Here is a 110090-nt window from a genome sequence, read left to right as displayed (position 1 = left end):
ATAAGGAGGTCTTCACCTCCTTATTAAGGGTTGTTGTTCTCAATAAGAGCCACCACCATAACCATTTTTGTGTCTGTAAACAAGAGATCCTCGAGATTTCTTAGCAGTCACCTCCACACCCCCAAAAACCATTGCAGATCTCAAGCTACCGGAGAAGAAGATCGAGTCGTGGTTACATCATCCCGTAGAAGACGATCCGAACTATGCCTGGTACGTTTCGTGTTTCTTCATTGGCGCCATCCGTGGGACCGGAAAAAGAACCACACCTCAATCTTCTCGGTTTCATGCCTGATCTGTTCTATGGAAGTCCAAAAATCCGTAGATCTGAAAATATTTCTAGATCCGGAAATATACAAGAAGAAATACCACCAAACTTTTGGGAAAACCCTTAGATCTGTGTTTTTCTAAGTGAAATATACCAGATCTAGTTATGATTTTTTCAGATCTGGGTTCGTTTGAGCAATAGTCACATTTCATATTCATAGATCTATAAATCCTTTCAGATCTGTTGGTTTTTACATAAAACCTACCTGATGTGGATATTCAAAATCTCTAAATCTATGAATATATTTTATGGTGTCATACCAAATAATAATAAAAAGTAATGAGGGCACTGTCTCATACAAGGGAACAAGATATGAAAAGGTGACAGGAGGTCATATTGAAAGGCACGCACATGCTTTGCCTTGATTAGAGCACCAAACTATTAAGGGTTGGAAAATTGACATAAAAATCGGTGTGCTCGCCATCCGCACTCCGGCGTCCGCATAACCCATCCGCGGTACATAGGAGCATCTTCCGCGGATAACATAAACAGCTTCAGCAAGCAAAGTTCCCGCAAGGCGTTATCAAAGCCTTGAGGGTCAACTTCAGCTTCCACAAGAAAAGCTTCCGTGAGCCGTGAGCAAAGTTCCCGCGAGGCGCAATCAAAGCCTTGGGGGTCAACTTCAGATTCTGCATGCGCGCTCCCGGCGATTACTCTCCGCCACAGCGGGTTGCATGCGCGCTCCCGGCGATTACTCTCCGCCACAGCGGGTTGCATGCGCGCTCCCGGCGATTACTCTCCGCCATGCATGCGCGCTCAACTCTCCGCCATGCATGCGCGCTCAACTCGCCGCCATGCATGCGCGCTCAACTCGCCGCCATGCATGCGCGCTCAACTCGCCGCCTTGCAAGCGCGCTCAACTCTCCGCCATGCATGCGCGCTCAACTCTTCGTCATGCATGCGCACTCAACTCTCAGCCGCTATGCATGCGCGCCCGCGGATCACCACTCCGCCGCCATGCATACGCGACCTTGGATCACCACTCCGCCTCCATGCATGCGCGTACCGCAGATCAACACTCCGACGCCATACAAGTGCGCTGCGGACACTCTCCCGGCCATGCATGCGCCGCATCGGAGGAACACCCCGACGCCATGCATGCGCAGTGCCGAGGGTCACTTACCGCGGGTCAGCACCTGCGTGCCACCATGCATGCGCGCCGGCGGGTCCTCTCTCCGCCGCCATGCATGCGCAGTGCCGAGGGTTAAGACTCTATTGCCATGCATGCACGCCACCAGAGATCAAGTCTGTTCCATGCATGCGCACTGCTAAGGGTCACTTAACACGGGTCTGTTATGAACGTCGCGGGTCTTTATGAACGCTAAGGGTCACTTACCGCGGGTCACATGTGTGTTCCTTAGAATAAATTCCAAACAGCTGGAGGTCACCCACACACGCATATCGGTGCTCCTCCATCACCACTGGAGCAACTAAAGTTAACAGTCGGAAAAACTCCGCCACCGCGGAAATATCCATGTTCCGCCGTGATGCATGCGCGCCCGCGAGTCATCACTCCGTCGCCATGTATGCGCACCCGCGGAAACCACCATGCGGGTCGGAAGACGACTCCATGCCTTCGGTTTTACACAGAAGACTCCGCCTCAATGCATGCGCGCCCGCGAGTAACCGCTCCGCCGCCATGCATGCGCACCGCGGATCAAAACCCCATGCGGGTTGGAAGACGACCCCATGCGGATCAAAAATAGTACAATATGAGCTTGGAAGACGACACCATTCATGGGCGCCGTACTCCGACATAACAAACTCTGACCAAGGCGGGTCACCTGCAAGTTCCGCAGGTAAGCACCCGACCACCGTTCATGTGCGCCGATGGGTTTCAACAATACGTCACCATGCCTGCGAGCTAAGGATCATCGCGTCACCGTGCATGCATGCGTGTCCCGCTGATCAACTCTGCTCCGCCATGCGTGCGCTTCCGCAGATGAACAATCCGCCGCCATGCATGCGCGCCATGCACATGTTGCACTCCACCGACATGCTTGCGCGCCGCTGCTGATAGTGCACTACGCCTTCATACGTCATGCGCGCAGCCGCGAGTCATCACTTCGCCACCATGCATGTGCGCCCACAAGTCACCACTCCGCCGCCATGCATGCGCACTACCAAGGATCAAGATTCCGCTGCCATGCATACGCGCCATCGGAGATCAAGTCTCCGCTTCCATGCATGCACACCGTTAAGGATCACCCACCACCTCCGCCGAGGAGCCGCGCCTCTAATTTGTTAGATCCACGAAGTCCGCTTGTCTGCACCGCGCTTGATAAAAAGCAAATTTTACAAAGTATAAAATGTCCAAGAAAGTTTATACACGTGCGAAGGAAAAACCCGTTTATAACCGTGACCCGCGAGTCAGAACTGCGATCCGCATGCACACCAAACTTTGATCTGGCTATAACTTCAAAGCGTCAACAGATTTTAATTAAAGGATGTCGCAGAAGATCTGATTCCGGTTTCTCCAAACCAGAATGTTTGTGTTATAAGTTTGAGGAGTTTCATCTCAAATTCTAGCTTTTCTTTTGAAATTGCACCAATAAAGCAATAAGTTGGGAAAAAATATTGGTTTCACAAAAATTCAATACAGCTGGTTTAATTTGGGGGAACATTATCTGACATGCATGTAGCCTTGTCACCTCTAATAATATTATGTCACTTTAGACATTAATTTATATATTATTACCATCACGTCCAAGTGAGAGAATGTGAAGGCCACCATCTCGCAAGTCATAAAGCCGTTGTGTACCAGAATCAAGGCCACCAGCGCACCTCCACACCATCAGAGCTACGGTACCATACCTGTGCATTAGAACCGCAGTTATTACTTAAACGCTTAGCCAAAACAGACCGCATGCGCGCTCCGGCGATTCACGCCATAGTGGGCCGTATGCGTGGTAATGACAGATCAATTGTGTGCTCCCGCATATCCATGAAGCCACATGCGCGTTCCGGCGATTCATGCCATAGCGGGCCGCATGCGCGCTAAGCGATAAATGACGGATCACTTGAGTTCTTCCGCATATCCATGACAAGCCGCATGCGCATTCCGGCGATTCATGCCATAGTGGGCAGCATGTGCGCTAATCTTTACTCAATGGCATATAACTTGTGAGCTTCCGCGGATCATGCAAAAGCTCCGGACAAAGTTACGCTCCGACATGAGTCAAGTGTAATCTTATGAGGATCAAGACTTCGCCGCGATGCATGCGCGCCCGCGAGTCATCACCTCCGCCGAGGAAAGACCTGCTTGTACGATGCCGTCACCCGCGGGTCATAACCGTGACCCGTGTATCAACACCTGTGGGTTGCCAATGCCACCTGGGGGCGAAACCGTGATCCGCGTAGCAACATGAACACCTCGCCACCATGCATACGTGCAGCCACAGATCAACACTCCACCGCCCGTGGAAGGCTTCGTCACCATGCATCCGCGCGCCGCGGCTGATGCGCCACCATGCATGCGTGCAGCCGCGGATCAACACTCCACCACCTGTGGAAGACTTCGCCACGATGCAGCATGCGTCCCCGCGGATGAGCATTCCACCGTCATGCATGCGCGGGCCGCGGATAATGCACTACCCCGCCATGCATGCATGCAGCCGCGGATCAACATTCCACCACCTATGAAAGATTCCAACGCCATGCATGTGCACGCAACCCTTCGCCATGCATGCGCACTCAACTCTCCGCCATGCATGCGCGCTCAACTCTCCGCCATGCATGCGCGCTCAACTCCCGACATGCATGCGAGCTCAACTTTCTGCCGCTATGCATGCGCGCTCAACTCTCCGCCATGCATGCGCGCTCAACTCTCCGCCATGCATACGCGCTCAACTCCCGACATGCATGCGCGCTCAACTTTCTGCCGCTATGCATGCGCGCCCGCGGATCACCACTCCGCCGCCATCCATATGCGACATTGGATCACCATTCCGCCACCATACGTACTCACCGCCGGGATCAAGACTGCCACCATGCATGCTCGCCAGCGGGTCACCATTCCGCCGCCATGCATGCGCGCCCGCGGATCCTCACTCCGCAGCCATCATGCGCGCCCGCAGAAACCACTGTGTGGGTCGGAAGACGGCTCCATTCCTTTGGTTTTGCGCAGAAGACTTCGCCGCCATGCATGCGCGCCCGCGAGTCACCACTCCGCCGCCGTGCAAGGGCACTGCGGAGGATCAAGATTCTGCTACCATGCGTGCGCGCCACCGGAGATCAAGTCTCCGCTTCCATGCATGCGCAGTGCCGAAGATCAAGACTTCGCCACCATGCATGTGCGCCCACGAGTCACCACTCCGCCGCCATGCATGCGCACTACCAAGGATCAAGATTCCGCTGTCATGCATACGCGCCAAACTTAAAGGTTGGGAATCCTAATAAACCCGCTCGGCTACGCGCCGAATATTAGGTTGGGCACACCTCATAATTCGCCTAAGGATGGAAGACATCCGAATATATAGGTTGGGAATCCTTATAAACCCATACGGCCATGCGCCAAACTTAAAGGTTGGGAATCCTTATAAACCCATACGGCCACGTGCCAAACTTAAAGGTTGGGAATCCTCATAAACCCATAGGCCACGCGCCAAACTTAAAGGTTGGGAATCCTAATAATATCCCACACGGCCACGCGCCAAACTTAAAGGTTGGGAATCCTTATAAACCCATACGGCCACGTGCCAAACTTAAAGGTTGGGAATCCTCATAAACCCATAGGCCACGCGCCAAACATTAAAGGTCGGGAGCCTAATAATATCCCACATGGCCACGCGCCAAACATAAAGGTCGGGAGCCTAATAATATCCCAAACGGCCACGCGCCAACGTAGGTTGGGCACACCTCATAATTTTCCCGAGGATGGGAACCTTGTAATATATCCACTTTTAGTTGATATGTTTTTGCAGGTTCGGCTACGAGTCGCACAAGCACCTATGACATTATTATTATTATCTGGCCGTTTGTGCCTCCATTATTATTTTGAAAACAAGTTGGGATAGTCATCCTGCGTAGAAGAGGCCCTTGTGGGCCAGTCATTATCATCATATTATAGCTCATAAGCCGCAACTCGCGCATGCTTCATTATTTTATAGCTCGTAAGTCGCCTCGCGCACAAGCTTCATTATTTTTATAGCTCGTAAGCTGCTTCGCGCGCAAGTTGCATTACATTATTATCGAGATGCGCATTCTATCTTTTATCAGGCCCCGCGCCACTATTGTTATGATGCGTGCTATATCTTATTCATGTCAGTGCACCATTATTATCATAAGGATCACAACATGTCACCATCATGGAGAAAACCTCTCAAAACTCAAAGACAATAAAGACAAGGCCGAAGAAAGGGGAAAAACCGCCTCATATCCTAACACACCTTATGAAGTCCAGCGCTCCACCTAAACGCTTGCACGCCTAGGAGCAACACTGGACTTGGGGGGCTTGTAGGGGTATGGTACTAAACCCGGCTTACGACCTTAATTTATTATGTCTGGCTTATTTTATTATATGGACTAATACAATATTATTGGGCTGAGGGGGTTTTGTGGAGGTAACCCTAACTGGGCTAGGCCCATTAGGGTACCATGATGGTGGCCATGAGGCTCCCTATATAAGGAGGTCTCCACCTCCTTATTAAGGGTTGTTGTTTTCAATAAGAGCCACCACCATAACCATTTTTGTGTCTGTAAACAAGAGATCCTCGAGATTTCTTAGCAGTCACCTCCACACCCCCAAAAACCATTGCAGATCTCAAGCTACCGGAGAAGAAGATCGAGTCGTGGTTACATCATCCCGTAGAAGACGATCCGAACTATGCCTGGTACGTTTCGTGTTTCTTCACTAACTATACTGTTCATTAAGATATAAATAGTGTAGAGGTTTCTTGCTTATCATTCGACAGACCATAGAAGGAAACATTACATTTTCTTCCAGACAAGAAAAACTTTGATATCAAAACGTCATCATTACGATGTTCTAAAAGCTCAACTACTATTTTCAGTTTGCGCACGGACAAGAAAAACTTTGGTATCAAGTCGTCGTTTTAAAAGCTTAATTGCTATTTTCGGTTGAATTATTCTTAATGAAAAAAATATTAAAAAAAAAGTTAGAAAAATTACAATCCAACATAAATGACTAGAAAGCCAAAAGAAACACGTGCATAGTGCATTAGCACGCACACGTATTTTTCTACGTCAGCACGCACACATATTTTTCGACGTCAGTATGCACACGTATCACTTGCGTACATCCATCAAGGTAAAAATTACATAAACTTCCTTTATATATAAAGATATTTTCATATAAGGTAGCAGCAGTTACACGTGTATATATAGGCGGCTCAACTATTTTGGGAGGCCTAAAGCGAAATAAAGATTCGGGCCGTTTTGAAATTTATAGAAGCATATGAAAATAGTATACTTTTATCAATGCACCAGCATCTTATTCATAATGCTTTCGGTTTTCCTTCTTGCTGACCAATGACCATAACCTGCAAACGTATATGTTATAACCTAAAGCATATTTCATCAAAACCATAGGTGTATGCTCAAACATTGGATTCCTATTGGGCCTAAGAGGGCCTGTCCAACTTTGAGAAAATAAAAACCATAATTTCTTTTAACTTTACTACTTTTTGTATATAATAATAGATTAAATATGACAATAACATAATTTTCTTTAGACTTTAACATTGTAAGAACTTGTATATTAAATATTAAAAGTAATTACTATTAGTTATACTGTAAAAGATAATGCTAAAATGAATGAGATATCGATTCTTGAATTTTAAGTTTATTCATTGTGATTATTTATTCGTCATTATTACTAGAAGTTTACTCGTAGCGGTTATTGGGATAACCTTACCTATTTATCTTTAATATTTTCAAATAAATAAATACATACAGACTATGACATATAGTAGTAGTATAATACACCTTTCAATATAACAAAGGTGATGTTTCCCATAGTAGTATGTACATGGGGATGAGCAAAACGGGTACTTGTATTGATTTGGTACAAGTTTTGAATTTTTGGTACTGTTATGATATCGGTATTTCCTGAATTTTACCTTCAATACCGGTGCCGTCCCGGTACCGGTACCATGTATGTTTTAACGTGCTAGCGCATGTATTGCATGTTTCGTAAAGGTAAATTTTTGCCATAAAGAATGCCATAAATCATGTAAAATGTATAAAAAAAGGTCATTAAGAGTTGAATGTATTTCACTCAACATCATGTCTTGGCTCATGCTTTTCTTCCCTCACATAACCTATGGTGTAACATGTGATGTCTAGTATCATGTTATAAGTACTTGTCAAGACTAGTGATCACTTTCTAAACCCTTCCATCCTCTATATATATATATAGCAAGACTTGAATCTTAACTAATAGGCATACAAACACACTACTAATGGTGAATCCAAGAGCGTATCTTAACGTTATGGGAGAAGTCGTTGGAGATTTTGTGGACCCGTTTGAACCTACGGTTAGTATGACCGTGTACTATGGTAACCGCTTGTTGGTTACATGCAGTGAACTTAGTTTGACCACAGCTCAAACTACCCCAATGGTTCACATAGGTGGTGAAAAAGATGCATTGTACACATTGGTAATGGTCAACCCTGATGCACCCAACCCGAATGAACCATCAATACGTGAAGTCGTATCATGGTTCGTCTCTCACTCTATTTTATTTTATTTTATTTTATTTATTTATTTATTTTGTTATGAATGAAGTCATGTTTTATTTTGTGTTTCAGGATTGTGACGAACATAAAAGGCGGGACATCATCCGCTCAAGGTAAACGAGTTGTATCTAAACGATTTTAAACGTCTTCCGTTTCTTACAAGTATCATCCGTGTGTATTGCAGGCACAGAATTTGTGACATATGAAGTCGCTAGCCCCCAAGTCGGAGTTCATCGCTACGTAATGCTTTTGTACAGGCAAGCATCAGTGCTCAACGAGATTGAAGTGCTTCCTTCTCGAGTTTCCTTCAAAAGCGATGACTTTGCAAACAAGCACAACTTTGGAAAGCCGCTTGGGATCACTTATTTCACCGTGCGAAGACAAGCCAGAAGGAATGCCTGATCATGATCCATTGGTCATGGTTCAAACCTATGTTGTTTCATTTGCAAGGTTTAATATTGTTTCTGTCATTTAAGGCAAATAATTGTCTCTTTTTACTATTTATATGCAATAAAATATATTCTGATTATACTCAGAATGATGCTGTGTAATTCTAGAGCCTTAAATATTAAGCAAATTTAAGTTTCGATTTTTTTTGTATAAAATTAAATTTTTTTTCATCATATTGTATTTGAATAATATATAGAAGATTCAATTACAATAGAGAGACAGGTAAGCGGGCAATAAGCTGCGCCGTCACCCCCTTTTGAATGGCAAAACTGATCCTAATGAAAACAAAGTTTTCGTTCTTCGGCGTTGTTAAGATACTGTGCACAACTTGCTGAACTCTTTTCAGAAACGTAGCCGCATTGGGGGCAAGAGATCCAAATGTATCGAAAGCAAAAGGAATGAAGGCGTATCGAAAGCAAACCTAGCCCGCATCAGGGGTTTCAATTGAATGCTTGTATTCAAAGATATTAGTTTAATTTCCCAATACAGAATTGTATTCAAAAGATTTAGCTTTTAGGGTCTAGTTGTTCATATATCGCGATTATGATCGGTTAACATACTGAAATTGATGAAAGTTCATATCTTATTTGTGTCAAAAACATCAAACTTAATTGTACACACTTAAAAGTTAAAACTGCGTAACCCTAACACAACTCGTTTAATCCGTTTCTCTAAAAGAATGGCTAGCATGAGAGAAACGAAATAAATTAGCGAGTCGTGAACATCATAACAATTATAAACAAGTTGTACTAAAAATGTAAATAGATTCAGTAGTTAATTTAAACGAAGTCCTAGTCGCAAAACCGCCAACCGGGGATTAACATTTAAAGAAAAAAAATATGGTACCGATGACACTAAAAAAATAATATACAACACTAAACAAAAAAATAAATTAAAAAATGCCAAAAATAATATCGCCGCTCATATAGCCTATGCAACATAAAAGAAAAATACAATAAATGCTCAAAATGGTATAAGCGCTTGTATAACTTATGATATAAAATTATATAGACGGTACCATCAATAAACACAAAAAAAATTCCAAAACAGTATTAGCACTCGTATAGAATATAATACAAAGAAATAACTAATATTTAAAAAGAAATCAATGGTATTTTCGCGTTGACACAGACAATGCTTTTTAATACGTAATAATAATGCGTAATTTATATATTAAGCATTTGCCATTTGAAAAAGACTGGTCAGAAAATTGATTGGAAAAATAACAAAAATATTATTATTTGAATTCTAACGGCTTATCTGCCTCTATTCCTGCACCCTAAAATTTGATCAACAATGATTCTCATACGTTCAATTTGCTGTTTAATGTTGCATGTGATCATGCATACGTGAAACTATGGTGGCTGTTGCATTGTTTGTAGGATTCATTATTGGTGCATTGGTGGTTATTGGTGTCGAAATCGCGGGTGTATTGTTCTTGATTAAAAAGTTGGGAGAGAAAGAAGAAGAGGTTAAGGTTGCAAAATCTATAAAAGATGAACTCCAATTTCCTTCCCTTAATAAACAGGTCAATTTTCTACGTTTTTGTTTAAATTTTGTCGTGCTGGAAGTTTGTTTATATGTTCGTTTGTGAAATAAATGAACGAACATGAATAAAAAGTCCCGTTCGATTAAATTTACGAAAATGAACGGAGGTTGTGTTTGTGAACGTTTGATAATATTTACGTCCGTTTATCTTCGTTAATGTTTGTTTGTTTGCGTTTGCTCGTTAAGGGTTTTTAAATTTATGTGTAAGATTTGAAAATGTAGGTTAAAACAAACACAAACACAAACTTGGTAGCCGGTGTGAACCGTTGTCACTGACGATTATCGATTAGCCAAATGAAATAAAACATTGTTTGTGTTCATTTGTATTTAGGGCTGTAAACGAGCCGAGTGTAAGTTCGTTTGTATTCATTCGTTGAGCAAATGAATGAACATGAACAAGGGATTTCGTTTGGTTAACTAAATGAACGGATACAAATAGAGGCTATGTTTGTTCAATGTGTTCATTTATGTCCATTTATGTTCGTTAACATTGTTTATGTTTGTTCATTAAAGGTTTGTAATAATTTTAGTACTTTTCTAATTGTATTATATAGATTTAAGCAGAATTATTAACTATAAAGCAAAAAAATATATATGAGAATTATGTGGTTTATATACGTAAAATTAACATATGAAAATGAATTTAAAAAAAAACTTGGTAGCCGGTGTGAACAGTTGAAAACTGGCCATTCTCGGTTAGCCAAATCAAATAAAACATTGTTTGTGTTCATCTGTATTCATTCGCTTGTGTTCGTGAACCATTCACTTCTTTCCTTAATAAACCAAACCGAACAAGAAATTTCGCTTGGTTAGGTGTTAGTAACCTTTCGTTAGTCCAATAAAAGCTTAATGAATGACATGAACAAGACTTTGTTTTGTTCAGTTCGTTCACAGCGCTACCCGCTCTTACTTGATTTAAAACTTAATGCTCTATTAGCTTTATTGGAATAACTAGGCCTATAAACGAACTGGACGAACACAAACAAGGGCGTGTTCGTGTTCGTTCAACTAACTACTTTAAACAAACACGAACACTTAATCAAACAAAATATTTGCATCATGTTTGTTTATTTAAAAAATGAACATGTTAGTGGTCGTTTTTGTTCATTTGTTTAAACTCTAAACGAACTATTCACGAACATAAATGAACATAATGAACAAATGTAAATTAACACCAAAATAAAAATAAACGAATATAAATGAACAGAGTTAAATGAACACAAACTAACAAATACAAACCATTAAGTAAACGACTCATCTAAATAGTATTTAATTATTTTCTAGTAATACTAAACGAACATAAACGGACATAAATAAACAGACATAAATGAACGTTCACGAATATAAATGAACGAAGAAAACATGTGTTCATGTTTGTTTGTTTAATTAAACGAACACAAACTTTTTATTCATGTGCGTTCGTAAACGAACAGTTCACGGAACGTTTGGTTCGTTTACCCACAAACTTTTTGTTCATGTTCGTTCGTAAACGAACAGTTCACGGAACGTTTGGTTTGTTTACACACACAAACTTTTTGTTCATTTCGTTCGTAAACGAACAGTTCACAGAACGTTTGGTTCGTTTACAGGCCTAGAAATAACCTAATTTCTTGTGTTTTTTAGGGATGGGTTTGGATATTAGAAAAAGAAAAGATCCCAAAGACTTCACAATCTCAACAAAAACGAAAACTTGAGATCTTTGATGTGACACCTGTCAAGAAACATGCAAGCATCAAAGATAAATCACTTATTATTACAGAAGCAGATGGGGCCCACACACAAGTTTGTCTATCAGGATGTGTTGTAGAAACTGTTTCTGCTGCAAATGTATCATCTAGAAAATGGTTATGTGTTCTTTGCCACAATGTTTGTATTATGATTATTAGTTACTAAAGGGTAAAACGGGTATTTCATATAAAAAGATAGCGAAAAAGGGCACGTGTTAAGTGGCCCGTTAGGGTTAAACGTGTCGAAAGTAGCCCAACGTGTATTTTGAAGTAGGGGTGCGCGTGGTGCAGTGCGGTGCGGTTTTGGGCTAAAATCAAACCAAAAAACAGATCTTCGGTTTTTGGATTTTTGAAACCGTTCGGTTTCGGTTTCGGTTTTGGTTTCGGTTTTTTTGGTTTTTACCATTTGAGCTTGAAAATTTTAGGTCAAAAAAAGTTGGCCGGAAATAATGAATTTAGGTATAAAATATTTTGGTTAATAATTATCTAATTGACTTTTATATATTTGGCCAAAAATATGAGTTAAATATTTATTAAATTCTTATAAATTACTTAGAATAAAATAATAAAAAATAAAAATCTAGAAATTCAATTTGGTCCGGTTTTTTCAGTTTTTATTACACACAAAACCAAAACCGAACCACAAGTTCGGTTTTCACAAAACCATAAAACCAAACCGTTGGTTTTTGTTTCGGTTTGGTTTTTTCAGTTTCTTGCACACCCCTATTTTGAAGCATAGACTATAACATTTTTATCGAAGATGTTCGAATTTTATTGAAATAAATACCAATTTTGTAATCAAAATATGAAAATTTTGGACATGAAGTGTTTCGGGTCAATCCAATCTGTTTTCAAAAGTTATATGTTTGACCCGAATTTATCAAAATGTGTTGGATCTCAAATGGGTGAAAACAATTCATGTATAAAAAAGATAGCTAAAAGGAAACATCTCAAACGGGTCGAATGCAGCCCAGCGTGTATTTTGAAGCATAAACTATAACATTTTTATTCAAAAGGTTCGGTTTTTATTCAACTAAATACTATACTGTAGTTATATTTGGCACACTAATTATTTATCAATATATGAAGTGTTTCGGGTCAACCCGACACATTTCAAGTTTTACCTTTTTGCAGCATTGTGAAATTGTGACTAAATTTTCTCACATATATATATATATATTTTTTTTTTGGTACAGGGCGAAAAAATACCCTGTGAAAGTGGAGAACAAATCATCAGTAATATATCATGGAAGCAAAGTATTCTACATGTATTTTGAGACATCACGTGAAAAATAATCATGGTGTAAATCTTTGTGTCTCGCTTCATGTGACGACGACGAAAAACTTATATGGTTTCACAATTTACGCGCAGAGTTTCACACTTATTTGGCATCATTAAATGTAGAATACCCTTCATTATTAAAACCATCTATAGGTTTTAATGTAGATATAGGGGATAAATCGATTAAAGTAGATGGTTCGTCGTCAAAAGTTCATCACTTTTTGAAAAAATTTACGAAAAAGAATTTTAGAAGTGGGCGAGAAGATAAAAGGATTAGTGAAAATATGGTTGATGGGTCGTTAAAGGCTTCTCAAACCGAAAAGAAAGGTAACGATGGTGGTGAAGAGAAAACGAGTGTAGATTGCAATGAGAAAACGAGTCGGGATGATGGAACTTTGTGTTGCAGTTTGTTGATTTCGCGGTTGTTTTTTGATGTCAAAAATAATATGGATTTGAGGACTTTGATGCAAGCACATATTCAGGTTTGTAGCATTACAATGATAATCTAATTTATGAAATATATGATATTGGAGGCAGTGTTGTAGAAATCGATAGGCGCTAGTCGTGCGGTGGGGTAGGGACAAGTGATTAATAAGGATTAATAGGGATTAGCCGGGATTAAATTGATTGTAATTTATATATAAATTTTCAAATACACGTAAAATTTCAAATTTTATGCATAAAATTTTCAGTTTTGACCGATTTTGGAGAAATGGGGATTAATCGGCGCCTAGTAGGGAGTTTTACAACACTGATCGGAGGTTTTATCATTGATGCATTTTGAGCACATGTTGGGCGATATTCGACCCACTCAGCCTAGTTACCATTCGGCTGAGTGGGTCAAATATGGTTTATTTAGGTGTGTCAATCATATCAGGTTGACGGATTGCGGATTGGTTGGTTGAAATGTTAATTTGTGTCAAATCGTGTAACATGTACACAACCTGTTTAACACATTTATCTAAATGTGTCAAATGGGTTAATGGGTAATAACAAAGTTTTTAACATGTTAATCAGATGGATGACTTGTAAAAAATGTGTTAATATAGATTACCCTGTATAATTAAACACGTTGACAGGTCGACCTATTTAACTAAGTAGGTCAAACAGAATCTGATTATTTTTGTGTCGTGTTAGAAATTTACAATAACTATATTATATTTGTGCATGCAGAGAATATTGTCAACTGCAAAGACTCCGAGTTTTATAGGCGAAATAATATGCACCGGTGTTGATCCAGGGATTATTCCACCATATATTCATGGCATGCGGGTTGTACCATCGGATCTAAAAGAAGTGGTTGCAGTGGAACTTGATATCGAGTATTATGGTGGAGCCGTGTTAGATATTGAAACAAGGATTGAAGTGCAAGAGCTTGAAAACCCGGATTCCAAATATGTTGATGCTGTCACACCGGATCTTATAGAAGGTTTTGAACATTATGGAGAACAGATTAAGCTTAATGAACAAACTAATCAAGCCGTTGATCATAAGGATGACGAAAGGCGCAAATTTGGTAATCCTTTAGGAACTTACAGAAAAAAAAAAGTAAAATAAAATAAAATAAGTGTTGGCTGGTCAAACCGTGTAAATGATCCGAGCACAAGTTCACCTAAGCTCGAGCTCAGTTAATTTGTTTTTTTGTTTAGTTTACCAAGAGCTTAAGCTTAGCTCATTAAAAGTTTTTCAAGCTCCAGCTTAGCTTGGGTTGGGCTTGATTATTATTTATCAAATATTTTAATTAATTTATTTATATAAATATATAATTATTTTTATATAGATATATTTTTAGTTATAGTTTTTTGTATATATATAACAAAATATATGTAATTTTATACATATTAATATTTGCTACATGATCATATATTTATTATATAAAATAAAAGTTGGTATATTATAAAAAGGTCAGCTCGTTTCAAGCTTTTAGCGAGTGGCTGGGCTTGTTTACATTCGTGTTACAACCTCCTAAAGTTTTATCAATAAATATTGGGATTATAAGAGTTTGTTATCATTTCAATGTAATAATTCTTTAGTAAGTTAAAAAGAGAAAAATAAATTAAGTGTTTACTGGTCAACTTAGCTTGACCCGACCTGACCAGACCCAGCCCCCGCATTGTTCATTACCTAATGAATTTGTTATTTGTTTTCTCAGAGGAGTCTAAAAGTTTAAAAGGCATTGAACAAGCATCTTCTACTCTACCTAAGTGGAAATCTGTAATTAATTCTGTTGCCAAACAAGTCTCTCAGGTTAGCAGTTTCGACTCATTTACTTATTAATATGTAAGTTCGGATTATATATATTTTAAACGGGTCGATAAACTATTTTTTTACTTAAACGGAAATAGATTAAAAGGGCTGAAAGTTACCTTAAGTCTATTTTTAATCAAAGGTTTAGATTATTATTTTAGTTTTATAGTGTTGGGAACCATATTGAACATATTAGTTATTTACAAAAACTTTTTTGGTGTATTGATTTTTTTATTAATCACAACTATCATATTTTGGTCGTTGTCGGTCCAACTAACGAATTGGCTAATAACGATCCCACATTTTATCATAGTTGTTCCCAAGGGTCCGCGACTAACAGAATTCTATCGTCGTTAGTTGCGGGTCACCGGAAAAACTTTTCGGCCGTAAAAGGCACATTTTTTTCCCGAAAACTCAGCATTTTCGTCTCGAGCATCTTTGTAACCTTAGATCGGACATTTAGGAACATTTTTCTAGTAAAAGCCCCCAATTATTGAGATCATCGAAACCCTAAAACCATCGTCAGAATCAGTTAGTGGTGCTCAGGTAATGGTGGTTGATTGGTGGTGAGTCAGTTGGTGGTGTTCAAGTTGAGTTTTCTGGCAAATAATGTGACTTTTTCGGTCAAAAACATTTTTCCGAAGACCTTAAGTAACGATGTTAGGATTTTGTTAGTTACGGACCATTGGAAACAAGTACGTTAAAAGATGAGACTGTCAGCAGCCAACTCGTTAGTAAGGACCGACAGCTATCAAAAGATGATAGTTGGGATAAATAAAAACTAATACGTACACCAAAGTTTTAATAAACAGAAAATTTGTTTTTGTGAAGGTACCACTTTCACTCGCAATTCGGGTAACAACGCTTTGAGGAACGTTACGACTGCACATAAAACCTCCACCGTCGGATCAAGTCTGGTTCGGTTTCACTTCTATGCCTGATGTAGATTTTAGCTTGGCATCTGCTGTTGGTGATCACAAGATAACCAGTGGACATATTGCATTGTTCATAATCAATAAGTTTAAGGTCAGCACAATTTTCTTGTGCAACTTTATGCTTTGATGAAATAATTAATCTGATGATATTATTGTGATATTGGTTAAGAGTATACCATAAACATTTGTGTTCACTTTTTTATTTTTTAAAATAATTTATGATAATTAATTGTTATTATTTCCAGAATAAACAAGAACAAAACGAACACGAATGATTTACTTATTATTAAAACGAGAATCGAATTACAGAAATGAATTAGTGAATTGAAAACAATAGGACTGGTAAATGGGTCAGAGCGGGTTAGGATCGGAATGAGTCGATTCAGAAAAGGTTTGTTTTGGTTCAGGTCGAAACTCAGGTCAAAATGGTTTTCGGGTTAGAACGGGTTAATTTAAAAATATTATTTTCTCCAAATTGCTATACATTTCAGCTTTAATTTAACAACTCGTCTTTCATTTTGTCAAGATTGGCCCCTCATGTTTAGCAAATTAACAATAAACCCCCGAACTTTAAACAAAATGTTATTTTACTTTATAATGAACTAGAAATATTATTTTCACTTTTACCTATAACAATAATTATTATTAGGGCATATATATATATATATATATATAAATAAAGTTGGTCTAGGTAATTTTAATAAAATATTTAGTCCCTTACTTTTATATATCAACTTTCACATTGATATAAGCCAAACAGCCAACAAGCTGCGCCCACTAAATATTTAAGTCAAATTTCCACAGGCAGCTATTCGTGAAACCATGGTTCTCCCAAACTGCGAAAGTGCAACGGTTCACTTCATGTTAGACGAAAAGAACGATTGGATCCCACAAAAATCCGCACCATTCATTTGGGCCAACCCGGAAACCCCCACCGAGCCCACTACCGAACCATCTGACAAAATTCAACGACAAGACGTGAATTCTAGCAGCAAAATCAGCACGGACACCAGACACGATCAAACACCATCCAGTCCATCGGATGATGAACATCTGATAACAAATGATGAGAAAACTCCGTTGTTAGATACTGAGGAACAGCATTTGGTCGAGGCAATGGAAGAAAACCGACAGCTTGCGCTTTTGAATTCGCAAAATGTGTCACCACCTGTGGAGGAACATAACGATGTGACGGAAGTGGGTGATCATAAGTTGAAAAGGAGTAGCACGAGGGTGAAAATGTTGGGTTTTCGGAAGAAAATGGGGGAGAAACTTGAAGAAAAGAGAAGGAATATTGAAGAGAAAGGAAGGCATAAGGTAGGAAAAATGCGGGGGCCCGGGTGAGAGAATCGGGGGTTGTGTGTTTTCAGATTCGGGTTAGGCGTTTTTGTAACATGTGTAACAAATTTTATGGTCGTTGATTCGTGTATTGATTCCATGATGTAAAGCATGTAAATTTTTTACTATGTTTACGTTTTATAGTGCGTGTAGCTTCATTAATGAATTCGATACGCAAAGTAGGTATGGACCTGGTTTGGAAGTGTCTATGGTCTGGTTTTAACAATTTTTAAGTTGAAATTGTAACCGGTCCCTAGAAAAAATGTAGAACGTGAAGTGACCACAAACGAATGTTGTGACATGCGTAATGCCTTTGCATGGATTGCCAAACACGAAGTTAATAGCCGTCTTAGACCCCATACAGGGCTCGGCCGCCGTCTGGGGCACGGTCTCAATAAAGGCATGCTTTTTGTTTTAAAAACATTATATATATATATATAAGTTTTTTAACTATTATTAGTGAATTTGGTTGAAAATCGCTGATGAGAAACAACAGTAAGTGCCAAAAAAAAATATACAAACAAGCTCACTAAACATTAAACAATCTAATAAAATATTGTTGGATCTGAGTCTAGTAATGAAGTAAATCAGTAATGGACAATCAGTTTTGAAAAGAAAATTTATGGAACTGGTCTTTATTAATATTCGTCTTGGGCATTTGAAACCTTGAAGACGGCCCTAACGAAATTGTGTTAAGGACTTGCATGAACTGTTTAGTACATGAAGATTTAGAGACTAGACAGTGGCCAACTCCTTAAGTACAAGTACTTACCTTAAGGTGGTTGAGACCTGTTGAGAGCTACTGTAAGTCACAATATGTCAATATATCAGTTTCAAATAGATTTGGTCAAAACCTAAATTGTCCGGTCCAAACAGACATCACAGCTGCCTGCGTGCTGAAAAATAGGCAAATCATCTTAGCCTTATCAATCTGTTTAGTCTCCACTACAGCCCATGAGTGACACATCAATTTCTTGAGATTTGGTATATGCAAGGCTTAGTTGCTTGCTAGTGATATTGTAACAGACCAACTACCGTCACACCATAATATTATCAGCTTTGGTCAAGACGTGCCACCATCGTATCACAGATTTGTTGTTGGTTGTCTAGGTGGAGACGACTTCTCAGGAGGTCACCCAACCTAATGCTACTTCCACCTGAACATGCTTAACTATAAAATTCTCCTCTCATCTAGTACCATTAAACACCTAAAACACGTTATGATGATAAAAGTATCCCCCTTCTTATAAAAAAAAACTTTGTTTTCCTCCCCAACTGAAATAAGATATCACATATACATATATTAAAGTTTTTTCCATAAAAAATACCATTCCAACACCAAAACCCAACTCATATTATAACCCAACAATAAAAACAAGAAACACCCAAAACTCATGACCGATGACATCAAATCCAAGTTTATCAAAGCAACTCAAACATGAACCACCTCATGACACCACACACATACGTGTCAAATTCTCATGCAACTCTTTACACAAGTGTCCTTCAGATGTTCTTTGCCTTCATGCATTTTAAAACCCATCAATAACTCATCATCTTCTTCATACAATTTCACTTCATACCACAATATCATTTGTAGTAGTCATTGATCTTATATAACTAAAGTTTGCAAATCATCAAAACCCGAAAGTATGCCACGTCAATACGCTATTGGGAGGTCCGATGAGGCGACGCACCCGGATTCCGCGCGTGCTACCTTGTCGGAGTTTCTTTCCACCTTCATGTTTGTCTTTGCTGCCGAAGGATCCCTCCTTGCGCTAAGTACGCAACGTAGCTGGTTGTCTGTTCGTGTTTTATTTTAATGTTGATAAAATAAATAAATGTTTGTTACCCGTTTGTCTTCTTTCCAAAAAATTACTAATTAATTTTTTGAAAAGGATAGGGCGTACTTGTTGACCATTTCAAACGTATGGCATCTAATCTCACAATGTTTTCAATGGCCGTTTGTTCAAAGTTTTGACTCTATGTATGTGGTCAGAACAGCCGCCCTGATGTCCAGCTGTTCTGACCAATATTTTTTTAATAATTTTTAAAGTTGACCCTTATGATTAGATCTTAGAGCGGCCATTCTAACCAATAGTTTTCAAAGTTTGATTTTTTTCTTTTTTTTTTTATCAAAATTTTTGGTAATCCCATGACATTTTAAATAGCCGTCCGGATATAAATTAAACGGCCGTTTGGACAAAAGAATTTTCAAAGTTTTGGCCGTAGTCTATGGTCAGAACAGCCGTCCGGATGTTGGCTGGACAGCTGTTTTGACCAATATTTTTAATATTTTCCAAAGTTGACCCTTATGATTAGAGCGACCGTTCTAACCAATAGTTTTTAAAGTTTGGCTTTTTTTTTTTTTTCAAAATATTCGTTACAAGTGGTTTTCAAAGTTTCACTTTTTTTTTAACCAAATGTTCTTCTAAAATGGAGAAACTTTTTTTTGAACCAAATGTTCTTCTAAAATGGTTTTTCAAAAGTTTGACTTTTTTATTTTTATTTCAAAATGTTTTGTGGACGGCCATTTAACGATCTGAAATAAGATGTGGGTGTTGTAGCAATAGTACAACCCAATAAATAAATGTTACTTGACAATAATATTAATCTTCTTATTATCAAGAAACTTAAATTTCTTATGTGTTTTGTTGAAACTTGACCATGCAGATAAGATGTACGGTGGCGACCACGGGCTGGCGGCACCGGGGTTGTTGTTGGTGTCACTAGCTCACGCGCTAGCGTTGTTTGCCGCAGTGGCGTCGAGTTTTAACGTGTCGGGTGGGCACATAAACCCGGCGGTCACATTTGGTACTCTTGTAGCCGGGCGAGTGTCCCTGGTTCGAGCCTTGTATTATTGGGTGGCTCAACTTCTTGGTGCTGTTGTTGCTTCATTGTTACTAAGGCTAGCCACTGATGGAATGGTATACAATTATGATTTAGTTATGTTTTTAAATTAAGTAGTTTAAATTAAATTAGAAGGTAGTGTGATAAATTAAACAAAACATTGGTGAATCGATACGAAAATATGAAAAAAATGAACAATAGTACCGGTTTAGTACGTATTGGTATGGTACGGTATTTGGTAAAAAAAATAGGGTTTTAAGGACTTCAAGCCTAGAAGTAAGCTTTTTTCAGTAAACGAGCTTGAGCCAGGCCTAAACTAGCCTACTATGAATATAGTTATTATTTTTAAAATATTTATTATATATTTTTATAATATTATATATTTTTCTGATGGTAAGTCCGTAGTATTGATATTGGTATGGTACGGTATTTGGTTAAAAAATGCGGTTATAAAAATTGCGGTTATAGAGAGCTCAAGCCTAGAAGTAAGCTTTTTTGCTAAACGAGCTCGAGCCAGGCCTAAATTAGCATACTATGAATATAGTTATAAGTTTACAATATTAATTATATATTTTTATAAAATTATAATATTATATATGTTTATGATAGTAAGTTTTATACGTGAAAATAATTTAATAAACAAGCTGAGCCTAGCAGAGTCTTGGCTTAAAAAACTACTCATTTGTCGAGCTCGGGCTGCTCTTTTAAAAGTTGAGCTCGAAGTCACACAAATTAAAGAGCCAAATTGGGCTCGAAAGAGCCTAGAAGTAAGCGTTTTTTTTTGCAACGATGCAAAAACGAGCTCGATTTATATACTTTTATAAAATTATATATTTTTATAATAGTAAGTTTTATATGTGAAAATAATGTGATAACCAAATTGAGCCTAGCCGAGTCTTGGCTTAAAAAACTACTCACTTGTCGAGCTCGACCTTTTTAAAGTCGAGCTCAGGCTCTCACAAATTTAACGAGCCAAACTGAGCTCGCTCTTCAGAGAAAAAACGCCTTGAAGTCGAGCTCGATCTCAAGAATGGGTTGTTTTAAAAAGTGTCAATTGGTTCGGGTCAAAACGGGTTAGCTGAAAATATAATGTATTTCATGGGTTGTCTTTCAATTGATTGCAGAGACCAGTCGGGTTTACTGTGGCAGCCGGAATTGGAACCATAAACGCATTATTGATGGAGATAGTGTTAACATTCGGGTTGGTGTACACCGTTTTCGCAACAGCCATCGACCATAAACGAGGGACGCTAGGAACAATAGCTCCACTGGCAATAGCCTTTATACTGGGTGCTAACATTCTAGTTGGTGGGCCGTTTGACGGGGCGTCAATGAACCCCGCAAGGGCGTTTGGGCCTGCGTTGGTCGGGTGGCGTTGGAACAACCATTGGGTGTACTGGTTGGGACCGTTTATTGGGGCAGCGATTGCGGGTTTGATCTATGAGTTCGGGATAATACAGCCCGAGGTGACGGTTCACACGCACCACCAGCCGCTTGCGCCGGAAGATTACTAGGCAAATGGTGTTTTTGTAATGTTGTTATTGTGTGTATTTTGTTGTGTTTTGTAAGTGTTGTGTTTATTTTGGTTTATGTAATTGGAGTCATGAAATTTTAATATAACTAATAAGGGTGTACCTACTCATTGTATAAATTTAAACTATGATATGTTATATAACAACTTAAAGTTGTGTTATAGTTTAGAATATTGTAACATTTACAAAAAAAATAAAAAAAAATTACTATGTAAAACTTTTATTAAAGTTTAGAATGGTTAATTTTTATATTTAGAATAGTCGATCCTACACCAACTCAAATCTGTACACACTAGTATCCATGTGCCATACGCTCGTATATGGTTATACAGGTATAACCTTACCATATACAGGTCGTATAACCATGTATAACCATTTAACACGATACACCTCACATTAAAGATGAGATCGGTACCATACCGGTACCGGTATGAAAATCTCAATCCCCAAAATCGCAAATTCTTGATACCGGTACCGGTACCGAAATTTCGGTTCGGTACTGGTATTTAAGGTAAAATTCGGGAAATACCGGTACAGTATCAATACCGAAACTCAAAACTTTGATACCGGATCGGTACGGTACCGAATTTGCTTGTCCCTGGACCCTACTTCACATCAATCAAATTATCATATAACTTTCAACATCATTATCATCCTACTTCGTAAATCTCACCAATAGCAAAGTTATAGTAGGGTCTGAAAAGGATAAGATATAGACAACCTTACCTCTACCCCGTAGAAATAGAAAGGCTGCTTCCGGTGAGACCCCCAGTATGTATGATATGTTGAAACGGTTCACTATGACATGTCAATAGTGTGTGTGTGCGCGGGCGTCGTGTGCATCTAGCATGATCCTACACACAAGTCCACAACTTCGCATGCATGCACATATTCAGTATGCACATCAAGGGCCGAAAAATGAGCTAACCAAAACCTAGTCTTCAAACATTCAACAACAATCACAAGTGCGTGCCACTCGATAACCATTGGTCGCCCATAGCAAAGTCATATTGGCTACTCAATATGACAATATGGGTTTCAAAATCATAATCGAGTCGAAAAATCAACATCAACTCATAAAATAAACTCAAACAGATCATCTGCGCAATACCAAACTATGCATTTATCAAACCCTCAAAATATTCTTACAACATAAATCAGAAGATCAGATGAATAAAGATCATATTGTCATATTATTCCTTTTAACATATAACAAAATCTTTGACAAAATATACTTAAAAAAGAGTTGACTTTCACAAAATTACAATTTTGCCCCAACACTCAAATATAGTTGAGGCTTTGTTTTCTTTCTTTTTCTTTCATTTTTCTTTCAAACAAATAAAAAAACATAAAACTGAATTAAAAAGTAAAACAACACGAAAATTGCAACCGAAACCTGACCTCAATTCGTCTTCTTCTGTTCCAACGTTTGTTTCTCGAGCTCCTCCGGCGCAAACCGAGGCAAAGTCAATAATGTGTTGACCCGAGACACGCCTTCAAGGGCGGACCAGTCTGTTCCATCACCAGCTTCCCCTGTTCCAGGATCCGAGTCGTCCACGTCATCATCCGCCAAATCATCATCATCGTCTCCTGATTTCAAAACCGGGTCAATGGATGCAGTGGCGGAAGCGGTTGAGATGTTGTTTTGGTGTGGGTTAAGAAAAAGGCACACAACTGCACAGTCGTCAACTTTGGAGGTCGGGTATTTGTACCTCCATGCACGCACCGCTGACTCGACTACGGCTCGAGCCGCACAGGACCGTGACTCGGCAGACGCCACGATGTCCACAACTTCTTTGTTTGTTAGCACATCCCAAATCTGTCAACAATCACAATTAAATACGACAATCATTCGTAATAATACAAAAATGTTAAATCTTTGAACTGAAAATGACCAATATATTTATTAGCATGAAAAAACATCAACATTAACCAGCACAGACTAACATACAACGCGAGCATGACCCTGAAACCCATTTTGTTTAAACGAGTCAAACGGGTTGATAGGTTGAATCTTTGAACCCAAAAACAATCAATGTATCTATCAGTGTGAAAGACATCAACCCTACCCAAGACAACTCGAACACAACCCATTAAAAAAAGGTGTTGCTATAATAGCCATAAAAAATGCAGGGAATGGTAATAATATTCATACCCCGTCACTTGCCAAAACCACAAACTGGTCGTTTTCTGTTAAACGTCGGTGAAAGATATCAGGAACAGAAATGAGACCAAAATCTTTAAGGCAAAAGTCCCCAAAAGCACGAGCCATGGCTAGACCCGGTGAGTCATTATTAGGTAGCCAAACTCGAGTCACATCTGGTTCATCGTGAAGCGCGTCTGCATTTTCGTATCCGTTCTGCTTCAGCTGAAAGCATTTTTTAAAGAGTCAAAAAATAAAGAAAAGAAAAAATATTTTATAGAAATAAAGAGAAGGAAAAAAGAGGTACCTGGAAGATTTGGTTTCAGGTCAACAGTCAACTGAACTGCAGTAAGAATATTATTTTTATCCTTTGTGCACAATATAGCTCTCGAGTCCCCAATATTTCCAATTATAAGATCCTGACCCTGCAACAAACAATGATATAAAGCCATTAAAAACATAAGTTTTCAAAAGTTCATAATTTTATAAACATAAAAATAGAAATAAAAATCATTTTACAAATTTACCTGTTTGATCAATGTTACAGCTGTTGTACCGCTACAAAAACAGTCAATATTAGCATACATCTTTAATTCTCTATCCATGACTTTAAAAGCCTTCAAAAACGAATCTATTAGCGCTTGCAATTTCTCTGAGTTTTTATTAGTTTCAAGTTCAGAAAGAGCCTTTGAATCCTCAGAATTAAAGCCCGGTTCTTCATTAAGGGTAACCTCACGAAGGACATCATCAGTGCCCTTTGTATTGACATCCCAATTTGCAGTTAATTTCAAGGGGAGTGAGTCCCGAACTCTCTTAGCAACCAAGTGACCAAACGGCCCGTGACCATCAAACACACCACAAAAGACCGTGTCTGTTCTCGACCCAAAATTCTGAAAAGCAAAATGAAAATATAATTGACATCGTGTACCTTGATCTGGCTATTTTAGTCACGGAAGTTATTAAAAAAAACTGTTTCATATTGGTCATCTTTTAAAATAACATCCATAGTATCCTTAAAATGTTCCACCTAGGTCGCCATAAGTATCATAAGGTTAGAGGTATTATGGTCATTTTAACAAGGGGTTTTTTAAAACGTCAATGACTAAAACGGACCATATTGTACAATGAATGAAAATTTAAAATGAAACAACATTTAAATTAAGTAGTTATATTCTTATGAGTAACTGATTAACATCAAGCTCTCACTTTTTTCTAGAGAAAGATGACATGAATTGATCTAATAGTAATTAGCTAGCTTCTTAACTTCTACAAGACCAATACAATAACCATAAACTGCAATAACTATGTGAGGGTATTTGGATTGTGTTTTGAAATTGAATATCTTATGACTTATCATTGTGACTTGAATCAAAAAAATTTGTATGGATAATCAGTCTATCTATTAATCAAGAGTTAAAATCGAACTACATAATAATCAATAACTTAGTTTGATACTTTTACTCTTCTCACAAGATGAATCTAGTTTTTTTTCCCAAAAAATGTCCTTTTTTGTCTTTTTATATGATAATTCTACACTTGAAATCAGTCAAAGCATTCAAAGGAACAAACAATTATCTAAATATTGCACCTTTAAGCAACAAAGCACATCCAAACACTACCTTTAATCGTTTCCGTTATACTGTTTATCCTAGTTACTCAAATTAAATAATCAATTTCATAACGCACATCCAAACACCCCTTTCGACTCTAAAACTGTGAAAACTTAACATTCTAACAACTCAACTACAATTTCAAATAGATGAACATTATTATCATGAATCAAAGCATTAGATCATATAGCTCAAAGAAACTAATAACATCTAAATATAGTAAAAGTAAACAAAAGAAAGTCAAAGATCAAACCTCCCAAACAATCATGGCATCTTGATTGGTCCCCTTTTTGCCTTGTTGAGTAAACAGTGAAGCAACTTCACTAGATCCATTCAAGAACATTCTTCCTGGAACCCTGTGAAGATGTTCTTCCCTATGCATATTAAAAAAAGAACTCCTTGACGTTTTCTTCTTATTTCTTCTTCTCTTAACCCCAAAACTTGGCGTCGTTGGGGAGCTTGGGTGCGGACTCCTGCTCTCTCCCGATAAGCAGGACCCCATCCGTAGGGCCCTGACTATATTCAACAAGCACTCCAGACCCGCAGCAAAACCAAGCCCCCTATTTTCTGTTAATGGATCCGTCACAAACGCTTTCACAAACACGAAATATTCGTGTTTGTGGAACCCTAACTCCCTAATTCACCTTCAAATTTCTCACCAGATTTTGAAGATTCTTCAAGCTTAATATAACTCGTAAACAATAGTAACTCCTTGTTTCTCTCACTAATAAATAAACACAAAGCTAAATAGGTGATTTAGGTACGACAGATCCAAAATGCTAGCAAATCAATTTACCTTCGTGTTTGTGAAACCCTAGATCCCCAATCTGCTACAAAAACCACAATTTCTCACTAGATTTTGAAGATTCGTGCAATACTAACTCCTTATTTCTCTCACAATTTGATAAACACAAAGCTAATTAGGTCACCTAGGTGTACATAAAACGCATCAATTCGATTCGAATAACTTAAATCAACCACGAGAACTAACCTTCATGTTTGTGAAACCCTAAATCCCCAATTTCTCACCAGATTTTGAATATCCAAGCTTAATATTAATAAAAAACAATAATACCTCCTTAATTCTCTCACTAATTAGGTTATTATTCAGGTACAGCTGATCGAAAAGCAACGTTCGGATTCGATAATTCAATCAACCACAATAACAACTATAGGAAGGGAATAATAATAAAGTAGTAAAGTATAATAATAATAATAATAATAATAATAATAATAATAATAATGATGAATTGGAATGAATAATAAGAGGATAGGATAGATTCACAAATTGAGATCGGAAGGAAAACACGGTATGACGAATCGATGCCTTTGCGAGTGTGTGTAGACCGTGTCCTGTGACTCTGTGAGTGACTGTGGGCGTTTGATATATATATGGATTATGGATAGAAATATAGTTGTTTTTTTTCAGATCAGATTATTAAAGTTTTTTTTTATAATTTTTAAATAATTTGGTATGGCAAAATATTTTTAAAAAAAGAAAAAATTAGTAAATTTGAGAAAAATAATTTTTGAATTGCGAAAAATGACCAAAAAAAATGCAGAAAAGTTCAAGTTGAGGATTTTTATAAGAAACCATTATTTTTTTTAGAAAAATTAAATCTAATAGCGTTTGTTCTTTGACCATAACCCAGTTAAATTTAATCTTTAAGTTAGGTCATGTGCCTTACATATGAGGGTAAATTGGTAATTTTATCAAACACCCCACTAGCAATCGGTTATGATTCCAATTTCGGTTTCGGTGTGGAATCAGTTGATTAGAGATGTTCTGGTCGTAATCAATCTGTCTTTTCCCACTGCCGGCTGGCCGACAATGATTACCACACACAGGTTCGGCTCCGAGAATTGAAAAAGAAAATTTGGGCCGAAGTCGAAAAATATTTTGGGTGTTAAGTAAAATGAGTATTTTGTTGGGTTTAACCAATTTAATTTTTAAATTTGCTTACTTGGTTATAATTTGGATTGTGTAAAAACTTTTGTATAAAAATAAGTTTAAGCATGTCTCAAATGAGAGTAGAACTCACAACCAACCTTTTAGTTGGAAGTCATACCTATTTGCCATTAGACAAAGCTATTTGTTATTTAATTGATTTTATAAATTAAATATACATATCGTTTTCCATAAAATACATAAATAAAAATAAGCTTAAGCATGTCTCAAATGAGACTAGAACTCACAACCAACCTTTTAGTTGGAAGTCATACCTATTTGCCATTAGACAAAGCTATTTGTTATTAATTGATTTTATAAATTAAATATACGTATCGTTTTCCATAAAATACATATAATTTAAAAAAATTGGGCCTAGCGGAATGTCGGGCCGGGGGCCTTCGACTACCCAGTCCCACCCTAGAGCCGGCCCGAACCACACACTGCCGTTGGCTAGATCTAGGTCGTAATCTATGGTGGTGGTTGTGGTTGGTGGACTTAACGATGATACTGATTAGGGCCGGATTTATTGTAGTTGTGTTTTACCGGAATGGAACTTTTTTAGTTGCCAGTTTTGGTGGTGATAGATGTGGCACTGGTGATGGCCTGTGATGGTGGTGGTCACACGATGGGTTGCCGGAGGTTATATGATGGTGGGTGTTGGATGAAAGAGACTTGAGAGAGAGAGAGAGAGAGAGAGAGAGATAATGTGTTTAATATATATATTTCTAAATATGTTTATTAATTTTTTTTGTGAAATAAATATTTTTTTTAATAAATAGGTAAAATTTACCCTTATATGCAAAACACATTATCCAACTTAACGGGATTAGGACCAAATGACAAATGCTGTTGGATTTGGTAACATAAAGGACAAAACAAATCAATTTTAAAAATAAATGATAAAAAGTGAAATTTGGTGCAAACATAAATGACAATTTCTATGTCTTATATGTCTTATATGGATCTACCCAAATCCTTAATCTTTATTGACTACCTACTATAACTACACTAGACATCTTTTATGCAATTGGTTGTTGCAAAGTAGGACCTTTATACTAATGACTGTCTATTAGCTCGTTAAACATGAAAATCACTTTATGTAATTAGTTTGTTGCAAATTAGGACTTTTATACTAACAACCGTCTAGTCTATTAGCTCGTTAAACACAAACATCACTTGAAGGTAACTATTAAATTACGTTAATAACAATGAAAAAAATGTTTCATAAAAGAGTAAATTGTAGTTTTCGTCTCTGTTGTTTGTCCAAATATGCGGTTTTAGTCCAATGGTTTTAAATTTGCGATTTTCGTTCTTTTGGTTTCATTTCACTTGCATTTAAACCCGACCTCACTAACCCCGTTAAGTTTGGTTGTTAAATCCATCAGCGTACCATTCACGTGAGTGGCAGTTTTATCTTTTTTCTTCTCAAATAAACCTCAGTTCTAATTCGCAAGCCCCCTCACGTGAGGGCTGGGATGTATTTGAGAAAAAAAAGAACAAAACTGTCTCTCACATGAATGGCACGTTGATGGATTTAACGATCAGACCTAACGATATTAGTTGAGTCGGGTTTAATTGCTAGTAAAATGAAACCACAGGTACAAAAATCACAAATTTGAAACTATTATATCAAAACAGCATATTTGGGCAAACCACATAAACGAAAACCGCAGTTTACCCTTCATAAAATGTGGTTTTACACATTTAAAAAGTTTTTCTTTCAAAACATATTATTTTTCGTCCTCCAAGTCAAGTATCATAAATGATACAAAACACATGTAGAATTACTATAATGCTAACTATTTATATAGAAACTTTAATCGTAAAGTTGTGTGTTGCGGATGCGTCATCCATACTATGTAAGCTGAAGACGCCCTCACACCGCCCTGGGTGAAGTATTGGCCAACATCATTATCCTTTCTTTTTTTTTTCCGGAAATCACACAGCCAATCACAAACTTTTTTTTTTGTTTTGTTTTCTTTTAAATAGTTTAATTATTATTTTAATTGGTTAGTGGCTAGTTAACCCGTAACACTTAAATTAATGAGATGGCTAGTTACCTATGTGACAGTGACGATGAACGACACGACAAATAACTCTTGCTAGTTATTCCACATCACACCAGTCTAATAAATAACATTAGCGAATTGAGGATATACTGAATATAGTATCTTTTGAGTTGAATTATTGTACATAATTAGCATCAACATGATTTCTATGTTAACGTGGATAACAGATCATTACACAACTAATAGAATATTTTATAATTATTTGCAGACGATTATTTTAATTATTTTATTATAGGAAATCAAGTTTTTATATATTTGGTTGCTAAACACACATATATATATCAATATAGAAAAAAAATGGGTATTAAAACCAATAATGTAGAGAATCCTAGGCCACTAGAGATCTCTTATCAAGAATGAGAGGCTGTTTAGTACTAAAAACACGATGGTCTTATTTGTGAAGTGTGTTTAAGTGCGAGTAGTATCAGTTATCCGATCACAAAGACCAAAACCATAAGCCAAAAGGGACAAAACGAACAATACCAGAATGTGATCAAAGGTGTTACACATCAAGTCGACAAGCACGTTATGCGACTCGTAATGTCTGAACAAAACCATGTACATCTCTTTAAAAATTAATATACGTACGACAAGAGTCTCGCTCATAAATTAAATGAGTAATGATTTATGGTTTCCAAAACAATTCTAATAGAAGTTTATAATCGCACAATAATTTCATATGTTTTATTACCAAAGAAGTAAAACGTACAAATATATCAAAAAAGTTATTATTCTCAAACAAGGTACAAGTTTTGAATCGACTTGAAGCCATTCAAAATAGACCCATTTGCATATAAATGCTTAAATCCTTTGAAATCAACCCACTCATATGTCATAAGTCAAGATATGGAAATCGACCCACTCGTATGTATAAGTCAAGATTTGGAAATCGACCCACTCGTATGGAATAAGTCAAGATTTGGAAATCGACCCACTCTAATGTAACAAGTTAAGATTGTCACGTCTACGCCATTTGTATTATTTATCGGTATCCATTCTCCTTTCTAGTTTGGCACATACTATTTAGCTACTAATACCTTCTTCAAAAAATGGACCGCGCTCTCCTTCACAAGAGTGCTAATGTGTAGGCGTATGGCGAAGCACTCATTGGTGAACAAGAAATCTAAATCCAATGGCTAAAATATAGCGCTGAACACGGTTTCTAGTCCTGTTGGTTAAGGGTGGTTTAGGACTAAATAATTGATGAAATTAACCTTAACAGAGTGAAGCAATAGTAAGTTATGATTTCATCTGGCAAAGTCTCGTATTCTAATCCAACTTCCATTGGTTTCTGGTTCAGCTAGTTAAAAGGTTGTTGGTGGGGCCCCTCAAATTTGAATCCAACTTGCATGGTTTCTAGTATGGGTGCAAACAAGCCGAGCTGCTCGTGAGCTACTCGAGATCGGCTCGTGAAAAAGCTTGATCGAGCCGAGCTTAATCGAGCCCGAGCCTAAAAGTAAGCTCATTTAATATGCAAGCCCAAGCTTCACTTATCGAGCTTAAGCCGGCTCGCGAACTTAAACATGTCTGCCATTTATATAATTTTTTAATATGTTTAACAATTATTAATTAATAATTAATATATATATATATATATAGTTTTGAAAAAATAACTAAATAATATATATTGTTTTATATATAAACTATAATTGAAAAAAAATATACGAAATTATTTATAAATATATAAAAATTAATTAATAAATAGTAAACGAGCCAAGCTCGAGCTTAAGAATCTACTCACGAGCCAAGCTTTGAAAATAGAGCTCGAAACAAGCCGAGCTCGAGTTGAGCTCCATGTAAGTTAAACGAGCCGAGCTCAAGCCTAATCGAGCTCGGGCTTGAGTCGACTCGTTTGCACCCCTAGTTTCTAGCCCTGTTGGTTAGGAGGGTATTGATAGGGTTGTAAGTTGGTTTTTTGGTAACGGGTTCCTAAGGTCATCAAAAGAAACCGAAGAAATCCAGTCGAATTTTGCTCAATGTATACAAATATCTAAAGATATCCTACTTACCCGAAGATCGATGATAAAGTATCATCAAAATACATGGGCGACTAGCTAGAAAGACAGTTTTTCAAATCAAACATTATTTCCTAAATTAAAACCGAGTATTAAACATAGAAACAGATACACGAGAACAATGAGCTTGCAGATGTCATGTCAGTAAGCAGACACATTATCAACCTTTGAAACCAGAAGTTGTATGGTAAGCCTAAGAATATACACAACTCATAATTGAGTTTTTTTTTACTCATAATTGAGTTTTTTTACCATAGGTTGTCTACATCTTACCCTCCTCAGACTCTACCATAGCATTGCTATTGGTGGGATATACTGAGTACGATGATGATGATGATGATGATGATGATGATGATAATTGAGTTTTTTTAGTGCAGAGTAAAGAATGGAAAGCCAATGGCCAATTCTAAGGATGTTCTGCATGTATAGCCGTCGGCAATAAGCATAGTTGTCAATAGCGTTCATAGCGCTCGATAGAGCATTTAGCGTAGCTCATCTTCGCGCTAAATTGATGTAGCGAGTAGCAACCTAACAGCGCAAGAAATTGACCTAATAGTGCAAGAAATAGCGGTACCTTTTTTTTAGGGTTTTTTATTTCGGGATTGAAAAAAACGTATTCGGATTAAAAGGGAAGCTTCTTTAAAGGTTTTTGTTTCAGGATTGGAAAAAGAACTTATTTTCTTCCATATTCACTGGATTTTTTATTAAATATACATGTAAAATATTTCTAAAACTTTCTTCTAGTGTATCGCTAAACTCAAAATACTGCTCGCTATTTCATCGCTATCGTTATGTAACATATTGGTAGGTTGTCGCTATCGTCCGCTACTCGCTATCGATAGCTACTCGCTACTGACAACTATGGTAATAAGATTCACAAAGTTTCAAATTCAGTAAGTGAATATTCACATTTCTCATGGTTTAGCATAAGATCATTAAAACTGCCCTAATGGTCTAACTTATTACTAATCGTATATCTACGATTAATTCCCTGTTGGTAAATAACATGGGCCCTTTAAGCATTGCAGAAAGTGTACTCCGATATTCAACAACTCTAAAATCTATGTGTGCACACGCACAGGTGTAGATATCATGTGAAACGAGAGTAACAAGATTCAAAAATTTCCAAATCCAATACGTTAGCATAGGATCATTAACACTGCCTTAACTTATTACTGATCTCATATCTATGGTTAACTTCCCATCGTTTAATAATACGGGCCTTTTTAATATTGCAGGATGTGAACTTCTATATACTATAAATGCAATATACATGATCTACATATACACACGTGTGCATAACGGCTGTATTATCTCGTCAAAACAAGGATAACAAGGTTCACAAAGTTTCAAATTCAGCGAATAAACACTCACAATTATCATAGTTCAGCATACGATATCATTAAGACCGCAATAACTTATTACAAATCTCATTTCTGTGATCAATTCTCAGTCGGTTAAAGCTTGAAGATACGGTCTAGTGAATAACCAAATTATAAGTGAAAGTTAGCACCTTTAACAGCATGATATTCAAAGAGGCTTCTCAATACAAAAATAACCACTAAATCTCTTTCAATTCTATTCAAAAACTAGATAATAAAACAGGCCGCCATTTCGCGGAATCGAACGCCCTAAGAGGAAGATTTCATTTGCTAACCAGATAACAAAAAAGAGAATCCAAATCAAAATTTCTTTCTTACACAAACATAATTTCAGATCAAAGTATATAACTGACGAAACAAAAACCAGCATTTAATTCAAAACAATATCAGATTCACACGGACCTGTCTTTAATCTTCAATCGTTAATCTGTAACCTTTAGTCGAGATCTTCTTGTCTAGCCTGACCACCACCACTCCCCTGATTACCACCATCACCTCCATTACTATTATTATTATTCCCGGATCCACTGTTACTCGCCTCAGCCGACGCTGCACCGTATCCCGAAAACGGCCACGGGAGGTTTATCCTAAACCTCCTCTCACCACCCCTCGGTGTCATCGAATTACCATTATTATTATCATTATTGTTGTTGTTATTATTGTTGCTGCTGTTATTATCCTGCAAACCAACACCACCGGTTTGTCTAGACCGATTCTCGTAATCCAGATCATCAGTCGGCAACTCAAACCGACAAACCGGGCAAGAATTATGCAACTCCAACCATGGAAGAATACAATCCGGATGGTACATATGCTTACACGGCAACTGCTTAACACTCTCATCAAGTTCAAAACTATCCTTACAAACCGCACAATCCGAGTAATCCGACTCCATCAACTGCTTATTAGTTATAACATCAGGAAGGTTTTTCACTACCGTTTTCGACGCAGGCGGTGTCCCGTACCGGTTCGGATCGTTCTCCGCTAGCTGCTGGATCAACTGCTCCAATCCCGGACCGATAAAATAATCGCCAAGATTCGACGACAGCCGAAACGACGACGCCTCACCCGCTCCACCTTCGTTCTCGAACACGAACTGAACACTCGCTCCACCGGCACGTAAACTCCCAAGGTAATTCTGCAAGAAAGTAACCGGGTCAAACTCCCTAGGGTTTTGACCCGGTGAATTTTCACCGGGTCGGGTTCCGGGTCGAGTCATCGGGCCGCCAAACAACGCCGATAGATCAAACTCCCTAGGGTTTTGACCCGGTGAATTTTCACCGGGTCGGGTCACCGGGCCGCCAAACAACGCCGATAGATCAATCGGACTATCAAAATCCGAAACCCTAACGCCGCCGCCGGAACCGCCGCCGGAGAACATGAACGGCGACGAGTCATCGAACGCGAGAAACGAATTTGGCGGGAACAGGCTAGGGTTAGGGTTTTCGTATTCTTCGAGGAATCCGCCGTTGCAATTAGGGCAAACGAGTTCAGAAGAAGCGGACGGTGGGATGGGGACCGTACGCTTGCACTGGTAGCAGAAGTAGAGGTTGCCGGCGGCGCCGCCGTCGCCGCCGCGGTGGTGGACTCCAGACGACATCGTTTTGGTGGTTTCAGACGGTTGTTTGTTTGGGTGTGTATCGAGTCTTGTTTGGTGTGTATATAAGAGGTTGGATATATAATATCATTATGTCAATATAGTCTATATACTAGTATGAATACTTTGATATGATATGAAAAGATATATGTTATCATATATGTAATATGATACGATATGATGTTGTGAGGTAAACATGTAAATAAAATAATTAATTTCATTAGTCGGTTATATCCTATTAATCATCCATTATGTATGGTCATAGCGTGGTTTGTGCGGGAGTGTGGGACCAGCAAGCAAACTAGATTCTCTAGTTTTTGGTAGAGAGAAAATTTGAAAACAATGTAGGAGTTAGATATTATATGCCGATAGAAAAAATGATTTGCGTCTCTTCTTTCTTTTTACTTTGATTAAAGTATGTTTCATAAATTATTATTGTTTTTTTTATAATTTACTGTAGCAGTTGTGGGTTATTATAAGCTTAGTTTAAGGCTATTATGACTCAATTAAATGAACAAATGTCATTTTGTTCAAGGTGTTTGTATTCTTTACTGGTATTTGTGGATCATGATTTTCAATTTTTTGATGTTATTGATTTTTTTGAAAAACATAGAGAAGTATGAACTTGTTTATGTAAAATGGACTCCAGACGACAGCGTTTTGATGGTTCAGACGATTGTTTGTTTGGCTGTGTATTGAGTCCTTTAAGAGTTGTTTGGTGTGAGTGTATAATAACTGTATAAGAGGTTGGATGTAATATTATTATGTGAATATACTAGTATGAATACCTTGATATGATATGAAAAGATATATGTTATATATGGTGTATAATATGATATGATTTGATATGATGCTTTGAGGTAAACATGTAAATAAAGTAATTAATCTCATTAGTCGGTTACATCATGTCAATCATTCATTTCGCATGGTCTAAGCGTGGTTCGTGCGGGAGTGTGGGACCAGCAAGCAAACTAGATTCTCGAGTTTTTAGTAAGATTGATCCAGAGCGAAAAATTGGAGACAATGTTGAAGTTAGATATATACGTTGATAGAAAAAATGGTTTGCGTCTCTTCATTCTTTTTACTTTGATTAAGGTATGTTTCACAAATTATTGTTTTTTTTAATCGTTTACCGTACAGTTTGTAGATAGATTATAATAAGTTTAGTTTAAGGCTATTATGACTCAGTTAAATGAACAAATGTCGTTTCTCTAGGGTGGTTGTATTCTTTACTGATATTTGTGGATCATGATTTTGAATTTTTTGATGTTGATTTTTTTTAAAAACATAGAGAAGTATAAACTTGTTTATGTAAAATGGACAACAGAACAATGTGCAATCAGTAGACATGATGAATACTATGATGTTAACAATATCATTATGTGCACCAAATTTGATTATTCTATTCAATATGTAACGACATAGTATGTATATAAATTATTTGTCTTATATGTAACATCCTAATATTTTCGGACATTTTTGGTCAACTTTAGAAGTTGAGGGGTCACTTGATCATTTTGACAAAGTTAAACTAAACTGTATTTTAACCAAAACTTAGCATGAGATGGACCGTCTCATTCCTGTGATGGTCCGTCACAAGCAAGGATTATTCGTTTAAGATATTTATTAAGACAGGCCATCAAACCCGCCTACAATTTTGAGACCACCCCGTCTCAAGTATGTCTTATCCGCGAAGAAAGGATGAGATGAACCGTCTCATCATTAGACGGTCTATCTCGATGCTCAGCCGGCAAACAAATTAACAACTTAAGCCACAATGTGTCAAACGCGCATTGTGCATGCTTTCTGCTATAAATATGTATGCATGAACTCGTCCATAATCCATCCCAACATCTGCCAACACTCATAGATCAAGATCATAGTTCCAAAGCTTCCTCTTGTGGTTCTTAGTGTTTAAGCAAGTTTAGTAAGTAAGAAGGTATGCCAAGAAGACTGCGGTTCTGCCAAGTTGTTCCAGAAGTATTACAAGCTAACCCAAGTCATTACTAGGCTCCATAAGTTCCTTAGAAACAAGGTAAATGTGTTACCATTCTCGTTATAGTACGTTTTCACTTGTTAAAGCCATAAACGAGGGTCAAAATCATGTTGGCATGATGTTAACATATTTTATAAGTCATAAGGAAATGCATAAACGAATGTTGGAAAGTTGTATAAAAGGAATTTTAAACAAACGGGCCTGATCAGCCAGTGTGACGGTCCGTCACAAACTAGACGTGACACCCCATTACATGTTTTATACAAGGTTAAATAGAAGTGAAAACCCTAATTGAGACGGACCTTCTCAATTTGTGACAGTTTGTATCAAACCAGTTTTCAGTATGTTAAATAGAACAATGTTTTGAACCTATTAATCAAACTTAAATGTTTTAACGAGGTTTGAAATTACGACAAAACGAGATGACAACTAGACTCACAAACAAGACTAGATTTTTACAAAATTTATACTCGTACTAAAGGTTTGAGGTAACGTGCAAACAGAAATCAATATTGAAAACTGATCACAAACAGAAATGTGAATACGCCTAACTCTTTTTCAGTATTTAAACGAGTCATTTAAACAAAGTTTACATGGGATTATACAAAGGTAATCACTAACCATCAGGCTAATCGTATATGTTTTTATGAATCTCTACATGTTTAACACTACGACCATGACTAATCTACTTCTACTGTTATAACAAAGCAAGCAAGGTGTCATCTCCACAAAAGCCCTCCCTTTTATTCAAACTTAATATTATTGGCTTTACGAGAGCACAACGTAAATGTAGGACGGTTTTTGTTTAGTTTGATTTGGAATATCAACCCACGTTTGTTGTTGTTGTTCTTCTTCTTCTTCTTCTCCTCAATAACCCTAAAACTAATCTTTTACCTTCAAAGTTCAATCTCTAATCGTCCACCACAAATCCAAAATTATCATTTCATCTCATCACCGCACTTAAATTTTCATTTTTCATCTCAGATCTTACGCACACAAACAAAAATCTGCTTCATTTTCTGGACGATTTATCTAATCTGATTCTCGCTCATCAGGTTCAAGTTATCAATTTTGCTATTTATTGATTATTCACGGTGTTCAAGGAGTGATTTGACTTCGTTTTTTATTTAATTTTGCGTATTAATAATAAATTTTTAGTAGACGAATATACATAGATCTAGGGTTTTGCATTGTATCGATTAATTTTGAGGGGCGATTAGGAATTATGTTGATGCAAAATTTTAACAAGTTTAAGCTTTTTAGTATAAGTTAATTGGGTTTCAGAAGTTTGGAACCATAGTTATTAACCGACCTGAATGTTTATTCAGTACATCGTGTTCAGGTTGTTCGTGCTATTGTTTTATTGGTTCGGGTTAATCATTAATTCAGGTTTGCAATCGAGTATAATTAAAAAAAGTCCAATGCTAAAAATCTTGTGAATCTTAATTTAATATAATATGTTTATAAAATCGTGTTGTAATGCAAAAATTTCACCAGATTCGAAACTCAGCAGAAGGAATTATAGTGCTTGTGTATCCACATGTTAAGGTGTACGATAAGTAATTGATTTAAGTTTATTGGTCTAAACATTTTATGTGGAATAAAGTTTGACTATTTGGAATTTTGTTAGGTTATATGTTATGAAGCAATTGGTTGTTTTTTCTAACAGAATATGGCATGTAGTAACAATGCAAGAAATAAAGCTGCCTACGTTAGAGAAGGATGAAAGTAACTCTTTGAAGTTCTGCAAAGTGCAAGGGGATCTTCAGGTGATTTTTGTTTTGGTTCTTATTGTGTCTAGCCAATTTTTAGGTGCAGTAAGCTAGATATTCATATAATAGAAAAATAATAAAATGAGCCCATCAATGACATTTATTTGTAATAAACCTCCTCATATCTTTTTACATATTATCAGATAATGATTATTTTGTTACCATTTATAATAAACTTAATATTTCATATATATTCGCGAAGTTCTTTTTGAAGCTAGGATATGTATCTTCAAATTATGGATACCTATCATATGGCATTATTTTCACAACCGAAATCTCTTTTCATACAGCCCCTCAATAACTCAATTGGTCTACTTAAAAGATGTTGTGGAATAAGTCCGATTGGTCTGCCACTATTTTTTAATGATGAATATATATATACTAAACTCCTAATTCTATAGACTAAGAGCATTCCCAGCCCATTTTCTATCCATATCCATATAATTACACGAAAAATTACTGTTTTTTTTTCCTTTCCCGTTCAATTAAATAATATTTTTTTATACCTTTATCATTATCTTCTCTCTCTCTCTCCTCCACTCACAACCACTTTTAGAAAATATTAAAAAATTATGCGGTATGAACGGTGTAACCTCATATTTTAACTTTCCCATATAACTTTTTTCTCTCCTCTACTCATAACCACTCATAGCCATATCATATAATTTATAAAACTCACTCTTTTATCATAGTTACAAAGTTTGTTAAATGGTGCTTAATCTAGGTCTATAGTTATTTTTTATAAGTTTTTTTGAACTATTTTGCAAATTAACATTCTTGCAGTTTTGAGATTGTGTAGCAGACTAGCAGGTAGGGGCTGTCTTGATTATGTCAACCTACCACAATTTGCTTTCTTGGCAAAATTGGGCTTCGAAAATATCACTAAGAAGAAAATGGTCAAGTTGGTTTAGGTACAACGAGGACACTCTTGTCCCACAAAAGATTGAAGCTTTTTAGGTAAAAGCTACATATTTATGCTAAATTCTGTTTATGGTCATGTAAAATTAAATGACCCGTGATATTTTATGTATTTTAACTAGGGTGTAAATGTGAAAATGGTGGCTGCTGGTGTGGAGCATACAGTGGCTATAACTGAAGATGGTGAGCTTTATGGTTGGGGTTGGGGACGATATGGTAATTTGGGGTTTGGTGACAGAAAAGATCGCATGATTCCCTAGAAAGCTTCAGTTATCAGTGTATGTAGCCATTTGATATGTTGTCAGTCGTTAAATAAGTATCAAACATGTTGCTATCTACTGGATCACAGGATACTACCTTTTAAGTAAACGGGCTGAAATTGTAACAGGCGGAGTAGATGGTGCTTGTTGCATGCGGTTGGAGGCATACGATCTCTGTGTCATCTTCTGGTGATATCTTCTATACTTTCGGTTGGAGCAAATATGGTCAACTAGGCCATGGATATTTTAAGGACCATCTTGCCCCTCACAAACTCCAATCATTGCAAGGCCAATTTATATCACAGGTATTTGCTTTCTTGAATGTGTGTGTCATATTATGCCATTAACACTATATAGCTACATTTAATAATTGTGTGTGGATGTTACAATTATTGCAATGTTTTCGAATGTGTTTTGATATCCCAGATCTTGGGTGGCTGGAGGCACACAATGGCATTAACATCAGAGGGAAAGCTTTATTATGCTTTGGCTCGTAAGAAGAAACAGATATGGAATGGAATGGATTTGGCACGTAAGGAATATTATAAACTAAAGCCAAAGATGAGATGGACCGATAATACAACTAGAGTATCGGTGTGGTGCTCCAACTTTTGGATTACATGGAGCCATTATTATGCTTGGCACATCATTTTTTTTTTCGAATTAGAAGTGTAATAATGATCGGAGTGTATGAGCTATTGGGATATTAACATACTGATTTATCTAGATGCATTGCAGATAGTTGTTGGCGGGTCTCTTGAACCTACTTGTTTGTGGACATGTCCCGAGAGGTTCATTATCCTTTATCTTTTCTGAGTTTCCTATTATCAATTTATAATCCCATTAAAAAAAATAGAAGGATCTAGGTCCCAACATGGATAAGTGCAAAGGTCACGTATATTAATTTGAAATAAACTATCATGACGTGTTTGCTAATTTCCGGTCATTGGTAACTTTTTTAGGGTTAATGTTTTGGTTGAGTTGGACTTAAAACTTATAATTGTTGGCAAAGAATATCAAATTTTACTAAAAGAACATCCAATGTAAATTTTTTTTCATAAGTCAATAAGAAATGCATGTTACTTTGGACCAAAAACATTGGTAGTAGAGATTTGGATGTATTTGTACTTCTAAAGAAAAAGAATTACTTATATTTGGACTTAACATAAATTCGGTTTTTCAGTTTAGAAAAAGAATTACTTATATTTGGACTTATCAAATTCAATTTTTCAAAACTAATTGAATGAGATATATTGGATTAAGTATGTGATCTGCCCAAATTAATACTTGAAAATTGTTTTGGGATGTTTTAGATGGAATTAACAACATGGGTGAATTGAACCAATATATTTTTTTGCTTCACGTTATGAAATGGTTTTTATTTATATATTCTTAATTTTAATTTTAATTACGTATTATGTAATCCTCTTATTTGATAATGTACTTTTGTGTATGTATGTTAAACATAACTAATGATATTAAGTTCAGTTTTCTATATTCAACCCCATGTAATACACGGGTTTATAACCTAGTGTTATCATTATTATTATTATTATTACCTACTTGTGTTGTTGTTGGTGTTTCATTTACGATTTCATACCTATGATTTTGGAGCCGATGCATCTCAGGAAGCAACTTCTCTGTTTTTTGGGACAAAGCATGGTTTACCTACACCCATTATTCCAGACTTCTAATAACAACTAACTAGATGTGCTATTGATGGAATTTTACTCGGGACGACTATTGTTGATTCAAATCCATGTTATGATTAAAAAAAGGTATATTGGTTTTTATTAGTCCCAACTATCTCCTTTTAGTCGTTGTCGGTCCCAACTAACAAATTGGTTGCTGACGATCCCAACTTTTAACGTATTTGTTCCCAACGGTCCACGACTAACAGAATCCTAACGCCGTTAGTTGTAGGTCGTCGGAAATTTGTTTTTGACTGGAAAACTCACATTTTTTTCCAGAAAACACCACTCGAACACCGGCACCACCACCAATTGACTCGCCACCAACCGTTTTCGATGATGGTTATAGGGTTCTGGCGACCTCAATAATTGGGGCTTTAATATAAAAAGGTTCTTAAATGACCGATACAAAGCTACAAAGCTGTTTGAGACAATAACGTGTAACATCCCGAAATTTCCAAAATGATATTATTTATATTACTTAATAATAGAGGGAAAGTTTACTCGGATTATCGGGAAATAAATAAATAGAGTAGGAGTTAGTATGGGTCGGGCTAGTGTTGGGTAATGGATATGGGTTATGGACTTGGGTTATGAAAGAAGGAAGGAGAGTCCATGGGCTTAAGCCCATGATCCCTAAATATAAATACCATTAACCACCATTTAATCCTCATTCTCACCTATTCCATACACACACACCCAAAACACACACGACCCGAACCAAGATCCGAAGGCGAAAACCCGAGCTTGTTGGTGCTGGAACGTCGTGACGGACCAAAACAACATCAAGGCTTAACCGTGTTCGTAGTTCGACTCGTTCAAGGTACGTTTATAGTTAGAAATCGTTCGTATAGGTTCGGTTTGATTTGAGAAATGATAGATCTTAGTTTGTATGGTAAAAACGAATCCAACAAAGCTAATCTTACTGAAAATGGTTATGATTTGATGGGTTAATCGATTGATAAAAAGAACCCGTAACCTATATGCCTAAATCGCACCCTTTAAACATCGATGTTAGGTCGATTTGATGGTTGGGGTTTGTAGGCGCTGGTCAGACGATCCCGTGGGTACCTACATCGAGTTATTTGGTTAAGAAACGAAGGTGATTAAGGGATTTAAGAACGAACAGTAGCTGCAGACGACAACTTCGCCTGCAAGCTAAGTTCGCCTGATGAACTTCGCCTGCAAGCTAAGTTCGCCTGATGACAACTTCGCCTAAAGCCAAGTTCGCCTGATGACAACTTCGCCTAAAGCCAAGTTCGCCTGATGACAACTTCGCCTAAAGCTAAGTTCGCCTAAGGTTTAACTTCGCCTAAAGCTAAGTTCGCATAAAGTTTAACTTCGCCTAAAGTCAAGTTCGATTAGAGAATAGATTAAAACAATAAGTAAAAGTAAGCTAATACTAGGCCACCAGATTAGATCAGGCGAGTATTGATACGTGTAACTTATACAGTCAGCCGAGCTCAGTTAAAGAAAGTATTTACAACTATCAGAGGAAGAAGCAGAGTTCAGGTGAGTTTCTAGCCCCATTCCTTGTTATGTTTTCGGGGCTGTGTGCATACTCGGTGTGAAGTGTGAATACACTTACCTTAAGTGGTAAGTGTATGCTATAGATGTTATACGAGGTATATATTTTATAATGCTTGGCGGTACGTGAACGATCTTCGGATATTGCACGTATCGCCAAGGATAGTAAATTCCAAGTGGTTGATAGTGTGTACGAATGTTATGATGTGACTGGTTTATTACGTAAATACCGAACTGATATGAAGTGTGATATAGGCAGGTAGAGGTAGAGTGTGTTAAAAGTGGCAAGAGTCTAGCAAGGGTGTTAGTGGCATAACGTGAGCGCGTGATAGGGAAAGCCTGTACGTGCCATCGTTATTATGTGTGTATGATTGTTGACGTGACATGCTTATTATGTAAATGATATGAAGCGTGTTGTAGACAAGTAGAGGTAGAACGTGTTAGAAGTGGCAAGAGTCGAGTAAGAGTGTTAGTGGCATAACAATAGTACGTGGTAGGGTAAGCCTATACGTGCCTTCGTTATTAAAGTGGCAAAGTGGCATAACGTTTTACGTTATTAAAGTGGCAAAGTGGCATAACGTTATACGTTATTAAAGTGGCAAAGTGGCATAACGTTTTACGTTATTAAAGTGGAAAAGTGGCATAACGTAATACGTTATTAAGTGGCAAAGTGGCATAACGTTATACGTTATTAAAGTGGCAAAGTGGCAAGGTGGTAGGTGTAAATAAGAGGCTAAGTGGTAAGTTAAGCAGGTTAGATGCGAAAGTGTGAATACACTTACCTTAAGTGGTAAGTGTATAGATGTTATACAAGTAGCTATTATGTAATGCTTGTCGGTACGTGAACGATCTTCGGATATTGCACGTATCGTCAAGGAGAGTGATTGTCAAGTGGTTGTTAGTGTGTATGTATTCTATGATGCGACTTGCTTATTATGTAAATATTGTATTGGTATAAAGAGTGTTGTAGACAAGTAGAGGTAGAGTGTGATAGAAGTGGCAGAGTCTAGTAAGAGTGTTAGTGGCATGACGATAGTACGTGGTAGGGTAAGCCTATACGTGACTTCGTTATTAAGGTGGCATAAAGTGGCATAAGTGGCTAAGCTGTAGGGGTAATTAAGAGGCTAAGCTATAGGGGTAATTAAGTGGTTAAACAGTGGCATGTTAGACAGTGGACTATGTGTCTTCGGATACGTATATATTGTATGAAGTGGTTGTATGATAAGTTGCTCGATTAACTAGAACTCACTCAGCGTAGCTGACTTTTAGTATGCACGCAGGTGAGTAGGATGAGGCAGCTCGCTTGAGGAGACACGTGGCACTGAATAAGAGGCTGGCATCGAAAGACTCAAGACGTTTAAGTTTAATGTTTCGTTTATTTTGAAAGACAAAATGATGTTTTAAGACAAGACGTGTTTTGTTATGAAATGTTTTATGAAAGTTTTTAAATTCCGCGAATGTTTTAATTAACTCTGATATTTAGAACTGCGTTTATGAGTAAATCCAACGCTAAAGTAGGGCCACCGATGACGGGGCCTTACATAACGTTGAGTTTTCCCGAAGAAAATGTAAGTTTTCCGGCCAAACAAGTTTTACCGGCGACCTGCAACTAACGATGTTAGTATTCCGTTAGTCGCAGGCCGTTGGGAACATACTTTAAAAGTTGAGACCGCCAGCAGCCAATTCGTTAGCTGAGACCGACAGTGACCAAACGACGATAGCTGAAATTAATAAAAACAAATATATATTAAAAAAATGATTGAATTCGGTTAATTTCAGTCATTGAGTTTACTGCATAAAAAAAATCCGATAACCGAAATTCAATTAATTCAAAGGTTCGGCTTTTTCGACTAGTTATTCCTCCATAAGCAAACGTACAAATCACAATTCGAGAAGTAGCTTTTGCTCCTTTTGGGCACATGGCTTCTCTTTTATAAATTATAACATTATAACAATAACCGTTTTCCGTTAATAAACCGGCCACCGGCCACCGGCCACCGGCGTTATCTCCAATGGCTGCTGTTATCGACTCACCGCACATTTTACTCGTATGCTACCACATCTGTCCAAACAGCAAACCGCACAACCGATTCACCACCGGTTCGTCTCACCGGTCCGCTAGGGTTTCGTTTGGTTCGTTTCCGAGTAAGCGGCAACGGTCGGTTTCGGTGGCGGTTACCGGCCGTGAGATTGCTGACGTTCGTGCTGGTAGTGTGAAGCAGCATACTCGATCGGCGATAGTGGAGATACCTGTTACTTGTTATCAGGTTAGTTGTTGATGATTTGTTGATGTTAGGGTTAGGTTTTGGTTAGTATGTTGAAATGTAGGTAGTATTTGTTGTAATTATTGTGATTCATTAGTTTAATTGTTTAAATCTGCTATTAGTAGTTGAAATCATAGGGTTTAACAGTGTAATACTATGATTAAGCTGTGGAGATACCTGTTACTCGATCGGCGATTGTGGAGATACCTGTTACTTGTTATCAGGTTAGTAGTTAGTGATTTGCTGATGTTAGAGTTAGGTTTTGGTTGATATGTTCAAATGTAGGTTATATTTCTTGTAATTGTTGAATTCTTGATGAGAGTACTGTAATTAGCACTGCATAATGAACATATAGGGATTAACAGTCTGATGGTGTGATTGAGCAGTGTAATATGAATACTTAGTATTTCAATTGCTTAAAAGTAGCGATGTAAATGAAGCGAATCGAACGAGGCCTTGTTCATGTTTGTTTGTTAAGCTTTTATTGGACAAACGAACGGTTCAGGAACACAAATGTATGATCAATTTTGTTGTCTGTAACTGGCCGTGAAACGTGACAACGTCTTACAATTGTGTTAGTGATAATGCTAATAATGTTCAGCATAGTCGATTGGTAATAGTGGAGATACGTGTTACTTGTTATCAGGTTGACAATCAGCAAGTTCGTAATTCTAGGGCTAGGATTAGCTTATAATATATTGAAATGTAGGTCATATTACATTATTGTTTGTAATTGTTGAATTCCTGAGGAGAGTAAGGGTTAGTAGTGGACAATGAACTAGAACATCTAGGTTTAATAGTCTATTTTTGGGATTGAGCAATGCAATATGAATATCTAGTTGCTTAAAAGTAGGGCTGTAAATGAATGGAGCCGAACAAGGTCTTGTTCATGTTCGTCTGGACAAGCAAACGGTTCATGAACAGCTAATCGAGCAGAATTTCTTGTTCGTGTTCGTTCATTAAGGAACCGAACTTGTTACCAGGTTAGCAATCACCATTCCTTAAATTTAGGGTCAGGTTTTGCTTAATGTGTTGAAATGTAGGTCATATTTCTCGTAGTTATCGAATTCCTGATCGAATTTAGGGTTAGCTACTGTGATTCATTACTTTAATTATTTAAAGCTTCAGTTAGCAGTGAACAGTGAACATATATGGTTTAATAGTCTAGTTTTGGGATTGAGTGGTGTAATATGAACAGTTAATGTTTCAATTGCTTAAAACTTGTAGGGCTGTCAACAAACTGAACCAAACAAGGCCTTGTTCGTGTTTGTTCGTTAAGCTTTTATTGGCCAAACGGACGGTTCACGAACAACTAACCGAAAGAAATTTCTTGTTCGTGGACGGTTCACAAACACAAACGAACAAACAAACCAACATCTAATGAACAAACTGTAACAAACAAACACGCATTGTGAACATAAATGTAGGTAAATGAACACATTATCGAACGTTCACAAACACAACTGAATGAACATGGCCTCTGTTTGCATTCGTTCATATATTTAATCAAACGGAATCCCTTGTTCATGTATGTTCATTTATTAAATGAACGAACATAAGCAAACTTCTCACCGAGGTTTGGTTCGTTTACTGCCCTGCTTAAAAGGTTATCATATTGATTTACTTGCAAGGAGCACATTGCAGATTCTTGGTATCCCTGATAAATCAGAGAAAGATGAGATTGTTAAGTCAGTGAAGCATCTAAAAATGGCTGAGGTTGAAGAAGGGTACACCATGGATACCATAATTTCTCGCCAGGTGTAAATTAAATTCTTTGTAATAATAATAATAATAATATCAGTATGATACCTTTCTTACTGGGTAGTTGAATACATTTTCAGAATCTTTTAGTGGATGTGAGAGATAAGCTTCTTTTTGAAGCCGATTATGCTGGTAATATGAGAGACAAAGTTCCACCAAAGTCATCTCTTCAAATTCCATGGTCCTGGTTGCCTGCTGCACTTTGCCTACTTCAAGAAGTAAAGTTGATTCCACTTTTAGATTATTATAATATTTTAATATTTTCATATATTTAATTTAGTTTGTTATAGGTTGGAGAAGAGAAGCTTGCAATAGATATAGGGCGAACAGCATTGCAGCATCCTGATTCTAAGCCTTTTGTTCACGATTTGCTTTTATCCATGGCCCTTGCAGAGGTAAGAAAAAGCAGAAAGAGGTTTGACCATTGACTCACCTTTTTCCTTCAATTTCTATTTTCATTTTCTTATTATAGGTGCTTTCTTGAAGTGTGCTATAGCAAAATTAAACTTTGAGAAGAACAAGATTTCCCAAGGGTTTGAAGCTTTGGACCGTGCTCAAACTCTTCTTAAAAGCAAACCTTCACTTGAACAAATGACATTATTATCACAGGTACTTTTATAGCCTGTATGCTCTAATTGTTGAAATATCCATCAAGAAAGATTAAAAAAAATGACGTGTCAAAATGTTTTTGTTTGGGTTCGGTTTTTTCAGTTTCATCTCCCTTACTTTTTTTAAAAACTTAGAAATACATATGATGAGGTGTCAAAATGTTATAGGCTAAAACTGGCCATTTCAAAAAGTTGGTCACATGGCATGTTTTTTTGGCCAGAATTGGTATAAAAGAAAGAAACCATATACAAATTAACCATCAATATTTTTAAAATATTTAAAATAATTGAAATTGTCCAATGATTCAATATCACGTAGATTGAAGAATCTTTGGAAGAACTTGCTCCTGCATGTACACTCGAATTGTTAGGCATGGCCCACACACCAGAAAATGCAGAAAGGAGAACACGGGCAATTGCAGCTCTTCAGGAAATGCTTAGACGAGGGTTAGAGGTGGAAAGTCAAAGTCAAATAGAAGACTGGTCAAGTTTCTTGAATCAAGCTTTGAGTAAACTCACGGCTTCAGAAATAGTTGACCTTCTTACATGGGATACTTTAGCTAATACACGCAAGAACAAAAAATCACTTGAGTCACATAATCAAAGGGCGATTGTTGATACAAGCTCCTTTTATACTGTAATGATGGCTCATTTGGCATTAGGGTTTTCAACCAAGCAAATAGAAATGGTATTATCATTTATATATGGTTCACTTATATTAAAAAACATATTTCTCATTTGTTTTATGTAATTTCTTTGGTGCTTCTTTTGTAGATTAAGAAAGCAAAAGCTATTTGTGAGTGTTTGGTAGCATCGGATGGGGTTGATTTAAAACTTGAAGAAGCCTTCTGTTTGTTCCTTCTTGGACAGGTGGCATTTTTTTATTTATTTACAAACTGTACTTAGAGGTGGAAAATATGTAATTTTTGGTGCGGGTCAAAATGGATCAGGTTGATTGACCCGAAACTCTAAAAATACTCTTTTGAGAACTTTTGAACTGTTTCCTTCTAAGCTATTTTTTTTACATGCTTGACCTGCTAACGGTAAAATGTGACCTAAGTCGACCTGTTCATAAGTAATGGGTGTATATTGGCGCCTCTAAGTATCTATTTTATGGACGTATTGACTGTTATACCCTCATGTTTTATAGGGTGATGAGGCTGTGGTTATTGAAAGGCTGCAGCAACTTGAGTCAAATTTCAAGGCAACTTCAAGAACTTTGATATCAGGGAATGACATCAAGGATAAGAAGTTTCTGGTGTGCACTTTTTATGCATTCATTTTCACATATCTTTCATTGGTCGATAGTTGGCATGTTCTTTCAATTGGTGTTTTAGACTCTTAGGCTTGACTGCAGTGAAGTTCAACCCATTTTTAGACTTACAAATTACCCAAATCGACTTTATATATTGTTTTATGTAGTCAGTCTGCTATGTATTTGGCCCTCCGGCTTCTATGATCAGAAGCTTTTTATGGCCAATTTAATTATCTTAATAAATAGTCTGCATTAAATTTGACTACAAAACAGTACTATTGTTATAACCCATGTCTGAATACAACAAATTAGGAGGTTGTATGAACTAAAAAATATACTCCAGACCACCTTCAACTCGTTTGACCCTTTTTCTTTTTAGAATCTTTTTGTTTGACTCATTCGTAGCTAACTGGCCGAAATTGACCAGGAATCATGGGTAAATAACGCTGTTCTTGGCTTGTTTCCAGACACAAGGGATTGTTCTCCATCTGTGGTGAGTTAACAATAATTAAAACAAATTTATATTTAAATCAAGCAAAGGCTAATATTTTTATTTTAAATATCTGCAGGATAACTTCTTTATTGGTGAAAAAATGATTTCAGAAAAAAGGAATAGAAAAAAGTCAACACAACCATCACACGGTCTAAACCACAGGCCAATTTCTCCACCTTTTTCATCTGACTGGCGAACCCGCGAGGATTATGCATCTAGCTCACGTCTCGGGACAACTGTCGGGTCAACTGTTGGGTCAACTGTAAAGCAGTTAACTCCATCTGATTTGCTGGGCCCACCACCAATAGCAAACAGTTTAAAAACCGAAAGCTACCCATCAGTTCAGCTAAAGAGAAATTTGGGTATGCGTTATGATAACGTTTGGGATATTTGGTTGGGTCCAAATAATGTAGTCAGGTATATGAGTGTAATGACAGTAGTGGCGTGTTTATGCTATGCTACTTTTAATGTTCGGTTTGTGGGCTCGAGGCGAGCTTCTAGTTGGGCCAACGGTGGACCAAGGGTGAACACGGGCTCACTTTCTCATGTTCTATGGGGATCTGCTTTTGGTACAGGGAATCTTATTGCTAACAGTTTAAGAAAACTGTCAAAGGATAAGAAAAAAGTTAACAAAGCGGAAGGTCTAGAAGATTCTAGAAGTTTCACAAGGTCAATTTCGATGACTGTTGAAGAAGCTGAAAATCTTGTTAAGAAATGGCAGAGTATTAAAGCCGAAGCTCTCGGGCCTGATTATCAAGTTAATAATCTAGTTGAAGTTCTTGACGAGTCGATGCTTCTTCAGGTAGTTTAATGTTTCCTAAAATCTGTCATTAAGGATAGAATATGATTTTAATTTTTTATTTATTATATTTGAATACAGTGGAAGGGGTTGGCTGAGTCAGCAAAAGAAAAGAATTGCTTTTGGAGATTTGTTTTGTTGCAACTTTCGGTTACTCGGGCTGACATTTTGTCAGATGAAAGAGGTAAAGAAATGGCAGAAATTGAGGCAGTTGTTGAAGAAGCAGCCGAGCTTGTGGACGATTCTTATCAGAAAAACCCTAATTATTACAGGTAATTTTAAATATATATAAGTAAAATGACAATTTTGACCCATTTTTACTAATGAATTTTGTAAATATTTTATTATTTGACTGATTTCAGTACCTACACGATTCGTTATCTGCTGAAAAGGCAAGATGATGGATCTTGGAGATTTTGTGAAGGTGACATTCAAACGCATCATGATCCTAACCGCTGATTAACTCAAGAAGTCAAAATGTCAGAATTTGTGACAAGTTCCGGTCAAAAGTCAAAAGAAGTCGAAAAGTCAAAGAAATAGAGTAGGCATTGCAATAGTTGATACAGTGTAACCCGATCTGTTATAGTTTTCGTGTTGATGGTAGAATCTGGACTTGTAAATTGTAGGTTATCGTTAAAGTTTGTGAAAAATTAGAAAGATTTATTGCAATGTTCTAAACATTTATGCTCAAAGTTTGCATTTAGGATGCTGGTTCTTCTGATTTTATTATTATTATTATTATTATTATTATTATTATAATTTTTTAAATTGTAAGCAGTAACATGTCTCAGAAAACTTATGCATTGATGAGGCAAAAATTACAACAAACAAAAACTTATGCTTCAATTAAACGTCTCGAAAAACTTAAGATTGCTAAAAAACTCTCGTTGACTAAGTTGACTTTTCTTTGTGTCTATGTATCGCGATAATGATGCCATTTTTTGTATCTTTCATGACTTGGCAGCACCGGTCTAAGCCGATCAGCAGATGTACATTTCAAAGTGCAGCATCCTTTTAACTCATTCATACAACTCGAACAACACCTGTAAACAAGCATATGTATCATATTATTATTATTATTATTATTATTATTATTATTATTTTACATAAATAAAATAAAACAAATACTTACAGAAACAGCAGATTGCAGTCCAGATTTGCGCAGTTTCTATGCCACAATTCAGAAACTTGCGACCCGCAAATATAACATTTAGCAAAAACTGTATTATTATTAGCAACTTCATGTTTTATGCTTTCGTCATTCATTGACTCATGTTTGACCAAAGAAGGCGGTAGAGAGAGCCGAGAGTCGAAAACAAAAAGATTCCCAATCCATTCAACCGGGCCTTCACGCTCCAAATAATGTGAGATTCCTCCTTTCAACGTGTACAAATTTTTGTAACCCTTTTGTCTATAAAAACATATAAAGAATTTGTTAATTAAATACAGATTGTTAAAAGAAAATAAAAAAGCTAAAAAGGATTATACCTAAGGATTGTAGAATATACGTCACAACGAATGCCTCCGGTGCAATACATTAATATCTCTGTATTTTCTTTATTAACATTAGCCAAAGGATCTGAATCATTGTCCTGTAACATAAATATAATATTTTTAAACATAATAAAAGTTTGCTACAAAATTATGCATGCGATCAAGTTACTCGTTATACCTCTGTTTCAGATAGCCCGAATGTTGTGCTTCTGAAACAGTCAACGTTTGGTCTTTGAGCTCCGTTAAAATGACCTATATCCCATTCATAGCCTGCAAATAAGAAGCGGGATGAACGTGAAATTACCAAACTACCCCTGACTTAAACAAGTAGTAAACAAGAAGGAAGTACCATTTCTGACATCCAATAATATGACATCTTTATTATTAAGATTTGATAGTTTTTTCCTCCATTCGGATGGTGTGAGAGGCGTTGCGCGCATAGATGAGTCAACCAAAGGAAGATGTGACACCCCTCCTTCCATCTAAAGAAAATAAAAAAAACATATTATTAAATGCAATTTCAAAATTTATTACTTTTTGGTCAAAATATAAATCCAGAGCATCAAACTTATATTAAACTAGATTTGCATGGGTCATTTTTGCACTCAAAGTTTAAAAGAAAATTTGGTTTTTTAGTTTTTGAAGACCGTCCGGTTTCAGTTTCAAAATGGGGTTGGTCTTGGTTTCTGTTTTATCATTTGGGCTGAAAAAAAAATGATCTAAAACAACGAATTTCAGACAAACTATGGACTAAATGTTATTGTTAAATATTTATTAGTTGATTATTAAACATTTGGACCATAAACTTTTGGTCTACACAATTTATTAATTTCTTATAATTGACTTAAAATTGTTTTTTTTTTTTCGGTTGATACCAAAACCGAAACCAAATTGAAAAGTCGTTTTTTTCAGAAACATAAAACCAAACTATCTTTTTTTTAATCGGGTTTGGTCATTTCGGTTTCATGCACACCCCTATTAAACTATTCTGGTTCAGTTAACAGTATAACGTTCCCACTAAACACGATACTTCAATTATTTATAAAACTCAAAGAAAAACAAAAAAATAGTGTTTGGATGCACAAGTAGCTTGCCTGTACAAGAGAAGGTTTATACCGCAATTTGAGTCTCGGAAAAGCATGCTTATGTATAGGAGGAGATACTTGAACTAATATATCCTTAAATCTTTCATCTTTTTTAATCCAATTTGCATATGCGACAGCATTTTCTGATGGTCCACTGTACTGCACAAGTCAACCAACCAACATCAAAAAGTCAACTCTAACATCATCCATATATTCAAAATCCAACATGAAAATAATAAACATGGATGCAAAATGATCACCTGAGCATTGATTCCTTGTTCGTTTATGTATATCCGACCGTGTATGTCGTGCCCCTAGAAGCGAATCAGCGATCATCACAAAGGAAAGTAAATTAATATCATTAGCTGATTACATATACAATTTGGATTTCAATAATCCAAACTATGACCCATTGGTCAACCGTCAACAAGGTGAGATTCATTACAAAATGCTAAATTATTGTCGGAACTGTCCTAAATTGTTTTAACTTTTTTTTATCAATGATTTGCATTTTCAAAATTTATACTTCTTAAATATATATGTGTATGTTATCTACAAAAAAAAAATACCATCAAACTAATTTTCTCATACGTTTTTTTACTTTAACTATTCACCTAAACATGTGTAAGAAGCTCTATATATAAAAAAAATGTTTGTTCATATATACTTTCTTTAACCTCAAGAAAGATAAGATAGAATAAACATTGCATTTCAACTTTTTCTTATATTTTTAAAATTTTAAAAAATAGAAAAATGGATGATTTAGGTGGAAAGAAATTAGCTGTTCAAAAAAAAAACAAAAGAAAAATGGATGATTTATTATGTTTTGACGGGTCACATTGCCGATATGGATTATTACAATTTCCCATGATTATATATGGCTAATTGGCTATATAATGGGCATGAAAGCGAAAAAACCAAACCTAAACAAAACCGACGGTTTGGTTTTATATTTTTGTAAAAACCAAACTTCCGGTTCGCTTGTAACAAAAACCGAACCGAACTTATAGATTTTCATTTTTTACTCTAAGTAATTTACAAGAACTTTATAAATCTGTAACTCAAATGTTTTAGCCTATAAATTAATAATAATCTAGGCCCAATTCATAATCTGGAGTTCAATCTGGCAAAAACCCGAAACTAACCAACAACCGAATAACCGAAACTTTTCAGAACTTCAAAATCCAAAGTTTTGGTTTTAGCCCAAAACCGATCCAAACCGAACCCAAACCAACAACTGAAAAGTTTTGGTTTTTAGTTCGGTTTTAACCCAAAACCAATCCGAACCGAACCGTACACACGCATGAAGTAAAATCAGAACAAGCAAACCTGTAGAAAGTGAAGGTGTTTGGAGACTTCAAGTTCTGGGTCTTGAATAAAAACAAACCTATAAAAATTAACCACCACAAAACCACCCATTTCATCATCTTCTTCTTCATCTGCTTTAACCCAATTGGGTTTTGATGATGATGATAATACAGTGATGCAATTGCAGGGTTGTAGTCTTAAATTGATTAATTTAATGTTTGTGGGTTTGATTGGAATTGAGTATAAAGAACAAGAAACTGGGTTTCTGAATATAATATTATTCTTGTGATTAATTTGGGGAAAACATGCTAAGCTCAAAGAACCCATAATTTGTACAGTAATGCAAATGGGTTTTCAGCTGTGTGTTCTTGAGGTTGAAGATAAAATATTCCTATTTTATAGTAGTAAAATAAAAATTAATTATAAAAAAATAAGAAGTTGGAGAAGAATTTGTAATTAAAACTTTTTAAAAACAAATGTAAAAAATTAATTAAAAATTATAACTTTAAATATAAATAAAAAATGAAAAAATTTTAAAAACTAAAATGTTTTCCCATCTCTGGTAAAAAAAAACCGACAAAAAGACACAATGACGAAAATAAACAAACACCCAATTATAGAAAAAAAAAAAGACACAATAGATCGCAAAATATAAAGAATGTCGAACAAATATAACATAATGTTGAGCATTATAACACAATGTTAAGAAAAAACACACAATCAATGACGAAATAAGAAAAATTCCCAAAATGTCCCATTTTAAAAGAAAGATTCCAAATATGTCATTTCAAAATTCAAATTTCTTCTTTGCCACCTTATTAACTCTTTGTCGCCTCTACGTTAGGAGTTCGAGACTACATGTTTATTAACTTGTCCCCCCACCATGTTAGCTCAAAACCTGCCGTCTCACCTTCATGTTAGCTCAAAACTTATTACCTCTAAAAAAGGGACATTTTAGGAATTTATCCCGAAAATAAACACAAAACACAATGATAAACAAAAAGACGCAATGATGCTTTTTAACTAAACATTTTTTTTTGTAAAACGAGAAAGACGGTGGAAATATTTTTATATTTTTACTTTTTTCGTTTTATTATCGAATTTTGAGTTATGGTTTTTTTATTAATTTTTTTAATTTTCTTTGAGAAGTTTTTTTATATAGCTACAAATCCTTTTTATCCTTCTCATTTTTGTCTCCCTTTATATAATAACTTGACCATTCTATGGTATTGTATGATAATAATCGTAATTCATTTTATCAATGCTGTTGGTCTCAAATTTTAAAGAATTATAAAATAATGTTTTTGGGGGCTTTTGATCGAAAGGAGGATGCAAGTCGATTGATGTAAAACTTTGTTCGAAACAATGCTTCAATTCAGGTGTTTGACCTTACAATTAACACAAATCAAGCCGTTTGGAGCACCATTTCGAGTTAAGTTTTACATCAATCGACTCGTATCCACCTTCAATCAAACCAAATATTAGTTTGGAATTTGGAAAAAAGCATAACGTCGTTAGGTCCTTTTAAACGGAAGACCGTGGAGGCCAACTTTTTTAAATTTGGGACCAACAGTGGCGATAAAATAAATATGAATTATTATAGGCCAGCACCATTCAACATGGATTATTAAAATCCGATAAACCAATATTTTATTTAATTAAACGCTTTAGAAAATAATAATAATCTACTCGTATATAGAGGTGGTCAAATTAACCGGTTAACTGAACCGACCCGAAAATCAAACCCGTTTGAAACTGATTATTTAGAAACCAATTTGGAGCCGACAAGTTCATATTTAACAATTTAACCCTTATAGTTTCATACTTCCCAATTCACCCCCCATATTCATACATCTTTTACCAATTAACCAAATTCAACTCATCAATAACACAATGTTATTCATCCGTCGATTAAACCCAAGTCACACACTCCTCTCACTTCCATTACCCACCAATCAAAATCCAAAATTTCACCCAAATCAAGCTTCAATTCGATCCATGGCTTCCACAGTTCAAGCTGAGTTCTTGACACTAAAGCCATATAATCCACCATCTTGGGCTTCTAAATTAAACCCAATTCCTTCTAATTCATTCAGTCTTGGACATGTAGTTGTAATCTTTTTTACCCATCAATTGATTTGATTGATTGATGAAATTTGAGTTTTTTTTTTTTTTCTTTTCAGTTTCCAACACCAATTCACAGATGGGATCTTCCTAATTTGCCTAAAGATACTGAAGTTTGGTTAAAGGTGACTGCTTTAATTCATATTATGTGTTAATTTTGTTTATTATTTTAGTTTGTGTTTATACCTTTAGGAAAGGTTTTTTTGGTAGGGGTGCAAATGAACCGAGCCCGAGCACGAGCACGGCTCATGAGTTGTTTTTACAAGCTCAAGCTTGTCGCGTGTATTATTTTTTTAGTTAATTTATTAGCATTTTAATTATTTTTGTATATTTTGAGAAACCTTAAACGAACTGATTTGAGCTCGTGTGCAGTACCTTAAACAAGCCAAAGCTCGGCTCGAGCTCAGTTGTGTAGTGTGAAACTAAACTAATACATAGAAGTCTAAATAAGCTAAAATAATTTTAAAATACACACAGTAACGATCTTCCCATACAAGGCTCGAACTTGGGCTCGATAACTAAACGGGCTTTATTTGGTGCTCAGGTTTGGCTTGGGCCCAATAAGGCTCGGCCCGCTTCGAGCTTATTATCGATCCGATTTTGAGCCGGTCGGCTGTTTTGCACCCCTAGTTTTTGGTCAATTTTTTTTTACTGGAAATGTCATTTTTCAATAGTTTTTAGGGCAAATACTATAAAAAACCAACATACTTTCCACATTTTCTCATAAAACGACCCTTTAACAATTTTTGCGTGTAAAAAATCTAACATACTTTTCTTTCCCCTCATAATAGTCCGTCTCACTCCATATGTTAAATTAAACAAAATTGTGATTTCTTTTTCAAATTTAACATGTTCAAGAGAGTTTTATGATATAAAATACAGAAAGCATGCTTATGTTGCAAAACATAGTTAAGGGACTTTTACGAGAAAAAAAAAAGAAAGTATGTTGATTTTTTATGGTAGTTTTTAATATCAAAGTTTTATTGGAATGTTAATTTGTAGTTGAAAAGTAGCATGTTTGAATCTGTGTTATTGTTCTTTACTTTCATGATTTAATTAATTTCTTGTTCTGTGCTAACAAAAAAACATTTCGATTATGTAGCGTGATGATCTTTCAGGTATGCAATTGAGTGGAAACAAAGTTAGGAAACTTGAATTCTTGTTAGCGGATGCGGTTGCACAAGGAGCAGATTGCATAGTAACTATCGGTGGCATTCAAAGTAATCATTGTCGTGCGACTGCTGTTGCTGCCAAGTATTTGAATTTAGATTGTTTTCTGATACTACGAACATCAAAGGTTTTTTAAGTTTTTTATGCATAGGTTGTCTTGTCAATTTTTCTTAAAAGCGGAAATTTCAGCTTTTTTACCTGTGAATGGGTGGTTGTGTTATATCTTAATCAGGTCAAATAGAAAAAAATAGAGTAAAGGGAAACGGGCCGAATGTGTTAAAAGTGTATATCTTTATACGTAAACCTTTTGGCAAACAAGACACGAACAATATCAGGTTTTGGGTTGGCATATCAGGTCGTGTTTGGTCAACCTGTTAACTAAACGGGTCATGTTCAGGTATACCTGTTTAACCCGTTTAGTTAAACAATTTGACCGCCAACCTGTTGACCCACTAACTCGTTCACCCATGTTTTACAACCCACCAACACAATTAACACGTTTACAACTTGATTATTACCCGTCAACCAGTTTGACACGTTTAGATAAATGGCTTAAACGGGTCATGTTCGACAATTCAAAACATTTACTTATGAACAGGTGAGTTTTATCGTAAACGGGTCAAATAAGAAAAAAAGCTAAAAGGGAAACGGGCCAAACTGGCTGAACCATACAAATCATTTCTTAATGCACAGTTGCACACTAGCATACAATATGTTAAATCATATTAAAAGATTAATAATATTCATCCCGTACTTGAAATCAACCTGTTTCAACCTGAACCCATTTTGGCCGTTACTCAACTCTGCACACGGGCTATTAATTTGTCTTTTAATATGCAGCTTCTTGTGGAAAAAGACCCGGGATTGACCGGGAACCTGTTGGTGGAGCGTTTGGTCGGTGCACATATTGATCTTGTTTCAAAGGAAGAATATTCAAGAATCGGAAGTTTGGTATATATGCGCAATATTCGAAACTTAATTTGATAATTTGATAAATATTATGGATGAATACTTTGAATGTCAATATATTATTTAATATTTGTGTTTAATTAATTTTCAGACGCTTACTAATTTGTTGAAAGAGAAGTTGATAAAAGAAGGAAGAAAACCTTATGTCATTCCTGTTGGTGGATCAAATTCCCTTGGGACATGGTGAGATTTTTTTTATAACTTGTATGCATTTTCATTAATATTATATAGTTGATTAAAAATGCCTCAACTATTTTATATTAGCTCATGGGCATATATTAATATATGCAACATTTTTTATTATTGTAGGGGATATATTGAAGCAATTAGAGAGATTGAGCATCAATCCCAAAACGGAACCGTTAAAAAAAACTTTGATGATATTATTTCAGCATGTGGCAGGTTTTACTCTTTTATGTGATTTATTTTCTATTTTTAAGCATGATTTTTTTTATTTTATTTTTATTATTTTAATTAACACGCTTGAAGTTTAGTGGTGGCACGGTTGCTGGTTTGTCCATTGCTGCATGGTTAAGTGAGCTTAAAGCAAAAGTAAATAATAAATTTCACATCTGTTTTTCTGTATGATATTTTGTTTCATGAAATTAATACTATTATTTTAAATTATTAATTTTAGGTGACTGCGTTTTGTGTATGTGACGATCCTGACTACTTTTACGACTATGTCCAAGGTCTGCTTGATGGACTTGAAGCTGGAGTCAAGTCACGCGATATAGTCAAAATCGAAAATGTAAGAACATAACATACTACTGATTTTATACTCATTTTAATTTCACCCTGAAAAGTTGTTTTTTTTTAATAAATAATATTTGTTTTGGCAGGCCAAAGGGCTTGGGTATGCGATGAGTACCGCTGAGGAGCTGAAATTTGTTAAGGAAATCGCTGAAACCACCGGTGTGATCCTGGACCCGGTTTACAGGTTTGGGCTTTTTTATACGTTTATTACATTTTACTTTCATACCCTTTTCCAGTTACATATATATTTAAACAATTGCATAACTAAACATTCATAATTCTATCATTTGAATCCAGTTTTACCAGTTTTATTTTAATCGACTTAATATTATTAATAAATTTGGAGCAAGAATTATTTATTAGAAAAAACATTATCTCACTTCATTATTATTATTGTTGCTGTTATTATTATTATTATTATTATATATTTTTATTTTTTTTCTTGTAGTGGGAAGGCGGCTTACGGGATGATGAAAGACATGGCACAAAATCCGACCAAGTGGGAAGGAAGAAAGATCCTGTTTATACACACCGGGGGACTCCTAGGTTTGTATGACAAAAACGACGAAATGGCCCCGTTGGTCGGGAAATGGCGTAGAATGGAACTTGACGAGCCAATCCCACGAAAAGACGGTGTTGGGAAAATGTTTTAAATTTTTTGGGAATAATTTTTGCTTCCTGGAAAGGTGGAAAATGTGACATTGTAGTAATAAGTGTACCAAATAACATGTGAGATACATGTGTTTATTGTTATGAATATGTAAATGCTGGTGTCTTTTACATGACAATGATTGTATGTGTTTGGAAGAAAAGACAATTTATAAAGTTAAAGGGGTATTTTTTCCGTCTACGCTTATTGATTATCGTTGTGTTGAGTTTGTGGTGACGATCGACCCAAACGTATTTTTGACTAAATCACGCGTAAATTGCTATATCATAAGATACTGCAGAGTAAGGATTGGACTGGAGATGGATTTGTGAAAGAAAGTGAAAGTTTGGTTTCAAATTGATCAAAAAGAAAAAAAAAACTTGAAATAATTAGCAAAAGGTTTTGTTTTGTTTTTTTTTTTTTGTTTTTTTTTAAAAGACGTTATGTAAATTTACATATTTAAGTAGTTACAAGTACAAAGTGTTTTTGGTTGTATGATTTTAAATTATATAATCAATCATTTAGGATGTTGTAGGGATGTTTGAGCCTAACTAATCATAAATCACTGAAATTATTATAAGATTGTAGCACCTAGTCAAAATAAATAAATAAATAAATAATAATAATAATAATAAAATGAAAATGAGTAGCCTTAGAGAAACACTAAAAAATTTGGTTACTACTGTGTAAAGTTTTTAATAATAATAACAATAATAATGATAATAATAATAATAATAATACAAACTGGAATTTATTAATAAATGATAATACAATACAATCAATAGATATTTTTTTAAGGGAAAAGTCAAAACACAAAGGGAGACAAAAATGAGAAGGGTAAGAAGGATTTGTGGCCACACAAAAACCACTAAAAAAATTCCAAAAAATTAATAAAAGAAATCATAACTCAAAATATAAATAAAATATTAAAAAATTAAAAAAAACAAAAATGTTTCCCTCATCATTCTCGTTCCAAAAAAAAATCCCCGAAAAGACACAATGCAAAGAAAAAAGACACAATGACGAAAATGAACAAAAGACAGAAATATAACTAACAAAAGACACAATAAATCGCAAATATAACACAATTTCGAACAAATTATAACACAATGTTGACTAATATAACACAATATCAAGAAAAAAAAGACATAATGTCAAGGAAAAAAGACACAATCAATGACGAAAATAAACACAAAACATAATGATAATCAAAAAGACACAATGGTCTTTTCCACTCAACATTGTGTCTTTTTCGAGATTTTTTTTAAGAACGATGAAGACGGTGGAAACATTTTTGTGTTTTTACTTTTTTTGTTTTTTTAATTAAATTTTGAGTTATGATTATTTATTTATTTATTTTTAATTTTTTTTGAAAGGTTTTTTTGTATGGCTATAAATCCTTCTTATTTTTGTCTCCCTTTGATGAATAATAATAAGTACAAAGATTGATAACATACTATTATTACTCACTTACTGTTATCAATTCTTTGTACTTATTATGAAATCCATAGTAAATAGTAACAATAACAAAAAAAAAAAGAAAAAAACAATATGAAATCCACATGTTATTAAAATCCTAGACAAAAAATCTTATTCTATGCAAGATTTAAGGATGACTGAATCACAAAAGCTAACATGATCATAACAAACTCAGCATAATTCACTGAAACCGTCAAACTTTATAGTTTTCAGCAACTAATTCCATTCAATTATCCATATTTTCCTTTAAATCAAAACAACATATCTTTCAACAACACAAACCTTAAAAAAACAAGAGCAGAGTTGAGTTGATTCATTAAAATGTGTCTTCTTTCTGATCTCATCAACCTCAATGTCTCTGATTGTACTAATAAGATCATTGCTGAATACATATGGTAGATTATTTTTTATTATTTACAGTCCTTGTTCATTTTTATTTATTATTATTATTATTATTATTATTATTATTATTTTTTTTTTTTGTTTTTCAAGTATTTTCAAGATTTTAGAGTTTGTGTGTTAATGTGGTTTTGATAATATTGGATTTGACTCATAACATATATATATATATATATATATATATATATATATATATATATATTATTGTTAACTGATAAGGTCATTGCTGAATTCTTATGGTTAGATTATTTACAGTCCTTGTTCATTTTTATTATTATTTATATTTTTTGTTTTTCAAGTATTTTCAAGATTTTAGAGTTTGTGTGTTAATGTGGTTTTGATAATAGCGGATTTGACTCATAACATAAGTATATTATTGTAAACTGATAAGATCATTGCTGAATACATATGGTTGGATATATTATTCACAGTACTTGTTTATTTTTATTTATTATTATTATTATTAATATTATTTATCTTTTTTGTTTTTCAAGTATATTCAAGATTTTAGAGCTTGAGTGTTAATGTGGTTTTGATAATATTGGATTTGACTCATAACATAAGTATATTATTGTTAACTGATAAGATCATTGCTGAATTCTTATGGTTGGAATTTGGATTATTTACAGTCCTTGTTATTATTTTTTTGTTTTTCCAAGTATTTTCATTTTAGAGTTTGTATTTTTTCATTTTCCAAATATTTTCAAGATTTTATAGTTTGTGTGCTAATGTGTTCTTGATAATATTATATTTGACTTTTCAACATAATATATTGATTGCTGACTTGCCTTCACTTTTATTATTTTTTTGTTGTTCCAAATATTTTCAAGATTTTAGAGTTTGTGTGTTAATGTGTTCTTTATAATATTGGATTTGACTTATAACATTTGATTATTAACTTGTGATCAATGAAAAGGATTAGTTGGATTATTTACAGTCCTTGCTCATTTTATTTTATTTATTTATCTTTTTGGCTTTTCTAAATATTTTCAAGATTTTAGAATTTGTGTGTCAATGTGTTCTTTATAATATTGGATATGACTCATAACATAAATTTATTGATTGTCAAATGTGATCAATGAACAGGATTGGTGGATCATCTGGTATGGACATAAGAAGCAAAGCCAGGGTAAAAAGCTTTTAACTTTTTATTTTATTATGTTTTCTAAATTATATTGGTTACAAATGTTTTGGATGCTAAAAGTAAAATCATTTTTTGGGTCAAATAAATCAGTTAATGTATAGAGTATTTAGTGATATATATTTTTAAAAAATTAAGCAGATGTAGAATTTGAGTTTATTTTTATATATAAAATTTTTGTCTATAAAAATAAAAAAGATGTAAATGTAAATGCATCAGGTTCGAGTTTAAAATGTCGTCATTCGAGTTTCTAAACGCTTGTAATTAGCATTGCGGCTTACTTATTATATATACAAAGTTATATTTATATCTTAGTTGTAAAAATTACATACTGTTGTATCACATTGTCAGTCTATAAAAATAAACTTTTTTTACTAATTTTTTTTACTAATTATATATATGATTTTACCATTAGACCCTTCCCGGACCGGTTGATGATCCTTCTAAGCTACCAACATGGAACTATGATGGATCAAGTACTAATCAAGCCCTTGGAGATGACAGTGAAGTTATTCTACAGTTTGTGTCTTCTATCTCGCAATATTTAACTTCTTTTGTAATCTTGATTATGTTCATTGTTTAAAGTTCAAACGGGCCGAGCCGAACTTGAGCTCTATTTGTTTCGCGCACTATATCCAAAATTCGAGCTTGACTGACCCTTTATTATTTATTTGTTTGATTTATAGTTTATACAGATATGTAATTATTTTTATAAATTTACAATTATACTTTCATATATGTATAACATTATACCTTTTTATTTTGTAATTTTTGTTGTAACAATCTATATAATAATAGTTATTGTGTAAAATATATTTATTATCTCAAATAAAAGTTATTATTTTATTATAAATAAGAGGCTCGTTTAAGTTTGGCTCAATTCAGTATTTAGGAGTTGGCTCGTTTAAATGCACTGTGAATGTGTATTTGAATGTATGCAGGCCTATAAATGAACCGAATGTTCGGTGACCATTCGTGAACCGTTCGGTGGAAAGTTTGTTTAGTTCGTTTATTTAATAAATTAACAAACATGAACAAAAAAAATCGTGTTCGTTTAATTAAACCAACGAACACGAACGCATGTTTCGTTTGCTCATTTATGTTCGTGAACGTTCGTTTATGTTTGTTTATTTATATTCATTTATGTTCGTTTACATATTAATAGAAAATAATTAAATATGATCTTGAAGAGTCATCTAGTTAATGGTATTATATTTGTTCATTTGTGTTCATTTATGTTTGTTCGCGTTTATTTACATTTGTTTATATATGCTCATTTTTGTAATTTGTTTATCTATTTTTAGTTATGTTCGTGAACTGTTCGTTTAGAAGTTAAACAAACTTTCATAAACGAACACGAACATGTCCATTTTTTAAATAAACGAACACGAACACAAAATATGTGTTTGATTAAGTGTTCTTATTCGTTTAAAGTTAAATGAACGAACATGGTTCGCTTACTGGCCTGAATGTATTTATTTGTTCCAACTGACACATTTATATGTTGTCTATAGTCCTCAAGCAATATACAAAGATCCATTCAGAAGAGGCAACAACATTCTTTTAAGTTCATATTTATGATATATAGATTATTTTTTTTGAAGTGTTTGAAACTTGTTCAATATAATTTAAAGATTGAATGCTAAATATGTATGTAGGTGATGTGTGATTCGCGCACGCCAAAAGGAGAACCGATCCCTCGCAGTACTCGTTACAATGCCATAAAGACGTCGTTGCAGAAGAACCATGGTATGCATTTATATCGTTGCACGTGAAAATGACATAATATGAATTTCATTAGGGGTGCAAACGAGCCAAGCTGAGCCCTAATGACAGGCTCACGAGCCGGCTCGGCTCGGCTCGTTTGCTATAAATATCAACTATTTGACTCATAGCTCAGGCTCGGCTCGTTTGCTATAAATATCAACTATTTTTATATAATATAATTATTTCTATATATATATTTTTCTATTATAATTTTGTTTACAAAATAATATATTTTATTTAGTAATTTTTATTTTTTTCATAACATTATATATATTAATTAATAATTACTAGATATTTATTTTAAAAAATTATCTAAATGACAGGCTCACGAGCCGGCTCGAGCTCGATAAGTGAAGCTCGGGCTCGGGCTCAAGCGAGCTTTTTAACGAGCCGATCTCGAGTAGCTCGGCCCATTTGCACCCCTAAATTTCATAGACGAATATTATTTAATTAGTCAATGAATCAAAACAGGTTTGGCATTGAGCAAGAGTACACGTTGCTACAAAAAGACGTGAACTGGCCGCTAGGGTGGCCTGTTGGAGGTTACCCTAAACCGCAAGTACAATATTGACCTTTTTTTTATTATATATAGCAGTATAAATGTAACATTATGTAATAATAAGTCTAACTGTCTTCTGATGTGATTAGGGACCGTATTATTGTGGTACGGGTGCAGATAAGTCGTTTGGTAGGGACATTGTCGATGCGCATTACAAGGCTTGTTTGTATGCCGGTATTAATATTAGTGGTGTCAATGGAGAAGTTATGCCCGGCTAGGTATTATCGTTTTATTTTGTTGTCCTTATTTTAACCTTATATAATGTAGGGGTGTGTGTGGTGCGGTTCGGTGCGGTTTTGGGCTAAAATCAAACCGAAAACCAAAACTTCGGTTTTTGGAGTTTTGAAACCGTTCGGTTTCGCTTTTTTTGGTTTTCGTTTTGGTTTGGTTAGGTTTCGGTTTTTTCGGTTTTTGCCATTTGAGCTTGAAAATTTTAGGTCGAAAAGAAAGTTGGCCGAAAATAACAAATTCAATGTATAAATATTTTTGTTAATTGTTAACTAATATACTAATTATATATTTAACCAAAAGTATTTGAGTTACATATTTATTAAATTATTATAAATTACTTAAAAAAAGTAAAAAAAAACTAAATTCTAGAAATTCAGTTCGGTTTGGTTTATTCGGTTGTTATTACATGCAAAACCAAAACCGAGCCACTAGTTCGGTTTTCACAAAAACATAAAACCAAACCGTCGATTTTTGTTTCGATTCACTTTGTTCGGTTTTAGATCAGTTTTTTTCCCGGTTTTTTCACACCCCTAAATAAATGTGTTAATTTGAATTACAGTATAATATTTTTACTTGTGACTAGTGGGAGTTTCAAGTTGGACCTTGTGTTGGCATATCTGCTGGTGATCAAGTTTGGGTGGCTCGTTACATATTAGAGGTATTAATATTTATACATGAAAATAAATGTTCTTTTTTATATATTTATACGACAAAGTCGTGTTTTATGTATATAGTCATGAAATACTTGAGCATTTTCTGACATATCAACTTTATGTTCATGTATCATAAAATTTATCTTTATTTCGCTAAAATAACCCTCTTTACAGAAAAATAAAATAGACACGTGAAATAAATGAATACCCTAAAAATTATTATTCTCGTGACCACTCATGAATATATCTAGAATATGTTCAAAAAATATTCTTATTTGAATTAAACATATGATTAATTATCTTATATTGTTGTCGGATTCACAGAGGATAACAGAGATGGCCGGAGTGGTTCTTTCTTTTGACCCGAAACCTGTTCCTGGTGATAGGAACGGAGCGGGTACTCACATGAACTATAGGTACATATGCTTATATTATAAAAAAAATTTGACTTTTTTTTGTGTGGTAGAATGTTTAAATTTAAATAACTGTGAATTTTTTATCTAGTACAAAATCAATGAGAGCCGAAGGAGGTTACGAGGAGATAAAAAAGGCGATTGAGAAGCTCGGGAAGAGGCATAAGGAACATATTGTTGCTTATGGAGAAGGCAATGAACGTCGATTGACCGGGAAACATGAAACCGCTGATATGAGTAACTTCACATGGGTAATGTGTTTAATGTTGATTTGATCGTATCTTACTATAATTGTAGGAGCTAAGTAGTCAAGTTACTAAAACTATTTTAAAAAAACAAAAATGTGAACATCCGGATCATAACGCTTTAATAAAAAGAGAGTTGACGTGGGTTTTGTTTTATTTCTTTTTTTTTAACTAGATAAAATTGAACCTGTCAAGAAAACTCACTTTTCAATGACCCAGGAACCATTCATCGGGTTTCTTGATTATTGTGATGTACATATGATTAGTGTGGTTTCGTGTTAACAGGGTGTTGCAAATCGTGGGGCATCGGTCAAGGTTGGAAGAGAGACGGAGAAGGCGAAAAAGGGTTACTTTGAGGACAGAAGACCGTCGTCGAATATGGATCCTTATGTTGTGACTTCAATGATTGCCGAGAAAACCATCATTTTGAAGCCTTGAACCATTGTTTGTTTATTAGATGTTTTTCTAGTACCATTGTCTTTAGTTATTAGTTGTATGGTTTGACTTTAATTGACCACGAATTATTAGGTATATATAACTAAAAGACCATGTTTGTTTTATTTTGCATTGTATATGTTAGAATGTTTTATTTTGCATTGTATATGTTAGAAGTAAATTCGTGTTATCTTTATCACTTTCTTTCATTTGTTTGTCTTGTTTCTATTGCATTATTTTATACTTTGCTTTTGATGGCTGCAAGTTGAAAGCATGTAGTTTCTAACTTTCTGCACGCTGTTATTATACTATCTCTTCTATTTTTGTTCTATTTAAATTAAGCTTATACGAGTACTATGTCGCTTACATAAATGAGTTAGGTAAAGGGAGATACTCAAATTTTTTATAAACTTTTTCAAAAATGTTTTTTTTTTTTAATTTTATTTTAAAACATTTCCTTTACTTAAGAAACGTTATTAGTTTTTTTCTATATAAAAAGTGTTTTCCGAACTCTTTTTTTTAATACTATTATATGAAATTGCCCCCCTTTTTTTAAATAATAATTGTTTTAAAGTTTATGATTTTCAAAGGGGAATTTGATAATGTAAAAATGTTTATAGTTTCTATTATGTGTCTAAACAAGCCTATGTATTTTGGTTCATAATCATATATTGGGTTCGAGTGAAAAACGCCATCTCTATTTTTAATGATTACTTATTAAAAACTAGTTATTGTAGTTTTATTTTAATCATTAATTTTTTTTTATTATTACTAGCATTTATTTATTATTATAGATTGTTTTTAACACACAATGGCAACTATAGACTACAATTACTTTTCTAATGAAGAGTGTTTTAATAGCTTTTTTTTTAACAAAACATATTTTTCAAACTAAATTGTAACAATGTTGAATGTTGTGTCATGGACATATAGCTCCAACACATATGTTCGGTTTTTGGTTGTTCGGTCCGTTTTATGACTCTATACGCCCTAACCAAAAACCTAACCAGACAAGAAACCGGTTCAGTTTTTATCGTTACTAGTTTGCTTGACGTCTCGGTTTAAAAGTGTTATGTACATTATTTCCAAAATTATTTTAGTTTTTGTGTCTAAAACTTTATATACTCATTTAACATTCTTGATACGTGTGACGTATCCTTCTATGTAAAATATCTATAAATACGCTGATTAGAAGAGCCTCGGATTGGATCGACTTGAGTATAAACTCATTGTTGTGACACTTATGTATAAGCTCGTTATTCTACATATTAACGTATAGAGTTTTCTCAATTGATGTTGTCTCCATTCGATAGTTCAACAAACCGAATCATAAAGCTAGTAAAATGATTGCAGGTAATTGTAATACAAGAAAATTAGATGAAATTAGGGGTGCAAACGAGCCGAGCTGCTCACGAGCTAAACGAGATTGGCTCATTAAAAAGCTCAATCAAGCCGAGCTTAATTGAGCTCGAGCCAGCTCACGAGCCAAAACGAACCTGTCATTTATTTATATAATTCTTTAATATATATATATATATATATATATATATGTATATGTATATGTATATAGGGTTAGGTTAAAATAAAAACCCACTTGAGTTGTGAAAACTCTAGAAACCCATTCTCAACCACATGTTTTTAATTAAAAATTAAATTTTGTGGTCCACAATTAAAGTTAATAAAAAATGTTAACATAAATATAACTTTTTCTCTCTCCTAAAAACATATAAAAAAATAGTAAAAAAATGTTAAAAAATAGCAAAACAATTTTTTTTAATGTTTCAATGTTTTGTATTAAATGTTACAACATTATTACATGTAAGAAAAAAAAACGATGTTAGATAAGGTTTTCGCGAGTTTTTACAACTCAAGTGGGTTTTCATTATATACTTTGCCTATATATATATATATAATAATTATTAGTTAATAGGAGAGATTTCAAATGAGAACCCTTTTGAGTTTTAAGAACTCAAAAGAAATCAGTGTAACGATTTTTTTTCGAATTCTTTTTTACACATGCGTAATATATGTAGGTTACATATACGTAAAAAAATTACAGAATTTTTTACGCACCAAGTCGACTTTTTACACATGTGTAACGGATGTAAAAATTAGTGTAACCACTTAAATCTTTATTCTCTCTTCTACTTAGACTTTTTTGCCAGATTTAATCTTAGCCACATATTCCAATCCATTTATTTAAATGTGTGACATAGAATATAAGTTATTAAATTCTTAAAACTCACAATGAGTCTCAAAAGATCCCCCCTTTAATTAATATATATATATATATATATATAATGTTAAAATAAAAATAACTAAATGATATATATTATTTTATACATAAAATTATAATAGAAAAAAATATATAAAATAATTATAATTATATAAAAATAGTTGATAAATAGTAAACGAGCGGAGCTTGAAAATCTACTTACGAGCCAAGCTCAAGCTTTGAAAATATAGCTCGAAACGAGCCAAGCTCAAGCTTTGTGTAAATTAAATAAGCCGGGCTTAAGCCTATAGTCAAGCTCGGGCTCAGCTCGTGTCGTTTGCACCCCTAGATGAAATAATATGACCGGTCGAAGATCAAAAAGAGGGTGGTACTAGGTGAACCAACACAAAGTCAAAACACTCGGGTCAAAGCCGAAAGCCTTCTGGACAAAGAACATAACCATAAAACAATCGATCGAATCGGTGCAATTCTCAAAGCAGGTCTTTACTCTTTAGTGTTGCTATAAAGCTCCCATGAAAGTTTGTGATTGAAATGAAGTCAAAAGCATAGAAAAGTTACACATTACAGTCCACTAGGAGAATATCAACACCACATGAATATGATTAATTATGTAACACAATAAACAAGCAAATGAACTTGTGAACAAAAACCGAGAACCGAAAATGCCCTACGTCATAGTCATCGCACGTATTCAGCACCGTAATATGCCGTTTCTGCTTTCTCTCTGCATCACAAAAAATAAGGTACCCCTGTTCTTGGACCTCTCATCTGATTGTTTTCCTCCGTTTCCGTGAAGAACTTTACCTCTCTTTCCTGTTAAAATCACGGGTCAATTAGTCATCCATTTAATTAACAGCTACATAAATATTTGATTTCATGATAGGCGATTTGATAATACCATAGTCTCGCTGAAGCTCAATATTGAAGCCAGTTACCGCAATGGTAACAGTAGTTTGGTGCAGACCAAACCTGCATGATCAAGAACAATAGTTTAAAAATGGGTAGTAATAAAAAACAATATTAAGACTGAATTAACTAATAGGTCGATACGGGCTGTGAAAATTTATCTCAAATAAGTCAAATCAAAAAATAGCTAATAGCAGAACCGAATCACCGATTAAACATGTTCAATGCTTGAAAGTAAATTTTATTGCATACAACCTTCTAAACCATTGATTCAATGATTTGGATTATATTATTGTAATAATACTGTTTTCGTAGTTATACTTAGCATGTTAAATATTTGCAAAAACTGAATGCGACAAAGGGAACTTACTGTTACAAGTCCTTTATCTTGAAACATATACTTTAGACCTTCTTGAACAAGTTGGTGGGCCCGGCATACCAGATCAAGCTTGTTGATGTGATTGAACTGAAATATAAAACATGTAAGACGTCACTACCTTAAAATTAGAAGAAAAATATTACATTTTTCATTATGAAAAACGACTATAGTATGTTGTTGACTTTTGGTCAAAACGCAAGCATTATTCTTGTGAAGTAGAATGGTTGGCTTGCAACAAAGTGACAGATTCAATGTTTGAAAGCAAGTATATTTGTAATTTTTTTTACCTCAGATGTAACTCTAGATCCAAAAAGCCAGCCTGCCCCACGAGGGCTCACGGCCCATGTTTCAATATCTTCCGGGTCACTCCACATCAGATCACAAAATGGTCCTTCATGAGGATCTCACAGTTCCGTTCAATAACTCTAATCTGAAAAGTGGTGTTACAAAAAGAAAAAACCAACAAAATATAACCCAAGGGCAAAGAAGCTAGAATAGCAAGTAAGTTGTCGACTTGTAGCCACCACATGAAGGATGAAGTGATGAACATACAAGAGTTTCGTATATAAATTGTTGAATAGCAAGTCAAACCTGGTCAACAGTCCTAACGTCAGGTGAGAGACCACCATGGACACATAATACCTGTCAAACAAAAAGCAATATAATAAAATGACAAATATATACATAACTACATAATGACAGAGAAAGTGAAGCATACGGTTCCATCTATTATAGCTGACAAAGTTAGATAATCGAATACGTCTGTGCAATATCTCCATGCATTAGCATTCCCATACTTTCTTTGACATTCATCATAGAACCCATAGACCTACACAAAAGTATCATACACAAAATAAAAACATAAGTAACCCGAAAACAAAAACAATACTATGTTGCATGTTACCTGTGTTAATTGCCTGCTTTCGTGGTTTCCACATAGAAGAGTAATGTTTGCAGGGTATCTGCAAGAACATTTAAACCAAGAAATTATATAAGATAATAGATAAAAGAAAATGTTATCTTAAACTCGAAATTAATTTCTAGAATAAGTTGAAGCACTCATCTCAAATAAAAGAATATAATGCTATCATAAACTCAGAATAAATTTTGAGAGATGATTAACACTTAAGTTTGAAAGCTTCTTGATGAAATATTTGCTAACTACTGTGTAAAAGTGGTTTTTTTAAAATTTAATTTCCTTTTGAACATAACTTCAACCAATATAATGCAGTCTAATATGCACATATAGTGTATATGAGTGCACTTGAGATAATAAGTTATTTTAAGCCAGATAAGACACTTCATCAATTGCATTTCATCCCTACCTTCAAATATCCGCTCTTAAGTCTTAATAATGGTTATAATTTTTAATCACAGCTAATTGAATATAATTGAAACTGCATAAACTGCAACATGCATATGCATATGGGTGCAGACGCGTTCATGCTTGTAAAAAGGTAGGTAAAAAGAAGGTTAATACCCTTTGTATACAATATAATTACCTTGCTTTTAGAAGCAAAAGTATTGTAAAAACTTCCAAACTGTACAAAATCCCCCTGCAGGAACCACGAGAAACTTTAGATGTAAATATAAGGCTGAAAAAGCTTTTAAACTACAGCATAAACAAGAAATGTGCAGAGATGTTTACACTTATACAACTAAAATTTACCAAAAAAATGTAATTTGTTTCAGGTACATGAAGAATGAACTTGTTCCAGTCACCTCTTCATGGCCATTTCAGAAGTGGGTCATCGATGTGACAGGCCCATTTCCTACAGCAGCAGGAAATGTTCAGTTCCTGGTGGTAGCCATCGACTACTTCACCAAGTGGATAGAAGCAAAACCCTTAGCCCAAACAACCGCGAAACATATCAAAAAATTTATTTGGGAATTTATTATTTGTCGTTTTGGACTTCCACAGGATTTGGTGAGCGATAACGGCACCAACTTTGCTGACAAGAAGCTACAAAAGTGGCTGGAAGAACTTCAAATCACCCACACTTTTACCTCAGTGGCGCACCCGCAGGGTAATGGTGAGGTAGAAAGAGCAAATAAGAGCATCGTCGAAGGCATAAAGAAAAGACTCTTGGAACACAGATCCGGCTGGGTGGACGAGCTTCCGCACGTCCTTTGGGCAAACAGAATGCTGAAAAAGGCCAGTACGGGAGAAACCCCGTTCAGTCTCACTTATGGCACTGAAGCCATGGTCCCGGTCGGGTTTACCCTCACCAAGGGTCTTGATTCAGTCAGAAGACAATGATGCGGAAAGACGGTTAGACCTTATGCTAACCGAGGAGCGCAGAGACTTAGCCGCAGTGCGTGAAGAGAACTACAAGCGACAAATGCAAAAGTACTACAACACGCGGGTAAAACTCTGCAACTTCAATGTAGGAGACTACATACTGCGTAACAACGAGACTTCGAACCAACAACGCCCAGGAAAACTGGCCCCGGTCTGGGAGGGGCCATACATCATCAAAGAAGTTCTGGGAAAGGGCGCGTACCGGCTCGAAAGGCTCGATGGCACTCCAATCCCAAGAACATGGAATGGAGCTCAATTACGCAAATGTTACATGTAGATCAATTCCAAACTTGTAAAGAAAAGGCCTAGAGCCACTTCTAATGGAAATGATTCTCCTTTCACAATGTGTTGATAGCCTTACCTGTATACTTATGAACTTCCCACACTGATGTGCCGGTATTCACCGCATAAATATGGGAAGAAGTAAGTCGTTACGTGTGGAAGGCGGCAAAACCCGCATAAACACAACGGTAAAAATTTCAAAAGTTTAAGGAAAACCTCCACGCAGGTCAGATGTAGGCAAAGTTTAGCCATCCTACTAAGTGCAAGTGACGGTCTTACCCGCACAATCACGAAAAAGGAGGCAAAACTTCAACATATTATCTACCACGTTCAAAGGTTAACTTATTCTAAACACTTAGAAAATTTCAAAGGAAAAGATGAGGAAAACTTCCACGCAGGTCAGATATAAGTAAAGTTAAGCCATCCTACTAAGTGTAAGTGACGGCCATACCCGCACAATCATGAAAGAGGAAGCGAAACAAACTTATAATTTGCCACGTTAAAAAGTTAACTTATCTAAGTACTAAAGAAATTGCTAAGTTAAATCAAAACATGCGTAAAATAAACAAGGCAAGGAATTAACACAATCTTTATTCCATCAAATTCAAATATTACAAAGATTGCTGGGTGCATACCCGCATACAAAAGAAGCTATACAAAAATAAAAATCTACTCTAATGGTGGAAAGGGATCTTCAGGATCAAGCTTCAGGACCACTTCCACTTGGACCCGCACCATCAGTAGAGCGTGGTGGTTCAAGGAAAGCTTTAAGGATAGCTAGCCCATCATCAGCAGCAGCGACTTCGTTCACCTTCTCCACCACCGGATGCGGGAAGGCGGCATACTGATTCACTGCTTGGTCATAAACAGCTTCAGTATCCACATCATATAAAAGGAAGTTGGAAGGCGGGATGCCTTTCTCAACAAACCCTAGACCAAGCAGGAAGCCGGCCTTTTCCCCATCCTCATGAGAAGCGTTGAGGGCTGCGCTCATAGCATCGTCATAAGACGTATCCGTGAAAACCCGATGCACAACCTACAAAAAGAAAAAAATACAAGTATCAAAACCTTTTCTATTCACAAAGAAGCGTAAAGACATTATGAAGTTAAACTTACCTGAGACAACGCTTCTCGAAAAAGCCATTCCTTGGCAATTAGAGCTTCTTGGAGGGCGGCCTGAGCTTGGTTACGGGCGCGTTCGGCTTCACTTTTGTTGAGATTGGCAAGCAACACTTCTTTAGCCGCAGCCTCTTCAACGCCCTTTAGCTTCCGCTCAGTCTGGTCAAGCACCCCCCTCTGGTCCAGGATCTCTTGGAGCTTCTTCGCGTCTTCCATCGCCAAGGCATCATGAGCCTGTTGGAGCGCCTCTAGTTTAGCTTTAAGTTCCTCATTCTCGAGGCGTAGAGGCTCAGCAACAGCTTCAGCCTTGGTGGCCCTTTCAGTTGCGTTCCGAGCAGTTTCCTTAGCCAGCCGAAGCTGTTCGTTAACAGCTTGGGCAGCCTTGGAACGGGCCTCGAGACGGGCCTGAACTTCAACTTCAAGGGCCTTGAACGCCTTCTCCTTCTCCGCAGCAGCCGCGGAGAGCCTCCTATTCTCCTCCCGGACAGCCCGCGCCTGAGCTACTTCTTGGATACGAGCTGCTTTTAACTTGTCGTTTTCACGACAAAGCAGCTCGACGCGCGGGTGCATCCGGGCTAGGAGAACCCGAAGCTCATTGGTTAGCCTACCCTCCTGGTAGCTAGCCATGGCTTCCCCCAACGCACCACTGGGAGCTGCGTGACGAGCCCACTCCACGCACTCCACAAGTGTGTGAATGGTTGTTCCTCGGCGGATGTTCCATCGTGGAACATACACTTCATTAGAATCCGACAATGCAAAAAACAAAAAGCAGTTAGGAAAAGATGATATAAAAAAAAAAGAGGCCAAAAGAACCCTACGCACCTGTAGGGTCAACAACAGGCCGATAGCCGCCAAACCCATCACCTGAACCCAAGGGAAATCCGTCCAAGAGGTCAGGTAGATGGTAAAGAGGCAGAGGTTGGCGAGAAGCCCCATGCATACCTGAAGGGTCGGCCGTCGTTGCCGATGACGGAGGAGGCATGGTGAAGGCCGCTGCGGTGGTAGAAACCAACGGAGGTGAACTCACCGTAGGTGAACTCACAACCGTGGTCGCCGCTGCGGAGTCCGCAGAAAAAGTAACCGCCGGCTCAGTGAAAGATGCGGTAAATATGGCACTGACAGCCGGCGGTGATGTCATCATAGTTGGAACAGTTGGCTCAACTGGTGAGCAACTGAACCAACTGAAACAGGCGCAGCCGCCTGAGTCGTCGCCTCAGGTAGGCTGACCAAGCCTACCGTCATGGGTCCGGAGGTACTCCTCCCCGCTCCACCCTGGAATGCGGTAGCATCCACGCCTGCACAAAGAAGATAAGTATTAATGATGGAAAGCTATGAAGTTAAAAATAAAGTTTGTACTTACGGGTTTTCTTGAGCCTAAAAGTGCGGACAGGTGGGGATGAACCCGATGGAGCCGGCCTCTTCACGCCGCTCACCGTTGTCATCCTGGGCTCTCCGGAGGTGACAGTCGTCGCAGCCTCCGGAGCAGTGGTCTTATCACCACCGGGGTTCCCCGCCACCTCCTCGCTCTCGGTCTCTGAATCAGACCGAGGCACCGGATCGGCAGTGGAGGCCACCTTAGCCTTCCCCTTCCCGCCGACAGCCTTCTTCTTCCGCACCAACGGAGGACCATCAGCGGATTCCTCATCAGAACACAAAATTAGAGGAATTCCAGCAGAGGTTTCAGCATTGAGGGGTCGAGGGTTGAATAACGCCTTACCTGGCCGCCTGGCGCTCAGGATCTCGTGGCCTGGCGGGTAGACCTCCACGAACCGATCCGCCGTCTGTTCAAGGATGGGCAACTCGTCCTCATCTAGAGCACGAGTACCCATCCGAGCGGGACTATTAGCCTCCCGCGGATACAGGAGAGACTGCAAGTCGTTCCCCTCTGAAATAAAAGAAAAACAGTTAGAAGACAAAACTATATAAACGAAGAAGACAGAGCGTACCGTAAGGGACAGAGTTCAAACCGTATTCAAGGACGATCGGGATCTTTTGCGCATCCGCATCCTTCCACACCCGGCTCATCCCGAGCATCACCATCCCGGACTCCGCAAAGCGGTAAACCGGAGATTGGACTCGGGAAATCTTTGAAAACCATTCCGCCTCCTGGTAGTTGGAGGCGTGAAGGCTGGGGAGTGCTTGCCCATTCTTGAACTTCATGGCAAGGGGGATGGCGCGAGCGGAGATAAAAAAGAACTCACGCTTCCATGAACGAAGACTGCGCTCGGTTGCGCAAATCTTCAAACCCTTGATCCGGGTTATCAGAGTATACCACCCCTGGATGCACCTCCAAGAGTAGAAGGTCATCAGGCGGTCGACGAAGGGCTCAACGCCCAGAATCCGGCACTCCCACTCGAAGTGGCGAATCTTCGCGATCGCCATCGGGTGCACCTCGGTCAGGTGTACACCGTGCCTCTCCAGGACACGGTACACAAACTTTGTCAAAGGGAACCTAAGATTCCCATAGACAAAGAATGCGGCATATACCCCGATCTTGCCTCTGGGGGCATCATACACCGTCTGATGAGGTTCAGGAAACTCAGGCTCGAGAGACTCGAGCATGAACTTCCTGACGATGTACCGATATAGATCGACAGGCAGAGCACACAGGCACTCGCCAGCAGTACTCTTGTCATCCTTGTCGGACGTGGATGACGGGTGCTCGGCGTACACCCCAGCCTCCTGGGCTGTAGCCTCAAGATCGTGAGCAGAAGACATCTTGCAGGTATGAAAAAGAGAACTATTTCAAGAGAATGCTCGACTGAAAAGGTGAGTATTCGCCGGAAATCGTTTTGAAGATGAAGAGAAAAGTGAAAGTGTGGATTACAAAGGACCCTCTCCCCCTTTATAATACTAATCGCAATTAATGCGATGAATTTAATGCGGAAGAGAGAGAAATCGCAGATGCAATAAAACTATGACACGTGGCAAAAAGCAAGCTGGCAACAGCTGTTGAAAGGACGCGTGCCAGTAATTTCGCGGCCACGCGCACGAAAATTCGCGCCCACGCGCCTGAAAAAGCGCCTCGAATGACCATATACTGTCACGTCGCCATAACTTCCTGCACGTCTTGACACTGTCAGAAGAAACCGTCGGACGACGTTTCAATAGTTTGGACTGTTCTTATCCTTTCACCAACTCTTCGAATTTCAAAATTTCAAAAAGATTCAAAAGCGGGAAAATACCCCTTACCTTGGCAACCAAGTAACTATAAGACAGGTGCGAGTAAAGTGTTAAGGCAAAACCCTTCACATACTTAGCACCCGCAGGGAATTGACGCCAGGAATACCTTGGAAGTAAAATAACCGTAAGACGAGTGCGGGTACAGTGTCAAGGCAAAACCCTTCACATACTTAGCGCTCCGCAGGGAATTCAAACCAAGAAGGATCTGGGCCATGCTTGCGGAAACGGGAATAACATCCCCGCATGGCGGGAACGTCGAGAACTATATTGTTTGAAACTCCAAGATGGAATTGGTGGTTTTAACATAATTGATCAATATGTTGAAAACTACCAAGACCCCAGGGAGAATCCACACAAGTGGGACTCAACGCTCCTGACTTGCGAGGAGGTTACAGACCTACCCGCTTCATACCCAAAGATCAAGCAGAAAAGTCGGGAATTTCTGCGTGACATTAGGAAAACCGCGGGAAGAATCCCCACGAAAAACCTTAAAACTAAAAACCCTTTTCAAAACCCCTTGCTAGTCCAAAAGTTCACCTCACTTATTAATAATTCATGAGAAGAACATTGGACTGGGGGGACTTGAAGAGGTAGGTCCCAGCAGAGCCCAGTTGGACCCCCAAGACTCACCTTGAACAGGGACGTCTGCGCAACGACCAACTGCTTCCGCAGGACCCACCATGCTCAGAGAAGACCTTACGCGCAGTACGCCAGCTGTACCCGCAGGGAAAGCCTCCCAATGGTGAAGTACCCCGCTTGTTCCCGCAGTTGCGGATACAAGCCATCAGGGAAGGCTACCCGCACTGATAGCAAGGCTACACGCACAAGGCACTAACTCTTGCTACTTCAGTAGTCACCTGAAGGAATGAGCAAGGCGGGAATACTCCCGCCCAAATGAGCCAGTCCGTATGCTTCTGGAAGATCTGTTGTACTATACCTACCAAGGTATGGGCAAAACAGACGATCTGACCAGAACAGCCCATGAACCAATCACAGGGTGACAGCTCACCGACAACAGTACGAGAAGGAGCACCCTCTAGTACTGTTTGTCACTATTAGCCGCTGCCTACTCACCAACCCTTACTATGGGACGTGCGCAGCCTACAGTTGGTGGAACAGTGCATAGCCGGCAGTAAAGGAACAGTATACAGCCGACCTTGTCACTGTCGGCCGCAGCCTATCCACCAACCAGCATGGCTTGTGCGTAGCCCACTGTTGGTAGAACAGGAATACTATTCAGCCGGCTGTACCTTCTAGGAAACCTACCTTCGGCTATAAATACTCCAACACCTTGGAATGGTAAGGACATCATCTGATATATCATTATCTTATCTTCTCTAGCAATCTCTTAATATACACTTATATTCAGAGCAATCTAGTCTGATTCTCACGCCGGAGGGTGGTCAAGGAGGAACCCCCCCCCCTTCTCAGTGACGAGCTTACGGTGTCTGTTTTGCAGGTCACCTGAAGAACAACCTTCTTTGCTGGACCTCATCCTCGTGGGAAACATTACTTAACCCCCAGATTATCCGTAATCTGCCCGGGGCCGTTTAGTGTTTCTTCACGATGGAAACCGTAATTTACCATGGTTTTTTTAATCATGTTTAATATACTAATTTACAATAAGACATTGTAAGCACAAATATACCTGTTACTTTAATTGCAAGCAATCTATCTTTTTTAATAGTTTAATAAATATTTGCTGATTTTTAATTGCAGTTTGCTTTGCCTCACATCATGGGTTGGGCCCATAGCACCAACCCTCCAACAGACGGCGTTGGCAGGGATTTTTCGAAGGTGCGTCCGCAACTAGCAGTGGCAGCCTCAGAGTGGGACAGATGATGCATGCTTTTACAAGGTTTAACTTTTTTGGTGGGAATCGAAGTTTGTTAGAAATTCCTGTGTTAATTCGGTCTTGTTATTTTGGGTCCATTGTCTAGAAATCGTTGAATATGATGTGATGTCGCTTGCTTCGGTTCGATTTCTAAATGCGCCTTTGGTTAACTTGTGGAGCAAGTTATTCCCTACCCTTTGGTCTGTAATATTGTAAATGGTTCGTATTATGTTTTGTGGTTGCTACCATTGTTGCAAAAATCCCAACTAGGCATCGATTAATCGCTAGTCTCCGATTTACTAATTAATTTTGGGCTAGTCGGCTAATTTGTCTGTCAACTGTCAAATCCGGCTAAAATCGGCGGTTTCCGGCAAGATTGTGACCAAAATTAATGGTTTTTGACGAGATTCCAACCAAAATCAGCGTTTTCGGTGAGATTTTAGCAAAAACTAGCGGTTCCTAGTGAGATTCCAGCCAATTTCTGGCTAAAATATATTTGCGTATGTATAAAATTGAAATTTGCATATAAAAATGTGTGCGTGTATATATAAAACTGAAAAATATACATTAAAATTCGATCCGATTAATCTCGATTAATCAGTAGTCCCCACCTCACCACTCGACTACCAACTAGCGATTTTTACAACACTGGTTAAGACATGTGATGTGAAATGGTTGCTACCGTGTTATTTGGCGCACGCATAACATGTTTAACTCATTGTATTCATAGGTTAATATTCGATGCTGATGTCGTGGTGATATGTTTATCAAAACAACATAGTTTTATAAAGATTTAGTTAAGCATAATAAAATATGGATTTAAACATTCAATAGCTCTATTCGAGCTTAGTACATTGCCACTAATTGTTTTATGCGGGTTGTGTCATTTATGTGATTGCGCTACTTATATTTAATCATGTTTTTGGTTAATTCAGACTAGCGTCGCCCTGGCTTGAATACGAGTTAAAATTGTCACCTCTAAAATGTTAAATGCATTAGATATTCTTATTTTTTAATCTTCATTTTGAAGTTTTGCACTATGGTTGCTAGTTTTGTTGAGTTAGATCGGTACCATACTTTGTATCAATACTGATACCGGTATCGTAAATCATTATATCTGAGTACCGAGTACGACACCAAATTTATTGGTATAGCACATGTGTTGGTTAGGCATTTCGATATGGTACCCGCTTTGGTATTGCTTTGGTTTTGTTTTTTTCTCAAATCTTCAATGATTTTGGTACCGATATCGGTATGAGTAACTATTCTTATTTTTTAATCTTCATTTCACGGTTTTGCACTATAGTTGCTAGTTTTGTTGAGTTAGATCGGTACCATGCTCATATCTATACCCATACTGGTATCGTAAAATCATTAAAACTGAGTACTGAATACGGCACCAAATTTTTTGGTACAACACATGCATCAGTTTAGGCATTTCGGTATGGTACATGCTCTTTATTTTTGTATTTTTTTTCTCAAATCTTCATGATTTTGGTACCGATATCGGTATGAGTAACAAATAAACTAATCCAAACGGGTACCGTTACAATACGGCTATCAAATTGGCTAAATTGATACAGATACCAGTTGAATGATATGATTAATAATTGGTTGGACCTAATTTTTATACCTAAATATGGAAGCTCCTAAAAAAATCTCTGCATATTCCAAATAGATACAAAGTACCTGTACTCGTAAGTACCGAATACTGAAATCCTAAAATCTTGGCACCGATATCCATACAGAATAGTTAAATCTATACTCGTAAGTACCGAATACTGAAATCCTAAAATCTTGGCACCGATACCCGTACAGAATAGTTAAATATATACTGGTACGGGTATTCGAGGAAAAATTTCGTCCCTATTGTCGAGTGTCAATTTTCACATAAACATGCATGTATTAGACACCAAAATAGTAACCATTAGGGTAAACAACTTCTAATACACAAACAAAACATACATATCTTGCAAAACCAAAATCGACTACGTGGTTTCACTATATCGCTACCGACGGATGAAAAACTTGGATTGCAAGTATGTGTCCGCGAGCAAAACCGAATATAATTAAATTTAATCATCATGAGGTGCATATTTGCACTTGATATCTTCACCTTCTATGAGCTTCTCTACAGCATATAAAGGCAGGCCCACCATTTCTAATGTCTTTTCCCATACTTTGGAAGCCGTTTCCACGTTATGGGCTTCTTCCGACGGGTTCGTGGGCCAACAGTCTTGAGAAATGAAAGCGCCTACGGGCCATTCATCCGCTTTCAACATTTCACAGTACTCAGGTATTTGAGGGTCGGTGGCTGCAAAAAGAGAGCTTCGAGAACCTGTACATTTACATCATACGAGTCAGTTTTGACCCGTTTAGTTATGAGATTATTGCGCCATAATTAATTACTTACCTTCTTCAGCATTGAAGATAAAGTAAGGGATTAGACGATAACCGGCCTGGACTATTTTGGGAAGATCTCTTGCCTGCATGAATTGCCACACATCATTTTTTTTAATATCAATTTATTAAATTAAAATGGTAAGTTTAGTTCGGAATACTTACAACATTAGTCTGAACTATTCCTGGAGATACGCATATTACATTTACGCCAGCTTCAGCAGGCAGCTTTTTGTGGAGAACACTAATAAACATGACCTGCAAGCTAATGAATCCGTGTCAAATATGATTACAAAGTTTATGTAATTTCGATAATATTGTAACATTTTTGTTGACTTTTGACCCGCTCAGTTCAATTCATAACACGAAAAGGCATGATTTTCATGCTAAAAATGGTTGTGCACCAAATTCAAAAACTTGAATTTATAACTTTTTAGGTTTTTTATTCGTGAAAACACAACGATTTAAGGTGTGCACAAAATAATAAAGAAAAACATTTAAAAAATAATTTGTGGGGACAAATGATGCACAAAAGGAAAACAGAGTGAGTACATCATAATGAAAAAAAGAATCACTTTTTTCTTTACTTTTTATTTCTTTTTTGTATTAATTCAGAAAGTCAAGGGTACCCACAGATTAAAAAATGGTGGAGATTAAAAATATATATCTACAGATTTAGTTAGTACCCGTCGACTTCTCATGATTTAAAGCCTTTTTTATTTGATCCTACTCTCTCTCTCAATACATATAGAAACACACCTGTGCTAGTTTGCTGCTTGAGTAACCCACTAAGCTTGTAAACTTTCTTTTGCCGGAAATGACATTCATATCTTCTGGGTCCACAAATCCAACTTGATGCATCTAAACAGAACACAATTGCAATTTATACAAATGCAAGTATGTGTAGTAATAATAGAACTACAAAATTGAACTACAAATATTTAACTAGGCATGGAATTTATTTGGTAGTCCATACTTGAACTATCAAATTGTGCGTTAACATGCCTCGATGCTCTTTGTACAAAGGTCAAAACTATAAGTCAAGTAATTCTAAATGAACAAATTGACATTACACACAGCTTTTGTGTTCATATAAAACGCATTACTTGTATAACAGAAATGAGAAAGCTTGGGACATAGAACTGTTTTTGTGTGTCAACCCATTCCAACTGTTTTGATCCGTAAAAAATGTGTATTTTGATTCAAACCCGTTATCCAACCCACCTTGACAAACCCATGTTGCTAACTTAAATGGGAACATTAAGTATCTATTTCTTCATGTCTCTAGCCCTATTTAAGAACAAGGTGATTGGAGAAAGCAAGTGAATATGATTTAATTGCACTCACTATACTTACGTCATTGACAAAAAAATAACCATTAAATGCTTGTAAATAAGAGAATATATGTAAAGCAAGACACTCATAGAATATAGATAAGAACTTACAATCGAGTTCACATTTACAATTCGACTAGGAGAACCTATAATAAGGGATGGTAAGAGCAGCACTGAAAGCAATGCTGGAGCCAGATGATTCACTTGCATGTGTTCTTCATATCCATCTTTTGAAAACTTTTGCTTTTCTATATAAACATAAAACTAAATTGCATTATTTGAAACAGCAGATAAGAGCTTATAAGTTCTGTTAGCTTCACTTAACACCCCCTAATAAACTAGGCCCTTTCGTTTACATCATCTTTAAGAAGAAAAAAAGTGTTATAGATTGAACGAAAACAGTGTTTGGCAATTCATCATGTTTTTAAGAAACAAAACTGATATACAGACTTCTGTGAATATTGATTATGTAGTATTGCACACTAATTCTGATGTTTCTATGGATTAAAAAAGGGTTTATAAAAAAGTAATATAGTGTTTACTCGTCAACTTATAATGAAATTCAAGTTTAAAGCTAATAAAGCATAATTCCAAGTTCACTTGGTTTTCATATCTTATCTATTTGATCCATAGTAGCTCTTCAAATAGTGCCAATCGTTTGTTCTAATGAATACATTTGATAAATCATACATTCATAGAAATTGGTTTGACTGTGAGCATATTAATTTAGGTGTCAAATTGTTTGAATTTCAAAAACACATAGATTACAAAGGGGCTAGTGTTTATATAGTTATCTGCTTTATTGAAACTTATATATTATTTTGTTTTGTCTATTTCGTTGCATTGTAAGTCCTATGATGGTGTTGATACTTGATACCCTAGATAAAAGCCCTTTTCCATTATATCACAACCTTTTTTCTATCTTTTGCTTTCTCATTCACTGAAATTGAAGTTTCTTTTTTACATAGTCTTTACTAAATGTCTAAATCATTAAAGTATTAATATTTTTTCTTACTTTAACCTGAAATTCAGGTAACCACCAGCTCATTAAGTTATGAAATGAGGAGTTGAATGGTTATCAAATATCCTATAAAGAAACATTCTTTAAAATTATACACAATGCACACTAACCTCCTATAGAAAATATCCCTGCATTATTTATCAGCACATGTAAAGGCCCTGAGCGTGCATTCCATGCCTCAGCAAATCTCACAACGGAAGCCAATGAGAGAAGATCCAATTCCATCACCTTAAATTCCACAATTTTATTGGTATCAAGCCGAGACCCTCAAACCAAATATACCCATATACTCAAACCAAACAAACACCTAGTAAGTGACAGAGAAGCTATATACCTCAATATTAAGAGGAAGGCCCCTTCCAGACCATTCATCCTGCCACTTCTTGATCAGTTCATGGGCTGCTTTGGTATTTCTAACTGCCATAACAACATGTGCCCCTGCTTCTGCCATCTGTCTGAATAAGTTTATAAAACAAAATAATCAAGTGTGATTGAACATATTTTAAGAACTGCCATCTGTCTGATTAAGTTAATTGAAAGCTCTTTCTAGTTAAAATCCAATATAGGCCATTGTATGTAGCTAATTACTGCAGAGAGTGACATTTAGTGTTTGATTATGTATAATTGTATATCTGTTATTATCTATCGAGATTCTCCCATATTATTAAAACATTCTTTCAAAACTTGGTATTTAAAAGGCAGTACTTCTCGTGTGAGAACCATATATTGCGATACATCAATGCAAGAAACCATAATTATTTATGATGACAATTGAGGAGGCTGAAGGTAAGCAAGAACAGTGTTGTAGAACTCGGGCGGTGGGGTACCGACTAGCAATTTGCAGGGATTAATCAGGATTAATTGGATTGAATTTTTATATGCAGCTTTTTAAAATTTTGATTAATAAGCATAACTTGTTTGGATTAATAACTAATAAGTACAATTTTCAAAGCTTTTGACTGAAAGACCAGCTACCAATTTGTTGCTCCGATTAGGTCAAATCGAATTGGTAGCATACCGACTAGCGATTAAATCGGTTACTAATCATCCTCTTAATGATCACTGAACACTTGGCAATTGGTGCAAAATCTGGTAAGTAACTGCTATTATAATATTCTATCTTAATTTACTCAACTCAAGATAATAATAATAATAATAATAATAATAATAATAACAAACACACACACCTGGCAGTTTCACGGCCAATACCGCTGGTGGATCCGGTAATGACGCAGGTGAGATCGTTCAACGGCGGCAACGGCATTGGATTCTGCAAGTGAGAGGCCATTATGCGTTGAAATAGCATCTCGTAGGCTAAGTTCCAGCCTCGAAGCCACTCCATCCATCCTAGTCCTGGTTTCTTCGGTTTCTCCGTCGCCGTTGCCGGAGAGGTGCGTTCGCCGGAGGATGACGTCATTGGTTGCCGTTGAGAGAATCGTAGATCTGTTTGTTAGTGAGGGTTTAGTGTTCAGAGTGTTGACTGTGTGTGAACTGTCAAGTGTGATTAGGTTTTCTATTGTATGTAAGGGGTGAGTTAAACGTGATAATCACACATGACTAGATATTTATTTTTTTTTACTGGCTTTACGGAATTTTTCAAATGATCGAAATTTATTAATTTATGGATTTTGTTTTGAATTTATAGATTAATTTTAATCCTATCGCACACACTTCAAATGCTATGTATTTATTTTTGCATTTTTTTAAGATTGAAATAATATTTTAAGATGACAAAAAAATCAATTATTAATACCTAAACATATTAAAGATGTTTTTTATGATCAATATGAATAATATGAATGTAAGTTAAATGGTGTTTTATAAATTGTAAGATCATAAATAGTGTATTTATTTAGCGAAATTTAAAGTACACACATAATTAAATATATATTAAAACATAAGTCACTAAATATTATAAGATAATAGTTCATATTTTATTATTTAACCAATTTAATAATTTACCTTTTAATTTTAAACTTGGTTTATATATATTTTTAAAAATCATGGTCAATCTTTCTGTATCTAATAGTAAAATTAGATGTAACGGGTTAGTAAATTTATTGTGATTTAAATTACATTAAATACCTTTTTTTTCATATGAGTTACAATTAATGGGTCATACCATACCAATTAAACACATGACCCATGGATTATATGGATTAAGAAGAGTGAAGCTTAGAAAATAGGATGGAAATTAAAGTATAGAATGAATGTGGTTAGCACACGTCATCATTATTTTTGTTTTTGTTTATAGTATATATATATAGGTTGATACTTGATAGGACAAAACAAGATTTTAAATTTTTATTTTTGAAAAGGTAGTAAAGGTTTTGAACTAAAGAGTTTATGATACGAAGGACCACCCGGGTCTAAAAATTACCAGTAAACGGGTCGGGGTCGGGTTTCATGGGTCTTGTCATTCTCTCTTTACATAAACCGGGTTAGACCCATGAGTCCTTAACCGATAAGACCCAGTTATTTGCATTTGGGTCGGATCCTGGGCCCTGAGAATACCACGAAACGGCTCCGGGTCGGGTTTTGGGGTCTGGCCATTTTCTCTTTACATAAATCGGGTAAGACTTGTGAGACCCGAACCAATCAGACACGGTTGTTTACACTTGGGCCAAATCCTGAGTCCCGAGAATATCACAAAACAGGTCCAGGTCCGTGTCCAAATTAGGTCTCACGGGTTTGAACCGTTTTTACATTCCTAGTTTCTGATCAAGGTGTGGATATGATGTTTTTTTTTTAAATAATTAAGAATTAAACTCTTTTGGGACAATTGCATAATATATTTGCCATTTAGGAATAAACAATGGGTGCATTGAGTTACTACTATGTTAGTTGTCTATAAAAAAATAATGGAGATTATAAACTTAATTGAATTACATATTGATATACATATTGATTATAAACTTAAAAAAATAATGGAGATTATAAACTTAAATAATGGAATATACATATTGATATATTAATAAGATTGAATTATGTTATATCAAAAATCTAGAAATTAGTCTTTATATTTGAAAAGTAAGGGAAAAAAAAGAATATTGTTTTTCTAATCTTGTGTTGTTGATTACATATTTATATTGGTGCCTATGTTAAAATGGTGAGTCTAACCCAAATTAACTGGTTCTAACAACTTGAGCCTCTGAATCCAACTTTCTTACTCACTCTTTCATAGAACCAAACTTCAAAACGTGCTGAACACTTGGTTGCAAGCTTGAAACATAAAGATCTTACTGAAAAGCACTCAAAATCTTTGAGAAAACGAAGGGTGCGCGCATAGAGGTGTTAGAGAGAGTTCTAGGTTGATAATTTCCGTTTGGAGGGGTAAATGATCAAGCTTAGGTATAGAGGTTGTAAATTTTGGGTTATACATGCAGCAAACTCGTGTCAAAATTTGCAAGTTTAATCTGGCATCAATATACCCCATATTAATCACGATACGGTACGATACGTACCATGAACACCATGGGCACCCAACTTTGAGTTTGCTTAATGCCGATGACAACTATCAATACGAATCTACCATAGGCAATATAGTTCGCATTGTCATATTTTAAGAAAGGACGATTTGAACCCTAAAATTTATACTTTGCAACTTTGGCAGTTTTAGTCCCTCGACGTTTTCTAATACCAAAATGAGTTAACCCGACAGTTAATATGCATCACGAATACTCGTATATATACTTACACACATATATGATTTTTTATATGGTGTGTTACAACTTTCCAAAGAGATCTACACTGATGGAATACTGATTGATCTATCATATATTTGATGAAAGTCATATGTTTTATATGTATAATGAAATGATTGTAATCAATATCTTAGCTAGAGTATATTGTCAGCACCTAAATTCTATACCATGGATTAGAAACGGCCTCGAGTTAAAGATCATATAATCTTAGTATGAACAAGTTTGAAAATCTTTCATCAATGCACACATTGTTCTCATCACTTTTAGTTCTTTGTCAAACAAATGTTTTTGTATCGGAAGCTTAAAGTGTGCATAAAGTTTGAATACCCTGAGTTATGAACACACAAATAATCGTCCTAAGTGTTTTAGTTCCTGATGCGCCTTAATTGGCTGAAAAGAAATCTATAAATGGTACAGTCATGTCAGGCCCTTGTTCTTTGGTTGCTTCTTGCTCCACCTCGACCTCGTCTTTGTTTTTTGGTCGATTACTTCACTCCCGTTTGATTCGGTATTTACAGGGAGAAAGTTGTTAAACTCCAAAGATCAATCTCTATTATCTGAATCCCAATGAAAGAGTTAGGTCAATACATTGATAGAAAAGAAAATAGTTAGTATTTTTCAATCTTTATTTTTTTTAAAAAAAACAAAATGATGAAATGTATTCGCATCTCTTGAAGTTAAAAATAAAATATATGAATAAATTTTGTTTATATATATATATAACCCCCCCCCCCCCCCCACATGTATATAACCTATCAATTAAAAATATATATTTGAAATAGTTAGCTTGATGGATTATTTAAATGCGTAAAATTACACATTTGTAGGTAAGAAATACAAAATATTAAATATATGGTCATTGATCAAAATATTAAACGATTAAAGTGTGTTATTTTTATTCTCATAACATTTAGTGTTCTATAATAAATATCACCCTATATTTATGAATTATTCATAATGTCATCCGTTTTTAAAACCAATCCAATAAGGCTAAGTGTAATGGGACGACAATTCCGGCGATTTTAGGTGACATTCAAAGAGGAACACTGCCCCCCTCCCCCGGCGATAAGAGGGGCGACCCGGGGGGGTTGTTTTTGTCGTTGCAAATGGTTTGAAGAATATTATTATTTTATGTGATGTGCGTGTGTGTTTATACTGGCTACAACACCATTACACCCCTAAAACAAAAATTCTTCAATTACTGACTAGGTGTCACATGTTAAAAATCGCCTCATTTTGTAGCCCCTCCGCCACACATAGCCTAAGTAGATCAATCAAGGAAGGCATTCGGTTCAATTAGCAGTCAGGCCGGTTATGTTAAATACTTAAATTAGATTTTAAACAAGCCCTAATTATATTATCAACCAAATTGTCCCATGCACGCAATACCTTCATCAACCTTGAATTGTTGAACCAAATTCTTGGAGAGTTGTAGATGTGACACAAGATTTCTTGAAAGCTCATAAGGGAAATGAGTTAACTGATATCTTTCCCTAAATGCACGATCAACAGCCGCGGTGGTGGTTCGATGGTGGTGCATTCGACTAGACCTTTCGCGAACCTTATGAGCCATGATCACATGCCAATGGTTCTTTACCGCGTTATCGGTTCGACCTGGAAAAAGCTTCGCAATGTTAGCCCATCGGTTCCCATATTCACGATGATATGCGAGTAATCGTTCTTCTTCTTCCTCGGTGAACGGACTTCGGTTGATCTTCGGATCGAGTTGGTTGAACCATCTTAATCTGCAACTCTTGCCTGCACCAAATGAATAGTTTTATTTAATACAATCATAATATGTTCTCATTATATTATGAAACTACATGCAATGGAATATTTGGCTATTTTCCAAAATAATAATAATAATAATAATAATAATAATAATAATAATAAATCATATAAAGTTATAAGCATTACATCAGACAAATACTATACCTATTCTAGGGGTGTAAACGAGTTGAGCCTGAGCTCAACTAGGATCGAGCTTGGCTTGTTTCGATCGAGATCTTTTTCAAAAGCTAGAGCTCGTTTCGAGATCTTATTATTTATTCATTTAATATATGTACATTTTTAATTATTGTATTTATTTTGAGAAATTTAACACTTTAACAAGCCTAAGCTCGGCTTAAGCTCATGTGGAGTACCTTAAACGAGTCAAAGCTTGGATCGAGCTCGCTAAAATATAATTAAAGCTTAAAAATATCCTAGGCTCATTAAGGCTCAAAGAGCCTAAACGATCTTCCTATACAAGGCTCGAGCTTGTTTCGAGCCTTTTATCAATCCAATCTCGAGTAGATCGATCACAAGCAGCTCGACTCATTTTCACTTACCCGCAGATTCCAAAAATTTCAGACGCATTGATGGCGAATCCATAGAGCAATTCAGACGTATTGATCTATAAATTGACTGGCAATAGTGAACCGAGACTTAATCCATCAATGATCAGCTCCAGTTATATGGAGCTGATCACTGATGGATCAGATCTTGTTTTCTTAGTTGTTAGTTAACTATTCGTCTAAAGAGCAAACTATTCTAGACGAACAGTTAACCAACAACTAGCTTTAGCATGTAAAAGATATAGAGACGTGTACAAATCTAAAATTAGGTAAACAAATTAAAACATGCATAACTCGAAAACTAATCAAAAGAGCGGTTTCAAATTTCCAAAAATAGAGACACGGACTAAAACTCGACCTGATCGTCCTTGTAGCTTCTCCGCTATGGCGTTCCAGTTATGGGGACCGTACTGATGGACAAGTTGCCGAAGCTTATGGTCCTCGGACGGCCTCCAGTGACCGCGGGTGCACATAAGGATGGATTGATCAGTTAGTGAATGAAGGTGAGGAAATATGAATATTTGTTTGTGTGATTTAGGGTTGAAGATATTAAGGAGAGGCCAGGATCAGGTAATGGATGGTGAGTGGGATATATATATATATATATATATATATAAAAGGTGGAGATGATGAGATATTGGGAGTTGGTTTCTGTTAGGAAGAGTGTATCAGATAGTGATGCAACGTCTAGACTAACTGAAAATATATACCTTATTTTCTATGCATGTGTTGGTACATCCATTCATGTATATCTCTCTCACGCACATATATATATATATAGAGAGAGAGAGAGTTCGGTTAAAATATATGAAGTAATTTTACGTGCGAAACAAAGAAAGAAGATAAACACGGTGGTATTTTCGTAATTGCTTTGATTAATTACGCTAAAACTGAATACAAGTAGCGTGATAATATTTTACGATGCTTGACTTGTAAAGAGTGGTGTAGTTAGTTAATTATTTCACTTGTATTTTGTTCTATTATGTAATAATATATAACTACTCTATGTATTTGTATTTTATTTAGAGTAATTGTTTTTCTAGTTCACTTTGTATGCTTTATATAACTTTTTGTTTGTATGTTAATGCTACCTTATATATATATAGGGTAAGGTTAAAATGAAAACTCATTTGTGTTGTGAAAACCCGTGAAAACCTTATGTAACATCGTTTTTTTTTTGTTTTGTTACATGTACTATATGTTGTAACATTTAATACAAAACATTGAAACATAAAAAAAAATGTTTTGCTATTTTTTAATATTTTTTTACTAATTTTTATATATGTTTTTAGGAGAGAGAAAATGTTATATTTATATTTATATTTTTTATTTACTTTAATTGTGGACCACAAGATTTAAACATTAATTAAAAACATATGGTTGAGAACGAGTTTCTAGAGTTTTCACAACTCAAGTGGATTTTTATTTTATACTTAGCCTATATATATATATATATATATATATATATATATATATATTTGTATGTATGTGTATATACATGGGGGAGAAGAGGTGGTGAATAAAAATCTAAAATTACTTAACATAAGATTTAGAAAAAAGAATAATTTAATTTGACTCATATAATTAAATCAAAATAATTATATATTAATGTGTTTGTTTTGACTTTTGGAACATTTTTATGAACAAATTGGACATACAGTTACACAAACATGATATTTTCAGAAACCGGTTTTGATTATAGGTGGGTAATTACACGTGTGGGTAATTACACGTTTTGATTAACACTTTTTAGGTTGGTTTTTATTTGACGAAATTCAATGCATAAGTATTTTTAACGGCATAGGATCTCACGTATAAACTTATTTTTTCGGGGCTATGTACAAGGTTGACTCCTCGACCATAACCCCCTGATGTGCGAAAATCAGATGGAATCCATAAACCTTTACCCTCTGTCGGGTTCGAACCCGGGAATGAGATGTCTAACTAGTCAACTTTGATTTGTTGTTGCAATATGTTTTTTTGATTTGTTGTTGTAATATGTTCTAATGCACATCTATATAATAGGGTGTCTAGTTAACCTATCACATTCATCCACTTTCATATTCGTTGTAACGCGTTTTATATATATAGATATGGGAAAGTTAACGTACAAATGAAATTAACGTGTTAAACGTGAGAATCAAGTAGAGTAATTATATATACAAGTAGAGTAATTATGTAATTAAATCATAGAGTAATTACGTAATTACTTTATGATGTAATTACATAATTACTCTACTTGATTCTCACGTTTAGCACATTAATTTTATTTATTGAAGAGGTATGTACCCGCCTCAACACCGAGCAAGGCGGGTCAACCCACAAGATAAAGACATTATGAAGGCACAAAGCCAAAACCTATGCGCATGGCGCATACAAAACATGCTCAGGCATCATATGCCCAGGCACACATATGCTCGCGCATCACATATGCGCGCGGCGCATCAGCGCGCGGCGCATCAGCGCGCGGCGCATATCACATGCCCGTGTATATCGCATCTGCCCAGGCACACATATGCTCGCGCATCGCATATGCGCGCAGCGCATCAGCGCGCGGCGCATATCACATGCTCGTGCATATCACATCTGCGCATGAAATATCTGCGCGTGAGAATAAAGAGAAGACCTCGCGCATCCTCAGGATGGGCGCATATCACACGTGCGCATAATCAACCTCGTCCTTATCCAAATCAGGATTAGGGCAACCTTGATTGTGCACGTCAGACAACCTTCCAGAAGGCATCTTTTTAAGGAGAAAGAATATGCTGATGTTGATAGCTGCCAAATGAAAGGTCGACAACTCAGCATGACACATGTGTTACCACGTGATTACAACCAACGAGAAAGCGCCAGGTGTCCCAGAGGACACGTGGCGCAGTGCGATTGGAGGAAGCCAACGAGGTTGAGCCCAACCGGTGGTAACCCTAGCACTATAAATACAGCATCAACTCCACTTTGATGACACATTCATACTCAATCATTAACAGTTACAAGCAGTGATAACACATTCAATCATATTGAATCACATTCACTCACAGTCAATTACATACAATCAGACAGCCTCACAACCAAAGGGTATTGAGCAATTAAGCAATACTCTTGAGATTCTCCTACACACATTATTATCTTCTCCACAAATATACTGATTCTCACGCCGGAGGGTTACCCCAAAGAGGACCCCTCTGTCCCTTTCCGAGGGGTAAGTAACGGCGCTGTTCATTTTGTAGGTGGAAGAACACTGATCCAGAAGAACCATCGGTGAAATAGTATAATCACACCCGAGGAAAGTAGATCTGCTACCAGTGAGTAGATCCACGTTTCTTCATTGGCGCCATCCACTGTTACAAACGGCAATCAGATCTCATCAGATCTATAAAAAAAAATCAATCACCATGGTTTCTGGAGTTCGTAACGTTGATCAAGCTCTGGAGGATATTGAACGTGAGGGTGTTAACGACGGACAGCAGGTTCTGAGGGTTCCGCGTGATTCTACGCGTACCACCAGCAACCGTCCCTTCGTCACAACCCCTCACGGCCAGACTGAAACTCCTCCAGACGATCTCACGTTACAAAATATGGCCGGCGCGAAGCTGAAAGGACCAATGGGTCCAGAAGATGAAGCAAATGATCCGAATGAATGGCTCATAAACGAGCAGCGGCGTCTGATTGAAAAGTACAACGAAATGGTCAAGCAGAAGAAGCTAGCCGACCAAACACAAAGGCAAGCTTTTGATAAGCAGACTACAAAGAGGCCGCGCGCGCCGGAAGAAGGACATTCTGTTCACACTGCACACACTGAGTTCAGTGATGAAGAAGTGCATAGCATGAGGAAGACACGGGATACTCATGCAGGAGGCTCACAGCTCCGCGCGCCTGTGAACATGGCGCCTGGAGCCAGAGCAGATCTGGATCTGCACATGCCGTACAGCCCACCGGTCAGAGGGCAAGTGGACGTAACCACGCCCTACAGACCAGCCATCCTGGTAAAACACTCAAAGTTTACTGCGCGCATCGCGCAGGCTCCCATCCAGCACAAGACAAAGATGCCAAGTGGTCTGGGCAAATATGATGGCACAACAGATCCAGATGACTTTTTGCAAGGTTTCTATAACACGGGAAACCTAGAGAGCTGGACGATGCCAACATGGTGTCATATGTTTGCTCGCTGCCTCACGGGCGCAGCGCGGGTATGGTTCGAGAGCTTGCCGACAGGGCAAATTGATGGGTTCGAGGAACTATTAGAAAAGTTCCAAGCCCACTTCGTACAGCAGCGCAGGCACACGCGCGATCCTGATGACATCATGCACTGCATACGCAGGAATGATGAAACGATTGAAGATTACATCACTCGTTTCAATCAGGAATCCCTGGCAATCGGGGGTATAACTGAGCAGCTCCTGCGCGTGGCCTTTATACAAGGCGCGCGCAGTGATCAACTCCGCCGGGCTCTCGTAAGCAAAGATGGTATGCCCACCACGTGGGCCAAGTTAATGGAGGCATCGCGAGTTTTCGCGAGAAATGAGAAACAGATTGCCCAAGATAGGGCAAGAGAAAGAGCGCATCAGGCAGAATCACCGCGCAGCAAAGAGAAGAGGGCCAAACAGAACTCTGTATGGTCCAGGTTGCAGCCAACAAGTTTTTCTTCCGCGGAAAAACAAGCGCAACCAACCTCACCCCAGCCCCAAAAAGAAGTTCGTAATCGCGGGGAGGGTGACAAGAGGGAGGGCGGCAGAGATCCTAGCAGACCTCTGCCAAGAATATGGACGCCCCTCACTAAAACACCTTCACAGGTGTTAAGTACTGAGAGTGTCCAATTCAAGCCCCCCAAGCAACTACACTACAAGGGACCGCAAAACAGTGGCAAATATTGTGAATTTCACAGGTCCCCGGGCCACAACACCGACGCATGCCATCATTTAAAGGATGCGATCGAGAAGGATGTAAAGTCAGGCAGGCTGGCTCACTTGGTAAAAAACCAAAGAATAGAAGATGAGCAACCGGAAGGAGCCTCTGCCAGCAAGAAATACAAAAGAATCTGTGTGGCTGAGGGGGGACGACAAGGGCAGACGTCAAAAAAGAGAAGCGCGCAAATCCACGGAGATTGGCGCGAGCAGCAAGTCATCTTCCCAAGAATCAGGGGAGGCCCTTCAATAAGCAGTCCTCTCGTCATCACCACACACATTGCTCATTACGAAGTGTCAAAGGTCCTGGTGGACACTGAAAGCGAATCTGACATTATGTATGAGCAGTGTTTCAGAAAGTTAGACCCGGCAGACCAAGCGCGGCTCGAAATTGTGAACGCACTAATCTGTGGTGTCTCAAATGAAATCATACATCCCCTAGGCCAGATTCAGTTTGAACTAACTATGGGGGATGATGAGCACAAGCGAGCCGAAGTTGTCAACTTCTTGGTCTTGCCCACCACGTCATGCCACAATATGATCCTGGGTAGGGGAACGATTGCCCAATTTAATGCTGTACCGTCGCCAGCGCACGGCGCATTGGGGTTCCCTACACCAACAGGCGTAACATTTGTTTACCGCGATCATTTGTGCGCAGTGACAAGCACGCCGCGGGAAGGGAGAATGAAACTTCCAATGGCTGACAATGCGCCAGAGAAGTGGATTTTAAACCCAAAATTCCCAGAGCAAACGGTCACAATTGGCGCTACCATTTCAGACGAAACGAGATTGAGAATGAAAAAGTTGCTCACAAAATACACGTCGGTTTTCGCGTGGCAACACTCCGATATGACGGGGGTCCCGCGAGACTTGGCGCAATATTCTCTTAACACGTTCAAGTCGGTGGAGCCAATTGCTCAGAAAAAGAGAATCATGGGGGATGAAAAGGCGAAGGCCATGAATGAGCAAGTGGAGGACCTGTTGCGCGCAAACATCATCCGCCCGATCCGATACCAGACATGGGTAGCCAATCCTGTGATGGTAAAGAAAAGCAACGGGTCATGGAGAATGTGTATTGACTTCAAGGACCTCAACAAAGCATGTCCGAAAGACTGTTACCCCCTCCCAAACATCGACGCAAAGGTGGACTCCGTGGCGCCATTCAAGCTCAAATGTTTCCTGGATGCCTACAAAGGCTATCACCAGATTCAAATGGCACCACAGGATGAAGACAAGACTGCCTTCAGAACCGACAAGGGTGTTTTTTGTTACACAAAAATGCCCTTTGGTTTAAAGAATGCGGGCGCAACCTATCAGAGACTTATGGATTCGGTTTTCAGTGAACAAATCGGAAGAAATCTAGAAGTCTACGTTGATGATTTGGTGATCAAGAGCAGGGAGGAGAGACAAATGCTCAAAGACATCGAGGAAACTCTTCAGCGCCTAACGGAAGTTAACATGAAGCTCAACCCGAGCAAATGTACTTTCGGCGCAGAAGAGGGGAAATTTCTTGGTGTAATGGTCACTAAGGATGGTTTCAAGGTGAACCCTGAAAAGGTGGAAGCCATCCTTGACATGCCTTCACCATCCACCATGAAAGAGGTTCAGAAGCTGAATGGTAGATTGGTGTCAATCAACAGGTTCCTAGCGAACCACGCCAGCAAATCTACTCCATTCGTTAACACCTTGAGGAACTGTTTGAAGAAGAGCCAATTCAAGTGGACGCCTGAGTCTGAGCAAGCTTTCACTGAGATAAAAGAATGTCTCATAAAGTTGCCAGCGCTCACAGCTCCACTTCCTGGCGAAACCCTTACATTGTACCTGTCAGCTGGAGACCGCGCGATCGGCGCAGTATTATTGGTGGATCGCAAGGGGATCCAAACGCCAATATACTATGTGAGTCGGGTGCTCACAGACCCTGAGACGCGCTATTCCATCATGGAAAAGTTAGTTTTGTCACTAACACACGCGTCGCGCAAGCTCCATAGATACTTCAATGGTCATCCTATTGAAGTTCTGACTGGTTACAACATCCAGCAAGTCTTGCGACGCCCCGCGCTCTCCGGAAGGCTGACAAAGTGGGCGCTGGAATTAGGTGAACACACGATCACTTATAAGCCCCGTCCAGCGATAAAGGGTCAAGTTTTGGCGGATTTCATCACGGAAATCCCAGAGGGAAAGATTGAAGAAGCTCAGCGCGAGGTAGACCCTCCGCGAGCAAATGATGAAGAAGATGTTTGGAGGCTATTCACTGATGGAGCCTCCAACAGCGAAGGGTCCGGCGCAGGCCTCAAACTGGTGGACCCTGATAATCATGAATATACTTATGCTATTAGGTTGGACTTCAAGAGTACCAACAATGAGGCTGAGTATGAAGCCCTGCTGGCTGGTCTGCGCATTGCGCGCAAGTTTGGAGTTAAAAGGCTAGAGGCCCATGTTGATTCTTACTTGGTAGCTGCTCAGGTCAACGGCCTATATGACGCCAAGGAGAACACAATGCCTCTATATCTAGAGCAGGCAAAAAAGTTCGTTGAGCAGTTTGACTTCTTCAGAATCATACACATCTCGCGCAGCGAAAACAAGTCCGCTGACGCGTTGAGTAAGATGGCATCAACTAATTTTGATCACTTTGGCAAAGATGTCAGGGTGGAAGTGATGAGCAACCCGTCAGTGCAAACGCAATCGGTCCTTGTAATTCATACAACCCCTTCATCCTGGATAACTCCAATAATGGAATTCCTGAAGGAGGGGACGTTACCGGATGATCGCGCACAGGCGAGAAAGATAAGACACAAGGCGCAGAACTATGAACTACTTGATGGTACATTATATCGGCGCTCTTATCTTGGACCGCTCATGAAATGCCTGGATGCTGAAGAAGCAAGCTATGTGATTAGGGAGATTCATGAAGGAATCTGTGGAATACACGCTGGTCCGCGCATGGTGGTTGCCAAGGCAATGAGCTCAGGCTACTATTGGCCAGGCATGTACTTGGATGCGCTAAAAGAAATCCAAAAATGCAAGGCATGTCAGAGCTACGCGCCAAACACCATGCGTCCAAAGAACAACTTGATTCCAGTGACCTCCGCATGGCCTTTCCACAAATGGGCCATTGATATTGTGGGGCCCCTGCCGCAAGCGCAAGGGCGAGTGAAATTTTTGGTAGTGGCGATAGACTATTTCACAAAATGGGTTGAGGCCAAGCCACTAGCAAAAATCACAGCTGAGGCGATGAAACAATTTATATGGAGCCACATCATTTGCCGTTTTGGCCTTCCTATGGAAATTGTGAGCGACAATGGCAAACAATTCACTGACAGGAAGATATCAAGCTGGCTCAAAGAATTGCACATCAACCAAATCTTCACGTCGGTCTACCACCCTCAGGGGAATGGCCAAGTGGAGCGCGCGAATCAAAGTTTGCTAAATGGGCTGAAGAAAAGGTTGGAGGGAGAATCCCATTCTTGGGTCGAAGAGTTACCTAATGTCCTGTGGGCGCACAGGACATTAAGCAAAACTAGCAATGGCGAATCCCCGTTCAGCCTAACCTATGGGACAGAGGCTATGATCCCAGCAGAAATTGGATGCCCATCCCATAGGGTACTCATGATGAGCAAAACTGATAACGAGCGCGAAAGAAGATTGGACCTTAACTTGCTTGAAGGGCGCAGAGAAGCGGCTATCATCAATGAAGCCAGATACAAGAAAAAGCTGGAAAAATATTATAATCAGCGCGTTAAAGAGTGCCACTTCAAGAAAAATGATTTTGTCCTTCGAAACAATGAAGCTAGTCGCGCAATACCCCCAGGAAAAATGTCCCCCAATTGGGAGGGACCTTATCAAATTTCAGAAGATTTGGGGAAATGCGCGTACACTTTAAAAGATTTGAATGGAAAAAAGATACCGCGCGCGTGGAACGCGGCACAACTTAGAAAATGCTTCATGTAAAAACTTCAAATATGTAATCAAGGCTTTTAAGCCATCATGAATGATGATTCGCGCTATCTTTCAATATTTGTCGCGCTATCTTTCAATATTTGTTCTATTACCTTTGCATACATGTTTCACACTTCCTTTATTAATTTGGAACAATATGACAACACTATATTGACTTCAAAGCAAAATAAAGCGAAGTAAAACATACATGCGCGAGCCTTAGCTCAAACGCGTTAACGAGTCTTAACTCTAAAACGCCAGGGCCTTAGCCCAAACTTACGAGCCTTAGCTCAAACACGTTAATGAGTCTTAACTCTAAAAACGTCAGGGCCTTAGCCCAAAACAAAGAGCCTTAGCTCAAAACACTCACAAACATCCATCTTACATCCCGCGCAGCCTGATCATAAAAATCCTTAAACACAACTAAGGCAAAGTACATGCCATATCATGTTAAGGTCTCAGGTCGAGGTCGCGCGCGGAATCATAGTGGATATCTGAGTAACACACGCTGACATGTAATGGCTAAACTCATACTTCCATATAAATACCGCGCGACAACGACGCGCAAAAAAGAAATAATGAAAAGTTAGCGCGCATGTCAGCATAAACAAGATACTGCGAAACCACAAACAAAATAGAACAGAGGTTAAGTGAATAATTTCCTTACAACCTTGTTCTTATTTTAACGTGCAAGCATATCTTATATCTATACAAGCAAACATGAAGAGATGAATGGAAATGCGCAAGATGTGAAAAAGAGAAAACAAGTTTCATTCCATTGGATTGAAATTTACAAGTATGATGAGTTACAAATTACAAGTATAAAAAATTAAATATGTAAAATTTGATGAAAGGCTTCTCAAGTCTCCACGTCGACGTCAGCCACTTCATCACCTTCATCATCTCCCGCAGCATCTGACGCGGCCTGCTCCTCATCTCCGAACTGACCATAGTCAAGTTCTTCCTCCTCATTGGAGTCTTCTATCACGACGGTGGCAGGAGCAGATTTATTCGCAGCGCCAGAGCCGCTGGCAGGGGCAACATCCCCCGCGCCACCATCATCGCCACCAGCCCTCTCGCATTCATCGAGCAACTTCTTTAGCGCGCCGAGGTCGGGCTGGTCAGCAAGCGCAGCTATCTGCAAAATCATTAGAAAAGTATTGAGTACAAAACACTTGGAAAAATTAGTTAAGTAAAACTCATTAAGGTCAAGGTACCTGCATAAGGATGGGGATGGGAGTATTCATGTACTTTTCCCCCACCGCGGCCATGTCCGCGCAGGCCGCGTCGCTCTTGTAAGGGTACTCGGATGGGTTCTTCTTCAACATGCCATAGTCATACCCATCCGTAAACCCTTCAGCTCAGCCCACCAAGCGCGCGGCGGCATTGCAGTCCATCACAAGGGCCTGAAACTCGGCGGAATATTTCATCGCCAAAGCGCAGCGAGTTATGCCCTGTGACACCAGCCATTGGCGATCCTGCGCGAGGCCAGCAACAGACGTCTCGAGGACAGGAACCTGGGAGTTTAATAACTCAACAGTTTCCTTAGTCTTTTGTAGCTCCTCCTTATCAGACGCTGCTGCCGCCAAGATTTTTTCTTTCTCCGCCTGCGCAGCACCAAGTGCTTCCTGGCTGGACGCCGCCGTCGCCAAGGCCTCATCTCTATCGGCCTGCGCGGCCGCCAACTCCCTCTTCAGGCGCGCAACCTCGCTCTCCAGTGATGATTTTTCAGTGATACTCTGGACGATAGCTTGGTCACGCGCCTCAGCCTGCTGTTCCAAGACACGCACTCTACGCGCGTACTTGGCAACTTCGGCCTCCGCCAACTGCTGCTTCTCCCGCGCAGCTTGGAGCTCATGCCCGCGCTTAATATAGGCGGTGTTGGCACTTGCTCTATTTTCGCTGAGCTCCGCCTGGAGTTTCTCAGCTCTTGCGCGAGCATCAGAAAGGTTCCAGGCAGCCACCTTAGCCTCTTGCTGGGCTGCCACAAGAGCATCGCGTACTTTAATATAATCGCGATGAAGCTCTTGGGAGGCAGCAAAGAAAGCTGACCCAGCGAAAATGTGATCGTTGAGCAAGTCAGCGCGAGTGCGCTCCTCCTGATACCTCCTTTCAGTAGGAGGCACGGCATGAGCCCAGAAGTCCTCGCATACGCCCATGGATTGGAAGGAACTTTCTTCATTAATATTCCATCTCGGGCGATAAACGTGGTCACCTTCCTACAAAACACAAGAAATGTTCTAAGTCATAAAACATACTTATATGGAGGTACGCGCAGCGGAGCAACAAATTAAAACATACCTGCGGGGATGAAGCAGAAAAGTCAGCGCCAGCCCCACCAGAAGTATGCGCTGCGAAGGCTTGTGGCATCGCAGGGCTGGCGCGGTCTCCCAAGGAGTCCTCAGCTTGAGCCCCCTCATCCTCCTCATCTTCTTGAATAGGCCTCTTCTCCTGTGACCTGGGGGGCTCCAAACCAGCCTCCCGGAGAGGGCTGCGCGTAGGAGGAGGCGAGGGAGGTCTCGACGCCGCCATTTCGGCGCGCAATACGGCTTCCTGCTCCTTTGTAACCCCAATAAGGGGAGAATCAGCACTAGCAGGAGCAGGACCAGAACCAGCGGCGCCGCCAACGGCGCCAGGAGTGTCGCCAGCAACTTGTACGCCAGCTACAACTCCTATGAACAAATCAACAAGGAAAAATGGTTTATGACTGAATCCAAAAGAAAAATAAAGAAGACAAGTGTGCAAAACATACCTTGGCGCAATTCTGTTCGCGCGGCGAACATCGCCATAAAATTCATTCTACCCTTTTCAGAGGGTAGAACAGGGGACTCCGAAGCAGCCCTCGGCGCAGCCTCAGCACCTTGTGGCGCCTGTGGCTCATCTGCTACCGTCGCCGGTTCTGCAAACATTCAAAGGAGGAAAGGTTTAATAACAATTCTGCCAGATGAAGATAAATAAAGTATACCTGTTGTAGGCGCGGCACGGCTTCTCTCTTCAGCCGCGCGAAAGGAGGAGGCGACGCCACCATACCTCAAGTGGACAGGAGGTCTGCCCACTCTCACAGGCAGGGAAGCTAAAGAAACCTTTGTGGTAAACACCTGGGTTTCCTTAGGTCCCTTCGTTTGAGCATGGGGATGAGCGACAGGGGTGTCATCTTTCTTCTGTTTCTTACTGGCCCCTGCGCCAGATTTCCCCTTAGCTTTGCGCTTTAGTAGGGGCGCCTCCTCTTCCTCCTCCTCCTCTTCCGCGAGCTCTAGCTCGTAGTTTTCAAGCGCATCTACAAAAACAACCAACAGAACTGTTAATAAACTTGGGTATTCTAAAGGAATGAGCATAAGTGCGAAGGCTTACCAGGCGCGTCACTGTCAAAGTCAAATTCCAGATCCACTGGGATGAACATGTCATCGAAGCGATCTGGGAAACCAACTTCCCCAGCGCCAAGCGCGACGGAGCCACCCTCCACTTGTTCATCATAAGCGGCAAGGACATAATCCTTGGTGACTGCGCAAAAACAAGTCAAGTGATATCAGCAAAAGAATTATGTTCGCGCAGAAAAAATAAATAAAGCAATGAAATAAACTTACACAACCCGTCGACTTGGATAACGGGCTCAAGCGCGCTGTCGGCCCATAGCTTACTCATGCCGACCCCCACCAGCGCCTCCTCGCAAATTTTCTTCGCGGGGGATGGTTCGGCGGTCAGTTTCTTAACCCAGGCGCCAGTTGGGTTCTTGAGGACACCCTCATCCGCAGGCGCAGAAGAGATAGAGCGCATGGTCATACGGATGGGTATCACACCAGCCCTAATGTAAAAGAACCTCTCAGACCAGTCATGAAGGCTCTTGAATGAAACAGTGGAGCACTTCACCTTCTGACTGCGAGGAATGAAAGAGATCCAATTGTCCTGGATCTTGGGCTTGTAAAAATATTGAAAGCGCCGAGGAGTGGGTTCCTCGCGCTGGGATTTGCACATGAACTCAAAGTGAGTCACGCGCACGAGTCCAAACGGATGGACTTGGGATATATGAATCCCATAGAACTTCAGCAGTGCACCCACAAACCTTGTCATCGGGAGACGAAGGTTGCAGTGGGTGAAAAAGTGGCTATATAGGGATATATAGCCGGCAGGCGGGTCCGCCGCCGTTTGCCCGGACCTAGGCAACATGCAGCCAAACAGGGTGGGAAAGCCCTGAGAGGCATGAGGTTGTCGAGATCGGCCTGCTTCAATTTGCAGAGGATTTCATTCCACCTTTTGGTGGCCTTGGTCCTCCCTACTTCCTCCGATGTGGTCTCAACAACCCTCTTCCCTTTCCCCTTTTGCTTCAATGTCGACATCACCACAGATTTCACACGGCGTCTTCGAGAGGCAACAGAGGTGATTGAGGGGCTAGACGAGTCTGAACTATCAGACATACAACTGCAGCAGCAGATAATCGAGAAATCGAAAAGATGAAAACACTCAATTCAGAATATGAAAGGCAGAAACTCGAAAATTATCAACAATGAAGATGAAGATAAAAAATTTCCTAAGGGCCTCCTTTTATAGGCCCAGGAAAGAGAAATGTGGCAGCTGATCGGATTTCACGCGCCCCCACTCGCGGGTGCAAGCCAACGAGGGCGCGACACGTGTCCCTAACACTGTTGAGGGGACATAAAATTGTAACCGACCTGCCACGGAACAGAGACGCGCCCCCACTCGCAGGTGCTAACCAATGCGAGCGCGACACGTGTTCAGGACAGCTGTGTGAGGGGACATGAAAGGCAACTGTAGCACCTCGAGCACACGAAACGTCTGACACGTTTACGGCGCACGTCACCACCAACTAACCACGTGTTTGGACCCTTCGTTTTCAACCAAATGGATAGAACTTCGCGCAACGATGGAAGCAACCAGGAAAACGACAAAACCCCATTAAAAGACAAAAATCAGTAAGTCTAATATCCATCTTACCGCGCTCGCGCGAGATAAGACACACATTAGACTGGGGGGGCTTGAAGAGGTATGTACCCGCCTCAACACCGAGCAAGGCGGGTCAACCCACAAGATAAAGACATTATGAAGGCACAAAGCCAAAACCTATGCGCATGGCGCATACAAAACATGCTCAGGCATCATATGCCCAGGCACACATATGCTCGCGCATCACATATGCGCGCGGCGCATATCACATGCCCGTGTATATCGCATCTGCCCAGGCACACATATGCTCGCGCATCGCATATGCGCGCAGCGCATCAGCGCGCGGCGCATATCACATGCTCGTGCATATCACATCTGCGCATGAAATATCTGCGCGTGAGAATAAAGAGAAGACCTCGCGCATCCTCAGGATGGGCGCATATCACACGTGCGCATAATCAACCTCGTCCTTATCCAAATCAGGATTAGGGCAACCTTGATTGTGCACGTCAGACAACCTTCCAGAAGGCATCTTTTTAAGGAGAAAGAATATGCTGATGTTGATAGCTGCCAAATGAAAGGTCGACAACTCAGCATGACACATGTGTTACCACGTGATTACAACCAACGAGAAAGCGCCAGGTGTCCCAGAGGACACGTGGCGCAGTGCGATTGGAGGAAGCCAACGAGGTTGAGCCCAACCGGTGGTAACCCTAGCACTATAAATACAGCATCAACTCCACTTTGATGACACATTCATACTCAATCATTAACAGTTACAAGCAGTGATAACACATTCAATCATATTGAATCACATTCACTCACAGTCAATTACATACAATCAGACAGCCTCACAACCAAAGGGTATTGAGCAATTAAGCAATACTCTTGAGATTCTCCTACACACATTATTATCTTCTCCACAAATATACTGATTCTCACGCCGGAGGGTTACCCCAAAGAGGACCCCTCTGTCCCTTTCCGAGGGGTAAGTAACGGCGCTGTTCATTTTGTAGGTGGAAGAACACTGATCCAGAAGAACCATCGGTGAAATAGTATAATCACACCCGAGGAAAGTAGATCTGCTACCAGTGAGTAGATCCACGTTTCTTCATTTGTATTTGATCCAAATCCTATATATATATATAGAGAGAGAGAGAGAGAGAGAGAGAGAGAGGTTGCTTGTTTGTATGAATTCCGTTCTCCTTTCCACGTCTTTCTAAGTTTCTAACCTACAACGTCTACTTATAAACAACCTTTGTTAATTTCAGTAGTTAAATTAACATAATAATAATATTATTTATAATGTTACAAACTTAGTTGTTGGTAACGATTCATGAGTTTTTGTAAACAGCCAGTTTTTCTATATATGGTAAACTACATATAATAACACCATCATTATTTTTACTTAATTATTTCTTTTTATACAGTACACTCGTTTCTCAATCTTAATCTTAAAATTATTATTATTATCATTAGGCCGTAATCTAGGTATATTAGACTACATGCATGCATGCGTATATGATACATGCATAAACGTGCACACATAGAAAAGTGGTTTATGTAAAAGGTGTAATATATAATTTTACAATTGTAAGAGGCCACCAGGACGCGACATGTGTATTATATGACAGGAAAAAATGCGACTGACTAAAAAGGTAAAAATAAACTAGCTAAGTCACGTAGATTAGATGCATGCACCGGGTACTAGCTAAAAGAGTAGAGGACGTATGGTTGAGATTAACACGTGATCATTATACACACAGTTGATCAACCAACCCTCTATGAATCATTTTGTAAATATATATAAGACTGTATTAAAATAAAACGCACTGAAAGTCTCTATAATTTTTAAGTTTAGCAAGAATTCTTTCTATTTTCGTGTATATGCAATCATAAAGAGCACCAAGTACGTAACATATGCACTATATGAAAAAGGGTAAAGTTTTCAAGGTAAAAATGTAAAATTCTTATAGTGAAGGCACATTGGCTTTCGTGTCGCTAAAGAGAAGCACCATTGTTAAAGGTATTGACATATTTTTACACGCATAATTACACTGCTCAAATTAAAAAGAATAAATAGTTGATTTTGTGATATATTTTTCTAAATACAAATGTACACAAAGAACATGATAAAATACAAAAAAAAAATAATAATAATAAAAGTAAAAATAAAAGAAAACGTACCATATCTATCTCTTATTTGTTAATTTTCACTACTAAGTCAAAACTAATTTCAAGTTAATTACAAAACTAGCACTATCTCATCTTAGTCATTTATCTGTTTTTATCATTTCGATGATATAGATTTATTGCCCCGAATTCCTACTTTTAAGTCAGTTTTGATTTTAATGATAAATTTACTAGCAAAAAAAAAAAAAAAAAAACTGGAAGTTTAAGTGGATTTCATGGTTATTAAGAACTTTGTTTGTCAACAAATGGAAATACATGCATTTACTACTATACTAACGATAAAACTACTTTTGTTAGTTTCGACTACTCCACCAACGATAATTTAAACAATAAAATGTTATTAAAAGCTACAACAAACATCACACATTTGTATTGATATTGATATGATATATAAAATATATGAAGAAAACAAGTAGTGATGGATGATGTGAGGTTGGTAATGTAGTTAGAAGCCGTAAAGATGAGGGTATGTGTGTATTAGGTCTGGATCACCTTTCAAACCTAACTAACATTAACAGGTTAGACCTTAAACTCTACCTTTGCATGCTTAACTTCCTATGGAATATTTTATCTAACCTCATTTTGGCTAACAACAAAAACATATTTTACACGATTGTCCAAATAATAATATGCAACTTTTCAAGCCTCCAAAAAAAATTGTTTTTTAATCATGGAAGTCTGTTATAAAAAAAAAATTCACAAGACTTGCCAACATCTTGTTAACAGTAACCAACATAATTAGTTGAAGTTTTGTTGGGAAACTAAAGGAAACAAGATTCAAACCTGGAACATATGCCAAGGGGAATTGGATGCTTACCATTGCAGTACTGCACAACTGATACGTTGTGTTTTCGAGTTTATTTATTGATGGAAAAGAAATGAAATTGAGGAAAGAAAAAAATTATTGTGTTTCAGAGTTTTTTTTAAAAAAGAAAAGAAAGAAAATTTGAGAAAATTGTGTTCCTCAGTTTCATTAAACGAAATAAAATAAAACAGATGGAAAAAATAAGAAAAAATAAAGAGTAAATTAGATGGAAATGTTTCAATTTGGAAAGAAATAAAGGAAAAAGAAAAGTGGAGAGAAAATTAAAAGTAAAATTTTCTTTCTTTTCTTTTCTCTTATTTAATTAAACTCACGGGAACATAGCATTAAAGATTTCCTTGAAATACGTTTGGAATTTTGTAATTTTCCAATCATTTTAATTTAAAATGGGCATGCTTGATCTGACACCATTACCTTTTCGTTAGTTTAAAAAAGAGTTGTTTTTGATCTTTTTACCCGGTACTTTTATGAGAAAATGACCAAAATAGACATTTGGCAAGTCAAAGTCAAAAAAATGACCACTTGTATTTTTTATTTACTTTGACCAAACAAATGTTCATTTGGTCATTTTCCCTTCTTTTATAGGCAATCATCATCATTTAATATAAAAACTAGTTGCAACACATACAAATAAGCACGATAATTATTATACATTACAGTTTTCAACTAGAAGCTCAAAAACTTTTAAATAATATTATTAATCTAGTGTGAGCATGCATATATTCTTTAGTTATTTACACATTTCTCACATTACAAATTACTTATATTTGATCCAAAAGTAACTACATTCAAAAATTCAGATCTTTACATGTTTTATATCAACATTCTTTTTAAATAAATTAAATAAATAATTGTTTAATAAAATAAAAATCATCATGCCCAAACCAAATTATGACATCAGCATGGGTCCGATTTATACAACATAGTCTGAACAGACTACATAATAGAGCAACGGGACTCTTCAACTTAGAGAATGCTAGAGCTGTTCAAAAAGTCTGTGGCTCGTGGTTCGCTTGAAAATTGCTCAAAAAAAGCTCGCCTCGACCCGACTCGACTCGACTCTACTCGATTTCTAAACGACCCGAGCTCGAGCCAGGGTCAGCTCAGCTCGTTAGCTCATTTAGATTAAACCCTCAATTTTTAATATCTATATATAATAATAGCATACCAAAAAATAAATAAATAAAAATTATACATAGATTATGCCACTCGATATTTAAAATCTAATATAAAAAAATAACAAAAGTAAAACCCATAAAGTTATAAGTTCTCTAGTTTATAAATTTTATATAATTTGTATGTTAAAGTTATAACTTTTGTCTCTTATATATCAAAATTTATAAAATAAAAAAGTAACAAATAAAAATTAAAAAAATTTAGAAAACTCAAAGGAGTCCGGCTCGACGAGCTCGAGCTCGATTTTTCAGCTTGATAAGGAAAACAAGCCGAGCTCGATTAAGCCCGAATACACATTGGCTCGATTGCAGCCCAGTCAGAGTGCGGTGGTATAAACAAAGTCGTGAGTTTTTAAAAACATTAATGGAAAATGGTCTTTTGTTGACTTTGGGCAATCAACCGGATTACCCGAATATCTTTTACACACCGTTTACCCAACAAACAAGAAACCAACCAAAACCAAACCCACCGGAGATATGCGAAGTCGCCGTAAACCTAACTGCTCCGGCCACCTAACAATAATAATAATATCCTTCCTCCTCTTCACCACCACCGTAACCTCCCGTCCATTCGTCCTCATCCTCTCACAAGACGACCTCACCGACACTCCCGTCACCGACACCACTCCCGACGATCCTTCAACCGTCAACGACTTCGGCAATTCAAACGAACCGGACGAATCTAATTCCACCGATCTAGGCTCCTGGCGTGTTATATTCGAGCCGGACGAGTCAAATGCCGGTACAAACCCTAGGTTAGATGAGTACTATTCTATTGTACGGAAATTGGTGGATGTGGTGAGTGAGAGTGGTGGAGAGTTGGAGGATGTGGTATCGGAGATTGAATTGGTGGCGAAGAGCGGTAATTGTTATGCGCAGTCGTTGTTAGGGTTTGTGTATGGTGTAGGGATGGCTAGGGCTCGGAATGAGGTGAAGGCGGTTATGTATCATTAAGGGGGGTGATGTGCAGTCGAAGTTGGCGCGGGCGTATATGTATGCGAGACAAGAGGTAGCTAGCTGGAAACTAGTCATAGTCAGAGGCTTTGTATTATTGTATGTAGAATTATTGATAGGCCTGTAAACGAATGGAACGAACACGAACACGAACACGAGGGGTTTGTTCAGTACTTCGGTTAACTTTAAGTGAGGACGGACATATAATTGAACAATATTTTGTGTTCATGTTCGTTCATTAAGAAACTAAGAAAACGAGCATGTTCATGAACAGAAATGAACATACACGTATGAACTTAAACGGGCATAATTGAACAAACGTAAACGAGGTGAAGTGGATGAACACGATGATTTATTTTTCAATAAAAAAACAACCAAGTGTGTGTGTGTGTGTGTAATATAAATGAGCTCCTTTTGTGCTTATGTTTATGTAAATTTTACTTATGTATTTATTAAAATTTAAACGAACATTAAATGAAAGAACAAATCATGTGTTCATATTCATTCGTTTAATTGAATGAACAAAACTTTTTGTTCATGTTCGTTCGTTTATTAAAGAAATGAACTTCCAGCTGAACAGTTCATGACGTTCGGTTCTTTTCAGCCTAGTTATTGACAATTTGAAATTTGATTGATGATTTGTCTCCTCTATACATTTTACATACATATGTTTCAATTTTCTCTGTTAGGGTGAATGATATGATTTCATCTGTTGCAGTTGTATGATAAGGCAGTAGTTTTGTATGCTGAACTAGCTGAAGCTGCTGTTAACAGCTTCCTGATCTCGAAAGACTCTCCTGTGATTGAACCAGTTCGAATTCATAATGGAGCGGAAGAGAACAAAGACGCTCTTAAAAAATTGAAAGGGGAAGATGATGAAGATTTCTTGATATTGGAATATCAGGCGCAGAAAGGAAGCGCATCAGCAATGTATAAAATTGGGATATTTTATTACTTTGGATTAAGGGGAGTGAGGCGTGACCATTCGAAAGCGCTATCATGGTTTTTAAAAGCTGTGGATAAGGGTGAACCGAGGTCTATGGAGCTTCTTGGTGAGATTTATGCACGAGGTGCTGGAGTTAAACGAAACTACACAAAGGCTTTTGAATGGTTGACTTTAGCATCCAAACAGCAACTTTATTCGGCTTATAACGGGATGGGATACTTATATGTCAAGGGTTATGGAGTTGAACAAAGGAATTACACAAAAGTAAGTTTGCTGAAACTTAGAATCAATACTTTATAATGTATAT

At 37.4% G+C, this 110090-nt stretch overlaps 7 protein-coding genes and 7 pseudogenes across 12 annotated transcripts in view; 8 read left to right on the top strand and 6 right to left on the bottom strand.

The window, feature by feature from the left end:
* The first annotated feature begins 7746 nt into the window (after nucleotides 1-7746).
* LOC143571521 (protein MOTHER of FT and TFL1 pseudogene) lies at nucleotides 7747-8425 on the top strand (annotated as a pseudogene).
* A 4889-nt stretch (nucleotides 8426-13314) lies between these two features.
* On the top strand, nucleotides 13315-16147 carry LOC143571520 (uncharacterized). The gene is made up of 4 exons (XM_077056922.1): nucleotides 13315-13512; nucleotides 14204-14546; nucleotides 15183-15277; nucleotides 16109-16147. Exons 1-4 carry the CDS (start codon nucleotides 13315-13317, stop codon nucleotides 16145-16147), a joined length of 675 nt encoding a protein of 224 aa, XP_076913037.1.
* LOC143571519 (uncharacterized) lies at nucleotides 16141-17556 on the top strand. Its single transcript, XM_077056921.1, has 2 exons — nucleotides 16141-16303; nucleotides 17017-17556. The coding sequence occupies exons 1-2, from the start codon at nucleotides 16211-16213 to the stop codon at nucleotides 17554-17556; spliced, it is 633 nt and encodes a 210-aa protein (XP_076913036.1). The 5' UTR covers nucleotides 16141-16210.
* Nucleotides 17557-19116: 1560 nt separating this feature from the next.
* LOC143571515 (aquaporin TIP3-1-like) lies at nucleotides 19117-22052 on the top strand. Its single transcript, XM_077056919.1, has 3 exons — nucleotides 19117-19332; nucleotides 20224-20477; nucleotides 21525-22052. Exons 1-3 carry the CDS (start codon nucleotides 19203-19205, stop codon nucleotides 21912-21914), a joined length of 774 nt encoding a protein of 257 aa, XP_076913034.1. The 5' UTR covers nucleotides 19117-19202; the 3' UTR covers nucleotides 21915-22052.
* Nucleotides 22053-23144: 1092 nt separating this feature from the next.
* LOC143571513 (putative protein phosphatase 2C 33) lies at nucleotides 23145-26331 on the bottom strand (annotated as a pseudogene). The gene is made up of 4 exons (XR_013142108.1): nucleotides 25939-26331; nucleotides 24603-24965; nucleotides 24088-24500; nucleotides 23145-23751 (listed from the first exon to the last, which is right to left on the bottom strand). The product of XR_013142108.1 is annotated as a putative protein phosphatase 2C 33 (transcript).
* Nucleotides 26332-33382: 7051 nt separating this feature from the next.
* LOC143571509 (E3 ubiquitin-protein ligase RING1-like pseudogene) lies at nucleotides 33383-34709 on the bottom strand (annotated as a pseudogene).
* Nucleotides 34710-44875: 10166 nt separating this feature from the next.
* LOC143571518 (plastid division protein CDP1, chloroplastic-like) lies at nucleotides 44876-50529 on the top strand. The gene is made up of 15 exons (XM_077056920.1): nucleotides 44876-45130; nucleotides 45301-45351; nucleotides 45413-45453; nucleotides 45707-45773; nucleotides 46772-46885; nucleotides 46969-47106; nucleotides 47179-47283; nucleotides 47375-47497; nucleotides 47816-48184; nucleotides 48271-48366; nucleotides 48647-48754; nucleotides 49179-49244; nucleotides 49321-50046; nucleotides 50125-50315; nucleotides 50406-50529. Exons 1-15 carry the CDS (start codon nucleotides 44876-44878, stop codon nucleotides 50500-50502), a joined length of 2547 nt encoding a protein of 848 aa, XP_076913035.1. The 3' UTR covers nucleotides 50503-50529.
* Nucleotides 50530-50827: 298 nt separating this feature from the next.
* On the bottom strand, nucleotides 50828-54046 carry LOC143571508 (rhodanese-like domain-containing protein 8, chloroplastic). Its single transcript, XM_077056916.1, has 8 exons — nucleotides 53952-54046; nucleotides 52883-52936; nucleotides 52638-52781; nucleotides 51887-52019; nucleotides 51716-51807; nucleotides 51532-51635; nucleotides 51176-51454; nucleotides 50828-51086 (listed from the first exon to the last, which is right to left on the bottom strand). Exons 1-8 carry the CDS (start codon nucleotides 54039-54041, stop codon nucleotides 50957-50959), a joined length of 1026 nt encoding a protein of 341 aa, XP_076913031.1. The 5' UTR covers nucleotides 54042-54046; the 3' UTR covers nucleotides 50828-50956.
* Nucleotides 54047-55823: 1777 nt separating this feature from the next.
* On the top strand, nucleotides 55824-59762 carry LOC143571507 (D-cysteine desulfhydrase 1, mitochondrial-like). Its single transcript, XM_077056915.1, has 10 exons — nucleotides 55824-56036; nucleotides 56114-56179; nucleotides 57157-57351; nucleotides 58065-58175; nucleotides 58285-58376; nucleotides 58503-58595; nucleotides 58688-58745; nucleotides 58831-58944; nucleotides 59036-59133; nucleotides 59398-59762. The coding sequence occupies exons 1-10, from the start codon at nucleotides 55824-55826 to the stop codon at nucleotides 59600-59602; spliced, it is 1245 nt and encodes a 414-aa protein (XP_076913030.1). The 3' UTR covers nucleotides 59603-59762.
* Nucleotides 59763-61389: 1627 nt separating this feature from the next.
* On the top strand, nucleotides 61390-66923 carry LOC143571506 (glutamine synthetase nodule isozyme-like; annotated as a pseudogene). Its single transcript, XR_013142106.1, has 11 exons — nucleotides 61390-61472; nucleotides 62563-62605; nucleotides 63033-63136; nucleotides 64132-64179; nucleotides 64275-64366; nucleotides 64856-64943; nucleotides 65033-65161; nucleotides 65758-65832; nucleotides 66152-66243; nucleotides 66332-66491; nucleotides 66771-66923. The product of XR_013142106.1 is annotated as a glutamine synthetase nodule isozyme-like (transcript).
* Nucleotides 66924-69728: 2805 nt separating this feature from the next.
* LOC143571517 (phytochrome-associated serine/threonine-protein phosphatase-like) lies at nucleotides 69729-72139 on the bottom strand (annotated as a pseudogene). Its single transcript, XR_013142110.1, has 9 exons — nucleotides 72111-72139; nucleotides 71944-71997; nucleotides 71346-71403; nucleotides 71160-71270; nucleotides 71033-71083; nucleotides 70729-70871; nucleotides 70433-70528; nucleotides 70055-70125; nucleotides 69729-69969 (listed from the first exon to the last, which is right to left on the bottom strand). The product of XR_013142110.1 is annotated as a phytochrome-associated serine/threonine-protein phosphatase-like (transcript).
* Nucleotides 72140-81236: 9097 nt separating this feature from the next.
* On the bottom strand, nucleotides 81237-85285 carry LOC143571505 (dehydrogenase/reductase SDR family member FEY-like). Its single transcript, XM_077056913.1, has 8 exons — nucleotides 85104-85285; nucleotides 84251-84371; nucleotides 84027-84144; nucleotides 83007-83143; nucleotides 82321-82422; nucleotides 81727-81819; nucleotides 81575-81647; nucleotides 81237-81499 (listed from the first exon to the last, which is right to left on the bottom strand). The coding sequence occupies exons 1-8, from the start codon at nucleotides 85256-85258 to the stop codon at nucleotides 81237-81239; spliced, it is 1062 nt and encodes a 353-aa protein (XP_076913028.1). The 5' UTR covers nucleotides 85259-85285.
* A 2717-nt stretch (nucleotides 85286-88002) lies between these two features.
* LOC143571516 (transcription factor MYB52 pseudogene) lies at nucleotides 88003-90448 on the bottom strand (annotated as a pseudogene). The gene is made up of 3 exons (XR_013142109.1): nucleotides 90315-90448; nucleotides 89010-89378; nucleotides 88003-88177 (listed from the first exon to the last, which is right to left on the bottom strand). The product of XR_013142109.1 is annotated as a transcription factor MYB52 pseudogene (transcript).
* A 17912-nt stretch (nucleotides 90449-108360) lies between these two features.
* The window catches only part of LOC143571512 (ERAD-associated E3 ubiquitin-protein ligase component HRD3A-like), a 3521-nt pseudogene continuing 1791 nt past the window's right edge, over nucleotides 108361-110090 (top strand). The window contains exons 1-2 of the transcript XR_013142107.1: nucleotides 108361-108892; nucleotides 109556-110047. The product of XR_013142107.1 is annotated as an ERAD-associated E3 ubiquitin-protein ligase component HRD3A-like (transcript). The remainder of the gene's footprint in view (nucleotides 108893-109555; nucleotides 110048-110090) is intronic.

Source organism: Bidens hawaiensis, unplaced genomic scaffold, assembly GCF_021521415.1.
Source record: "Bidens hawaiensis isolate Kalapana, Puna unplaced genomic scaffold, B.hawaiensis_p1.1 tig00025384_1, whole genome shotgun sequence".
Taxonomy (NCBI): Eukaryota; Viridiplantae; Streptophyta; class Magnoliopsida; order Asterales; family Asteraceae; genus Bidens; species Bidens hawaiensis.
The sequence above is the reverse complement of the archived record's forward strand: the minus strand, read 5'-3'. Positions and strand labels throughout refer to the sequence as shown.

What these genes read in the sequence shown, in the direction of transcription:
- LOC143571518 (XM_077056920.1), top strand. Translation starts at nt 44,876, where the DNA reads ATGGCTGCTGTTATCGACTCACCGCACATTTTACTCGTATGCTACCAC. An exon ending in TACCTGTTACTTGTTATCAG is followed by an intron (nt 45,131 to 45,300) that starts GTTAGTTGTTGA and finishes TAAGCTGTGGAG; the next exon opens with ATACCTGTTACTCGATCGGC. An exon ending in TACGTGTTACTTGTTATCAG is followed by an intron (nt 45,774 to 46,771) that starts GTTGACAATCAG and finishes AGCACATTGCAG; the next exon opens with ATTCTTGGTATCCCTGATAA.
- LOC143571519 (XM_077056921.1), top strand. Translation starts at nt 16,211, where the DNA reads ATGCCTGATGTAGATTTTAGCTTGGCATCTGCTGTTGGTGATCACAAG. An exon ending in TCATAATCAATAAGTTTAAG is followed by an intron (nt 16,304 to 17,016) that starts GTCAGCACAATT and finishes AAATTTCCACAG; the next exon opens with GCAGCTATTCGTGAAACCAT.
- LOC143571508 (XM_077056916.1), bottom strand. Translation starts at nt 54,041, where the DNA reads ATGGGTGGTTTTGTGGTGGTTAATTTTTATAGGTTTGTTTTTATTCAA. An exon ending in TGCGGTATAAACCTTCTCTT is followed by an intron (nt 52,020 to 52,637) that starts GTACAGGCAAGC and finishes TATTTTCTTTAG; the next exon opens with ATGGAAGGAGGGGTGTCACA. An exon ending in GACTGCAATCTGCTGTTTCT is followed by an intron (nt 51,087 to 51,175) that starts GTAAGTATTTGT and finishes GCTTGTTTACAG; the next exon opens with GTGTTGTTCGAGTTGTATGA.
- LOC143571515 (XM_077056919.1), top strand. Translation starts at nt 19,203, where the DNA reads ATGCCACGTCAATACGCTATTGGGAGGTCCGATGAGGCGACGCACCCG. An exon ending in AGGATCCCTCCTTGCGCTAA is followed by an intron (nt 19,333 to 20,223) that starts GTACGCAACGTA and finishes TTGACCATGCAG; the next exon opens with ATAAGATGTACGGTGGCGAC. An exon ending in GGCTAGCCACTGATGGAATG is followed by an intron (nt 20,478 to 21,524) that starts GTATACAATTAT and finishes AATTGATTGCAG; the next exon opens with AGACCAGTCGGGTTTACTGT.
- LOC143571520 (XM_077056922.1), top strand. Translation starts at nt 13,315, where the DNA reads ATGGTTGATGGGTCGTTAAAGGCTTCTCAAACCGAAAAGAAAGGTAAC. An exon ending in TGACGAAAGGCGCAAATTTG is followed by an intron (nt 14,547 to 15,182) that starts GTAATCCTTTAG and finishes TTGTTTTCTCAG; the next exon opens with AGGAGTCTAAAAGTTTAAAA. An exon ending in TTGCCAAACAAGTCTCTCAG is followed by an intron (nt 15,278 to 16,108) that starts GTTAGCAGTTTC and finishes GTTTTTGTGAAG; the next exon opens with GTACCACTTTCACTCGCAAT.
- LOC143571507 (XM_077056915.1), top strand. Translation starts at nt 55,824, where the DNA reads ATGTTATTCATCCGTCGATTAAACCCAAGTCACACACTCCTCTCACTT. An exon ending in ATTCATTCAGTCTTGGACAT is followed by an intron (nt 56,037 to 56,113) that starts GTAGTTGTAATC and finishes TTTTCTTTTCAG; the next exon opens with TTTCCAACACCAATTCACAG. An exon ending in TAAGTGAGCTTAAAGCAAAA is followed by an intron (nt 58,746 to 58,830) that starts GTAAATAATAAA and finishes TATTAATTTTAG; the next exon opens with GTGACTGCGTTTTGTGTATG.
- LOC143571505 (XM_077056913.1), bottom strand. Translation starts at nt 85,258, where the DNA reads ATGGAGTGGCTTCGAGGCTGGAACTTAGCCTACGAGATGCTATTTCAA. An exon ending in AGGGATATTTTCTATAGGAG is followed by an intron (nt 83,144 to 84,026) that starts GTTAGTGTGCAT and finishes ATGTTTATATAG; the next exon opens with AAAAGCAAAAGTTTTCAAAA. An exon ending in TATCTTCAATGCTGAAGAAG is followed by an intron (nt 81,500 to 81,574) that starts GTAAGTAATTAA and finishes GTAAATGTACAG; the next exon opens with GTTCTCGAAGCTCTCTTTTT.